At 40.3% G+C, this 141,183-nt stretch overlaps 14 protein-coding genes across 32 annotated transcripts in view; 10 read left to right on the forward strand and 4 right to left on the reverse strand.

The window, feature by feature from the left end:
- The window catches only part of LOC121798390, a 6,295-nt gene extending 6,238 nt beyond the window's left edge, over nt 1-57 (forward strand). For both annotated transcript variants that reach the window (XM_042197367.1, XM_042197368.1), the window contains exon 8: nt 1-57. This exon is cut by the window's left edge and continues 410 nt beyond it. The gene's annotated coding sequence lies outside the window, so the exon portion shown is untranslated.
- A 196-nt stretch (nt 58-253) lies between these two features.
- Nucleotides 254-3,304, reverse strand: LOC121801507 (inactive leucine-rich repeat receptor-like serine/threonine-protein kinase At1g60630). The gene is made up of 2 exons (XM_042201010.1): nt 1,597-3,304; nt 254-1,106 (listed from the first exon to the last, which is right to left on the reverse strand). Exons 1-2 carry the CDS (start codon nt 2,870-2,872, stop codon nt 442-444), a joined length of 1,941 nt encoding a protein of 646 aa, XP_042056944.1. The 5' UTR covers nt 2,873-3,304; the 3' UTR covers nt 254-441.
- Nucleotides 3,305-21,382: 18,078 nt separating this feature from the next.
- On the forward strand, nt 21,383-22,478 carry LOC121799774 (uncharacterized protein At5g23160-like). The gene is made up of 2 exons (XM_042199240.1): nt 21,383-21,850; nt 21,916-22,478. Exons 1-2 carry the CDS (start codon nt 21,569-21,571, stop codon nt 22,309-22,311), a joined length of 678 nt encoding a protein of 225 aa, XP_042055174.1. The 5' UTR covers nt 21,383-21,568; the 3' UTR covers nt 22,312-22,478.
- Nucleotides 22,479-38,105: 15,627 nt separating this feature from the next.
- On the forward strand, nt 38,106-54,564 carry LOC121798391 (ENHANCER OF AG-4 protein 2-like). Of its 9 annotated transcripts, XR_006050046.1 has the most exons (16): nt 38,108-38,516; nt 39,180-39,256; nt 40,732-42,582; nt 42,661-43,168; nt 43,994-44,102; nt 44,439-44,536; nt 44,604-44,785; nt 45,422-46,250; nt 46,348-46,828; nt 47,576-47,662; nt 47,774-47,862; nt 48,110-48,242; nt 48,684-48,853; nt 50,905-51,303; nt 51,812-51,942; nt 53,397-54,564. XR_006050046.1 is itself a non-coding variant. In XM_042197370.1 (12 exons), exons 1-11 carry the CDS (start codon nt 38,406-38,408, stop codon nt 47,836-47,838), a joined length of 4,398 nt encoding a protein of 1,465 aa, XP_042053304.1. In that variant the 5' UTR covers nt 38,108-38,405; the 3' UTR covers nt 47,839-47,862; nt 48,684-49,023. The 9 variants fall into 9 exon arrangements, 2 of the variants coding, with proteins under 2 accessions (XP_042053305.1, XP_042053304.1); XR_006050049.1 differs by lacking the exon at nt 51,812-51,942; XR_006050048.1 differs by lacking the exons at nt 50,905-51,303; nt 51,812-51,942; nt 53,397-54,564 and adding an exon at nt 50,201-50,320.
- Nucleotides 51,160-54,168, forward strand: LOC121800610. The gene is made up of 3 exons (XM_042200140.1): nt 51,160-51,303; nt 51,812-51,942; nt 53,397-54,168. Exons 1-3 carry the CDS (start codon nt 51,160-51,162, stop codon nt 54,166-54,168), a joined length of 1,047 nt encoding a protein of 348 aa, XP_042056074.1.
- Nucleotides 54,565-54,649: 85 nt separating the features above from the next.
- Nucleotides 54,650-58,881, forward strand: LOC121798392 (photosystem II stability/assembly factor HCF136, chloroplastic-like). Its single transcript, XM_042197372.1, has 8 exons — nt 54,650-55,091; nt 55,315-55,550; nt 57,054-57,184; nt 57,331-57,463; nt 57,688-57,810; nt 58,142-58,216; nt 58,437-58,552; nt 58,677-58,881. Exons 1-8 carry the CDS (start codon nt 54,770-54,772, stop codon nt 58,741-58,743), a joined length of 1,203 nt encoding a protein of 400 aa, XP_042053306.1. The 5' UTR covers nt 54,650-54,769; the 3' UTR covers nt 58,744-58,881.
- Nucleotides 58,882-61,578: 2,697 nt separating this feature from the next.
- Nucleotides 61,579-64,788, forward strand: LOC121798394 (nucleolin 1-like). The gene is made up of 12 exons (XM_042197375.1): nt 61,579-61,770; nt 61,862-61,910; nt 62,032-62,198; nt 62,387-62,917; nt 63,020-63,055; nt 63,232-63,323; nt 63,402-63,519; nt 63,614-63,702; nt 63,783-63,876; nt 63,968-64,056; nt 64,173-64,480; nt 64,567-64,788. Exons 1-12 carry the CDS (start codon nt 61,741-61,743, stop codon nt 64,590-64,592), a joined length of 1,629 nt encoding a protein of 542 aa, XP_042053309.1. The 5' UTR covers nt 61,579-61,740; the 3' UTR covers nt 64,593-64,788.
- A 137-nt stretch (nt 64,789-64,925) lies between these two features.
- LOC121798393 (probable metal-nicotianamine transporter YSL7) lies at nt 64,926-67,496 on the reverse strand. Of its 2 annotated transcripts, none has more exons than XM_042197373.1 (5): nt 67,007-67,496; nt 66,767-66,930; nt 66,611-66,708; nt 66,410-66,544; nt 64,926-66,316 (listed from the first exon to the last, which is right to left on the reverse strand). In XM_042197373.1, exons 1-5 carry the CDS (start codon nt 67,362-67,364, stop codon nt 65,026-65,028), a joined length of 2,046 nt encoding a protein of 681 aa, XP_042053307.1. In that variant the 5' UTR covers nt 67,365-67,496; the 3' UTR covers nt 64,926-65,025. The 2 variants fall into 2 exon arrangements, with proteins under 2 accessions (XP_042053307.1, XP_042053308.1); XM_042197374.1 differs by having other exon boundaries at nt 66,767-66,917; nt 67,007-67,141.
- A 7,715-nt stretch (nt 67,497-75,211) lies between these two features.
- Nucleotides 75,212-78,118, forward strand: LOC121798397 (probable metal-nicotianamine transporter YSL7). Its single transcript, XM_042197384.1, has 5 exons — nt 75,212-75,717; nt 76,018-76,181; nt 76,270-76,367; nt 76,457-76,591; nt 76,688-78,118. The coding sequence occupies exons 1-5, from the start codon at nt 75,342-75,344 to the stop codon at nt 77,976-77,978; spliced, it is 2,064 nt and encodes a 687-aa protein (XP_042053318.1). The 5' UTR covers nt 75,212-75,341; the 3' UTR covers nt 77,979-78,118.
- Nucleotides 78,119-78,314: 196 nt separating this feature from the next.
- Nucleotides 78,315-84,590, forward strand: LOC121798396. Of its 8 annotated transcripts, XM_042197378.1 has the most exons (9): nt 78,325-78,652; nt 79,055-79,450; nt 79,581-79,675; nt 79,781-79,882; nt 80,114-80,176; nt 80,791-82,321; nt 83,107-83,201; nt 83,546-83,690; nt 83,830-84,590. In XM_042197378.1, exons 1-9 carry the CDS (start codon nt 78,457-78,459, stop codon nt 84,459-84,461), a joined length of 3,255 nt encoding a protein of 1,084 aa, XP_042053312.1. In that variant the 5' UTR covers nt 78,325-78,456; the 3' UTR covers nt 84,462-84,590. The 8 variants fall into 8 exon arrangements, 7 of the variants coding, with proteins under 7 accessions (XP_042053313.1, XP_042053312.1, XP_042053310.1 ...); XM_042197379.1 differs by having other exon boundaries at nt 78,317-78,652; nt 79,781-80,176; nt 83,841-83,994; XM_042197376.1 differs by having other exon boundaries at nt 78,326-78,652; nt 79,781-80,176.
- A 409-nt stretch (nt 84,591-84,999) lies between these two features.
- Nucleotides 85,000-88,725, forward strand: LOC121798754 (uracil-DNA glycosylase, mitochondrial-like). The gene is made up of 7 exons (XM_042197922.1): nt 85,000-85,325; nt 85,835-86,052; nt 86,258-86,416; nt 87,204-87,234; nt 87,489-87,624; nt 88,184-88,267; nt 88,489-88,725. The coding sequence occupies exons 1-7, from the start codon at nt 85,076-85,078 to the stop codon at nt 88,553-88,555; spliced, it is 945 nt and encodes a 314-aa protein (XP_042053856.1). The 5' UTR covers nt 85,000-85,075; the 3' UTR covers nt 88,556-88,725.
- Nucleotides 88,726-98,799: 10,074 nt separating this feature from the next.
- LOC121798398 (BTB/POZ domain-containing protein At3g19850-like) lies at nt 98,800-101,983 on the forward strand. The gene is made up of 3 exons (XM_042197385.1): nt 98,800-99,108; nt 99,205-100,308; nt 101,368-101,983. The coding sequence occupies exons 1-3, from the start codon at nt 99,046-99,048 to the stop codon at nt 101,782-101,784; spliced, it is 1,584 nt and encodes a 527-aa protein (XP_042053319.1). The 5' UTR covers nt 98,800-99,045; the 3' UTR covers nt 101,785-101,983.
- LOC121798399 lies at nt 101,971-106,817 on the reverse strand. 2 transcript variants are annotated; one of them, XM_042197387.1, is made up of 12 exons: nt 106,415-106,817; nt 105,542-105,658; nt 105,232-105,424; nt 104,945-105,081; nt 104,703-104,871; nt 104,406-104,467; nt 104,121-104,202; nt 103,616-103,673; nt 103,339-103,439; nt 102,670-102,753; nt 102,517-102,587; nt 101,971-102,361 (listed from the first exon to the last, which is right to left on the reverse strand). In XM_042197387.1, exons 1-12 carry the CDS (start codon nt 106,744-106,746, stop codon nt 102,274-102,276), a joined length of 1,494 nt encoding a protein of 497 aa, XP_042053321.1. In that variant the 5' UTR covers nt 106,747-106,817; the 3' UTR covers nt 101,971-102,273. The 2 variants fall into 2 exon arrangements, with proteins under 2 accessions (XP_042053321.1, XP_042053320.1); XM_042197386.1 differs by having other exon boundaries at nt 104,945-105,111; nt 106,415-106,816.
- Nucleotides 106,818-110,598: 3,781 nt separating this feature from the next.
- Nucleotides 110,599-120,753, reverse strand: LOC121798400. Its single transcript, XM_042197388.1, has 4 exons — nt 119,246-120,753; nt 113,429-113,868; nt 111,619-113,230; nt 110,599-111,165 (listed from the first exon to the last, which is right to left on the reverse strand). The coding sequence occupies exons 1-3, from the start codon at nt 120,695-120,697 to the stop codon at nt 111,742-111,744; spliced, it is 3,381 nt and encodes a 1,126-aa protein (XP_042053322.1). The 5' UTR covers nt 120,698-120,753; the 3' UTR covers nt 110,599-111,165; nt 111,619-111,741.
- Nucleotides 120,754-141,183: the final 20,430 nt, after the last annotated feature.

Consider the following 141,183-nt stretch of genomic DNA (forward strand, 5'->3'; position numbering starts at 1 on the left):
AATTGTTTAGTCTGATTTTGGATGAGATTTCATCAATGAGAAGGAAAATTGATTCAAGATGACTCTATAAATTTCTCTGATTATTCAATCTTGTATACAGATGTTTCGACCTTAGTGAGTTGAGTATCGATCGACTTCGATTTAATTATGCGTGTGATTAAATTTATGTCTTTTAAGATAAGTTATAGAAGTCAAAATTATCAATCCAGAAGCAAAAATAGTTTAGTTAGAAATTAGAATCATGACAAATACATAAGGAAACCGTCTTGTATTCCAAACGTCACAAACCATTTATAAAAAGCCAAACATCCCAAGCCAAAGAGCAATGACTAAATAAAATATAATCTAACCTCAAAAATACACTTTTGGAGAAACAAAAGAATACACAAAATCATCATGGCATATATTGGCATGAAACCAAACCATCCCATTCATGTTCACTCATATGCTTGAATGATCCTCCCTTGTCAAGCTCTGAACCGTATCCGACCACCGCCCGGGCGAGTGATCGCTGCTGTTCGACGACACATGCACCTGTGCCTCCGCCCTCGCCTCCCTGATCATCCTCACAACGTCCTTCATCACCGGCCGGCTCCCACTTTCGACACAAACACACGCCATCGCAATGTTGACAAGAGCATTCAGCTTCTCCTCGGATGCCTCATTGCCCGACGAATGCTCATCCCCAGACTCCGTTGTCTCCTCCCTGACCGACTTCACCCACTTAGGTATATCCGAGCTGTGCTCCTCGACGAGATCCTGGAAAGGAGTCTTTCCAGTCAGTAGCTCCAGCAGGAGGACTCCATAGCTGTACACATCATCCTCTTGAGTCGCGGGCTTTCTTGGGTCGCGACATTCAGGGGCCCTGTAGAAGAGGGAGGAGACCCCGGACTCCTCGTGTGAGTTTGGGTTCCTAAAGGGGGTTAGGCCGTAGTCCGTGAGACAGGACTCAAAGTCGGACCCCAGAAGAACATTGGTTGCCTTGAGGTTGCCATGAGTCAGGCCCGGGTTTTGATGGATGTGAACCAATCCAGCTGCTAAGTCCTCTCCGATTTTCAGACATGATGTCCAATGCAGAGGCTTTGAACCACCTGCAGCTTTTGTTCCTGCAAAAGTGGTTTCGAGTAAGCAAAGTATCCACTTGTTCGGGGCAGAATTCGTTTCCAGATAGGACTTTTATTCGGGGATGGATGGAGTATTATAAGTAAGAAACATGATAAGTGGTTTGTTCTCTTTCAAGTGACCTCTAATGTCGAGTTTGAACCATTTTTTTAAGCATAACCAAAGCTGAATGTAAGATAGATACTAGTACAGTGTATGGATCAAGACTTGTTTGTGTAAACTGTTCAGTTTTAGCAAGCACAAATGGAAGTCGTAGACATTTATTTACATGAGCAAGAGAGAAACACAATATGTTCTTGAAAACTGGTTTGCTAAAAAAGAGAGCTATTTCATAATTATCTCATCACTTTTTATACATAAGTTTTGCAGGAAGTAGGAAAACAGATCAAGGTATATACTACTATTATAACTACTGACAGAAACAGCACAAAACCAGACACATTTCAAGTAATTGAAGTGAAAGATGCAGCTTACCATGTACTAGAGTGAAGAGGCTGCCATTTGGGAAATAATCATACACGAGCAGGCGTTCCTCCTTTGCGTGGAAATAGGCCCGGAGGGGGACCAGATTAGGATGCCTTAACCTACCAAGAATCTCAATGTGCCTCCTGAACTCCTCCATCCTAGGGTACCTCGACTCCTTGAGCCTCTTAACGGTCACAATGTACCCCGACTCCATCACTGCTTTGTAAGTGCTCCCCATCGTTCCCCTCCCCAACGTCTCAGCTGAGGCCTTCAACAAATCCTCCATACTATAGCTCATCAATTGGTCACCGGGCCCAAGGAATGCCAAAACACCAAGCCCCTCTCCCCCTTGATCCCATGAGAATCTCCCTTGCTCCCTGCCACTATCACCCCTACCAACGCCACTAGGTGTCCGCTCATCCACCCCTCGTGCTACCACCTTATCGCTTTCCTCCTTTCCCTTCCCCCTTCTCCTACAACACACTATTAGAAGCACGATTGCAGCACATAACAAGGAAAATCCTCCTATACTTACTGCAATGATCAAAACAAGCTTCTTATTCCTCTTATTGTGCCCTAAATCTTTATGGGGTGCTACTGAATGTGATGGACTAACACTACACTGTTTTTGAATCTGTTCGCCACACAGATCAGTGTTACCAACGAACGAGGAACTATTGAACCTAACCAATACAGCAGTTTTGGGGATTTCCCCAGAGAGCAGATTATTAGACACATTAAAGAATCTCAAACTCTTTTGAGCAAATGGAGGAACACCACCGCTCAATTGATTATCCTGCAAATATAGCTCATACAATCTACTCAAGTCAAGCAATGAACGAGGAATGTGACCGGATAACTCGTTACCAGACAGCACGGTGACCTTGAGGCGATGCAAGCGGGAGAGACCAACTGGGATTCCCCCAGAGAATCTGTTGTCATTGAGGAAGAGAGACTTGAGATTCACAAGTCCAGAAAGCTCTGGAATTTCCCCAGAAAGTGAGTTATCTTTGAAACTCAACACCCTCAGCTGATCCAACTGATTGAGGCTTCCCCCATTCAATCTCCCACTCAGATTAAACCCCTCAACCACAAGCTTCATCACTCTCCCATTAAGGCATTCCTTCACACCTTCCCATTCACACACATCCATCCCCTGCCGCCATTGCAGCAATCCCAATGGATCAATGGAGTCTTTGAGAGAGAGCAGAGCCTCAGCATCACCTGACCTCACTTGCGGAAATGCAGCCAACACCAACAAAAACAGAGAGAGAGCAATAGCCATTGATGAATAGTCGAATGAATGCACTAAAGCATTGCTTTATCCTGAAAGGTGCAATCTTGGATAGAAACTCAAATCAATGATTAGAATAAACAGAAAGGGGTATAATCATATGGTTCAAAATCTTGATGAACAGAAAATAAACATGGGGGCTCGAAAAGGAGACAGCTTTCTGTCTTGAGCTTTAGCATCAAGATAATTGGTGGAATCTCCAGATCTAGCAAGTGTAATTATAGGAGAGTGACACAAGATTATTGTGAATCATTGGGGGGGGGGGGGGGGGCAGTGAAGTGTAAAGTAAGAGCGCCAATTAGCGTCGCTGTCTACACATTAGGTTTGACCAGTGGAGAGAGAGACAAGCAAGCGCCCGCAACAAGAGTCAAGAATTGGAGTATATATTTATGGCGATTTATCCCTACTCACACAATACAGGGTGTTTCACTAATGGAGGTTTGTGTTCAAAGATTATTTCTTGTAAGTAATTGATCTCTTTTAAATAGGAGCTCGATGATGTACTGTATACAACAAAACAACCTATTTGCTGAAAGTAAATAAACCTATTCTATACACAATATTTCTCCAATTTTTCCATACTTTGGTAATTGATTCTTTCCATTCTAACAGTTTGTTTGTGTAATGTGAATTTGTGATCTCTACTACTCGACTCTCTCTCTAGGAAGAGTGGGCGCTTGCACTTTCCTCGAATTTCATGCTCACGGGGACATGGCTGAAAAGCATCACGTGAAATAAACACATGGTTTGCAGACCCAAAAATGCCTTCTTTTTTCTATTTCTTGAACTAATTCTTTTTTGTTTTGCTGCTTAAATTCATAGAGAAAGAAGCCATTTTTACATGCACGCTTAACTCCCTCGAACTGAGTGTTAAATCACATTTCTTTCATCACATTTAAATCATCATTGGATCCATTGCTAACCAATCATCCTTTTATTACAATGGTTTCTCAGCAATTAAATATACTACTCCTATTGAACTTCTTTGTTTTGTTAAGTCAAACAATTCATGTGTCTTTTAGCATTAAGTTTAGGAGTGTTAGTTGACTACGTGAGGATATTTGTTAACTCGTGAATTTTCCTTTGAGATTTGGATGTTATCAATACGAAATTTTCTTTCGAAAATCAAGGGCTCCTAAATTCCCCACCAATAAAACAGCCAATTTTCTATAAAAAGAACGAATCCAGTCCATTAATAATTTTCCTTGCTTCATTAAGTGGAATATAAAATTTAATAGTCAAGACACATTGTCATAATGTGTTCAAGCAGTTATAATTATAAAAATATTAATTCATCTGTCTCTAAAAAGTATTATGAAATATTTTATCTTTTAAATCCGTCCCAAAGAGTATTGAATTTTCTAATTTTGGAAATTCAACTATACTGCTAATATTGTAGATCTCACTCTCTATTAACATTATTTTCACCATCATTTCACTACTCCTCTCTTACTTTACTAATTATGCATTAAAATTCATGTCAAACTAAATATTCATATTTTTTCGTATAGACAAAAAGAGTATCTTTTTTTCCCTGTGTATAAATAAATTGTGATTGACTTGACACACTATATAATACTCATATATGGGAGTAGACACACTGTATATACTCGTGTGCATGTTCGTGTGTGCGTGTAGGAGAGATGGGAGTAGATGTGAATAATTTTGACATAAAGTTTTTTCCATTTTAGAAGTGAAGTAGAGTTGTAAATTTGAAATGGGAAATGGGTGAACAAATTGAAGGCAATAAGGCGCCACACAATTCGGCTTCATTTTAAAAGCATGCATCATTATTAATATTTTTGCAATAAATGTCCGTGCAAGAAATATATGCCTACTTCCTAAATTCTTTTGCAAACATTAATAGTATATCTTTATTTATTTTTTGACACACATAGTATATTATTTCTTGTTTATTTTATCATCACTCAAAGTTTAAAAAAAGTTAGAAGTGGAGCACACAGATGATAGATTTTACTATGCAAAACTTTTTTTATTTTCTACTATGAGATAAAGCAAAAGAACCTATGAAACAGTGCAAGACAAATCAATATGCCTTATTTTGCGACATTATGGTCCGACATAAATTCATATTTCAAGCATTACCCTCTTTTCTTACAAAAGTATTGGTCTATATTTTTTCACCTGAAAATGAGTAAATAAAAGTGACATATATTTTTGCTTGGAAACTGGAAAGCATTATTGTTGCTCCATAAGTGTTAATACGTCCATACAAGTGAGTGCCTGCTGTTATGAGAAGACACTAGAAAAGGGGTGAGTACATTAATAATGTATCACTAATTTGAAGCAATTTGCATTTTAATAGTCAATTCTATAAAGAAGTGGGGCACCACCCATGTAAAATAGGAGAATCACATTGTCGTTGTCCAAATACAGATTTGAAAATCTCAAGCTGGCCATGTTTTTCACATCTAAAACGTCAATTTTCACATAGTATGTTAAAGACCCACTTGCCAAAAGGTAGAACCATAGCAAGAAATAGTCTCCCGAAAGCATATGTGCTAGGCTGATTAGTAAGTTTGGCGGTTAGACAGTGGTTGGTTAATCAGTTCTCGAACTAAATAATTCGAGATTATCTATTGAACTAAAATTTTCCGATTTTGTTCAGTTTCAACCAGTGTATGCGAAAAAGTCGGTTCTCAATTTTAAACCTTTTGATCCGAGGAACTTTTAAGACAGAGTAACTTTTGTTAAGAGAACTTTTTTATCTAGTTATGAGCACGAAGATGCCAGTGAAGAGGATTATGAGGAATCAGATGTTGAGGTGGGCAATGGTGAAGGGCATGTATGTGACGACCATGCTCATGCTGAAGGAGACGATGACGACAACCAGGATGTAGAATTGGATCCATCTGCATTTTCTGATGATGAGGCATTTGCGAGAGCCATGCAAGATTCTTTAGATGAAGACATGGCAGGCCCTATCTGGGATGAATGAAAGTGTGAGTCTAGTTGTTTAGTTACTTGCTTCTTAATTAGTTCAACTAAGTATTAGAACTGTGTGATTACTGACATAGATTGAACTCTTCCGATATGGATTGTTTGGAAAAGGTGAAGATGAAGATGAAGATGAAGATGAAGAGGATCATGGTGATAATTCTCCGGTAGAATCGGATATAGTTGTCATGTGTTATTTGTATGGCTGTAGTGTAGTTTAGTTGTAGGCCAAGGACAGGGGGAATACTTTTTATGTTGTCTCAAATCGAGTTGAAGGTTTCTTTGTTTGTCATCTCCATGTTTTATCGCTGATCCAGAAATGATGCTTAGAGTTTCCGGTAAAGAGTAATACTCCCTCCGTCCTATAAAAATATGTGCACTTTCCATTTTCGTCCGTCCCACAAAAATATGTGCATTCCATTTTTAGAAAGTTATATATATTTTATAATGTATGACTCACTATCCACTAACAATACTTTAACTATCATTCTCCTCTCCTCTCTTACTTTATCGTACCATTCTCCTCATCTTTTTTAATTTACCAATTTTGTCTTTGTTAAAAGAATAAATTGTGGACAAGAAGAATTTCATTCATTCAACTTGTATATTCCAAAAGTTCATCACCCTAGTATTTATAGGGTAAATGAGAATATTCTAGTTTATCAATAAATGTAAATTGGTACTCTACAAAGTTTAGGAACTATGCACCACTTAGGAACTCTCCATAATGAATGTTGGGCGGCATATTAATGTTGTCTCTCTTTCCAACACTTTCAACACTCCCCCTCAAGTTAAGCAATGAGATCACATATTCTTAACTTGCCCAATACTTCGCGGAGGCTTCTTGAGTCCACAACAACCTTGGTTAGGATATCTGCCAACTGATCTTCTGACTTCACGAAGGGAAGTTCTACTATCTTGGCTTCTATGTTGTCCTTGATGAAGTGCCGATCCACCTCGACATGCTTCGTCCGATCATGTTGAACTGGGTTCTCAGAAATACTGATTGATGCCTTGTTATCGCAGAACAATTTGCATGACTTCTGTGAGTCCATGCTCAACTCCGTCATTAGCTTCTTCATCCACAGGATCTCGGTTAGCCCACTCCTAATCCCTCGAAACTCTGCTTCAGCACTTGACAAGGCTACCACTTTCTGCTTTTTGCTCCGCCAAGTGACAAGATTCCCTCCTACAAAGGTAAAGTAGCCAGCAGTCGACTTTCTATAATTCGGATTTCCAGCCCAATCAGCATCCGTGAAACCATGAATTTCTAGGTGCCCATGTTTTTCGAACATAATCCCATGTCCAGGTGTCACCTTTAGATATCGAACTATCCTCAGGGTTGCTTCCCAGTGAGCTGCTTGAGGTGCATGCATGAACTGACTGACCACTCCCACATCATAAGTGATGTCAGGCCTGGTATGGGATAGGTAGATCAACTTCCCAACCAGACGTTGATACCTCGTTCGGGGAGTTGATTCAGCCCCTTCAACTATCTGCAGACTGTGATTATGTACCATAGGGGTGTCGGCTGGCTTGCAATCTAACAATCCTGTTTCTGCCAATAAGTCAAGCACATATTTTCTCTGGCTGATGAAGATTCCCTCTCTTGACCTTAATACCTCTATCCCCAAAAAGTACTTGAGCAAGCCCTAGTTCTTCATCTGAAATTCTGCAAACAAATTTTTCCTTAACTGATCAATCTCATCTGCATCATCTCCTGTAAGTATCATGTCATCCACATAAATAATCAAGCATATAATATTCTCTTCTCTCTTCTTCAGGAATAGTATGTGGTCGGAGTTGCTCTACTTGTACCCATACTTCTTCATCACTTCTGTGAATCTCCCAAACCATGCTCTGGATGACTGTTTGAGCCCATATAAGGCCTTCTTCAGTTTGCAGACCTTTCCTCCTTCAAACTCCCATGTGAAGCCGGGTGGCGCCTCCATGTATATAGGTTTTGACAGCTCCCCATGTAGGAATGCATTGGTCACGTCAAATTGGTGTAGTGGCCACTCTCTGTTCGCCGCTATAGAGAAGAGAACTCGAATGGTACTCATCTTCGCCACAGGTGAGAATGTTTCAGCATGGTCAACTCCATAAGTTTGGGTGTACCCCTTTGCTACCAACCTCGCCTTATATCGTTCAATCGACCCATCTGGCCTCCTTTTGATGGTGAATACCCATAGACATCCCACAGTATGGATTCCCTCAGGTTTCAGGCAAACTTCCCATGTTTTGTTCTTCATTAGAGACTTTATTTCCACCAACATCGCCTCTCTCCAATGGGTGATTTTTATGGCTTCCTCTGCTGTTCGAGTGAGCTCTTCTTCTTCATAGAGCGCTGCTGCGAACGCCCTCGCCATCTCACTCAGATTCGCCTTAGCCATCTCACTCAGATTTGCCACAGAGTATCGGCTTCTTGAGTTAGTCTTCTCTGGGCTATAACGCTTAGGCGGTACACCACGAGTGCTCCTTGGAGGGAGTATGTACCGCCCCGTGTCACCGTCGATTTCCGCATCCTCTTCTGCACCAGGATTGTTAGGGGTAATAATTGTACTATCTGAGCTATTTTCAGGAATTACCTCAGATATCACTGGAGGAGGACATAATTGCGGTGTAGGCGGCTGAGGAGGCCCTACGGCGGATGTGATTTGCTCGCCGATGGCACTAGCTTGCTCTGTTGGTTCCACAATTGAGTTGTCTGACTGTGGCAACACATCCCAACTAAGGGGTCTAATGCTATCACTCGGATTCTCCACCTGACTAGTACAACTCTCCCACTGACCCCGAGTTTGGGTGTGGAAAAAATACTCATATTCATTATTTTTTTGGAAACAGGATCATAGCAACGATATCCCTTTTGATTAGTCCCATATCCCAAAAACACACACTTAAGCGCACAAGCAGAAAATTTAGTTCTTTCATGTTTGGGAATATGAACATAAACAGAGCAACCAAAAACTCTAAGCGGAAGTGTGAGGGGTTTAGGAATTTTAGCTAGTGTTGAAAGTAGCTGCAGGGGTGTTCGCATACCCAAGATTTTAGTAGGAAGGTGGTTTATTAAATACAAAGCAGTAGCTACAGCTTCGGGCCACAAAAATTTTGGGACATTTGAATAAAAAAATAGGGCTCTAGTGACTTCTAAGATCAGTCTGTTTTTTCATTCTGGAACTCCATTTTGTTCAGGGGTATAAGAGCAAGTTGTTTGATGAACTAGACCTTTACTCCTAAAAAACTCTGCCATTTCTTTGTTAACAAATTCCCTACCATTATCAGACCGGAGTATCTTAATTTTGGTTTGGAATTGTGTTTGAATCAAGGTGAAGAAAAGGGTAAATTTTTCAAAAACCTCATACTTGTTTTTCAAAAAATATATCCAAGTTAACCTAGTGCAATCATCAACAAATATGAGAAAATACTTAAAACCATGGTCACCAATAATAGACGTTGGGCCCCACACATCAGCATGCACTAAAGAAAAAATATCCTTAACCCGTGTATCACTAGATTTGAAGGATTGTCTATGGCTTTTTGCCAAAACACAAGATTCACAAGAAATGTCTTTAAATCGAGAAAATTTAGGAAAAAGTATTTTAAGTTAACCCGAGGATGGATGTCCCAATCTGCGTTGCCACAACCAGGCTTCTTGATTAGCCGATCCGTGAGCAAGCATCGCGGTGCCACCTTGTTGAGTAATCTCATCCACATAGTAGAGGCCTTGACGCTCAGTGCCACGCCCAATTATCCTCATCGTCTTGATATCTTGTAATACACAGAAATTTGGATGCATTAGCAACGTACAATTCAGCTCTTTAGTCACATGACTAATAGACATGAGTTTATCCCATAATTTGGGCACATAAAGACAATTGGAGAGTTTTAGGGTTGGCGAGATTTCGATGGTCCCACTCCCACTAACGGTTGTTAACTCCCCATCGGCGGTTTGAATTGAGCTTTTTGTGGCTTCGTCAAACATGAAAAAATCATTTTTATCGCAGGAGATCATATCTGTAGCACCACAGTCAAATATCCATCCACTCTCAATAGGGTCGTTTTGTTTTTGGGCCATACACGTGATAGAAATTTTTTCTAGGGGTGCAATTGGGTTCGGGGTCACATAAAGACATGCCCACGTTTTCTGGTTCCGGTGGTTAACCGCCGAACCGGAACCGTGACGATTTTTTCAAACCAGAACCGTCGCATTTGGAACCGCGGTCCGGTTTCGATTCAAGATTTTTCGAACCTGAACCGTCACCGAACCGCCGGTTCCGGACGGTTTGGAATCACCGGTAAACCGGTGGTTTCACGGTTCCGGCGTGGTCACCGAGGCGTCAGCGGTGCGCAGCTTTTTCAGGCGGTTCTGTCGGCCGAAACCGGTGATTTTTTTACCAGAAATCGACGGTTTCCGGTGCCGGTGCGGAACACAAGGATGACACGTTGCAGGTTGGCAGCGGTTTTGCAGGCAGTTTGTTGACCAAACCAGTGGTTTTGGCGGTAAAACCGCCGGTTTAGGCCGAAATTCAATTTTTTTTAATTCTGATTTTGAATTCAAATTCATCCATTTCCCCCCCATTTTTATCTATAAATACCCCCTTCTATCCTCACTTATATTCACCCCATTCTTGTGTTAACAAGAGTTTCTCTCTTCAATCTCCCAATTCTCTCTCTTTGTCTCCCATTTCTCATTTGTGCTATTGTGCTTACATTTGAATTATTCAAGTGCTACTCTTATTACGCATTGTTATACACTTATACTTGTTCTCGTAGTTCTATAAGTTGTCTTTCACAATTGCTAAAACAAAAAAAGTATATATTATTCCATATTTCTAGTTTTCTACTATATAATTTGTTACTATCAAGATGTCTTCATCCCGAGAAGGTCGTGTTGATAAGGGAAAGGGAAAGTCCAGGAGCCCAAGTCGAAGATCCGTTATTGATGAGATTTCTCAAAGGAACATGGATGTGTGGTAGGTTAATAATTATTATCTACTAATATTATTAATTATTAATTATGAATTACATTACATTATTGTTCATAATTCTACTATTTGATATTTACAATACAAATATTATTTTGTAGATTCGAGAAGAGCAAGATATGGCCAATGCTATTGCTCTCTCTCGCTCTCAATCCCAAGGCGATGCTTATGTTGGTACTGGTAGTGGTGCTCCCGGTCGCGGTTCCTATTCTCAACAAATTCCAACCCTTGTGAATCTTGATGACTACGATGATGATAGTGGTTCAAGAAATGCCACCCCCACCACCACCAAGGAGTCGTCGTGGTGGTCGTGGACACCCTCCTCAACCTCCTATACCATTGAAAGGTCTTTAACCTCAAACATCATGGTGAAACATTTCAAGAAGGTACGAGATAGTACTGATCCAGACACTTATAATGTGTATTGCAACTATTGCGAAAACGTATACACATTCCGAAATAGTGGAGGATATGGTACATTTACCCGTCACATGGAGAAAGCGCATCCGGTCGAGTTTGGTATCGCTCCAACCCAAACTCAACTCAACTTTCAACATGGAATCGGGACCGGGAGTGGGACGGGTTCATCCCAAACATCAGGTATGTGTAGCAATGCTCTTTTAAAATATGATCACAAAAATGCTATTAATGTGATGTCTAGATTTGCCGTGATGAAACATTTTCCGTTCAATGCTTTTGATAACGATACGTTTGAGTTGAGTATGCGACAAGTTTATAATGCCGCTGCAAGAAAATTGAGTCGAACTTCTATGACTCGAGCAGTTGTTAGACAATGCATGGAAAAGAAGGCGCAATTAGGTACGTTTATTGTTAACTTGGGTCATAAAGTTTCAATTTGCTCTGATGTGTGGATTGATTGTTTTTACAAAAATTCGTATATGGGCATCACTGTGCATTTCGTTGATCACAGTTGGACTTTAAATAAACGTTTGATTGCATTTCGGGAATTTCCCGCACCACACTGCACAAGTAATTGCTCAATTGATCATTCAAATTTTGAATGAATTTCAATTGATCAATAAAATTTTTTCCGTTGGTTTTGATAATGCAAGCGCTAACACTGCCAGTATAGATGAACTCATCAATGCATGTTCTCCTGTTATTGATGACAAATATTTTCATGTGCGATGTATTACTCATATTTTGAATTTGTGTGTTCAAAGTGTGATCGATTTGTGGCAAAAGTATGTTGATCCTATTAGAACTACTGTTAAGTTGATTCATAACAAAGCTCCTATTGGTAGAGCTTGGAAGAAATATTGTCATAGCAAGCAGTGCATGTACACCAATTTTCGTTTGGATGTTTCAACTCGTTGGAACTCGGCGTACGATATGTTGGAGTCGACCTTGAACCACATTGAATATTTATGTGATTTTTTTAGAACTTTCCCGCATGTTCCTTCTGATTTGCTTTTGATACCCTCTTGTTGGGACCACAGCATGGATTTGTTTCGATTATTCCAAACTTTCAAAAATGCCACTGTTGAGTTATTTGGTGTTTATTATCCTACTTCTGTGCGCGTTTTGGAGCATTGGATGTACGTGGCAATTGGTTTTAAGACATATATGAAAAATACTCAATTAATAGAGTTGAAGGCTATTTTGTTTTATATGGTTGAAAAATGGTTAAAATATTTTGCGCGTATTCCAAATGTGTTTTTGATTGCAAAATGCTTGGATCCAAAGTGGAAGTTGCATGGTGTTCATAAAATTTTAGACATGTACTATGGTTGTTTGCACGATTTGGATTTTTCTCAACTTCGCAAAATGGGCTTGACAAGAGGAGAATGCTTCGAACTAAGTCTTCCAAATGTTGATGAAATCAAACTAAGGTTAGATAGTGCACTTCGTGCTCTCTACGCAGAATATGAAATGCGGTATAACACCGCTCACCGGGTACGTGCTTCTCCTAGTCCTTCTACATTTGATTTTGGTGGCGGGAACTATAGCAATGTCATGATTGATCCAGACGTAGTATCACAATTGCAAGATCTATACGGTGCTACAACCAATAGGACTAGAGCTACTAGTGAGTTAGATATATATTTGGAATCGCGCTCTATTTTTCAAGATGCAGGTCCTCCTACACAACAAGTTGACGTCCTTAATTGGTGGGGAACACATGACAAAGAGTTTTCGATACTCTCTATATTGGCTAAGGAGATTTTCGCCGTTCCCGCTTCCACCGTCGCCGTTGAGCAAGCTTTTAGTGTCAGCGGTTGTGTCCTAGATGATAAAAGGAGCAATCTCTCCTCCAAAAACATGGAAGCCACTATGTTACTTGATGATTGGGCAAAGGTGGACATGAGCGCACAAGAGCCGGATTTCGACTTCCGTGTAGAGAGTGATGGTGAAGACTTTTCCACCAATGGTGATGACGAGGTCGGAAGCGAGGGCTCTCAACAATATCAATGACAGGGGGGTAGTGAATGGCGAGCACGACTGACCTAACAGGTAAGCAAGGTAAGAGAACTACGTGGGCTTTGATTCCTCAATAAAATTATGGATACGTAGGCAACTCAACTTAAATTTGAAAAGTTTTAACTTTGAAAGTTTAAGTTGAGCTCAAGCCCTTTTCAATTTTTTTCCTTTTCCCCCCAATTCATGTTTTTTTATTTACGTTCCGACGACACTTGTAAATTATATTACATTGTTGTATGTTGTATATGTATTGTAAATTGTAATGTATCGTTGTCCGTTACAAACTTACAACTCAAATTCAATAAAATTTATATGATTTTCACCTTATTCGTCTTATTTCAATTTAAATTATCCATTGTCTTGTTCCAATTTATTGTATAAGTCCAAATTTCAAATTACATAGCAAAAAAAAATAGAACCGCGAAACCGCCGGTTTTTTAACCGGAACCGTGAAAACCGTCCAAAAACTGGCGGTTCGAAACCGGAACCGGAACCGCCAGTTTTCGAACCGGAACAGTGAAATAGCCTCACGGTCCGGTTCCGGTTCCATCTTCCTACAAACCGAAATCGCCGGTTTTCGAACCGTGGGCATCACTAGTCACATATGATATTTCAGATAACTTTGGGGTAGATTTTTGATTTTTCACATGCTTAGGGATACTTTGCACATATTTATTTCTATAGGGGGCAGATAGTAAATCATATGCATGAGGGGGTAAAATTTTAACATCACATAAATCTGGGAGACCTTGTTGCAAAAAAATTGGAGGATTAGGGCTGTTAAGCCCTAACCCGTTACCTCCATATGTGGCGCCCTCTTTCTCTCGATGAACGCCGCCTCTCCGATCACCTCCGTCACCTCTCCACGTCTGCCGCCCCCACCATTCCGAGAGTCCCCGTCTCCTGTTCTCCCACGAGGATTGGTAGCCTCCCGGTTGCCTCCCATCGGGAATAATCCACCGCCGCCGCTGTCATCCATGCCGATTGCCAATCGAGCTTTCACCTTCTGACCTTCGTCCCACCATTCGGAAAATCCGACCAAGAGAACGCATGATTCTCTGGTATGCTTCTGCTTCCCACAATGAGAGCACCACAATTTTGATTTATCTTATTTGAATCCTCCTCCCTTTCGGTTGGGTCTGGCGGCGCGTGGCGGTGGTTGTTGGTTGACGCGTTGCTGCTGCTGGGGTTGGTTTAGGGCAGTGAATCCTAGCCCCACACCGCCCGATGATGAGTCGTCGCTGGCTGTTCTGGTCGGGGAATTTGAGTTTGCTGTCGGCGACATGATTTGAGCTAGGTAGCTTCTCGTTTCACCCGCTCGTATGCAGTCTCGGCTGAGGGCAGGGGATGCTCTTTGAGGATATCACGTCGGATTCTGTCGTATCGTTCGTTCAGTCCGGTGAGGAACTTGAACATACGTCTTGTTCCTATGTATGTTCGGAATTGTCCGACTCCTTTGTCGCAGCAATCAATCGGGCGATTCTCACACTGATCTATCTCAATCCAGATCCCATGGAGACGACTCCAGTAAGTTTCGAGTCCTTGTTCTCCTTGCACGATCTTACTTGCTCTTTCCTCCAAGTCGTATAACAGGTACGGATCAGCGGTGCTTGCAACCGTGACGAACAAGCTTTCCTACAGGGCCTGAGTGGTTTGGTGGTGTGCGAAGTCGACGACGATATCAGTTTCGATATTTTCGATTATCCAAGAGAACACAATCATGTCGGTCTCTTCCCATTCATTATAGCCTTTCGCCCCTAGTTCCGGAGGCGTAGGTATACATGTGAGGTACCGAAGAGCTCGTCTGCCCACAACGACTATCCTCATTAGTTTCTGCCAGAGAGGGTAGTTGTTTCCATTAAGTTTGACCGCCAGAGTAACGTTCTTACTCATTCTCAGTCTTGACTCGTTGTTGTTGTTGGGCTTTTCTTCATCGTCTGAATGATCTGCCATGGCCGAGATTTGGTATTCTCCGGCTGTGTCTTATTCTGAGCCTTTCTCTGATGCCATGTTAAAAGAATAAATTGTGGAAAAGAAGAATTTCATTCATTCAACTTGTATATTCCAAAAGTTCATCACCCTAGTATTTATAGGGTAAATGAGAATATTCTAGTTCATCAATAAATGTAAATTGATACTCTACAAAGTTTAGGAACTATGCTTTACTTAGGAACTCTCCATAATGAATGTTGGGTGGCATATTAATGTTGTCTCTCTTTCCAACACTTTCGAACAGTCTTACTTCTCGCACCCTATCCATTGCCCATATTTTTTTGGGACGGAGGGAGTACTATATATCCTCCTGTATGCTATTAAAACTGTAAGGAAAAGAGGGTTTGTGTTTCTGCAAGCATATTTATGGAAATGCTTGTGGTTGAGAGCATGCAATTAGTTTCATGCATCTTAACTTTAGAATCCTTCATGTAGTTAGCTACTTTGGTACTGTAGCGCAGCTTGATGCAGTATCTCATTCGGCTTATCTCTGTGCTTACACCTGGCCATCTGCATTGTTATTTCACTAGCACTACGAATGAATATACTTAATTTGCTTGTGCCATACCTAATCCTGTTACCAATCCTTAGGGCCCGTTTGGTTTCCATGTTTTTTTTTTCAAAAACCCGTTTTTGGTTGTACAGATACCAACATATGTTAGGAGATTGTAACCTCCAATAGCTGGATTGGAGATTGTGTTAATAATCTTGGGCAGGTGTTTGGTTGTACAGTTACGTATCCTCACCCCTTTGATATGGCCGTTTGGTAACCGATTCGGAAATAGAGATACAAATGTTCATTCTCGGATTTATCCTCAGACAAATTTCAAAATTCCAATATTGCCCTTAGTCAAAGTTTTGGCGCTGAAAACCGATTTCATCTCTAACCCTAATGCCCGATTCCCAAATTTCATAGCAAATCAACACTCGTGGTGGTGACCGGCGTCTTGAAGCTTCTTCGCTCGCCTGGAGTTACATCCGCAGAAGGATACCTGGTATTATTCGTCAGGTTAGCCATATATGGCCTTACTGTACTGAAGGTCCCGCTGATGGGCAGATTCTGTCCGAAACGCGAAAGTGTTGAATCGGAAGCAAACTTGATGGTTTAGATTAGAGCAATAGGTTTATTTCAAGCATTACTTACTTGTTTTGCTGCCAATTATTCGGTAGTTTTGGGATTGATGTTTGAAGTCGAATTTGCAGCAACATATAGTTAAACGAGTACATTTTGGTTTAATTGGTTTGTTTGTTGCAAGACATACGACGATCTTGTCGCAGCTACAATCTTCTGTTATGGCGTCTCAACATAACAGCGGTAATGACACCGACGGCAGCCCATTACTAGAGGGTATTGCCTTCGCCTTACCCCCCTATTGTTTGTTCTTGGTACACACATGGTAGTTAACCATTTTTTATGTGAAGGTTGCTCTGATATGATCACGAACAGAGGAGTGGTAGCACCCGGCGCTAGAAGGGTTTGGACAGAACGCGAGGAGGCCATCCTTTTGGCGGCTATCAAGGAGTTGGCTGCCACCGGCTGGAAGTAGGATAATGGTTTCCGTTCAGGGTATCTAACCCGTGCTCTGGAAGCCCTGAAACGTGAATTTCCAAAAACTGATATTGTTGTCCACCCTCACATAAAGGCAAAAATCACTACTTAGAAGAAGAATTACTATTCGGGGCCAAGCGACTTGCGCGCGATCGCGGTACCTGATGGGCTGGTATCTCGGCTGTGGGCGACGATCAGGTGGATCTAAGTGGTGTGAGACGTAGGGTGATTCTGGATCAGGCCACAACGACGGACGGAGTACTTCCACCCGGCTGCTCGGAGGGTCCCAACTGGTTACACGACGAGGTTGGGCCGGCTGGTAGGGACGGAATGGCTGTGTGGCCTGAGGGAAGTCGTATTGACGACGGCGATAGCCGGCGTAGTCGTATGACATGTTGACGGACTGAGGCGTGGCTGTGGTGGTTGATGATCGTTTGACTTCGACGCGGCACGCGGGAATCCTTCCCGTCGGGCGTTGCAGAAGTAGTGTTGTCCTGCGGCTAGAGCTCGGCGGACAGGCGGGACTCGACAACCAAAGCAGTTGTTGTGCGCGGAATGTTTTCCATCGGGCAGCGGTGTAGCTTCGGTTCGAGATGGTGGGAGGGTCAACTCTCAATGAAAGCACCAGTAGTTAAGGGTGTTTCCCTTAACAAGCACCGGCGGCGAGTTTCGCTCGGCGGTGGAGATCAATTTCCGGCGACCAATAGGCTCGGCGGACGGGGACAGAGTTTCTGTGCGCGGGAGTCGCTCCCGTCGGGCAGATAACTCGGCGGCTGATAGAATACTCCGGCGTCCAATTAGGATCGGCGGAGGGAATCCAAAGTTAGGATTGAAAAACACACGTTATCCTTGGTGGAGAAAATATTTCATTAATTGATTGAATGAATAAAAAGGATAACAGTCTATCCTATTTATAATGCTACTGACTTAATGAACAAGAAAACAAAGATATAGAAAAAGATATGCTAAATCCCTATAATATCTAAACTAAATAATAATAATAGAGGTTCATATCAACTCCCCCACGGTTAAAATCCACCTTGTCCTCAAGGTGGGAACCACGAAGCAAAAAGGAGAGTTGAAAGCAGAAGCTTCGGCGAGGCAACTCCTCCTGGATCAAACACACACCGAACAGATGAACGTCTCCCTTCTCCACTTCCATAAAAAATCAAAAAAGGAGACCCAACTTTGTCGGAAAAATTCCTTGCCAAATCGAAAAGCTTGTCCACGCCTCCCAGAATGCCCAAGCATGGCATGTCATTACTCGGAGGGATCAACCTTGCATCTTTGTCAAGCGATGTTGATCGATGATTCATACTTGGAACATCACCGACATTCAAATCCACGCAGACACAAGCAATTATGGGCAAATCGGTGTAAGCACCATCTCCTTTCTTGCCCCAACAATTTCCAACAACATTTTTGGATGACACTTGAACAACATTGAGTGAGGTGATTATCTTCTCCACTTCACTAATAGAACCATCCTCCTCTTTATCTTCTAGCCATGTCTCCTCCTTTTCACCAATCTTCTCATCATATACCCCAACGAGCACTTGCGGTGACTCATTGTCGTTCTTGACAATCCCTTTGTTCTTGACGAACTCTCCAGGGGACTCGTTGTTTGGAACATCAAGAGGAGCGCCATCATTGTGAACATCGGTAACGTCATTGGGAACATCATCACCGAATACTATCGTGGGAGTATTATCAGTTTTCTCTTCGGCTAAATTCTCATCTTGAATGTTCTCCTCAAACTCCTCCCCATCATCCGCATAACATAGAATGCGTTGTTTACACACATGTCCCATCACCCATTTCTCGGGACAGTGCCAGCAGAGACCCAACCTGGACCGTTCTGACTTCTCCGCCTGAGAGACTCGTATTAGTGGCAGGAGTGGCTGCTCCGGAGTTTGACTGGTCACACGTGCGGGCTGACTGTACAGGTCCCGCGTTGGCTTTTCGGTGGAGTAGCGGGGCTTATGGGAGGCGGGCTGGACTCGCGCTCTCACCTCCTCCCGAGGGCGAGGTCGGTCCCAGCACGTCTCCGAGCGTCGGGGACAGTCAACGGTCAGGTAGTCGCGGTCCTGCTGTTGTGCCGGTGGGTCCCAGCATGTTGGGCGGTGCCGCTGCATTGCGGTTGTCGGGTAGCGATCAAACCCTAATTGGGTCTGATGATCTCCGCGATCAGATAGGTGGCCACCCCTCTCGATGTAACCACCGCGGTGTCGGGGCCAAGCGTCTTGCGCGCGATAGCGGTACCCGATGGGCTGGTATCTCGGTTGTGGGCGACGATCAGGTGGATCTAAGTGGTGTGAGACGTAGGGTGATTCTGGATCAGGCCACGACGACGGACGGAGTACTTCCACCAGGCTGCTCGGAGGGTCCCAACTGGTTACACGACGAGGTTGGGCCGGCTGGTAGGGACGGAATGGCTGTGTGGCCTGAGGGAAGTCGTATTGACGACGGCGATAGCCGGCGTAGTCGTATGACATGTTGACGGACTGAGGCGTGGCTGTGGTGGTTGATGATCGTTTGACTTCGACGCGGCACGCGGGAATCCTTCCCGTCGGGCGTTGCAGAAGTAGTGTTGTCCTGCGGCTAGAGCTCGGCGGACAGGCGGGACTCGACAACCAAAGCAGTTGTTGTGCGCGGAATGTTTTCCGTCGGGCAGCGGTGTAGCTTCGGTTCGAGATGGTGGGAGGGTCAACTCTCAATGAAAGCACCAGTTGTTAAGGGTGTTTCCCTTAACAAGCACCGGCGGCGAGTTTCGCTCGGCGGTGGAGATCAATTTCCGGCGACCAATAGGCTCGGCGGACGGGGACAGAGTTTCTGTGCGCGGGAGTCGCTCCCGTCGGGCAGATAACTCGGCGGCTGATAGAATACTCCGGCGTCCAATTAGGATCGGCGGAGGGAATCTAAAGTTAGGATTGAAAAACACACGTTATCCTTGGTGGAGAAAATATTTCATTAATTGATTGAATGAATAAAAAGGATAACAGTCTATCCTATTTATAATGCTACTGACTTAATGAACAAGAAAATAAAGATATAGAAAAAGATATGCTAAATTCCTATAATATCTAAACTAAATAATAATAATAGAGGTTCGTATCACTGACAGCATTTTATTGGTGGGTTATCAGCTGTGTGATATGTAGGCTATGACGACACGTTGACACTTCTTTCTTGTGAACATTCCTACCATTCAGAGTGCATTAACAATTGGTTACATATAAATAAACAAGGTATGTTCATGTTCTTATGCCACGTTGCTTTAAGGGGAATGTTGGTGACACACACATGCCTCATAATTGGAAAGCGCATGAAGGAAATACGCATCATATAAAAAAATTATTTCTATTTTCCCATGATACAATGCCTGAGGCTGGACACTCTGATACCCTAGGTTATGTATTCTGTTTCTGTTTGTCAGTATGCTATAGTTGTCAAGCCTCAACAACCCTAATTAACCACAGATACAGACTTCATTGGCACTGTTGAGAAAAATGAAAAATGAATTTAATCTTCTTGAGTATCAATGAGTCATGTTCATGTCCCATAGAACTAGAAACGTTGATGGATGGATTACTTCAATTGTGCATTTTTAATTTAACACATTATTAAAATTCAAAGGTGGCAACTGAAATTGTTGTTATATGGCGAGGTCTTCCATATCTGTTCAAATTTGTCGACCCTCAATTTGTCGTTTGATACAAAATTATTTTACAAACTCCTGTTTTTTTATATTAAACAGATATGGTAATTTAAATATAAAATAAGTTATTATCTTCTGTTATACAGAAATTAAATTAACTGCCAGACACGTATATTAGTGAGGGTAGGTCGTTTTCAGTGTTTTTTTTTCTTTAGCTAATCCACGATGTATGCTCATAAATTTTATATTAATGCTTTGAATCGGTCAATTTGATTATTACTCCTAGAATCCTTTTTTGAATCAATAAAAACTAAGACTTAACTACCCAATCAAACCTTCCTATATATGTAGATGATTTTATAATGAGGATATTAATTAGTATTTATAATTCATAAAACGATTTAATTAGTATCTTGCTTCTTGTGGACGTTCCCTCGTAGTTTCTCTCCAATAATATTTACTTTATTGCCTTACATTCATAGTCGCCACTCGTCAGCTTTGTATATTGAGGATATTTTAAATTGAGGATTTGTATCACTATAGTCACGTACTAATTCACGTCGTTTCATTTCACTTTTTATAAGGTATTTGGTCAAACTGGGTAAAGAAAAATAAACGAAAAACATTTTAATTTTTAATTAGTCAGACATTATTTACCTAAAAAATATTAATAAAAAAAAGAAATTATGCAGTTATTAGTGGAACATACCACATTATAATATATCCGAACAAGTTAATTTTTATTCGATGACTTAGGAATTTGTAGTGTTCTATTTCTCCAAATTCAAAGTCACATCAGCTAGTCACACTCAATTCATAATTAACCAATCCAACATTTCATTTGCAGAAAATAACCAAATCAAATTCCACAGATTTCATTTTTCCCAATTGAATAGGATATAAAAGCATTTGCACTACACCACTCACTCACTCACACCATTGTATTTACGCAGTAGAAAAACTAACAAACAAAAAATAATTTATAGAAAAGGAAAACGTGGGGGCCAAAATGTGTTGGTTTAACCATACCTATTAGGAAAAACCCTTCATGCAATAGCATTAGCAGGCTGCAGCTAACATCTCCCCTCTCTCTTCTCTCTCCCATGGCTGCCTCCAAAAAGGAGAGAAAAAAAGGAAAGAGAAGCACCTTCCTCTGCTCCTTCGCTGCCTGCTTCGGTATTTCCAATAAAGTCTCCGCCGATCACAGCGACAGAAAATCGCTCTCCGGCCGCTACCAGAGAGCTGCTCCTCCGGTCAACGACCAATATACCGCCGCGCCTCCGCCGGAGATCCTCAAGAGTAAAGACATTAATGTTGTGGAACAGGATGAGGAGGAGAAGAAGATCGCAACTCCATCTCCAGATCAACTAATAACCACCAATAAGGTAACTAATCATCTCTTAATCTATAACAATTCACATAAAATTAATCACATCTGCAAAAATTTCAGAGGCGCGAAAACAGAGACGAATTGAAATCGATAGCAACGAGTTCGATGATAAAGCGGACGGATAATCAACGGAAATTGTCGCACTCGGTTTCTCTGCCGATTATACATCAGAGGAAGCAGAAAGCGGCGCCTGCTCCGGCGGCGGCGGTTGACTCGACGGTTGGAGCGGTGATCGTATCGGTGACTCTGGTGGTAATGATAATTTGGGGGAAAGTTTGGGCGATTGTGTGCGCGGCAGCATGGTTTTACTTCGTGCCGCGATTTAGGCCGAAGATGGACGAATCATACGCCGTTAAATTCAGGAGCGGTGAAAGCGACGGCGTTGATTTTGATTCGTGGGAGTATAAGAAAAGGGTTGTTTTGCAAGGTTTGCTCCATCGGAATCAACACCTATGACACTTGAGTTTGATTTTATCAGTTGGTGTGGTATAAATTATAATTCGTCTTTTACATTTTTGTCTTTTGTAGGGGTGATTTTAATTTTGATCGAGCCAGTTTAAAATTGGGGGTGTTTGTTTCATTTTTTTTTCTCAAGATAATTGTATACATTTTTTACGAGTGTTTTTTTTAATATCGAATTTTTTTATATGAACATGCGTGTGCCGAAGTAGTATGTATTATGCATTTTCCAATAAAGGTTGTTTAGAAATCACCGTGAACATTTTACCTTTCTCTTTGAGGCCTAGAATGTTATCACTAAAATGTGGTTTCTTCTATGGAGAGATTTACAACATGTTCAATTAGAGCACCCGCAACGCATCCCGCGGGTGTCTCTCATCTCGTCCCTCCGAGACGAGACAGACGCGAGACGCGTTGCAGCGTCCCGTCTCGTCCCTATCTCGCCGAGACGTCAGTCTCACCGAGACGGCTGGCGCGCGCTGGCGCTAGGCGTGACGCCCACTCGCCGGCCCGCGAGTGAGATTCGTCACGCTGACGCAATAAATTATTTTTTAAAAAAATCGAATTTTATACAAAAAATTAAAAATTAAAAACGGTAATATGACCGTTCAGCGTTTATTTTATTTTTTTTTCTTTTTTAATTCTATAAATATTCCTCTTTCACACACACAAACACAATTTATTCTTCTCAAATCATCTCTCTTTCCTCTTCAATTTTCATCTCAAATCATCTCTTTTATTCTTCTCCCAAATTTAATCCATTCATGAATCCATTTGAGCAAATGCGTCGAATAATGGAAGAATCGCTTGAAGAAGATCGACGTAGGGAGGCGGAGGAAGCCGCCGCAAGGTTAGTACGCGACTACTTCTGTGATAACCCGGTATGGGGAGAGACCTACTTCCGTCGCCGTTTTCACATGCGGAAATGGCTATTTCTGCACATCGCAAATACATTGGCAACCCGGGAAGAGTTCTTCCAAGAAGGGTTCGACGCCGTCGGCCGTCCCAGCCACACAACGCTGCACAAATGTACTGCAGCAATCCGTCAGCTTGCTACTGGACAAACGGCGGATTTGTTCGACGAATACATCCACATTGGAGAAAGCACTGAGAGAATGTGCTTGATGAACTTCTGCAAAGGCGTCCGGGCAGCCTTCACCGATGGATTTCTTCGGAAGCCAAGCACGACAGATTGTCAGTTTCTGCTCCACCTTCACGAAGAAGTGTACGGATTCCCCGGGATACTTGACAGCGTCGATTGCATGCATTAGCAATGGAAGAATTGGGGTCATACACGAGCAGCCACAGAGTCACCCACCCCACCGTTATACTCGAGGCCGTTGCCGACTACCGGTTATGGATTTGGTAATACTTTGGGGTTAGCATTAGCAATGGAAGAATTGTCATGTGGCGTGGAGGGGGTTATACTTCGGGGTCCCCGGATCGAACAACGATGTCAACATGCTCAACCAATCCGACCTCTTCACAGAAGTTTTGAATGGTAAAGCGCCGGCCATCAACTTCATCACTAACAACCGGCAGTATAAAATGGGGTATTAACTTGCCGACGACATCTACCCGAAGTGGCCAACCTTCGTGAAGACGTTCAACAGGCCGGTGAACGAAGAACGGGCTCTTTTTGCGCAGAAGCAAGAGGCTGCTCGCAAGGATGTGGAGACGGCGTTCGGGGTTCTCCAAGCGCGCTTCAACATTATCAAAGCCCCGACTCATATGTGGTTTATGGAGAATATGGTCGACATTATGTATACGTGCATAATCTTGCACAACATGATTGTCGCCGACGAAGGACCTGGGGCGGGAAATTGGTTCGACCCTGAAACCCCGAGAAGCTCTACCGCAAGTAGTCCACCTCGCAGTGGAGTGCATCCGTCTTTGCAAGAGTGGTTGTCTGTTCGGGCAAGGTCACGTGATTCTAACGCCCACGCTCAACTCCATGAGGATCTAATAATGTAGCACATTTGGGCAAAATTTAGCAACCGGTAGACGCACATGATCTTTCTTCTGCTTCTTTGAGTTTTGAGATTTTGAATTTAGAGAGAGTGGGCGCAAGAAATTAAATTATGTATTTTTCATTTTTTTTATGATTTTTAATTATGTTTTTTTTAAATTTTTTTAGAATTTTAAGTTGTAATTTTATTTTATTTAATGGAGTGTGTTTTTATTAATTGAATTTGTTGGAAATAAAAATAAAAAATGAAATTGTATGAATAGTTAAGGGATGAAATGGTTAAGAGACGGTTAAGAGATGGAGGGTTGCAGGTGTTGTCTCTTAATTAAGAGATGGGATGAAAAGTACAATGGAGCCCATGAATAGTTAAGAGATGAGATGGATAAGAGACAACATTGTGTATGGCCTTAGAGAATAGATAGAATTTGAGATATTTGTGATTAGGCATGCACAAATCGAACCGGACCGCCGGTTAACCGGCGGTTCGGAACCGGCAGCGGCGGTTCGGCGGTTCAAGCGGGCCGGTTCAGGTTCGGAAATATCACGAACCGTAACCGGCGGTTCACCGGTTCCAACCGCCGGTTCAATAAAATTTTTTAAAAATATTATTATTTATAAAATTTCTTAAAATTGATATTAAAATATGTAATGATAAAAAATACATTGTATATTCATTCGTATAGTTAACTTATTGAGTGCAAAGCTAACAAAATTTTAATTAATGTATATATCGATAAAAAAAAGAAAAAACAATCCCATCAAATAAATAAATTTAATTTATGTATATATATATCAATATAAAATAAAAGCAGTCTCAACAAAAAATATTGGTGGTGGAATATTATAACCATTTTTTAAATAAATTTGTGTTCACAAATCACGTCAAAATTACATGTTAATGCATATACATACATATATATGGTTACGTTAGTGTGCTAACTAAATTTAAATATCAACACAAACACATAAGTTTATCAACACAAGAATATTGATAAATTTATGTTTTTGTGTTGATATTTTTAACATATAAATTGATATTAGTTATTACTATAAATTAGTTAGTATTTGATCACACACCTATATGTATATATATGGATGTATTCATTTCCTTTTTGTATCTTTTGTTCTTTGTTCTTTTTAATCTCAGCCCCACGATTTTGTCATCCGACGGTTAGATTGGTGCCACGTGTCATTTAATAATGCAGATTTTCAGTTGAATAATGCACACCGACTAATAATGCACCATTATAGTGTAATAATGCAGATTTTCAGTTGAAAAATGCACACCAACTAATAATGCACCATTATAGTGTAATAATGCAGATCATCTGGACCGTTGATGAATGAGATCTAACGGCCCATATTAAGAAGAATAAAGGATCTAAGGGATGAATAGGAGAATAACGCTCCCCCCCCACACACACACACATATATATATATATATACCTTAACCAAATAACTAGAGAACCAAATCATAGACTTGTATTAATACTAGCCTTTGATCAAAAAATCAAGGGCTAGTATTAATTTTCGAATTTAATGAGATATTAGTTCCCTCAATCACAAATTTACTCCATAATAACAATGCGGGGGTATAATGGTCATTGCATAGCTAAAATTAGGTAGGTGAAGGTAGGAGGAGATCTCGGCCACAGTCTCCCACAGTCTCACAGCAAAACCAAATGGAAAGGGAAAAGGAAAGCGAAATCGAATCCAATGCTTCAGCTGTCCAAATAAAAGGCGTTCCAATCCATGGCGGAAAATTCATTCAGTACAACGTCCTCGGCAACCTCTTCGAGGTCCCCTCCAAATACGCACCGCCGATTACTCCCGTTGGCCGCGGCGCTTACGGTTTTGTTTGGTAAACTCAATTTCTGCAATTTGCTGTGCTTTTTTTTCCGTTTGTGATTTGGTGTGGTATTGCTCCGCCGCAGCTCTGCTACCAATGCCGAGACGATGGAGGAGGTGGCGATTAAGAGAATAGCGAATGCTTTCGATAACAGGATTGATGCAAAGCGAACTCTGCGCGTCGGAGGCTTCTCCTCGTTCCAGTGCTGGAAATGGATTGAGGCATTAAGGCCATATCTTACCCAGGGCTTGATCGGATGAAGATGAAATGAAAACAGTTGCATTGATTTGTTATTTCTTTTTTCTTTTTTTTTTAATTAAATGCTCACGCTCAAAACAAAAAATGGCAACGTAGCAATAAATAATCCAAGCTAATGACTATGTTACTACTCCACTCTCTATCACAATCATGCTAAGTGTACAATTATTTATTTATCACATTTATGATTCTTCCGAGCTGTTGAAATTTAATTAAATTTTTTGTTCCGCAATGTTTAAAATCATAATAAGAGTGATGTGTTTTGTAAACAAGAATGAAGTAAAATCATAATAAGAGTGATGCGTTTTGTAAACAAGAATGAAGTAAAATCATAATAAGAGTGATGTGTTTTGTAAACAAAAGTGAAGTAAAATCATAATAAGAGTGATGTGTTTTGTAAACAAGAGTGAAGTAAAATCATAATAAGAGTGATGTGTTTTGTAAACAAGAGTGAAGTAAAATCATGCTAAGAGTGATGTGTTTTGTGAACAAGAGTGAAGTAAAATCAGAGTAAGAGTGATGCGTTTTGTGAACAAGAGTGAAGTAAAATCAGATTAAGAGTGATGTGTTTTGTGAACAAGAGTGATGTGTTTTGCAGAATAAGAGTGATGTGTTTTGTGAACAAGAGTGAAGTAAAATCACAGTAAGAGTGATGTGTTTTGTGAACAAGAGTGAAATATAATCAGAATAAGAGTGATGTGTTTTGTGAACAAGAGTGAAGTAAAATCATAATAAGAGTGATGTATTTTGTGAACAAGCGTGAAGTAAAGTCATAATAAGAGTGATGTGTTTTGTAAACAAGAGTGAAGTAAAATCATAATAAGAGTGATGTGTTTTGTAAACAAGAGTGAAGTAAAATCATAATAAGAGTGATGTGTTTTGTTCTTTCCAAAGCACCCTTAAAATTTAATTTCAATCTTAAACAAATTCTCATCATTTGAAATTTCGAATCCAGATGTAATTGGCACACTTTTTCCATCAAGTAATTGATCTAAAAGTATGTACTCTTTTCGACAATATATAAGTTGGAAAATTGTTCAAATAGATGGTTTTTGACAAATAAAAACCTTGAAATATTACATATGTCGTGATACAAGTAATACAAATCATAGTTATAATTAAATAATATCTAAAGTATCATATAGAACAATGGATTACATATTACAGTATTGAAGTAAAATCTGAAGACTTGCTTCATAATCGCCATCTTCCTCCTAATCTCCATCACCGTCATGGCCCTTTTCTTCGTGACGGAGACCCCTCAAGCTGCGACGGAGCCAGATCCAGCGAAGAAAGGGCAAATCCTGGTGTTTGGGGAATTATTCGGTGCGCTGAAGGAGCTGCCAAGGCCGATGTGGATCGTGATGCTGGTGACCGCTGAAGGAAACCGCTTAATTGATTTAATTCTCATAATGTAATTTACAAAAATACCCTTAGTCTATTTTATATAATTAATATAAATAATATTTGTTCCATTAAGATGTGTGGCTGAGATTTGTTCTCTAGTTATACACTTAAGATTAGTTATATCTTGATCACTACCCTATATATATATATATAAGAGAAAGTCTATATACATGCCCAAAATTTTGGGATAGTTTCCATAACAGTAATGCTATGCGGCCACAATATGGCTCGCCACACGGTGGCAGTTTTGTAAATAGTTGAAGCAAATAATATTATAAAATAATAGTTCTAGATAGTGCTTAAGTATTTTGACATAATCACCCTTATTCTTCCCGTTTGAGAGAATATGCATTTAATTTCAAATTTAAATTTGAAAACAATCTCTCTCTATACTAATTACAACTCCATTTCCCAAAAATAATTATTATTGGATCCTTACAAGCAATGACATCAAAACATCAAAAATAATAATATATTATACTACATTTATCTAATATTGTTAATTTTTATTATAAATAAAAATATGAGAACATAAGAGTAATAAGTATAAAGCGTTATCGAATGTTGAGGAAAATATAGATGGAGAATTAAGGAAGGGGTAGATTAGTCTTGAAAATTTTGTACTTTCCAAGTGCATTAAATTTGGTTGAAAAATCTAATTATGGCAGACCATAATATGACCATTTAGCATCACTCTTTCCATAATACAGAAGATTGCCTTTTTCTTTCTAAATGCTTTATGTTTCCAGCTAGAAGTAGGGCTTGTGTATATATTTCCACTTGGCAAAATTATATTGGAGGGACACATCAAGTCAGATTGCCACGTGGTATACTAGGACCCCTGAATTTTTTCTCGGGATCCAGGGGCCGGCTTTTAATTAATTGCTACCTAATCGATTGGTTTAGGATAGGGTTAGAGAGTGGATAACGAATTCAAATCTAGCAACCTAGTGTGTTAATTATTCTTAATTGTTGGTCATACAAAATGGATTTGGTGGGTATTATAATATTTGTTTGGGCGGGTATTATAATATTTGTTTATATTTATTTATTTGTTAGTGTGACCCAAACAATGAGCATCGCTTCATATTCTCACTAAATCTTCATCCTTAGATTTTAAAATGAGTGGATGAGATTAAATCTTACGAATTTTAATAAATAGTAGACAAAATATCAATATAGTTTTATTGAAATTTCACATGCATTATATTGAGATTTTACCTGCATTATATTGAGATTTTTTATGTATTTGTTGATAAAAAATTTGCTTGTCAACATATACGAAAAGTGAAATAAAAATCATCAAATTTCATTATCCGAACGTCGTCGTAATATATGCAATTGAGATCTTGTTAGAATCCTTATAAAATTAAGTTTAATTTGATATATTTTTTGCGAAAAAATAATTTAAATTGAGAAATTTACGTAAATTTAAAGTTTTAGGATAATTTTAATAAGAGAGAATTGACATTAATACCCTTCAATTTTATTTAATAATTATTTAAATTTAAAATATAATACACTTGACATTATATCAACCGAATCTCCTAATCGTTAAAAATTAATCTTAATTTTTGATGGTTAATTAACCACCTCCCTTTGATTTTTATATATATTTGCGACAACAACTACTGATTGAACATGGAGACAAGTACCCATGTCTATGTTGATCCTATTTATTTTCAGTTATTAGTTAATACGTGTTGCATCACTTATAAAGTTGTGGCTTTATCGATTGATGCATAATGTTGATTCAATAAGTCCAGCTAATTTAAATTTTTAAGATTTTACTAATTATTTACTTCAGTTGGGTTTAGAATATATATGCTGTATAATAGTGGATAATATAATCTATACTCATACAAAGGGAGACATGTTTAGGAAAATTACAGAAGTGCCACTAGCCCCACATTTGGATGGGAAATGTTATGAAATTTGGGCACTATCTTAGCTTAAATTTTATTATTTTATTGTAAAATACATTTTATTTAATATGGATCTTATGTCTGATTAGTTTGTATGAACCGATAATTTAAGGGTATGGTTGCAGCCTATTCATGTTAGCTTTGCATAGGCTTTATAAAAAATACCACTATTCTATTAGGCCATCCGCAATGGGGCGGACGATGGCACGCCCGATGGCGCGCATCGTCCGCCCCATTGCGGGTGCGTGACATAGGCCGCGTACGATCGTCGCGCCCTATACTAAGGGCGCGGAGTATAGCGCGGACGATAGGCCATCGTCCGCCCCACTATGGGCTACGCGGACGATGGTCGCGGACGATGGCACGCGTTTTTGATTTTCTATATAAATCTCGTTTCTCATTCATTTGTACATACGAACATATCGACTATCTCTTTACATATTCTCTCTCAACATCCAACCAAAATAAATCTCGGCAACGACACCAATAGTTCTAGTTCGTCTGAGTCCGGTAGTTCGACGTCAGAAGCATCAGATGCAGCCGTTGAAGAGGCCATGGCGGCATGCTATGCGGCAATGCAGCGCGAGAAGGAGGCGGCGGCAGCGGCGGCGGCGGCGGCTGAGCAAGTCCATAGGCCTATTCGACATAGGACGTATGTCCGAATCGACCACCTGGAAGCTCACAGACGTCTGGTTGAAGACGATTTTGCCGATCAACCACGATGGGGCCCGACTGTTTTCCACCGCCGGTTTAGAATGTCGCGGTACCTTTTTCTCAGCATTGTTCGGACATTGTCTTCACGTGATGAATACTTCACGTTTCGGAAGGACTGCATCGACAAACCCGGCCTTACACCATTGCAAAAGTGCACAACTGCCATTCGTCAGTTGGCATACGGCACCACGGCGGACCTTTTTGACGAGTACCTCCACTGCGGGGATTCTACATGCCGCTAGTGTCTGAAGCGCTTTGGTCGGGGGATAGTAGAGGCCTATGGCGACACATATTTGCGCAAGCCGACTGCCACTGATTGCCAGGGTCTGATGCAGATGCACGAGACGGCGCACGGGTTTCCTGGGATGCTCGGGAGCATCGACTGTATGCGCTGGCAGTGGAATAATTGTCCGACGGCGTGGAGAGGCCAATTCACAAGTGGATACAAGGGCAGCCACCCGACGATGATCCTCGAAGCCGTCGCTGACCATCGACTCTGGATCTGGCATGCCTACTTCGGCGTAGCCGGGTCGAACAACGACATTAACGTCCTCAACTCGTCCACCCTCTTCACCGAGCAATAAAACGGCAACGGCCCGGCCATCGAGTTCACTGCCAACAGACGCCAATACCATATGAGGTACTACTTGGCCGATGGCATCTACCCACGGTGGCCAGTTTTCCTAAAGACGATCAGCTGCCCAATTGGTGAGAAGAGGGTTTTATTTGCGCAAAAGCAGGAGTCGGCGCGGAAGGATGTCGAGCGGGCATTTGGTGTGCTCCAATCACGGTGGGCAATTGTGAAAGGGCCGACTCGTTCCTGGTACAAGGAAGTCATCGCCGATGTCATATATGCGTGCATAATCCTGCACAACATGATAGTCGAAAATGAAGGCGGAAGCATCACCGATTGGAATGAAGATGACCGTGCATCTAGCTCATCCGGCACGTCGATCGAGACACCCGATAGAGGGGTACCGTTAGGCTTCAATGAGGTTCTATCTAGACAGGCCTCAATGCGCAACCAACAGGATCATGCGCAGCTCATGAGCGACATGATTGAAGAAGTGTGGGCTCGTAACGGCCGTCGCTGAGTTTGTTTTTTTTTTAATTCGCATTGTAATGTATTAATTTTTATTAAATGAAATGAAGTTTTTGAAATTCGTATTTTAATTTATTAGTTTTTTTAAATTCGTATGAATTTTGTAAATATTAAAAAAATGATGATGTTGCGCGCCTTAGGGCGCCCCACTGCAGGTGGGGAGGTAGGAGGATAAAACTGATGACGTGGCGCGCCTTAGGGCGCCCCACTGCTAATGCCCTTACAATATAGTATCTATTTATTCCATTCTTTCAAAGCTGTCTGATTCACTCCAGTTTCCAATGCATTTTGTCAAAAATATATATTTCATATGTTAAATGCATATTTAAACCTTTCATGAATATCAATTTAAAAATATCTATGCAATTCGTGTTTTTTAAGGAAAATTAAATATAATAATGCAGTTTTGAAATGATACTATTTTCAGTTGTTGTCAATTCAATTAATACATGCACATTAAAAAAACACAAGATTAGAACCTGTGATAATAAGAACATAACAAAATCTCAATTTTACATCATTAAAACGAGAATAAAATCAGTATAAAAATATAAGTCAGATAGAGACAGATAGATAGAGAGAGGGGGAGAAAAACCCTCTTCCAAGATTGCAGCCATATTTGTGTAGGATATGCATAGGTTGTAGTCATTAAATAAGTATTCTATTACAAAATATATATTTTCCATATTATCAAATCTGTCATTGATACATTTGTGTATTTCTAATGCAGTTTGTCTCTGATAATAAATGCAACATATATTAGTAATCAATGTAATTCGTTTCTGTAAATAAAATAGGAAAAATGTAGAAATCCCAATAAATTCAATAATATTACATGCAAAGCATTAAGTAATTAATATATGCAAAGTAAATAATGTCACTATAATGATTAATATAGTATATGAAATTTATTTCGAACTATTGTTTTATTTGTGGCAATTTAAAAAATGAAACCTCTTAATCTTTTCTAAGCCTTAATATTATTTTCAAAATGTATTTTTGCTTCACAATCAAATCTAAGATTACTAATTCTAAATTAAATCTAATTTAATAAAAGTATTGAAGACCTAATGTACTTTATGCTCAGGAATGGCATGGAATTAGTAACTTGAAACTGATTCATCTGAATGAAAGATTATTAAATATAATCTAAGTTGTATTGTGCTAATTGCAAAGAAGATTTAATGTTATGTGATTAATATTTAAGTATATGTAGTTAAAAGAAATATACTTTAGCTATGTTCTGAAAATATTAACATAAATTATATAATTCTGACTAGGTATAGTAATTAATCTGCACCCATTAGAGTGAGATGCAAAACTTATATCTGAGTCATTTTGTTTTCATATTGTAAAAGAAAAGAATTTCATACCTATTATGTTATATGCTAATGAAGTAGAATAGGTTTAAGCCCCCCATGTCTGACATGTCATGTGTGCTTAGGGAACCTAAGATACTTTTTTAAGAGCACGCTGACCATTTTTAACCTATAAATACCCTTTCCTAACACTTCTACAATCACTAACCGACTCCTCACAACTGAAAACACTCAATCGAATCAGCAACACAAGCTTGGTTAAGTTTCTTTTCAAATTCTTATTTGCATTCCTCTTTATTGAATCTTCTTTATATATTTATTCCTGTTTCTGAAATGCCCTATATGTATTGAAGTTAGTTTATGATATTTAGCTCCTGTAAATACTTAGTTACATGATGATGCAGTTGCCTAACTTGAAATTGTCAGTAATTTTCACTCTGTTACTAAAAATTAGCATATTTAGCATATGTAAAAACTCATTTTACAATGGATGTAGTTTTCTAAACTTGAACCTGCCATTGCCTCCATGTTTGTATCATCTTTTTTCAAGTCATGCCTCCTTTGTTTGATATTTTTGTAGATCAGTCCCTGCAATCAGTATGTGATATTATTTTTTCTGTTTCTAGCCATTAACATTAGTATCTACGTATGTTTTTACCATATTTGTTTATTCCCAATATTGCATTCAGTTTATGGAGATTGGGTATTGCCTCATTAATATTTATATATAATCTGCTTTCCATAGCAAGCATCGATACCTTTTTTTATCAATCCATGCACAAATGAATGAAGTTATGTCATTATTTGTTGATTCTGAAATAGTAATTCCTATGAATACTAATGCGCGCAAATTTGGCCTTCATTTTTGGTTATTTTCATTCTTCCTGTATGATATATTTACCATTTTTATGTGATTTTTAACAATATTAGTATCTACTTTTGTTTCAACCATATTTGTTTCTTCTTAATAGTCTATTCAGTTTAATTCAATTAGGCATTACCTCATGAATATTTATGCATCAATATCTTATTTTAGTATCTGCACAAAAGATATGAAATTATGTCATTATTTCATGCATCGAAAATTGCATAGGTGCAGACATATTTATTATAACTGCCTGGGGGGAACACATGGAATTAGGACCTGTACACATCTTGTATAAAATAGAGTATTATTTTACTAAGAAAAGTAGGAGAAAAACATACTAATATAAAGAGAGCATGAGGTTTGTTCGATTTTCAAAACTCGCCTAATACTACAAAACGCAATATAAATGCTTCCACTTACCAAAAGTTGTCACTAATCCAGAATTTCTCCTTTCCAAAGCATGTCTACCTGAAGATAGATAAGTAGAAATTAGAGTTTAATATATATTGAAAATCTTAACCTTAAACTGAATTGGCTCACAAACAGCTGATCAACATCGACTCAAGTGCAAAGATTGCGCAGAGACTCATTTTTAGAGAGGCTTGAAACATTTTTGAAAGTTGTTATTAATATGCAGAGATTAGTTTTATAAATTATTAATATGAAGTTGGCTTACCCAATACACTTCAGGTTATCAGAATTATAAATAGGGCAGAACCATCAAGTCTTTCTCCACAATATATCCGATTAGAATTACAAAATTTTCCTGTTACAACAAAAGCCCTAAGAGAATTAGAGGCACAACATGTCAAAGTAAAGGTGACATTGTGATTGCAATTCAAGTAGAGTGAAAGACAGCAAATGCAACTGTTTTTTATACATAAATTGGTATGCAAGACCATCAACAAACTCTAATTGATCTACTATCTCGATTAAGGTAAAGTTTTATTAATACTACCAGTTTACACTGTTGTATGAATGAATGCAGCTTTATTAACATAGACGTTAAAGTGTTTTGCAGAGAACAATGGATGATAGAAGCAAAGAATAGTTCTCAAGTGACACGTTAACAACCATAAAGAGCTCTACAGTTAATCTGTAATGAAATAGCTCTAAGTTTTACCTTTTACCGGAGGCTCCGACATTGATTTTCATGATTTTAGAAGCTCTGCAGCAGAGAAAATTAAAGCTTATCGAATTTTTTAGATCTGTTTCAGCAAACATTTTTTCAATGAAATTAGTTAATTGTAATGAAAATTTAAAACTTATATGACAAAAATGAACAAATTTGTACCTTTTTGGTGAGGGAGAGATGATCGGTTGTCGATGTGGTAGGGGTTTGAAGAAATCGCTTCGACGTCCTCTGTTTCTCCTTTTCCGATGGTGGTGTCAGCTCGAAGTTAGAGGGAAATAGGGTTTCGTCACTGAGGCGGCGAATAGGATTGAGACCGCTATCGGCGACTGGCCAAAAAGTTGCAGCGTCGCCGATTTGTAGTTTATTTGAGTCATTGCCGGCGTTCTCCTCCTCTTTCTCCGTTTTCGTCGGTGGAGGCGTGGAGAAGATAGAGGGAATTAGGGTCTTTCGCCGAGGCGGCGATTAGTATTGTTACTGTCGTTGGAAACTGACCTCAAGGTGGAGGAGTCGCCAATTTGTTGTTCCTGGACCCAGTGTCACCGTCCACCGCCTTTCTTTCTGCATTTTTACCGGTGGAACCGTGGAGAAGTTAGAGAGAAATTAGGGTTTCCAATCTATGCAGCGCATGAAATGTGACAAAAGCACTATTCATATTTTTTGTGCAATAAGTTAATAATTCCTAATGGCTTTCATTATGCTGATTAATTTTAATTAGTGTAATGTTAAGTTTAGCAAGTTTTCTTGAAAAATCGTTTGGGCTTTTATAAATATATTGATATGAGTACTTATTATCTAATTGGGCTATTTCAGAGTAAGAATATTTTGGGCTTCTTATTTTATTTTGGAGTATTTAAATTGAGCTGTTTCTAATAACTATACCTATAAAGAAAATGGTCCAAATGTTTTTTTGGCTCATTATCAAATTTTGTCTGAATTATTTTAAATATAATAAGAGTAATTGTTTTAAATATAATTCCTCTTTTATATAATAGTTTTGTAAATGTTAATTTTTCTCTAGATTTTTTAAATTTATAAAGAAATTTTTATTTGAAATGTAATTATATTTAATTTACATTGATTCGACTAATAATAATGTTTCTTTTTGTAGTTGACATTGGTGGCTTCGTTGATACTCCCATTATTTTAAGTGATAGGTTATTGATCAACATGGTTCGCGTAATGTGAGTTAGATTAGTTTGAATTCGTCAAATTTGAATCCGGATGGAGATATTTTTTTGCACTTTGTTGTATATATGGTTAATATTATTTATGCATTAAATTATTTTAGTTTATATCTATGGTATTCTAATTTCTACATTATTTATTTTTATATTTTTGTTCTTTAATAAAATGTTATATAATGAAAAATATATCTTTGATTTATATAATTCTATCGTGTTATTATTAGTACTCAAAAAATAAATTGATTGTGTATTCCACAAGGGTGAGGATAATAAGTTTAATGGATTTACCTGAAGTTAAATGAAATTAGTACTCAAGAAAATAATTTATTAAGCTTAATGATCATGACTTAAGTTTAATGGATTTACCTAAAATTTAGAATCTTTGCTCAGGCATGCAAAGATTTAATGGGTTGACGAGCTGGGAATCTGGCGACGGTGTCAGCGTCGGCGTCGGTAGGACATAGGCAATCAAAGTAGTGACCCATAACTGAGGCAATATTTGTTTTCTTTTAAATTGTTCTATTCTAATCAATATTTGTTTTCTCTCTTTTAAATTTATATTTAATTAATTAAAATATTATTTATTTACCTAATAAAAATGTTATTATACATTTCTTATTAATTAATCTAACGGCAACTTAATTAATTATTTGTACATCTAGAGATATAATAAATTGTTTATATATTTTCTAGAATAAATGATGGACTTTGAATATTTTAATTAATGAAAGAAAAGGGGTAAAATAAAACAACGCTGACAATTTTTTATTCGACACGAATCGACACGAAGTTAACCCGATACGGACACGTACGTTTAGGGTTTGAGACCTTATACGGTCGACCCAATAAGAACTCGAAGATTTCGAGTTGAGTTAGGGTGGGACGAGTTAGGGTCAGATTTCTTATGTCCCGTGCATAGCATTGATATTACATGGTTCATTTATTTTATTTTACTCCACTTAAAGTTTTCTTTTTTTTTTGTCCATCTCTTTTTTTATATATTTCACTCTCATAAATTAAAGTTGTAGGCATTGTTTGCCAAATATGAAATGTTTCATTTAAAGTGAGGTGGGAGGAGTGCATTTTTCTTTTTGTTATTGTTTATAATGTTATTAATTGTTTATAATGTTATTAATTGTTTATAATTCTTGTTTTCTAAATTTTTATTAAAATTTATATTCATTATTTGAAAATCTTAGGTGTCGTGCATAGCACGGGTGTTAATACTAGTTGTGTCTAATTTTGTGGTTGGTTTTATGACATTATTGCTAAGAGCATCCGCAATGGTGCGGATGTCCCGACGGACTTCCCAAAAACACCACCTGACACGTCTTAAGGACCTCCTACTTCACTGCCACGTCATAAGGACATCCCACTGCACAATGACGGACATCCCCAAGGACATCCCGGCGGACATTCACAATAATAAAAATTCACAAATTCACAAATATGCAATTTACGGAATTAAAATTTCGACACGAATACGGGGAAAATGCAACGATTATTTTTTATTATTTCGCTCGTGGCGGGAGAATCACTGTCGTGCTCCATTTATCTTCAAAAGAAATGAAAGTAGAGAGAGAAACTCGTCAAAACAAGTGGTATGAATGAAATGAAGTTCAACGAGCCGTATATATATAGTTTTTTTTTTAAATAAAAAATCGGGACCTCCGTCAGGACCTCCGCCGTGGCACCGCAATGACGAACGTCGTCGGAAGGCTGCGGATACCTCATATCCGCGGCGGACGTCCGCATCCGTGTCTTCGTGCCTAATGGCGGATGTCCTGCTCGGACATCCGGCACGCCGGTCCGACGTCCGGCGGGAAGTCCGCCATTTCGTATGCTCTGATTCGCCCTAAAACACTGAAATTTATTTGTTTATAAAAAATAATTGGGGTTTTGTGACAGGGGTAACAATGGAATTCTATGGATTATGTAAGTAATTTATAAAATTTCTGAAAATTGGGTGTAGCAAATTAAATTACGATTATAGGTATCCCATGGTGGATTTTTTTAAAAAATTTCTGTTGATATTTTTGCAATTTGTATACGAATTTTGATAATACTTACAGAAATTCAGAATACATACATGCTTGCGCGCACTGCATTCGTCCCTGTCTATCATCCACCACCGCCGTCTCCGCCTCCCGCATGCGAATTGGCCTTCGCTTCTGCTATATCTCCGTGATCGCCGCAGCAACCAACCTCCGCAACACCCGAGGCCGCCACCCCCAGACTGACGCCGTTTTTGGGGGCCTGCTGCCCCCTGACATCTGCTGTTTTCGCTAGGGTTCTTCCGATTGTTCCACCGTCAATTGCTTGCTCAACCATAGGGGCGAAATAAGTTGGAATTCGAGGGCCATGGCTCCGGGGCGCCGGCGCGGAGCCAAGGGGGTTAAGTCGAAGAACGACTTGGTTTTGGGCGATCTCGTCCTCGCCAAAGTTAAGGGTTTCCCCGCTTGGCCTGCCAAGGTACATTCTTTTTCACTTTGTTGCTTTACTTGATTTGTTTTCGGCGCTGTTTTCTTCGCCTGCTTTCGCTTGATTTGTCGTGGAGTGGTTATCTGCTACTGCGAGCATTCAATTTTTCTTCTATTGGAATCTCAATTTGTTTGGTTGGCATTGACTTAGTCTTCGCTCTCTGGAGCTGCATTTAGTTGCTAAGTTTGATTGAAACTAGCCTTTCCCAGGGAGATTAGGGATTATTATTTCGAGAATCTTGCATCTTGAACTCTTAGTACAAGATGAATCCGATGTTGCTCATATGTAGGTCTTGTTGGGATTTAGGTCAATTATGATCTATTGTCGTGGATATGCTATTTTTTATGTAGTAGTATATATTTGCTGAGCAGGCGCGCATGTGTCTTTACATATTTAGTTCCAAAGGCCACATGTATTAGTATACTAGTGTCAAGGTTTTATTAGTCTCCTTACAGATTTGGTTAAAGGCAAACAACATATCAATATTAATCTTGGCAGTTATGATATATGAATTTGGTGCTGCGTATCTTGCTTTTCCATTCTTTGTTGTGCCTTGGTTAGCTTAAGTTGGCTGAATGATGGTAATTGTGTTTGTTCCTTATTAATTCTGTCTGACCTTATGTGAATTGTTCACTGATGAGCTTCAAAGTTCAGATCAGCAGACCTGAAGACTGGCAGCGCGCTCCTGATCCTAAAAAGTGCTTTGTCCAGTTCTTTGGTACAGCAGAAATGTGAGTACTTCCTCTCTATGTTTTCACTTACTTGTACTAGTGGTAGAGGGCCTTGGTTGGCGTTAGTTATATCTGCTCAGAGCCTTTCTTAGCCTGCTAAGAACATAAAGAAAGCCGTTACTACTTGAGGGGAGTACAGAGTTCCTGATACCCTTTTGTGTTGTTATGGTGCTTTGAAAAATACTATTGTCTATTCTTTTCAATTTCATAGACAGCAAAAAAGTAAAATAATAATAATAAAAAAATATGAAGAATAACAGGTTAGCTCCTCCTTGCTTCATGCTTGAAATGGCTTCCCATCCTGCCTTGAAAAACTTTTGTAAGCATAAAGTTGGAAAACTTTTGCTTTATGTCCTGGAAGTAGGTCTTTTACTTGGCAGTCCGCAGGTGCATGAATGTCATTCATAAAAACATGACATTTTGTATTGGCACATCTCTCATATTGCTGAATTTCTGTTAGCATCAGTGTCACTAAAATTTCAGTAGACTCCTATAGTTATAGTATTTTAAAGTGTATACGTACTACTTCAAAAGATGACAAATGCATAGAATCAGACAGTGCGCTTGTAGAAACTAGAAACTCAGGTTTCAAATGATATTAAGCCTACCTCGCAAGTAAATTAGAGAATTATTGAAAGCACCGTGCGTTCTTTACACTGTTGGAAAGTCTCATGTACCTAATAAAATTACTTTATATTGGTGGCCCACCTTTATGTAGGATGTACAAAATTTATTTATGTTTTACACTTATCTATTAATTTACTGCGTTGTGTTTGTATATCTACTTGCTATATCACTCACAGGAAACAATTGACTTAAAATCAATGCCTCAGGGAACTACTAATTATCTTTAGAACATGGTACAGATTCGTTGAAAAACATTAAAGCCAAATTAGTTAATGATTAAGACGAGGGTACAAAACTACAAAACTACAAATAATTATCATCTTCTTTCTGATGAAAGAAAGCATGGTCTAAGTAATTTGCTTTCACGTGCTCCTTTTACTTTTGGCTAATTTATTGTGTTTGTGACTAGAAACCCATAATTTGTTCATGAAGAGAAGCATAACAGGGTTTTTGAATTCATTAATGCGGATGTGGAAGCATCTCATTATAAGAAAGTTGGTACTGTTGGTTAATTATCTTTGATGGGGAAGTTCTTGAGTTATTGCAATAATATGTATGGAATTATGGGTGTGGTTTGCATATTCACTTCATCACTTGGGACTTAAATGTGATCTGATATGCTCTGATTCGTGAAGACATTTAATTGAGTTAAAATTCGCATCAGAACACTAAAGAAAGGCCAAAGGGATTTTACCCATTTTTTGAAGGGATTTCATATAATGCTATTTCTTCGTTCATTCAGTTTTGCTCTTAATTGTATTTTTTTGGCATACTGGATAGGGAATAACAAAAATGGTTTGGTGAAATAGTTTAATTTTAATTTTTTCCTGGTTTTTCTCCGGCAATAGAGCTTTTGTTGCTCCTGTGGATATCCAAATATTCACCAATGAAGCGAAAAATAAATTGTCAGCTCGATGCCAGGGTAAGACTGTTAAATACTTTGCCCAAGCGGTGAAGGAAATATGTGAAGAATTTGAAGAGTTGCAGCGAAAAAGATTAAGTGATGTTGGAGATGTTAACAGTACACAAACTCATCCACATGAGGCACATTCTGTTGATCCAATGGTAGAAGGGGCATTGGATATTTATCAAAACAATGGGATTGCGCCAGAATGCAAGTTGGAGACTAAAGAGTATGATGATCCGGGCTCTGGCTTAGAGCATTGTCCGCACAAGCAAGATGCGGTGGAATGTCAAGATGTAAAGCCTTATTTGTCTGATGACGTGAGTCGTAGGTTGTCCCCTCCTTTATCCTTGCGGAAGAGCAATAAGATCTCTTCAAACAACAACAATGCTTCAAAGGATTCACTATCAGTTTCTAGCCATTCACACCATTTTCTTAAGAAGGAAGATCCTCTTGATAAAAGAGTAAAAGGCAGATCAACTGATGGTAGCCAGAATGAATTGACAAATGGACACAGACAAAAGCTGGCAATGGGGTCAAAGAAAAAATCTCCGGGTGCAGAACATAGTAGTGGTGGATCAGCTGTTTCTCATGATCATAAAGGAGATGCGATGAGAAGAAAATTTGCTCCAGGTGAGGGCATGAAGCTTTCATCACCTGATATCCCAAAATTACGTTTAGATATTAATAGTCAGAAGAGGGAAAAGCAGTTGGTGAAAGAAAAAAGGCAATCTGAGGCATTACATGATGGTCAACAGGATGCTATTACCTGGAAAAAGATGAAGGTCCAGCATGGCAATGAAAAGAAAGGGTCTCATACAAATGACGTATCATCTCCTGCCAAAATCTCAAAAATTGCTGATTCTAGAGGTCCTAATATTCTTGATGACAAAATGCCTAGCAAAGAGCCTAAAAGGTTTACATCAGTTGGGAAGGCTGAGGTCTTCCAGTCCATTAGACCTACAGTTATTAGTAACTCTGAATCCGACAACGATCTCCCCCCAATAAAACGCCATCGCCGGGAACCGGAAACAATGTGTGCATCTGCCTTGATATCTGAAAATAGATTGGAAACTTTTGTGTCAGATAAGACTGACAAAGTACTTTCTAGCGAAGTCATATCTCCAGTTGTGCAGTTACCGTTGAAGCGTAGATCTGTCCGCATATATGATGATGATGATGATGAGTTGCCTAAAACTCCTGTTCACGGAGGAACTTCTAGTAAGGTGTCTGTACCACGCCTATCAGATACAAAAAAGAAATCTGTAACGCATGGTGAGAAATTTGTCCATGATCTCCAGGTGTTAAGAAATTCAGGAGAAGTTGAAAATGGGTTAAAAGATCAGGTACAGTATAATGGAGTGATGAAGAAGCTGCTATCTCCAGCTTCTCAACAGGGTACGGAGAAGAGGACGCGAGATTCATCAGCACATGTATCTCCTAGTCCACAGCAGATGAACTCTGAGAAATTAGCCCCAATGGAGGTTAAACCAGTTTCAGTTTCCCCTAAAAGGCCCCCCCAGTCTGTTGGTGGTGGGAGAGTGTCAGGAGAACTGGAAAGCAAGCAACCCAACAAGGCACCTAGTAGCGATTTTAGGCAAAAAACTCCAGCAGGAGGCAACAAGAATGCAGCATCGTCTGATAGGTCAAACTTATTTCCTAATCAATTGCTAAGTGGAAGAAGCAAGCAACCTTCTTCTGGAGAGAGAAAGAAAACTACTCCAAAATCAGGTTCGCGGATCAATGACTCTGTGGTTGGGGCTTCAAAGGAAAACATCACGTCAATTAAGGAAAGGTAATGAAAAATGCTTGATATTATGGGGAATAGTATTTGTGTTTCTTTCTTTCTTAAGCTTTATTTTTCATTGCTCAGGGTGAATGATAGCAAAGACCACAAAACAAGTCACACAGTTGACTCAAAAACATCAGACTCCGTCATGTCAATGAAACATCTTATTGCTGCTGCTGCTCAGGCAAGAAAGAAACAGACACACTTTCAAAATACCCATGGAAACCCTTTTCTTTTTTCTATTTCTGACATTGAGATAGCTGGACGGGGACCAAGTCCTGCACCTGCTGCTTTGGTGTATGAAGCAAGGAATACACTCCAACTGGATATTTTAGGAGCTAATCCAATTTCTCCTTCCGCCAATCTTCATCAAATCCAATCTAGTCATCAACATGAGAATGATGAGCTTGAGGAGAGGAGGTTAAGCTCTGGTCATCCAGGCACTGGGAGCTCTCTAAGTGGGGGTACTGAGGCAGCTGTTGCTCGTGATACCTTTGAAGGGATGATAGAGACACTGTCAAGGACCAAAGAGAGTATTGCACGTGCAACTAGACTGGCAATTGATTGTGCAAAGTATGGACTCGCCAATGAGGTAGCTAATTGGCACATGTTCATTTCATTCCAATTAAAAGGGTGTGGTATAGAATAATTTGAGAGGTGCACAGTAGCTATAGATGGTTTCACTTTTTGGCTTAGGAGTTCTGATTTCTGATGGAAGACTTAATCTATAGTTAGCTGACTCATTCTTTTTTCTTTTTCCGTACTGTAATTTAGGATTTCTAGTTCGTCATGATTATTCATTTAGGTTGTGTCCGGATTGAAGGGTTTGATATAAATAGATTTAAAAAATTCACTCAGATTTAAAGAGGATTCCAATCTGCGCCAAATTCACTAAAAAGTTAGTTTAAAATAGGATTTTATGTATTTAAAATCCATATGAAACAACCACCAATGTAGTACTCCCTCTGTCCCGGAATAGGAGTCCTATTTAGTTATGGCACGGGTTTTAAGAAATGTAAAGAAAAGTGGATAGAATAAGTTAGTGGAATATGAGTCACACTTATATATAGTAGTTTTATAATAAAATGTGAGTGGAATAAGTTGGTGGAATGGGAGACCTACCTACCATTTATGGTAAAAGTGAAATAGGACTCTTATTGTGGGATGGACCGAAATGGTAAAATAAGACTCTTATTATGGGACGTAGGGAGTATCTACCAATGTATTTAAAATCCATAGTTGAACTGAGATGTTTTCCCTCATATTAGACAATTTAAGTTGGGTAATCTTGATTTTAGGTACTTTGCCTTTGACTTGTGCTTAGTTACTGAATGTTCATCTTTGCCTTTTCTACATCATTAATTTAGTTGTTATATATTCCTTGGAAATAGAATTTTGAAATTTGATTCTCATGTAGGTTGTGGAACTTCTTATACAGAAGTTAGAAAATGAGCCAAGTTTACATCGCAGAGTGGATCTGTTTTTCCTTGTTGACTCAATAACGCAGTGCTCTCACACCCAGAGAGGTACAGGAAGTTCAAAATCAAACTATTCACACAGAATACTCTCACCAGTACACAGAGACGCAGGGGGACCAAAAAGAGAAAAATGAATTGTTTAGTATGTGGGTGCTTTAAACCCTGGGTTTGGGACTTGGATCATTTCTTTACAATGATGCCCTCTAAAATATCTAGTCTATCTTTATTCCCATTGTCTTCTTATTCCCCAACTTACCCTGCTCCAGTCCTACATCAAAATAAAGTTATGCAGCCGCTTTTGCTTTACATGCACACTCATCACTATGCCGATGGGTTTCTTTCCGATGAACCTGTCTTTGACTAAATCCTCTTCATGAAATGCAGGGGTCTCATACGTCTCTACTGTTCAAGCTGCGTTGCCCCGCCTCGTTGGAGCTGCTGCTCCTGCTGGTGCTCAGGAAAATCGTCGTCAGTGTCGGAAGGTGACTATACTGTACCTAAAAGTGAGTCATCAGACTTTGTTACAAAGTACTGAGTATCCTCTTTCAGGTCTTGCGTTTGTGGCTCGAGAGGAAAATCTTGCCAGAATCCATTCTTCGTCGCTACATGGATGACTTTGGAGTGGTAAATGATGATACATCAATCCCACTAAGACGCCCTTCCCGAGCTGAACGATCTATTGATGATCCTATTAGAGAAATGGAAGGCATGGTTGTTGATGAATATGGAAGGTCTAGAATTTACATTTGCTCTTTTAAGTAATGTTTTGTTTTGTTTTTGTTTTCTAGTTGTTTTTCTATCATGGCATGTTTATTATACGGATTATAAGTAGCTTTGGTATTTCCTGACTCTTAAGTACATGACCTAAGCACTAATTGAATGTTGTGGTGGTTAGTGTTGCTAGGCATGTTTTATTAACTGCTTGCAGTCAGGACTCTGGTTTATACGTCATTTTACACTGTTGTGCTATTGTGCAACATTAGGCTTCTTACTTCATAGTCTCCAACATGGAACTACTCATGGTTTGCCCAACATTTAATACACTAAAAATTTGAAGAAAAAGTAGAATGTAGATTTTTTTTATTCTTTCTCTTATTTTTTGTTTTGCTGTTTTACCCTGTGATACTTTGACAACTATTCTGACATTGTCTGCAAAACCGGTATAAGTTATTACTTATTTAACTCGTGACTTGAGTTGGAAACATAAATTATACCTCCAATGTATAACCTGATTACTGTGATAACGATATCTGATTTGAAATCTGTATAACAGGATCTGAATGGGTTAGTCTACATCTCATACTTTGCGAACTTTATATTTTCAGAGATCTCATATGCCTGCATCTTGTGTTTTGTGTTGGTTTCAGCAATGCTATGTTTCAGTTACCTGGATTTCTTTCAGCAAGTGTGTTCGAAGAAGAGGAAGATGAGGATGCTACTGATACGAGTTTACGCCTGAAAGATGATGGTGCTTCACCTTCCAAGGATGCACCTGCTAAAGGAAGAGATCATGAGAACCATTCTGTTACTCCTAGCGATAGGCGCCATTGCATATTGGAGGAAGTTGATGGTGAGCTTGAAATGGAAGATGTATCTGGACACCAAAAGGATGAGAGACTGACGATGACTAATGACACTATTGAGCTCGCTTCATTGGAGCTCAATCCAGATAGTGGCCGTGAATCTTCTTCAAACACCTCCACCGAGTGGCTTCCTTATCCAGAGGGGTCTCCTCCATTACCACCTGGATCTCCACCTATGACTCCACCATTGCCATCTTCACCACCTCCATCATCACCACCTCCACCTCCACCTGCACCTCCATATTCTCCCCCACCTCCTCCACCACCCATCATAGTCCAACATCCTTTTCCACAACCACCTGTTAAACCATCTCAGCTACCTGTTGGTCCTGCATCACAAGCTGGTCCAACTCCACCTGTTGGACCTCCACTAAGACCTGTTGATCCGTCTCCTATTGGCCCTCCACTGAGACCTGCCGGTCCTTCTCCACCAGTTGGACCTCCCCCACATCTTCATCCTCCACCTTTTGGTCCTCCGCCTCATCTGGGTCCTGTGCCACTAATTTCCCAGCAATTATTTCCGTCTCGGCCTCCACTTCCATCACTGCCACTGTCTCCACAATCATCTTATCGACCTCATCCTTTACCACGTGAAGTTAGTGCCACACCCACTGTAAGTCTTCTAGCTTTACTAGTCCAAATGTATGTGAATTTTTATGTAGACCATTGTTTTCATTTTGAATATGAAGGATCAAACTTGTGGATTTTAGGGAAATCAACAGACCAATATGGTTTCTACTATTCATGGGTCTCATATGGATGCATCTGTTAGAGGGGAAGTACCACCACAACAATCATCTTGTTTACCTCCTTCTGGGATCAGCAATGCACGAGAACATGTTGGCCATAATTCGTCTAGGCATGTGGAATATGGAGAGGATAACACTTATATGAATCCCCAAGCTTCACAGCATAGGCAGCAGTATCTGCCTGGTAGTGTGCCTTTCGCACAAAGGCCTGTGCATCCTGAACTCCCATCTCAACGACCACCTAACCATTTCCCCTATCCAAATGCAGCTCAACAACATCAGTACCCCTCTTATTCATTACCAAACTTTGCCGATAATCCAAGGAGATATATAGCTGATGAGCAATGGCGGAAGCAAGGAAATGACTTCATTGTGGATCATCCTCGTGGTGGGTGGATGCCAGGAGGAAGGTCATGTTCTGGTCCATCTTATTCCCAAGAAGGTGTGATTTATTATTGTTGTTTCTAATGCCAAAACAACTGTTTTTAGTTAGGATTTCTTTATGTGCTCTTATGCGTATTTTGAAGTATTTTATGGAGTATAATTTTTATGTCTTCACTGATGCTTCTAGTATAATTTGTATAGTGAAACATAAGGTAGATGGTTTCTGTATATAAAGTACTAGTCACAGCTTTTAAACCAGTTCAGCAAGTATTATATTATTCAAGCGTTGCTGTAGAAATATATATGCTGTCTGTTGCTCGTGGCTAATACGAATCCCACTTGAGCACCAGGTGCATGATATGCGTTGTGTGTGGTCAACTGTGCTTGGCAGGTGTTTGATACTGTATATATATAGAATGTTTTAGGAATACTCCTTCCCTCCCAAAATTGTAGTCCCCTTCCCTGAATTTCCTGACCACGGGTTGGTGTGTACACACACCGTGGGGGGTTTTGTAGTGAACTGTCTCGATATGGATTTCAGAAGCACTTGTTCCTGTTGCATGCCACAGATCACACCCCTCCCCCCCCTAAATAAATAAATGATGAATAATAATAATAACATTAATAAATAAATGAATGAATAAAATCTTGTGGAAAATGCATATATGAGTCATGCATGAGGGCATCACAATACTTACCCATTCAGTAAGAAAAGGGTTGGATCTTGGTTCTGATGCTATGTAGCACAAGAACTTAGTGGTGAGAACACGTTCTATAAACATTAATAAGGTGTCATGTCTTGAAGGTTACCATGAAAGGCCTCCTTCAAGTACTACCATAAATTATCAGCACTCTGCCCCAAATAGTCTACCTTCGTCTGGTCAAATGCCAGGTGATCTTTTTTCTTCATACAACATTACTTTTATTTTGTTATCACTTTTAATTGTGGTTACAATGACTCTGTCTGTTATGTTAGTATAATTTGGCGCTATGATTTTTTTAGTTCATGGTGTTCCCATGATGCTGCCTAGACCGAACATGTCTTCCGTCAACTGGAGACCAGCATAGACTTATTCTGACTCAAATTTTGTGGTAAGCTTTTGTACATTTCTTAGCTCATGTTAGCTATTAAATGGGACAGCATCATCATCTTTACACTATTATGTAAGAATAATTTATTTGTTGGGACTTCATATCTAGTATAACTAAACATTTGGTTTGGAAAAGATCTCTTGTTGGACTGCTACTGTAGAGAGAGAGAGAGAGAGAGGATGCTGAATTGCATAAACGAGCTTTTATTTCAGCACATGATGCCAAAATTAATACAATACCCATGCAGACTATCGTGTCGTTTGAAGTCTGGCAAATGGAAGTATGTTTAAATTGATTGAAATCCAACAGCACAGAAAGATGCATGCATCATCCTGGAAAATTCTCGAATGGGCAAAGGATAGAGAACTATTGTTGCTGGAGTAAGTACTAGTTTTAGCCACATCATCAGCTGAAAATTTATGGTATCAATTTACTTAAAGTTACAGGCAAAATAAGTGGATTTGATGAACTCAACATACAGATTGATCTTGTTAGCTGGTTCACGTGTACTGTACTTGCAAATCCGAAGAGTATTTATATGAATCCTGGAAATTAAATATTACCGTCCAATGGATATTGATCTCGTTTCTGTTTCCGAAATCTCTTGTCCCTTTCTGTGAAAGCCAAAAGGCTAATTGATGTGCAGTTAAATGGCAGTTTTAGTTTTCTTCATATTTGGCGTGCCAAAAGTTATAACATTTTCACATCCCTTTTAGTAAAAAAAATAGAAGTATGTTGAGCATGCATACACAGAAACTCTTCACAACTGTTCATGTCTTAATCTTAAACAACCAGTTTAAAGCTAGTTACTTGTCTACCAGGTTTTTCAGGTTATACATTTGCGAGGAGTATGGGCTTTAATATGCTCCAACTGAGAGGTTGCTTTCCATCGGGATAGAATTGAATTGGTGGGAAGTTGTTGGAAACCTTCACGGGTCTTTATACTAGAAAATTGCCTGACAAAAAGCATTCAAGGGTTCACAACTAATCTGTAAGCCCTTTTTTGCTTGATATACCAATGCTTGTAATTATACAATACATCTCATGAAGTGGTTAGTACTGTTTAAAAACGCCTGCTAATTCTGTCATTTTTTCCTACAACTGCATTTCTAATCTCTTTCACGGAGATCTTAAGTGCATCAGTGCACGTATTCGTTGTTTCTGATGCACGTGTGCATTCCAAGTAGATCACATCCAACATTCACTCTCTAATGAGTATTGTATATCATGTCTTTGTTGCGTATCTTACATCCATTTGACACAAGTTTTATGACTAGAGCATTCTTTGAGTTGCATTATTATTTGGTCGATGGGCTTCAAACTTCTTTCTTTCATAGATAGAGTAGATTTTAGTATCAAACTCATCTGTGATCTTTGATTTTGCTGGCTATGCTTTCTGCAATGCATCTTGTACTTGACTAGTCGATCGATATAATCATTTTGTTTTATCATTTTTTCTGAATTTTTACGGTTTAAGTATGTTCTCATCTTCATTTTGATATGTGAATGTTCTCATCTTCATTTTGGATATGTGAATGCAATGTGTAACATAAATATTAACCAACTTTTTTACATTCTGATAAGTAAAAACGTAATTGGAAGAAATATCCTTCCTCCATTTGCATATAGGACGTGCGATCAACTAATAGAAATTCTCGTGAAAATATTTTCATGGATGAATCATGTTTTTGCAGCAAAACAAAAGTGGTTAAGGAGAAATTTAGCATCGTTTTTTATAACCACGACACCATATGTCTATACACATCTTGTGAATTTGTCTTTTTATTCTCGAATCTCGTTGACTCAGCATTACTATTTATTAAGATTGAAATGTTGTTAAGAAAAAAAATGTCAACAGTTTGTAGATGCTGCCATTAAATTCAAAGTCATCTTAATAGATTATGTTAGGCATAATATTTGCACATCCTTGAAAAAACTGCAATCCATTGTGTAACGTCAGGTTGTATTTAATGCGCATGGTCATTCTTGTCAATTGCATAATTGCTCTTATGCCCTATCAGATAAAAATAATAAAATTGTTAAATTGTACGAAAAATTGAATCAAAATTTATCCAGTTTTAAAGCATAGTAGTAAGTACTAATAGTTAGACAAAATCAAAATATTTTTATTTGGCTCTTTTAATTGTGTAATGGTTCTATTTTTTTTATTCATTTTTTTTACTTTTATAAATTAAAATAATAGTACTGCGTGTTTTTGTTGCACAGTCTCATGTAGTCGACCTTTTCATCTAAACTCGTACAAGTAAGCATTACCTTGTTAAAAGTAAGGGAACTGGCAAAAAAATCATTAGGTTTGATCAAATGTTGGTGGGCGCAGTGGTGTAGAAGGACGAGACGATGCGGCGGTGGCGGGCAGTAGGAGGGGGAGGAGACGGAATCAGTGGAGAAGGGGAGGGAAGACAATTCCGGCGTGTACGAGTGGGAGGAGACAGTGACGATGAGGGGGAGAAAGGGTGGGGGAAGATGCGCACCAATATGAGATTTCCTTTAAATTTAGATATTAGAAACGTACAGTTTGGATTTGTTCACAATTATTTTGAAAACTAATTTTTTTGATAAAACTGTATTTGATATAACAATTGAAAAAATATTTATCGATATCACTAATTAGTAAGTTAAACGATGATTTGTTCATACAAAAAACTACATAGGCCATCACATTTTTTCGTCGTGGGATAATTAAGAATAAATCTAAACTTTATAGTTTACCAAAACTAGTAGTAATAATATTTTTCAAGCAATTTGCCCTCAAATTAATATATGCATATGTTGAAATAATGGCTATGTGACAATTAGAAAACATTAAGATTTATGATAATTTTTGTTTTTCCTACGGCGCCTCTTTTGGATAGTACCATCAAATTCTCATTGTCGAATGAAATCGCAGAAATTCATACTCCGTAGATAAACTAAAATCAACCAACTTCACCTTTTTATTCTGTAAAATATAAACAGGCAAAATAAAATGCAGATTCTATAGATATACACATTTCACATTTATATTATTTCTGTGTGTATCAGGAGAGGGAGGGAGGAGAATCCCCAGATCCGTCAGGGCTGTTACCCCACCGTCAAAGCTTCTCTGGCTAGCGATTATTAAATTAATTGTGTTCCTATGAATTTCGAAGTTTCTCTGGCTAGCGATTATTAAATTAATTGTATTCCTACGAATTTCGTCATCAATTTGGGGTTCTGATTTTTATTTTGTTGCGGATGGAAAGATACGGGATATTGGATTATGACAATGGCGAAGTGGAATTTGAATCCAGATTAATGATGGCATCATCACCGCCGTCGAGATCACTACCGATATCTAGCTCGCCGTTCGATGCCGCCGGGATCGGCGGGCACAGTTACATAATACACACCGTTAGCAAATACGACACTCTCGCCGGCGTCGCCATAAAATACGGTGTCGAGGTAGAATACTTCACATATTTTCCCGCTTAAGATTGAATAACATTTCTTAAGATTTTTTAAAAATTTATTATAGTTTGCTGCGCTCATTTAGCATTCCGTATTCTGTTCCCAGCCTATATTATTGTGTTGTTTCGCCTTCCATACGCTATTGTCTGTTTGAATGTATAAGAGTTACACTGGTAATATGGTTTTAATTCAATTATATTGTTAGAAAATAGCTGAAGATATTAATTTTAGTTTGTTACCTTCTTGTTATCGGTTTCACACATCGATTTCTTGTATTTTCGCGTTATTGATCTTGTTAGATTAAAACAGTTTCTACATTAGGTAGATGATGCGATAATTGTACCTTAGCTTATTGGCTCATTTGTTAGAAACTTGTGTTCTCCATACTAAACCGTACATCCAGTTTTCCGTTAACCAGACCTACTTGTCTCTTTCATTGTAGCTTAAGGGGTTGTGTGATAGTTGGTATTTGTCTGATTACTTGGTTTTGGAATGGGATTAGGTGGCAGATATTAAGAGGTTAAATGGATTGGTGACTGATATCCAAATGTTTGCGTTGAAGACCCTTAAAATACCATTGCCAGGGAAGCACCCCATGTCCCCCACCTTGTGCAATGGCCAAGAGACTCAATGGTACTTGGCTTTGGCTTTGACTTTGATTCTCATCCGCATTATGCTTCTCTGTACATTACTTTGATAGAAGTGCCGAACAGGATTATGTCAAAATTTTGTACTTTGTGCTGTCAATTTGATATATTATTTTTTGTCATTGTTGGTTGAAAGAGTGAGAAGCCTTGCAAATTAATTTTCTGTTTTGTGTTGGGTATGAATTTCTGTTGGAAGAAGCGAAGCTGGTTCGCATTTGTGCCTTTTTCAATTTGTATACAACCTAATCTGGACTTCGTATGTCATGCTGCTTACTCGGTGCTTCTCAATGCATTATTTATTTAGCTACTCCACTCTCTAATGCAGCTGTAAATCAGTGCTAGAATGTTTGTAATGTTACATGATAAAACTGATGGACATATCTTCGTTTTCATTCATTCATTTCTAATTGTTGAATAAGTGGTTAATCAATTTATGCTAACGAATGAGTGCCCTTTGAACTACTACCCAGTTCATGGCTGCTGCCTTTATTTTAAGTCTCTATCTCTGTCCTATTCACCTTATGAGCGCTATAAGGGATTGCATGGATTGAGTAATCATGTGTGGCTAGACTTTGCTAATCTGGTAACTGAAGGCAGTAATTACATGGGGGAAACTCTCATTTAGACTTTCCAAATCGAGCATCAGTCAATTGGTCATTTGATTTGGACTTTGAAGTGAGTGTTATAGAAGGCATGTAAATAATTACTTTAATATGAGATACATGACTCATGATTGAGTAAGGTTATGTCCCCTAGAAAATAATTCGTGTCAGATGATATTGCCTGACATGCAGCTTAATTATACAAAAACAATAACATTCAACAAACCAGATGGCTTGTCGAGTGATCATGTATGATCATATGATGTTTCTGATCCATTGGGTCTTCAACTGTAACTTGCATTTGTCTGAAGACTTGAGAGATATTAACTTTGCATAATAAAAAATCAGCCTACCCTCTCTTCACATTTTTTGGTGGAAGCCAAAACTCTCTCTTTCTTATCATGGATCACCTTCTCTACAAGGAAACTATTTGCCTTGATGCTCTTGCAGGTTTCTTCCTAATAGTATCTTATGTAATGTATAATTTCAAGTTTATCTGGTTACAATAACTTTAGAAATACCAGGTCTTTGTGCTCATGTTGAACCATGATGATGTTGTCATGTCATATCCTTGTGTTAGAATGCAGTCTAGACTCTAAGAGTTAGAAAGGTATCTAATTGCTATAAAGTCCAGAACCCAGTTTTATTCAAGCCAGGATTTTCATTTATGACTTATGATGTCATATTGGTATATAATGTAGCCATGCTTCATCCCTCTAGTTAATATTGTAATGTCCTGATTTTATGCATGAATCCCAATATCTACAGTTAAACAAAACAGTTGTACTGACACTAAATGAGGAAGACTATTGGTGGCTGATTATAATGCCTTTTGCAGGCCAAGCAGCTCCGAGCAGGACCCATCCAGCAGTCGACAATCTGATTTATTTGATTCGTTTCAGTCTTTAAAATTAAGTTCTTCAGAGCATCATAATGTCTCACCAGCCATGAACAGCTTACGAGGTTATTATGGTCTCAGACAACCAGATGAAAAGGCTTCCTCCGAAGGTTTGGAGCGGAATGGAAGAGCTAACTATCTTAAGGATGGGTCATTTTACACACATTCAAAACATCCATTGAGTCATCAAAGAAAATCGAGAAGTGTTGCTAATAATTTAATGTATGCAAATGGTGGGCTGCATAATCCACTCTTGTCACCAGAATCTGAAGATAATGGCACTAACAAATGGATTGAGAAGCTTTTAGGGAGGCGGCAAAAGTCTGAAACAGAACTATCATCTTGTCCCCCAGAAAAGCTTCTTAAGGAGGAAAGCAGCAGTAGCAGTGGTATTTCAAGCGAAGGCTTGGCTCTCAGGTCCAAGGCAGCCACCAGAGCTTTTTCAGGCGAAGTAGATGCTGACTCGGGTCGGCTGAACCCAATTTCTTTAAATTTGGGGGAATCACCTCAAACTGACTCTGTCACTGTAGTACGGAAGTCATCAAGTACATCGAGTTTGATGGATACAGATATTAGTGCATTATCATCTCTATGGGCAACGTCTACGTGGAGTTTGAAGCCAGATTTCCAGGCTCTCTCTTCTGCTGCGTTGCCTATCTTTGATGGTCTGCCTAAGCCAATGAGCCGGAAAAACAAAGCTGCGCTCGATTAGTGAGCCCATTAATCGCTCTATTCTTTCATCCACCTTGCAGAAGCTTTTACTGAACGCTGAGATCAGTAAAAATGAATTTGATGTGAACAAATATAGATGCTTACGACCACCAGTTACGAATCAGTCGCAGTTTTGGTAAAATGATACTCGAGTCGCCACTCTGATGGTGTTGAAGAAAAAGTTGATCTTCATTCACCTGAGGAATGGGGAGAACAGCAAAGGCTTTTTTTGCTGTGCTTTTGGAATTGCTGCAGCATGTGTACATTCAACATTCATAGATAGCGTGTATATTGGATTGGACAGTCACCTTTCTTTTTATGACAAGGAGAAAAGAAAATTATATTTGTACTTGCACATATTTATATATTACTCCCCATTTATATTCTTTTTGCTTGATATGGCCATATGGGCAGTGTATAAATCAAAAGGGCAGTTTTGTAATTTACAAATATCTGATTTGTATTACTCCATAAAAGAGTGTGGAGTGGGGGCAACCGTAAAAAACTAAAACGCCAACCGCAATTTGAAATTCCATTGGATAACAGCAGCAGAGTAAGAGAAAGACACATCATCACATTCACCACAAACCATACGCTCAGCCATGGCGGCTCTTCAGCACCTCTCTTCTTCTATTACAGCTCGCTTGCCGTCGCAGCTCCGATCTCGCTTCCATTTCCGCTGTCGCCTCCTCCCTTCCGCCTCGGCCGCTCCTCAGTCCGGGCAAACTGATAATGCTATTACCCGCCGCCAGTTGATAGGCGGACTACAAGCCGCCACCGCCGCAATTTCGCTCTATCCGCTAGGCCGCAAGGCGTTGGCAGCGGCGGAAGACCCGCTGTCCGAGTGGGAAAGAGTTTTCTTGCCGATTGATCCCGGCGTTGTCCTTCTCGACATTGCTTTCGTCCCTGACGATCCCTCTCACGGTTGGTTTTTGCACTAGTCTCCATTGTTTATATTTCCTGCAGATTTCGTGTAATGTTTGTTAGCTTAGTTATATTTTGGACTTCATTGCGGCACATTTATTGAAAATAGTTGAATTATCAAGTCGATCGAAATCATGTTGATTCAGTTAGCACATTGATTGAAGATATAGCTAATTAAGGTAGCGGCAAATACAAACACCCTTTGATTTGGATGGTTTGGCAGGTTTCTTATTGGGGACTCGACAAACTTTGTTGGAGACGAAAGACGGAGGAGGCACTTGGGCTCCACGTTCCATACCGTCTGCTGAAGACGAGGACTTTAACTATAGGTTTAACTCCATCAGCTTCAAAGGGAAGGAAGGTTGGATTATAGGCAAGCCAGCTATTCTTTTGTACACTCCAGATGCTGGAGATACGTGGAAGCGCATACCGTTAAGTTCTCAACTTCCTGGTGATATGGTAACCATCACCTACCCTCACTCTATTTCTTTTTGTCAACGTGATTCTTTATTTGTGTCTATGCTTGTGTTACATATTGTTACTTTTATTTGTAAACGCCTCCATTTCCAGTTCTCATGACATGATCCCTTAACTAGACTACCATTGATCATGTTTGAGGATTGCTTTTCCCATATATGTTTTGATCATCCATTTCCACTTCACAACCTAGTGCAATAACTGCAAATATGACCAAAATAAAGAATGAAAGGAGACTAATCAAGCAAAACACACAGTGGGTGGGTGCTTATATGTAATTTTTCAAAATTCAGTTTCACTTCGTTCGCGATAGCAGAAGCAGCAAGAAAGAGGATAGACCTAGATTCTTTGACTCAAAGGCCAAGAAAGTTTGCTGGGACAAAGCAAAAAAGGTTCCAGGTAGAGACCCAGAAAGATGGCGAATAGATGCAGCTGGAAACATTGTCTGCAAACGTCTCCATACCTGTAATGGTTGCCTCTGTTATGAGTATGATCATATTATCCCTTTTTCGAAGGGTGGAGAGTCTGTGGCTGAGAATTGCCAAATTCTTCAAACCAGGGTAAATAGGTTGAAATCCGACACCAATGGTATTAAACAGGGATTACTGGAAGGATACTCTTGCGACCTTAAATTCACTGAGGAACAACTTGACATAATTGAAATGGCTGTTTATGGCAGTGTTATTCGGCCAGGGAGGCAGTGCATTGTTGGAAGTATTAGTTCATTGATTGGAAAATATAGCTCTAGAAATCCTACGATCAGATGCAACTAGGCAAAAATGATCAAGACTGCTTCTTATTTTTGTATTTGATCCAATAAGCCATAACTGATCCCTTAATAAAGTGTATATAACATTATTGTTTTGGTTTATGTAATTTTAGTTTTGCACTACCTTTTTATTCCAATTATGTTAATGGATTTACATTCATCTGGGTGTATCCAGCCACCCGTAGCTCATGATTAAGCATTATCCAGTAGATCTCAGAAGATGCATTCTTTGTGAATGTCCATTTTCGAGACAGAAGGAATAGACATAGGCATAGCGGAATTATGTGATTGAAGGTTATAATTAGAAGTGCAAACTCCTTGAGCCAATTTATCTCTCTCTTTCAGATCATGTCCTTTCATTAATATATCTCGAAACTGGACTACAAAGGATATCATCAGACTACGGAGATACCAAAAGTCAAAGCATCGAGATGGAACAAACACACTACGATCTGTCCAAATACAGATAGAGTAGGCAGGGCTTGGACCTATATTTTATTTCTAGATTTAGCATTGTGTTCAACTTGTGCTTTAGGAATTAGGATGGAATATATGATAATCTTATGGATCATAGTCATCAGTAAATGCCATTCCAATTGTTTTCCCCTTCTTGCAAATAGAGGACCATGTTAAGAATAAATTAGTACTATCTGATAAGTATTATGTTAACCTGGAAAGTTTTCCTCAATCTAAGCGAGATGGTTGATTGTTTTCAGGTATATATAAAGGCTACTGGAGAAAAGGGTGCTGAATTGGTAACTGATCAAGGTGCAATCTATGTCACTTCAAATGGAGGATACAATTGGAAGGCTGCTATTCAGGAGACTGTTTCAGCTACTTTAAATAGGTTAGTTTCTTCTGAGATATAAATTATTTTTGGATTTATTAAGTCTCATGTTGAATAGGTATTATTTGCATTACTATCTCAGTTTTCTATGCCTGCATTTTGGTCCCATGCGTACGAGTTACTAATGTGCACCCTTGCTGCTGCAGAACTGTTTCTAGTGGTATCAGTGGTGCCAGTTACTACACAGGAACATTTAGCACTGTGAATCGCTCACCTGAAGGAAAATATGTCGCCGTCTCAAGCCGTGGTAACTTCTATCTGACATGGGAACCAGGTCAGGTAAGATTCACTAACAGCATTTGACGTAAACTTTTTTTGTATGTGATTAAGCTTCTTTTGAAATGCCCCTTAGCTATCTATGCACCAAAATGAATTAACTGATTTTTTTGCATTCTGAAGTTCAACTTTATTTCCAAGTTCATATTTCTAGTGCTTTCACATTTGAAGACCAATTGAGAAAATTAAGAAAAGCTTATGTTATCAATTTGTATGCAACATCTCAGGCATACTGGCAGCCTCATAATAGGGCTGTTGCAAGAAGAATTCAGAACATGGGCTGGAGAGCGGACGGTGGTCTTTGGCTTCTAGCACGTGGTGGGGGACTTTATCTCAGCAAGGGCACTGGGGTAAGCGAGTTATGATGTAAAGGCTTATTTATTTTAGCAAGGGCACTTAAATATGTATGGAGTAAATTTGTAAGTAAATATCACTTCCTAAAAAAAAGTTTATACGTCTGCTTAATAATTTTCATCTCTTGCTAAACACAAATATGGCTTTAATCCAGTTTAATATATATACGCATTCAATATATATTCCTCTGCCTGTTTATTTTTCTTTGATTACTAAATGTATCATGTTATCCAGTTAGTTGGGTCTTACTGCCTTGTTTATCAATTGACCCTGTTCACTTATATTTGACTTGTCTTCACCTATTGTAATCATTGTTAATGTTTTCAGATAACTGAGGACTTTGAGGAAATTCCAGTGCAAAGTCGTGGATTCGGGATTCTTGATGTTGGGTACCGATCAGAGGTATACCGTGTGTTTGCTGCATTTGGGATAGACTGGTTGAGTACAGTAGATGCAGAAGGATTTGAGTTAGCTGTCATTGAATAGTTATATGCTTTTAACATTGTGTCCCTCCCCCCTTTCTTTCTGTTTCTTTGAATATAGGTTGCAACAGTATAATAATTTGCGAACAAGTTTCATACCGAACATTGTGTCTCTTAACGCTAGATTATGCAACTTGCAGGATGAGGCTTGGGCTGCCGGTGGCAGTGGCGTTCTGCTGAAAACCACGAACAGTGGGAAGACCTGGATCCGTGACAGAGCAGCTGACAATATTGCTGCCAATCTCTACTCTGTAAAGTAAGCTCCATTCTTTTATCAAGCTACTTATATTATATAGTGTCTTGATGAACTAAGCATCACATACGAGAAAGTTTCGACTGTGCTCGGATGAGTTCATGAGTTAGTTGTTGATGCTGTATAGGTTCATAAACGATAAACAAGGATTCGTACTAGGGAACGACGGAGTCTTGCTGAAATTTCTAGGATGATTCGACTGCTTGAGCTGAGGATGAGTGTGTGTGTTCCTTTGTTTTGTCCAACTCCAATACATCACCTTGTGAATTAATTATCCCTTTATTGGCTGTTATACGTGTTGATTCAAGTTATAAATACCATACATTGTTGAAGCTTTGGCTCACGTATAGTATTTTGATTTGTATTGGTGGTGTTTTGATAGACAACCTAATTCGTTTCATCTCTTATATAGTATCGAAACAAAAGCGAAAAATCTCAATTAGTGCACACATATATGATATAGTATGTATTTTAACAGTAATTTTACGCGCAATAGCCTTTAATTTATATCTATTTTATGATATAAATTTATGACTAGTTTATCATGAGGTATATATTATCAATATAGTAATAATGAACTATTATCTTAAAATATGGAAAAAAAGAAAAAAATATTTTTCTTGTCATATATAAATAAAATAATATAGCCATAATCATTTTTTTTGCATTATCTTTTTACTACTCCTTTTTCATTTAATATTCAAAAAACAGATATGCGGATATTTTATATAAAAAATATTAATCATTATTCCTCTTTATTTAATTTTGAGGTGATTAAAAAATATTAATCATTGTTGTTTGAACATCGATTGCAGCCCAAGATGTTTTCTTCACAATCTCTTTTTTTTTTTGCTTTGAGTTGGGTTTGATTTTGCGAGGATCGTGGGGTGTTTGTGGTAGCCCGTGTTCTTTGCTTTTTTCTGCTTTATAGTGATTCTGGTTCGCTTGTACTATTGAGCCCTTGACTTGCCATTGAGTCATGGCTTGAGCATGTTTCATGATTATAAACAAGAAAAAAAAAGAGCAGACCTAGGGAATATATCAGAAAACATGAAATATGAATACAAGAGATACAAAGGAGGGTGTTATGAGTTAGGATTTTTTTTTTCACACACAACAGAGTTCGAGATACATTGGCAAGCGAACCAGCCTCTTCCAGCCCCTCATGGTCACGTCCGAACTAGCCTCCTCTTGGCTCGTAAGTTGACTACCCTCAGGCCTCAGCCCCTCGTGGTCACGTCCGAACTAGCCTCCTCTTGGCTCGTAAGTTGACTACCATTAGGCGGGTCCCGGGCATATAAGTTGACTATCCTCAGACAGCCTCCTCTTGGCTAATAAGTTGACTACCCTCAGGCCTCAGCCCCTCGTGGTCACGTCCGAACTAGTTCAAACTCAGGACCTCCTGGATGGCGCCATATCCTTGCCTCCCTTCTCAACCAGTTGAGCTAGGAGGCTTGGATGTGTTATGAGTTAGGATTGTCTCTTGGAATATTAGGACCTGGACCTCGACCTCAATAAATCTGAAGGCTATTCGGTGACTACTTTTACCAAGAAATAAACTAAAATTGACTCCATCTATCTATCACCACTCAATTTAAAAGGGATACGTTTACATTCATTAATAATTCAATAAAATGCAACCACAAAGAAGTGGAATTCATACAATCTCACAAATGAAGGGATAGTTTGCTCTTGAAGAGAATTAAGAATTTTTACAATATAAGAGCTATCCAACAAATAAGCTCAAAAGATCTAAATATACTCCCTCAATCCTAATTACGTTGAGACAAAACTTTTGGGCATAAAAATTAAGAAATTGTATTGTAAAGTAGGAGAGAGGAATAAAACAAGAAAGATAGAGAGAGAGTAAAGCAGGTGATGAAATAAAGTAAGAGTGAATGGATGTTTTATTTTTTGTCAAAAAAATGACTCAACTTAGTTGGTACATCCCAAAATGAATACGACTCAACTTAGTTGCAATGGATGAAGTACTTATTATGCAAATAACAAGTAAATAAACATACCTTAGCAAAAAGCCACAAATCCACCGGATCACCTAGTCATGTATTCTATGGTAAGTTAGATGATCCGTAGAATTTCATCGTATATGCCACCCAACTAGTGGGGTTAAGGATCCCCAGTCTTCTCGGTCGTGACAGGGTGATGGTCTCTGCCTCATTTAGAGCATATCTAACCATTTACACTAAATCCAAATCCATTTTAGTGTAAATGTCATATCAAACCATTTACATTAAACTCAAACTTAAAAGAATATTCTCTATATTATGCATTTTTTACTCATAAAATTTGAAAAAAAATTAGTTTTTAGTTTAATGTAAATCTAAATATAGGTAATTTTTTTTCTCAAAAACCAAAAGTAGGATTGGTTTTATTGGAGCCAAATACACATCTCATTTTAGGTTTTAGTGTATCATTGAAGATGATCTTATGTATAATTTGAAAGCTAAACTCTATAACCTTTTTATGAATTTGTAATTCACAAAAATTATTAATTTTAGTATGAAAAAAATAATGGGGTAAAATATTCTGGCTTCCAATTTATACACAATTTTTCTCCAAATCTTAATTAATGTGATTTTTTTTAAATGTATAACTATGATATACTCCCCCGTCCTCTAAATTTTGTTACAGTTTGACCGGACACGGATTTTAAAAAATGTAATAGAAAGTGAGTTGAAATTTTTTGTAGGATGTGAGTCTTACTTTTAAAGTATTAGTCTTATAATGAAATATGAAGGAGAATAAGTTAGTGGAATGTGAGGTCTATTATAAAAAATGGTAAAAAGTGAAATGTGACAAATTGCATGGGATAGACGGAAATAGAAAAATGTCACAAAATTTTAGGGATCGAGGGAGTACTAATTAGCGGAACGTTTCGAGAATGAGTAGAATTTAATATAAAAAATACTAAAATTAATTTGGCCTATTATTTTGCATGTATGCCCTAATAATGCATTAGGTATCCAAACAAGTAAAAAAAAGAAAACCGGGAAAAACACGCCGCAAAGTTCTGAAAACCTATTATAAAAGGAGGCAGAAACCTGCTCAAAAATGTCTCATCCTCGTTAAACCCTCTTGTTTTTTAGGGTTTTTGAGAATTCACTCCTTCTCCTACACTCAGCCGCTCTCCTCTCTCCACTCCTCTCAATACCCCATTCACACAGTTTGTCATGGGTAAATCAAGCAAGAAGGTCACTAAGGTTTGTCTACTTTGCACGTCTTCTAATGATTCATGGCTGTTGTTTGCGTTGAATTTCTTTTGATTTCGATACAAATTACATTTTTTTGTAGACTGAAGCAGCCGCCGTCGTGGCTACACCCATCAAGTCCTTGAAGAAAGGTTTGTTTTGTTTTTGGCCGTCGTTTTGTTGTATTTTATGTCTTCTTTGTATGTTCTGATTTTCTGTATGGATTTGTTTATTGATTAATTTGTTCCTCTTGGTTATGGTTCTTTCTGATAGGCAAGAGAGAAGCAGAAGAGCTCATTGAGAAGAAGGTGGTGAGTGCTAAGAAGCAGAAGGTGGAGGAGAAGAAGATTGAGTCCAAAAATGACAAGAAGGTGCTTAAAAAGAAGGTCGAGTCTTCCTCTGAAGATGACTCTTCTTCAGAATCTGAGGAACTCCCCAAGGTTTGTCCTTTTTGCTTATTGAAATGTATTGAGATTGACTTCTATTTCTGCTCTATTAGCTTTTTGTGTTGTATTTTTTGGAATACTTGTACATTGTGTAGTACTTCGTGCATTGTTAGCTCCTTAAATTTCCAATTAAACATTTGGAGATTATTAAATTTGTATTTATCTGTATGTGCTATGACCAGGTTAAGGCACTCCCTGCCAAGAATGGGGTTGCACATTCAGATTCAGACTCAGAGGAAAGCAGTGGTGTAGAGGAAGCCCCTAAGAAGGCCCCTGCTGCTCCGGCAAAGAATGGTAAGGCAGCCCCTAAGAAGAAAGAGGAGTCAAGTGATGATGAATCTTCTGAAGATGAGAGCAGTTCTGATGATGAGGATGTTCCTGCAACTAAGAAAGCGACACCTGCAGCTGCTGCCAAGAAGAAAGATGAATCATCATCTGAAGAGGAGTCCAGTTCAGATGAGGATGATGCTCTGGCCAAGAAAGCAGCTCCAGCTAAGAAGGCAGCCGCACTTGCAACCAAGAAGAAAGATGACTCATCATCTGAAGATGAGTCCAGTTCAGATGAGGATGTTGCACTGGCCAAGAAAGCTCCTGCGACCACCCCTGCTGCACCAAAGAAAGACGAGTCCAGTGATGAATCTGAATCAGAAGAGTCCGATGAAGAGTCTTCGGAGGATGAAGATGAAAAACCGGCCAAGACTCCCAAGAAAACTGTAATTGCCACTCTTAATCCTCTACGTGTGTTTTCACTTCAATTTTGCAGTGTCCTTTGTATGACTATCCATCCTTACATGACTTTTATTTTTATTATGCAGGGTGGAGATGTTAAAATGACAGAAGCTGACAATACTGTGAGTGCTGAACTTTTTCAATGCAATCTGTTTTATTTGTATACTAGAGCCTATATCTGTTGATTTGTTGTTAGGTGAATATGTTAGAAGGGAGCTAATATCATGCAAACTGAAGTCAGTATTTGGTCTCTTAGATGCTAGTATCTTAGTGTAATCTTGATTGTTAAATTCTGCAGCCCAAGACCCCTTCCACACCCAATGTTCTATCTGGAGGTTCAAAAACCCTATTTGTTGGAAACTTGGCTTTCTCTATTGAGCAAGCTGATGTGTGAGTTCCTTATCCTCAAGCTGTTAATTAATTACTTATTCCTGCAAGTTTCTTTGATGATTGTTTTTTTAATTTCAGTGAGAACTTCTTCAAATCTGCTGGGGAAGTTGTAGATGTTCGCTTTGCTATGGGCCAAGATAATTCATTCAGGGGCTTTGGTCATGTTGAGTTTGCTACTGCTGAAGCAGCTGCAAAGGTAAACATCTCCTTTTAAAATAATTTATATAACCATTAGTCCCAGAAACTAGCTTATGGAGTTTTTAAAATTTCCTTGTCCAAAAACTGTATAGGCTATGGAATTGAATGGTCAAGAGTTGCTAGGTCGTGAAGTGAGACTTGACATGGCAAAAGAAAGGGGTGCTGCCACTCCGTTCAGCGGGTGTGACTGCGTTATTACTTAGTATCTGCTTTCTTATTTATAGTTTGCTCCAAGATGATAACTTGTTATGTTTTTTATAGTGGCCGCGATTCACAATCCTTCCAGAGGGGAGGAGCAGCTCAGGGGCAAACAGTGTTTATTCGGGGATTTAACAAATTTGACGGTGAAGACCAGGTAAATCTTGGGATTTCCATATCAATTTTCTAGATTTCTAAAGCTTGCCATATGGCTACAAAAACTAATATCACTAATAATGAATTTGCAGATTAGGAGTGCTCTGGAAGAGCATTTTGGTGGCTGTGGTGAAATCACTCGGGTTTCTATCCCCAAAGATCAAGAGGGTGGTGTTAAGGGGTCCGTTGTGTCTCTCTCATCTTCTGCAGCTGCTTCTTATAATTGAAAGTTTCTGCTGATTTTATGATTTTGAATTTCTATTGCTCCTAAATATGCTTATACTATTTTTTCTTCAGGATTGCTTATGTTGATTTCACGGAAGGGGCTGCCGTCAACAAAGCTTTGGAGCTAAGTGGATCTCAACTTGGGGACATCACCTTGTATGTTGATGAGGCCAAGCCAAGGGATAATAATGCTTCTGGTGGCGGCAGAGGGGGTGGTAGAGGTTTTGGAAGAAGTGGTGGTCGGGACTCTGGTGGCAGATTTGGAGGAGGTGGGCGCCGTGGTGGTGGCCGTGGCGGTCGGGACTCTGGTGGTCGTTTTAGTGGTGGTGGCCGTTCTGGAGGACGTGGATATGGCAACAAACCCAGCTTTGCTTCATCTGGTATGTAACCTTAGTTCTCTTACATGAGATTATTACATTTATTACTGTATTCTTCTGACATCTCGTCATTGTCGGAATATGTGCAGGAAAGAAGACCACATTCGACGACTAGTAGACTAGGCCATAACTTCTGGTGTATCATGAAGGCCGTGCTCCACACTGGCATTTGAGTTTAGGACATGTTTTGTTTGTTTACTGTTTAGGGCAGTATAATTTAATTTTGGTTGTTACCGTGGATCAATTAATGTTTGGATCTTGTGAGTTCAATTTTGTGCTAGTATTCAAAGTTATGTTTGCTCATTTTTCAATATTTATTTTACGATAGTGTATGGTTCTTGATTATTGCATTGTTACGTTGTGCGCTAAATTGAATACCAGTTTAATTTGACTCTTAATATAGATGAAAGTTCTGAAAAAAATACTGCTTTGCTAGTCACCTTTACGATTTATATTAATCTCTCCCTTAAAAAAGTTTATTAATGGAGCATGTGTTTTCAATCACCTGTATTGTAATCGAGTACCTACGTTATATAAATATTTGAAGATCAGCCGCCTAATATAGAGTCAACCCGCTTATTAGCCGCAGCCCCCAAAAACTTCATGCAAATTGGCGGACTCACTCCGGCCAAGGCCAATATTGCCGCTGGAATCCCCCATAGTGAGTCACCGCAGATGAGCCCTGATGCCACAGCCGGCGACAGCTCGGACGCCTGCTTCTTGTTGTTCATCTGCCACACGAAGAGAATCAGGCTCCCAACGCACATGTCAATGGCAAAGTAGCCACCAAGATAGAAAGGAATGGCCATGCACATAGGGCTCGGGATAATCCTATAGATCCTATACTTGCTCTCCCACTTCCTCAGCACCACGGTCAGCACGTTGATCAGCACCGCTGCCACGAAGCACCCGATCGCCAGCATCAAGCAGTTATCTGGGAGCGACGAGAAGCCCTCCACCCCCAAGAGCGCAATGCCTCGGTACATCAAGGCGTAGGGGGCTGGGAATGTGCCCTCCGGGTCCCCCACATTGTACGCCTTGTAGAAGAACCAGAACACCAGTGGAGAGAGAACACACCCCATAGCAGTGCCAAGGACTTGGCTGACGAACATGGACCGAGGGGAGGATAGTGTGAGGTACCCTGTCTTGAAATCCTGCATCAGGTCAGAGGCAGTCGAGACAATGCTCATCATCACCCCACACGAGGCTAGCCCTGCGAGAACTCCCCCTTGCTGGAGCCCCACCCATGAGCTGAACACGAGGATTGCTAGCTTCCCGTAGTTGGAGGCCAGGGACCAATCCGTGAGGCCACAGCCGTAGGCGTTGCAGAAAGCGAGGACCGGAGCTATGACGTAGGCTACTAGGATTTGGTACCACTTGAGCTGAGGGAAGATGTGCGGCACCACAAAAAGTGAGATGAGAGCTAGCACAATGTATCCGCCTATGGCTACTCTGTTGGGGATTTGGTCCTTTAAGAAGTACTCGGTTCGCCTACTCTCGTTGTAGTCCTCTACCGAGTCTCCTTCTCTCTCATCCTCTGACTCGTTCCTATGCACCAGCTGCTGCATGAAGCTACTCAGTGTGAGTGCGGCCATGTACACCACTTGGTAAAGGCCGTCACCTAGAATCATTGCAATAGCAAGAAATACTCTGTATCCTTGGATGCCATGAAGGCTGTTTCCCGGTATGTCCGCGCTGTACCAATGGCCTTTCTTCGACTCGATCACTGGCCACATAATGCCCCAAGATATTATGGCTCCGATCAACAGTGATATGTTAACCATGTAAGGGCATATCATCCCCACACCCACGTATGTAGAAGAGAAATCAAAATAGAATCTGCATTCATTGCCACAAAATTAGATCACATCAGTAAGAAGATGATTAATTTTGTTGTTCAACATATATACTAGAATGGGTTGATGAACAAACCTGCGGTTGTAGGCTTGGAGACCGAATGTGGGGAAGCTGCTAAAGCCACAGCCGTCAGCAGCTGCGAAGAACCATTGGAAGAAAGCCCACAAAAAGCTACCAACAAAGGCTTTGAAAAGAACCCACACTTGTTTCCTGCATTAGCTCCATCCATCAAATTAATCAACATAAACACTACTGTGTTAAAGGCACAGAACACACTTAGCTATCTTGGCTCCTTTGGGAGTGTGGAAGCTGTTGATAAGGTAGGCTGTGGCAGTCCCACTTGGATATGTCAATTTGTATTTCAAAATCATCACCTAATTAATTTGAGTTAGCAAGAATTTGTGTAAGAATTGATGTAGTAAGAGAGCAGACCCTTCTTAGCGGCATGATTGAGAATAGGCCGACGAAGCTGACAGCAAAAACGAAAGCAATCATCCATCCAAGGCGGAGTTGTTTGACATTGTTTGGAGTATTTCCTGTTTCAGCTTGAGATGCTGTGATTGGACTCATCGCCAACAAATAACTGGCAGTTCCACCTGCGAAATTCAGATCATTTCCCCCAATTTGACAAAACCCTAGATCAATTTAACTGATGAAATTGATTACACTTACTGCTAAAAGCAATGCCGGAAGAGGCGACGACGCAGGTTTGAATCACAGTATTCTCCTGCCTGGTGAAGGGCTGCTTGAGAAGGCCGCACTTCTCGATCATCACTGTCCACGCCTTGACGGCGGCGAAGCCGAGAAGCCCCGCCGCGACGTTCAACGAGGGAATAACACCGGTGGAGAGATTGAGCTTGCAAACTATGACATTGAACACAATGCTCAAAACGAGACTAGTGAACATCGCTCTGAAGGTGATCTGGTCCTTCCATGGCGGCACATGCATCTCCTCGAAAGCTCTCTCCATCGCCGCCGGGTCATCCCCGCCGAGGCCTCCTTCACCGTCTTCCACCTCACTTTTCCTCATCACTTCTCCCAAACCACTACTAAATCAAGATCAATATTTGTTTTTACTTTTTGTATTGATAATGTAGAAAGAGAGGAGAGAGAGGAATGCATGAGCATGAGTAAGGGGATCTCCATTCAACCCCCGAAATTACTGCCATACTTGACACTTTTTCTCTTTATTCTTTTTCCCATGTTTTTAATGTGTCTCTTAATTCAATTGAGCTTAGATGTATATTTGTCATATATTCAGTACTATAAATTTGATACTACTAGTATTTTTTTTATATTCCTACTTGTCTGGATAGAAATGACATTTGAGTTACTATAAATAATTCTCCAAATATAAAAAGAGCGACCACTAATATTAGTGTTGCATTGCATGAGAAAAAGTCCTTGATGGATAGTGGTAATATACTACGTGCACACTATAGATTCCGATATCTTTTATACTCGAGAGTAATTGAATTTATCAAATTTATAAGGTCTCGAAATATAACTATACTAAGTTAAAATTTCCAAATAGTACTATATAGATTTACTGGTTAACTTCTGAGTATATTTGTAGATTTCCAAATAGTACTATGTATATATTGTCCTTATATTTTAAGAAGAATAAAATTTTATGAGAAATTCACATGTGATTTTGAAATTGATTTGGATATAAATACTACTCCCTAATAAGTTAAACGATTAATCTTTTCTTAACTTTATAAATTTAATTTAGAGAGTTACTCTTGTTTTTACTAAACTATTGCATAAGGGTCAATATATGTTGATCTAGTATTTTAAAATAATTAATGATTATGAAGTTATTTTTAATGTAAAATACCAAAAATGTTCATTTATGTACATGTACATATATCACTACACTTTCTAGATATATAATGTGAATGAATTCAATGAATGCAAAAACGTTTGGTGCGATAACAATTAAGATTTCGTTGAAGGTTATGTAAATCATGAATAAGAAAAAAATTAAATTTGTTTTCCATTATTGATTCAACTGATTTCTTTTACAAATACGAACATTGCCAGCTATTCCAAAGGCGTGTGATTCTAATTAACTTCTTTAATGTGAAAGTTATCATATGAATTTCACTATATTAACTTATTAAGGTGTACACGCTTATTCTCCTTCTCATTTTCAATGTCATCAGTTCTATATTTGCCAGTGAAGTTTGTTATGGAATAAGATATTTGCCTTTGCAATATTTTGATAACTAAGCTGGTTTTCATTCAAATATAGCTAAATTCCAAATAAATTAATTGCTCTGACGTGCGATTTTTATATCTTGTCGTCATTGTAAGTAAGTAATTCAATAATCAGCTTATCTAGCTGTTAATTTAATCAATACTCCTGCTACTGAGTAGTGTGTATATTCATGAAAGTTTTGAGATAATAGTATTAGAGAAGCTATGTTATTATAGAACTTATAAATTGGGTTATTAACTGAAGAAAGATAGGAAGAAAGATGTTTTATTTTCTTGATTATTTGAGAGTACATGGAGGATACATTATATAGGACTCTAGATATAAATGTTCTAGGAACTATACTTATTGGAACCCTCCATAATAAATGTTATACACTTCCAACATGTTGGGACTCCACATCCTCTTTGGAACACTTCAATTTAGCTTTCCAACACTCCCCCTCAAGTTAAGTGATGGGATTTCCAACACTCAACTTGTCAAGTGCTTCTCGGAACGACTTCGAATTCACTGCCTTAGTCAATATGTCAGCCAATTGATCTTCGGACTTAACAAACGGTAATTCGACAATTTTGGCTTCAATGTTATCCTTTATAAAATGTCGATCCACCTCCACATGTTTAGTCCTATCATGTTGAACCGGGTTTTCTGAGATGCTAATCGCAGCTTTATTATCACAGAACAACTTACAAAGTTGTGATGAATGAAGACCAAGTTCAGCCATGAGTCTTTTTAACCATAATATCTCGGTGAGGCCACTCTTTATGCCTCGGAACTCTGCTTCTGCACTTGATAACGCAACCACCTTCTGTTTCTTGCTTCTCCAAGTGACAAGGTTTCCTCCTACAAAAGTGAAGTACCCGGCGGTTGACTTTCTATCATTCGGGTTTCCTGCCCAATCTGCATCAGTGAACCCATGTACTTCCAAGTGACCATGTTTTTCAAACAACACCCCATGGTCTGCCGTTCCTTTCAAGTATCGAACGATCCTTATGGCAGCTTCCCAATGATCTTCCTGTGGTGAGTGCATAAACTGGCTGACGACACCTACTGCATATGCTATATCTGGTCGAGTATGTGAAAGGTAGATGAGTTTTCCTACCAATCTCTGATATCTCCCCCTGTCGGTGAGCTTTCCTCCTTCACGTATTTGTAATCCATGATTCTGTATTATTGGAGTGTCGGCAGGTCTGCAATCTATCATTCCCACTTCTGCAAGCAAGTCAAGCACATACTTCTTTTGGTTTATGAAGATTCCCCGGTTTGATCTCAAGACTTCAATGCCCAAGAAGTATTTGAGGAGGCCTAGGTCTTTCATCTCGAACTCTGTGAACAAGTTCTTTTTCAATTCACCTATTTCCTCTTTATCGTCTCCTGTGATAATCATGTCGTCGACATAGATGATGAGACACGTGATCTTTCCTCCCCTTTTTTTGAGAAATAATGTATGATCTGAGTTACTCTGCTGGTACCCACATTTCTTCATTACTTCGGTGAACCTGCCGAACCAGGCTCTTGGGGACTGTTTCAGCCCATATAGCGTTCTTTTCAGCTTGCACACTTCTCCAGTCATAAATTCGTTAGTGAACCCTGGGGGAGGAACCATAAACACGGGCTTTGGTAGTTCACCGTGTAGAAATGCGTTCGTGACATCGAACTGATGGAGAGGCCAGTCTCTGTTTGCTGCAATCGAGAATAATACTCGTACGGTGTTGATTTTTGCTACTGGGGAGAAAGTCTCGGAATAATCGACTCCATACGTTTGAGTATATCCCTTTGCTACTAGTCGGGCCTTATATCGTTCGATTGACCCGTCTGGCCTTCTTTTGATAGTGAACACCCATCTACATCCCACAGCCTTCACTCCTTCTGGCAGTTTTTCTTTCACCCAAGTATCATTCCTCATCAAGGCTTTCATCTCGGTAAGCATAGCTTCTCTCCAGTGTTTGTACTTCATTGCTTCTTCAGCAGTCTGCGGGATCTCCTGTTCTTCATATAATGCAGCCTCAAATGCTCGGGCCATTTTCTTCAGATTGCCTTGAACAAAGTTTGCCACTCCATATCTGCTTTTCTTTCCAATCCTCTCCGGAGAGTATCTCTTCGGAGGAATTCCTCGAGTACTTCGTGGAGGGAGAACATACCTCCCGGTATCACTGTCTACAGTATTATCCTCGGTTTCTGCAGTGTTAGTATTAACTGTAGAACTTTCCTCAGAGACTGGTTCCGGACATACCTCGGATATTGGTGAAGGAGAGTCAGATGGGCGCGGTTGAGGAGACTCTGGAGGGGCCTGCTCGGTGACAGTGACAACTGTCTCGGGTGGATCCTCAATCGAGTGGCTTGGAAGTGGCACAAACCAACTTAGACAGTCCCCATAATTACTTTCGGATGTCTCCCCCTGACTGTTAAGGTGGTGTTTATAGAAGAACTCGGTTTCAAGGAAGTCACAGTTTATGGTGGTGATGATTTTCCTAGTGTTTGGATCGTAGCATCTATACCCTTTTTGGTTGACCCCATATCCCACGAAGACACATTTGGTTGCGCAAGGGGAAAATTTGGTTCTTTCATGTTTAGGGATATGAATATAGACAGTGCATCCAAAGACTTTTGGTGGCATGCTAAGGGATTCTGGTATTTGGGCTTGTTGGGAAAGGATGTCAAGGGGGGTTTTGGTTTTTAGAATTTTGGTGGGTAGTCTGTTTATGAGGTAGATAGAGGTTGCAACGGCTTCTGGCCAAAGGAATTTTGGGACGTTGGACTCAATCATAAGGGCACGGGTCATTTCCAGAATGGTTCGGTTTTTTCTCTCAGCTACCCCATTTTGTTCGGGCGTATAAGCACAGGATGTTTGGTGGAGGAGACCTTGTTTATGAAAGAAATTGGACATAGCGGTGTTAACAAATTCCCTCCCGTTATCTGAACGAAGAATTTTTATGGTTTTGTGGAACTGGGTGTGTATCATATGGAAAAAAAGAATGAATTTGTCAATTACTTCTGACTTATGTTTCAAGAAATAGATCCAAGTCATTCTCGTGCAATCATCAATGAATGTCACAAAATATCTAAATCCACTACCCCCAATAACAGGTGCCGGCCCCCACACATCAGCATGCACTAAATCAAACATGGATTTCATACGGGTATCTGAAGGTTTAAAACTCTGTCTGTGGCTTTTGGCCAAAACACAAGTTTCACAAGAAAAATCTTTAGGTAAAGAAAAATTTGGGAACAAAAGTTTAAAGTAACCATGAGACGGGTGTCCTAGTCTTCTGTGCCACAGCCAAGCCTCCTCTTTCGTGGACCCGTGAGCCAGCATCGCACTGCCATGTTGAGCTACCCCATCCACGTAGTAGAGTCCTCGATCCTCAGTGCCACGCCCAATGATCCTCCTCGTCCGAATATCCTGTAAGATACAGAAAGTTGGATGCATTAGCAGTGTACAATTTAATTCCCTTGTTACGTGGCTTACTGACATTAGCCGCTGAGACAGGCTAGGGACAAACAGACAGTTTGATAATCGAAGAGTAGGGGAAATTCTTATGGTTCCTGCCCCTGCTACAGTAATGAATTCCCCATTGGCAGTTCTAATGTAAGTTTTAGTAACCTCTTTAAAATTACTAAAATCAGATCTTTCTGGTGTCATAGTGTCTGTGGCGCCACAATCAAAAATCCATCCCTTCCTATCAACATTTTTTGTATTTTTTACAGATAAAGCAGCGGAAAAATTCATCAACGGTGTAAACCGATTATGTGTGGAGATATGGCTAATTGGGGGGCGTAAGTCGGACTTTCTAGGGAATTTGGGGTTGGTTTCGCAAATATCCAGATCTGGGGGGTCACATTTGGGATTATCAATAAGTGGCGGACTAAATTGCATGACTTTCATATTCTGGGGATTAAAATGCAATAAAGGGATAGATCTAGGGTTTGATCCTTGACCAAACCCGATACCTCCTATTGCTGCGCCTCCATTCCATTTCTGTCTCTCGATCTGAGTTTCCGTTCTCTCGACGAAATTTCCAACCCGAACTTCGCCGCCACTGCTGCCACCGCCATTATCACCGGGGTATTTTGGGGTACCTGGATTCGGTCCTCCCTTTGGTCCTTCTCTGGGTTGATTTTGGGGATTCCCCTGCCTTGTTTCGCCGATTCCGACGGCAGCGAACTTCGTTTGTGCTCGTGCCCTCTGTTTATCGTCCCACCATTCGGGGAATCCCACACGGAGGAAGCAGGTATCTCTCGTGTGTTTGTTTTTCCCGCAATGTGAACACCATAGCTTGGTTTTGTCGATTCTTCCTCCGTCTTGGTGATTGGCTCTGGTGGGTGGCGGTCGCGGTGGTCCTCGATTGATTGGCCGGTCTATCTGTGCTCCGTACCCGTAGCCGATCTCCCCCGATGATGTATCGGCGCTTCCAACGCCAGGAACTTCGGTAGGTGTCGAGGATGCCGGTGGCATGATCTTCAATCGAGCCGCCTCCCTCTGGACCCTTCCGTAAGCTTCTTCGACTGAGGGGTAAGGTTCCTCTTTGAGGATATCCCTTCGAATTGTATCATACTCAGGGTTAAGTCCAGTGAGAAACTTGAATAGCCTCATGGTGTTTGAGAACTCTCGGAACTGCTTGACCCCCTTGTCGCAACAATCCACCGGTTGTTTTCGACACCTATCTACATTGATCCACAGTCCGTGGATTCGTCTGTAGTAGGTTTCGAGATCCAGACTTCCTTGGCGGAGTGCGATGGCTTTATCCTCTAGATCGTATATAAGATACGGATCTTTCTTGCCTTCGAACGTTACAGCGAGATTGTCCCAGATTGCCTTTGCGGTTTGGTGGTGAGCAAAGTCGGCAATTATGTCATTTTCGACGTTGTCGATGATCCACGAAAACACCACGAGATCAGTCTCCTCCCATTCGGCATACCCGGGGTTCTCTGGTTCTGGCGGTGGATCTTTGATGTGGGAATACCCTCCTCGGCTTCCTATCGCGACTTTCATTAGTCGGGCCCATAAAGGATAGTTCTTCCCATTTAGTTTGAATGCAACAGTGACGTGCTTGCTTGTTTTCATCTTGGATGGTTTGATTGTGGGTTTATTTTCTCCTTCGGAATCTGATCCTGACATGTTTTATGTGTAGGGATTTTTGGGCAGCCTCTTGGCCGTGATTGGTATGGTATTTGGCTTGGGATCGGTTTCAGCCTCTTGGCCGAGATTGGTATGGTTTCTTGGCTATGATGAATCTTTTCTGAGCCAGATTTTACTCTGCTCTGATGCCATGAAGAAAGATAGGAAGAAAGATGTTTTATTTTCTTGATTATTTGAGAGTACATGGAGGATACATTATATAGGACTCTAGATATAAATGTTCTAGGAACTATACTTATTGGAACCCTCCATAATAAATGTTATACACTTCCAACATGTTGGGACTCCACATCCTCTTTGGAACACTTCAATTTAGCTTTCCAACATTAACGAGTTATTTGATGCGTGAGAGTTATATAGATATGATTAAAATAGGTTTTGACTTCCATTCATGTAATTGATGTAGTAGAATTTAGGGTTATATATGAAATTATGTTGACGCTCCGAAATTGAGTTACTCATAAGTCATAACTCGTCTCAAACTAATCAACTGCATATGACAAACTAAACGATACAAACATCTACCAACGATATTTTTGTAAGATAAGTTTAATTACATATATTGCATAAACATTATTTCTCTAAATATAAATTAAATCCAACCAGTTTTATTAATTTTTACTCAATCACCCCTAGCTAGTAGATTTCAACAAATATAATTGTATACAAATCCCCAACATTGTTAATACTTAATCAAGCATAAATGAAATCACCATGGATTAATATATAAAATTATTTTACTTGATTCCCCACAATTGTCACAATGAGAATTATTTTTGTTTATGAACATTGTATTTCCTTTCAACAAAGTGACACCACGCATAATTTTACTATAAATATAAAAATATAAATAAAAATCCTTTCCCCTTCATTAGAGTATTATGACAAGTAAATTAACCGCTAATCACGATATATAACCCTCCTTAAATTCAGCAAGAGATCAGCCTTGAAAAATAATCGACCATATCCTATTCCATAATTATTACGTGAGGATGATCGGGTAAAATAAAAAATAAAAGTTAAAAAATTTGTATATATCCCTTGTATTTCGGATTAGGTAAATTTATCATTACAGATAAAAATTTGAATTAGGCAGTAGGTCAACTAAATAGATCACGTTGATTTAATATCTGCCAGAAATAAAATAGTTGGACAAAAATTTCAAAACAGTATCTAACGGTTTTCTGATTAATAAAGATTCTAATGATATGTGCTGGCAATTAAATACTTATTTGGGATGTGAAACGGTAACAAATAAATAGTATTTTCATTGTATATAATTTTTAAAATAATTTAGTAAATAAACTTAATACAATAAATAAATTTTATAACTGGTTTGGGGCACATATAGAATGCGGTGATAATGTTAGCCTATAAAATCGGTGTATTTAACGATGAAATTAATATAACAGCTAAATAATTATATTGAAATTGAGTAGGATTAGGATATAAATTTCCAATTATAAAATCTGAAATCCCCATGCATCGGCATTCATTATCTCACTCTAATCCCAATCCCTCTCTCTCCCGATTTCAGAATCTCAGATTTCTGAACCAACTCTCTGTCTCTCTCTCTCTCTATAATACAGATACACGCAAGAGAATTTCTCCAACAAAAAGGAAGAAATCCTGTAGAAGAGCTGTGCATGGTGAGGGAAAAGGCAGAGAACATGGTGAGAGAAGAGGGAGAGGACTTTGAGGACAGCGAGACTGAGGAGGCGGCGTTGGAGAGGGCTTTCGACGAAATAGAGGTGCCGCCGTGGCAGAAGCAGATCACCATTAGGGCGATGGTTACCAGTTTGATTTTGAGCGCCGTCTTCAATGTGATAGTCTGCAAGCTGAATCTGTCCACCGGTGTGATTCCGTCGCTGAACGTGGCGGCGGGGCTTCTAGGTTTCGCCGCCGTCAAGGCGTGGACGGTTATGATCGAAAAGTGTGGGCTTCTCAAGCAGCCTTTCACCAGGCAGGAAAATACTGTTATACAGACTTGCGTTGTCGCCTCTTCCGGCATTGCTTTTAGCAGTACGCCTCTCTCCCTCTCTCACTGAATATATATACATACATGGAGTACTCTTTTTTGTTTTGAATTAAATTCTACTGTATTTAATTATTTGCATAATTGCTTTGCTAATGTTTGTTCTTAATTCTCAACTTATATTGTGGTCGAATCATAATTGATTTAATCGTGGTTGATGCAACGATTCTGGGGTTCCAACATGAAACATTAGGCCTGTTCAAATTTTGATTCATTTACAGTTTTTGATTAATTGTTTCATCTCGGTGTCATAATGTTTAATGATTGTTGTGATAAAATGTACTCAGGTGGGACAGCAAGTTATCTGTTGGGCATGAGTCCATTAACAGCATCTCAAGCTGATTCAGGGAATACTCCAATCAACGTGAAGCAGCTCTCTCTAGGATGGATTACTGGTTTCCTTTTTCTTGTCAGCTTCGTCGGCCTTTTCTCAATTGTGCCCCTACGAAGGGTATATACATCTTCTTTTATCCTCATTGATCATCATCCAAATATCCTTATTTTAACTGCTAGTTTACAAATTGAAATATTGGTTACAGCTGATGATCTTGAAGTATAAATTGACATACCCAAGTGGGACTGCCACAGCCTACCTTATCAACAGCTTCCACACTCCCAGAGGAGCCAAGCTAGCTAAGTATGTAAATTCTCTTCTCATTCTCATTCTCGGTGCGGTTTTTAGTTGTTGCAATTTTCAATATGTCTGTTGATTTGATGTGGATGCAGGAAGCAAGTGTGGGTGCTTTTCAAATCTTTTGTTGGTAGCTTTACATGGGCTTTCTTCCAGTGGTTCTTCACTGCTGCTGATAAATGTGGTTTTAGTAGCTTCCCCACTTTCGGCCTTAAAGCCTTCAGCCAAAGGTGTGATATCATCTCTACCTTGATTGAATCTCACTATCATAAAAACTGCTTGTTAGTTAATTAATTACTTGTTCATCAATTTCCTTACAAATGCAGGTTCTACTTTGATTTTTCGGCTACATACGTGGGAGTTGGAATGATATGCCCTTACATGGTCAATGTTTCATTATTGATTGGAGCAATCATCTCTTGGGGACTTATGTGGCCGGCGATTGAGTCCAAGAAAGGCATCTGGTTCCGCGCAGACTTGCCTGGGAACAGCCTCCATGGCATCCAAGGATACAGAGTGTTTCTTGCCATTGCAACCATACTTGGTGACGGCCTATTCCAAGTGGTATACATGGTTATACTCACACTCAAGAGCTTCGTACAACAGAGCTTGCACAAGGATGATAACATTAATCTTGATGAGGGAGATGTAGTGGAAGACTACAACGAGAAAAAGAGAACCACATACTTCTTGAAGGATCAAATCCCCAACACAACAGCCATAGGTGGATACATTGTTCTGGCTCTCATCTCAACATTTGTAGTGCCACAGATCTTCCATCAGCTCAAGTGGTACCAAATTCTAGTAGCCTACATAATAGCTCCGGTTCTTGCCTTCTGCAATGCCTATGGCTGCGGCCTCTCTGATTGGTCCCTGGCCTCCAACTATGGCAAGATAGCCATCCTGGTGTTCAGCTCATGGGTGGGGCTAGAGCATGGTGGGGTTCTTGCAGGGCTTGCCTCTTGTGGTGTGATGATGAGCATCGTGTCAACAGCCTCTGATCTGATGCAGGATTTCAAGACAGGCTACCTCACCCTATCCTCCCCTCGCTCAATGTTTGTCAGCCAAGTCCTTGGCACTGCTATGGGGTGTGTCCTATCTCCTCTGGTGTTCTGGTTCTTCTATAAGGCCTACAGCGTAGGTGACCCCAACGGTGCATACCCAGCCCCCTACGCCTTGTTGTACCGTGGCATTGCACTCTTGGGAGTGGAGGGCTTCTCCGCACTTCCTCACAACTGCTTGATGCTTGCAATCGTGTGCTTCTTGGTGTCTGTGGCCATCAATGTGCTCATCGTGGTGTTGAAAAGGTATGAGACCAAGTACAGGATCTACAGGTTTATCCCTAGCCCCATGTGCATGGCTATTCCTTTCTATCTTGGAGGCTACTTCGCCATTGACATGTGCATTGGGAGTGTCCTTTTGTTCGCGTGGCAATTGAAGAACAAGAAGCAAGCGGATGAGCTGTCGCCTGCTGTCGCATCGGGGCTCATCTGTGGTGACTCTCTGTGGGGAGTTCCAGCGGCGATATTGGCTCTGGCCGGAGTGAGTCCTCCAATCTGCATGAAGTTTTTGTCTGCCTCGGCGAACCAGCGTGTTGATGCTATGCTTGGCGCCTAATTTCATGGTTGAGACCATGTTTCTGAATTTTTACTTGTATCGTTTTATTTTTATTTTTATTTTTTATTTTCAATTTTATTATTTCATTATTGTAAAATCTGCAAGATATTATTCTCTTACTACAAAATTAGTCAAATTTCATAGAATCGGTTTTCTTTACTTTCGTTGCAATGTCAATTAGATATTCATTGATAAAGAATTATGTCACGTATTAGAAAAGACGTATAATTAATTAAATATTGAGATATTCTAATCCAATTATAAAGATATGTATTTTTCTAAAAACTACTCCATAGAAATTGTTTGTAGAGTAAAACTGGTCGGTGTTGGCTCAATCTACAGCCGGACGAATGTCGCGTATCTAGGAACACGATTAAAAAGTCGCTCCTTCGTTTGCTCTCAATCCCTAAATTTAACTGCTCTATTTCCCAGCAAAATCAAACTAAAATCTGACAAATTTAGAGCTCTCTGACATTAGATGTGCGTATGTATGAGTGATCTCAATCGCTGTGGTTTGCTGCTGCTGGCGGTGGCGCTCTCTCTTTTCTCCTCTCACACCGTTTACTGCGACGGCGGCGGAGATGCGGATGTGCAATGGCAGATCCTCACTAAATTAAATTACTCCTCGCAGATTCGTCTCCATCCTCGCTTCATTCTCCTCGTCACTGTACCATGTAATTGATAGTCATAATTTATCCAATTAATCGATTCACACGTGTGGTAGAATTCGGTGTTACCTGTGTACCGAGCTATAACTAAACCCTGGACTAGTAGGTTTGCGATAGGAAAACATGTTTTTTTTTTCTCCTTGAATAAACATTTTAATTGTTGGACACCGAGCTAACCGTCTATTAGAGACAAATAGTAACATATTTCTGCTTGTTTATAGTTTGAGAAGAAGTGTTCAGCTCAAGCAGCCACTCAGAATCGATATAAGAAGCATTTAGCTCTAGCCTCTAGTGCTGTGTTATTTACTTATGGATGCGTGTATACTCTGCTGGTTCCACAAGTCACTATATTTCACATGTTCCATTTTTGTATTCCCCTTATGTTGATGTTCTGCAATCTTTGTGCAGGGTCTGGTGAGTCACGGTCCCTTATGAAGGGATTGGCTCAAGCGGTTGCCAATGATGAAATGGGGCTTGGTACCTTAAAACTTATGGTCCTATACAAAAATGTGGAGAGGACACTAGCTGATGCACTTGGTGCCACTGATGGAATAACAGTCTTTTACTACCATAATTCCCTGTCATATAGATATTGGGGAAGACTTCGAGTCCAGAGCATATTGTTTTCTGTGCATTATGTAGTGCAGCTTCCTCCCGATGAGAAACCTCTTAAGACTTTAACCACTGCAGAAGAGCTAAGTGAATTCCTTCATTCAACTGACAAGGCTGTAATTCTGTTCGACCTTTGTGGTTGGACTCCAAGATTGCTTGCTATGAATGGGTCTACAACTGGAAGTGATCTAGGTATGTTATATGTTTACCTTTCTAAATTGATCTCTGTTGTCTTGCATGAGTAAATAATTATAATAAATGAAACCAACATAACAAATACAATAACTTTAATTCTTTTGTGATATGATTTTGACTGAGGAAGGACTAATAAATCGTCCAGGAAGAGGTTTTGTTGGATCAGACTCTGAAATGGAGAACAATGGAACTCTCGTGGGAGAAGAGAAGGATAACAGGAAGGTGGATGGTAGTTTCTTAATTCTCAACCTTATGACACTCACCAGAGGTGCATAAGAATTTTTTTTGGTAGGTAAAGAAACACTTCTATTTTATGTGTGTGAATAGGATATGGAGGACGATATGCCAAGCTGTGGAAGTGACGTTGGATTTAGTGGAACATATTGGCTGAATCAGCTTAGCACTGTAAATAATAGTCTTCTGAAAGAGGTACAAAATGTTACAGTTAGTGCTGGGGAATCCTGTTCTTTATTTGAGTTGCAGCAATACAAAGTGTCTTTTCAGAAGTTTATTGAAGTTGCTAGAGAATTCTTCTTACCTCCTGAGAAGTATAGATATGCTGTGATTCATGAAAGATCACTTCTTCCGTTGCTAAATATTGAAGAACAAATTCATGGGTTCGTTTTTGTTCAATTTGCCGGATGTCCAAGTTGTTCTCAGGTTCTCAAAGAAGTTGATGATCTTAAAGCTATACTGCAATCCCAGCCCTCGCCTGTTTCAGAGGTAAATTGTATTTTGTTACCTCTAACTTCTTGGATCTCTCAATATCAATGATTTCTATATATCTTTAGATATCAAAATTACCGAGTTGTTAGAATGTAATGCAAAAACAATCATAGGGATGAACATAGGGATGACCTATGCATTCACATCTCTTGCCTTTATACCAATCACCTCCTTACTAGTTACTGTAACTAAAGTTAACATAACTCACTGATATTATTACTCTCTCCGTCCCTTGTTACTTGAGGCGTTTCTTTCCGACACAAGATTTAAGAAAATTATGTTTAGTGGGTTAAAGGAGATAAAATAATACTAGAAGAAAGAATAAATTAGGAGAGAGAAGAGAGGATAAAGTGAGTGAGATTAGATGTTTTGTTTTTAGCCATAAAGAGGAATGACTCAAGTAACTTGGGACAACCTAAAATAGAATACCACTCAAGTAATAATATTGTGACTTATTTGTGTTATGCGCTTTGTGCTTAAACTCTAAAACCATGGTATACAAGTTACTAAAATGAGTGAGGCTAGAAACTGTTATTCTCATCCTAATTGGATAGAATCATGCATTATAATAACAAACTTTATCGCAATATGTTCACATCTACCTTATGCAGATTGGAGATGATCCTCATGGAGTTGATGCAGCTGTGCCCACAAAACGGCCTTCAATGCTTCTTTTTATTGATAGGTCATCAAACTCAGTAGAAACAAGAAGGGAGAGCCAGGAAGCTCTGAATGCTGTTAGAGAGTTGGCAGAACACACTCATGGACAAGACATTAAGAGGCCCGACAAAACATTAGATACCTACAAGCTTCCAAGACTCCAGCATTTTGCACTATCAGAAAAAAATATTCTCCAGGATAAGATGTCGATCACGATCGTGAATGAGGGCCAACATGTTACTCTTGAAAATTTGGTCTCCAATTTGCAAGGTCTTATGTCTGTGCAGGAGATCTTAACATATGCACTCAAGAAAAAGGCAGATAGGAAACTAAGTTCTCTTGCAAAGGATGTAGGGTTTCAACTTTTATCCAAAGATTTTGCCATTGAAGTCGTAGAATCTCTGCCATCGCACAATGAGGACCAGTCCAACCTAATTTCAGGAGAAACACACATGGAAGATGGTCAAGAAGGTGTTGGTATACATAAGCAAATACTAGCTGATGAGTCTGATAGATGGCCTAATGTGGTATCCAGTCCTTCTGATGTTGAATATAGAGTGTCTGAAGACAAAGAAGATGATAGTAACACATTTTCATCTGTAGAACCAGAACCAAAGCAAGGTGATGCTGGTGAGTCTGATAAGAGGTGTAATGTGATATTCAGTCCTTCTGATGTTGAATATATAGTGTCAGAAGGCAAAGAAAATGATGATGGTAACATCTTGTCATCTGTAGAACCTGAGCAAGGTGCTGATGACTCTGATAGGAGGCCTAAAGAGGTATTCAGTCCTTCTGATGTTGTATATATAGTGTCAGAAGGCAAAGAAGATGACGATAGTAATATCTTGTCATCTGTAGAACCTGATCAAGGCGATAATAGTTTAAGTATCACAGCCGGTAGTGCTCAAGGCTGGAATGTTGGGGAGACAGCCCACTCTGGAATGGAGGACAATGAACAGCACACCAATTTTAATGTTTCCTTTTTCTTTTTGGACGGCCAATACAGATTGCTTGAAACTCTAACTGGAGGATTAAAGGTTCCATCAGTTGTCATAGTTGATCCAATTTCTGAGAACCACTATCTCTTAGATGACCAATCGGTTTTGAGCTATTCTGTTCTCTCTTTATTTGTTAATGATTTCCTAGCCGGAAAGCTTCATCCATATCGACAATCATCTGATATAGTTCCTAGCCCGAGAGGTGCTCAAAGACCACCTTTTGTTAATCAGGATTTTCATGAAACAGATTCCATTCCCCTTGTTACAACCCATACTTTCTCTGAATTGATTTTCGGTAATAATTCTGATCCCAGGAATTCTGCCAGTCCGTGGGATAGGAATGTATTAGTTCTTTTCAGCAATAATTGGTGTGGGTTCTGTCAGAGGATGGAATTTGTTGTTCGGGAAGTGTACAAGTCTGTTAAGAGTTATGCTTATATGAAGACAAATAGTTCAAGGAAGGTTAAATCGGTACTGGAGGCAGGTGAGAAGTTCATATTTTTGCCTGTGATGTGATTTTCCACAATCTGTCCATAGATTTGTTTCAGTTTTTCTTCTCTTTGTTTGAATTCAATTTCCTTAATAAGTTTTTTTTTGCATGGTGATTCCTTTGTCAAAAAATCTTACTACTCCCTCCGTCCCACTCAAGATGGCCACATTCTTGAGTGGCACGAGATTTTAGGAAGTGTTGTGGTGGAATAAAGTAGAGAGGAAAAAAGTAATTGAATATTTTAATGAGGAGAGATGAGAGAGGAGGTTATTTCCAGAATCGGAAAGTGGCCATCTTAATTGGGACAAACAAAAAAGGAAAGGTGGTCATCTTGAATGGGACGGAGGGAGTAGTTCTTAGCAGCCCAGGAGGATGACATCAAGTCACTGTGCCTCTTATCGTTGTGTTGCACAAGGTGGTGAGAATTTAGATTATTCCATGCCCTTATTTTGGAACGGTAACAATACACCACCTCCTTTTCTTACATGCCTTGGAAAATCTTTTATTCTTGTACGGCATTGAATTTTAAATGGAAAATTAAAATACACTGCTTTGAGTGCACCAAATACTTGGATGTGAACCTATGGGGTTGTTGCCCAGCTTTAGGGTTTAGGGTTTTATTCATTTCCACTTTTGATTTTTTGGACCTTTTATGATGTTTATTATGTGCATATAAGTTCTTGTCTAATCTAAAGTTGTTTGCACATAATGTACTCGGAAGTGCAGTCTTGATTCTTCTATATGTTCTGATTCTGATCATTGGCTTAGATTTGTTGCAGAACACACTCATGATGTGGTTTTAAAGCTTCCACTTATTTATGTGATGGATTGCACGCGGAATGATTGTGGCTTCATCATTAGACCAATACTGCAGGTGCGAGTTACAGGATTACACGTATAGATGTATGTGTGTTGGGTGTCTATCCAGTACATCTTGCTGTCTTTTATTGTGTGATAGTAATATGGGTCCCCATGATCCTATGGGAGGTAGAAAGGATGCTTAGTCGTGCCTTGGCAAAGTATAATGAATATTTTCATGTAGTATGACAAAAGTCTAGGTTTCTGCATAAGAATAATCATGATCAGTCTTGCTCTCTAAAATAAGTTGAGAGTTATATGTTAAAAAGCCTTATCCCTTTATAACTCTGCTTTTGCAATTTTTTTTCTAGAACATATTTTAATTGTTTCTGGCTTGTGCCTGTATGTGTAAATTTGCAGAGGGAAGTTTATCCACTTTTGCTGTTATTCCCGGCTGGAAGGAAGAATGAGACTGTATCTTATGAAGGAGATAGTGTAGTATCTGATATAATCAAGTTTCTGGCTGCTCATGGCAGCCATGTAATGGACCTTATCACGAATCAAGGTAATTGTGTAATGGTACTTTCTCATGTTCCTTCACATGGACCAAGTATCTCCTTATTTTTCTTCTCCACTTGTATCCTCAGGTTCAGACGAACTATTGTGTCATCTAAATATAATTCTAATACCCTTTCCTGGGTTAGATTTTCTACAGGACCACAAGTCTGTTGAAGAGGATCTACAGACTAGGAGCTTGCACCATGAAGTTCTAGTCAGAGATCTCGTGCAAAATGCTGCTGTCAAATACAAGATTGATGCTCAGCTACCCTCAAAGCTACAGGAAAAGCCTGATTTGTCTGTTGGTTGTGTTCTGAGAGCAACGGAAAAGCTTCTGGACGTTCACCCCTTTGACGAATCAAAGATTCTAATAGTGAAAGCGGACGAAAGAACTGGGTTTCGTGGTCTGATAATTAACAAACATATTAGTTGGGACTCACTTGAAGAGCTAGGTGAAGGAAGCTTTGAATACCTAAAGGAGGCGCCCCTTTCATTTGGAGGCCCTGTCATGATGCGCGGGATGCCTCTCTCTGCGTTAACACACAAATTTATTGAGGGCCGATCCGTGGAGATCCTGCCAAACGTATACTTGATGGATCAAGCGGCGAAGCCTAGCCTAGTTGAAGATATAAGAAGTGGAAACCAATCTGTTAGTGATTTCTGGCTCTTTCTGGGATATTCTAGCTGGGGTTGGGAACAACTATTTACCGAGATTGCTCAAGGTGCTTGGAATGTAAGCACAGGCGACGTAGAACAGTTAGAGTGGCCGTGGCGTTGACACAGGTAGCCAGAAATTTTGGGGGTGTGCTGAAATAGTTAAAGTAGTTGTGAATCTTGAATCCTGCTGCGGTTTGTATGGATAATTGTGAACTACCTCGGACTAATTGATATGCTATCTCTGTTATAATGTTCGGTTCCTGTGATAGAACAATTCGATACGATACTATGCAAATTGCTAAGAGTGTGTGGTTTAACCGGTTATTCTTGATTTAATACGAGTCATTCAAGGTTAATAAACTCATGTGTGGTCCTAAACATATGCTTGATGTATAATTTTGGTTAAGAACATTAAATTTGATACTTTCAGTGTTAGATAACAGTTTTTGGTGAAGACGTCAAAAATGGTCGGTCAACCATATTTTGGCCCATTTAAAGAAATCAATTAAATATAGATTTTTCAAAATACTATATTATAAAAATGAGTATTTTTATTTTTATTTTTTAAAATTAATTTAAATATTGCATTGGTTGGCGCAATTTTAGAGGAAATTGATTAATCTGTCACCGCTTAAACAAATTGAGGAAATTATGAAATAAAAAGCGGCACGACGGCAGAAAACCCGAATTCCCGCCACCCCGCAAACGGCTTCAGAAATCTCCACTACGAATACAATGGCGGCCCCTGCCAAAACCCTAATCGACTTCTTCCAGCAACCGGCGGCGAAACGTCTCAAGAGAGCCTCTTCGCCTCCACTCAGCACACTTTCCTCGCTCAAGGACGACGATGCCGCCGCTTCCTCCAAGTCGGCGTTGTCCATTTCCCCGGAGCAGAAGCGCAGAATGGAATACAACAAATCCCTCGCCCTGTCCAAGCGGAACCTCAAACTCTGCTCTGATAAACTCTCCAAGGCAGTTGCTACAGGTCAACCATCTTCCTCTTCTTCTTCACATCTCTTCCTGTTGGTATCTCTTTTTTTATTCATTATATTCTTAGTTTGATCATCTCTCTTTTTTAATTTTCAGAACGATGTATGTATTTTCTTTTATGCATTTTGGATACTGATATAATATTGATACAAAAGAACATTTTTTCCGAGTTACACTCTGTAGTGAGTCGTTAGCATTTTCTTCATACTTTTGCGTATATGGAGTTGTGTATGTGTAACAGAAAGCATTTGATTGGAGTCGCTTCTGACTTGCTTCAAAAGCTGTTATGTGAAACTGTACCAATTTCGTTCGAGTTAAATAGATGGCCCTACTTTTCTCTTTACCATCTTTGTATGAACTTTTGGTTTACATCTTTGCATATTTGGAATCTGCAAAATACTAGTAAAAAACTGCTTGTTCTCATCTAAATTTATAGATTGATGCATACTTATAGCAGTAATATTAACTAATGCTGCATGTTCTTATGCAATTTGGTTAATGAAGGGGCGGGGTATGTAAAATTGGAGGAGCTACTGGTGGAGGAGACCTGGTCAAAAGTGCTATCTGGGGAGCTGCAAAAGCCTTATGCAAGAAAGTTGTATGAGTTTGTGGAGACTGAAATATGCCATGGTAGCACACCTATTTACCCTCCCCAGCAACTGATTTTTAATGCTCTTAACACCACTCCATTTGACTCAGTAAAGGCGGTTATTATTGGACAGGTAAAGACTTTGTTTGCCTTAGAAAGTGAATTTCAAAATAGTTTAAAAAAATAAAATCAAGAAATATGAAGAATAAGTGAAAAAACAAGAGTTGATAGCATTGTCTTTTGTCATCTGCTGATTGCTGTTCTTTCAAATCATTCAAGAGCTGAGAATTTGCATATCTACTTGTGAAATAATAAAACAATCCTTGTAATTTCATCAGGACCCATACCATGGACCAAGACAAGCGATGGGCCTCTCTTTCTCTGTGCCAGAAGGCATAAAAGTGCCTTCAAGTCTTCAAAACATATATAAAGAGCTCCAGAAAGATTTGGGATGCACAATTCCATCTAATGGGAATCTTGAAAAATGGGCTATACAGGTAATATACTTATATCCCAACGGCTGATTCCTATTTTCTCTTGCTATGTTCAGATGCATCTATTCCTCTTTGTATTATAGTTTGTTTCTGGATCGTATATTTTGTAAGCTTAGGATAAGACTTATTGTGGCCACATAAGATGAGGTAGTGACTAGTGACAATCCAATGTGTTTGGGGCTACTTACATTCATGTTTATGGAGATTGTAGATATTTTGAAGAGATTCCTCTGAGGTGTTTTTTTGGGTTGCAGAGTGTGTATGAGTTCAAGAAGACATGAAAATTACAGTGTGTGTTTGGAAAATAAGGCTCTTTCTTGGAAAATAACAACTTTTTTTCTTCTCTGGATCTATGGATTTATTTCTAAGCTAGCCTAAATATAGTGGGGATGTTCTTTGTCTTTTTTGATATGTCTATCTTTAATTAAATGCTGCATCAGAAAGTTTATTCAATGTCGTGAGTTTTTTTCAACACAAATGTTATCACTATTTGCTGTTTCTTTGGCTTGTGGTTGCTGAATAATATGAGCAATACGGAATAAAGAATTTTAGATCCCAATTAGTTCATCAAAGGGGACAAAAACACTAACTGATGCTGTAACACCAATTGTCATTTCCTTGTGTGTTAAAATAAACCCCATGTGAAATAATTAAATCTAGTTATTATCTTGCATGATTAGTTCAGTCGACCGACTACAGTGAGTTATATTTTTAATTCCTAACCACCACTTTATTGAGTGAACGTCTATTTAATCTCCTCAAGAATTGACTCTGTTGTCTTGATCTCTAGGGTGTCCTGCTATTAAATGCTGTTCTAACAGGTAAGCTCCTTTCTTCCCCTTTCATACTAACTAAGTCATATTTATGTGATGGAGGAAACTGTTTTTATGCTGATATGCATGTGTTTTTGTTGATTTGCTGCTTATCAATATTTCATTGGTCCGTAGGATAGAGAGGGGTCTGTTATAGAAATCCCCCCCCCCCAACCAAGTTGACAGCATCAAATTTACTGCATACGGTGCTTTGCATTGACTGGTCTCACATAAATGCATCCCTATTCCTATCTTGTTTTCAGTTAGACAGCATGAGGCCAACTCTCATGCCAAAAAAGGGTGGGAGCAGTTTACTGATGCTATAATTGGAGCAATTTCACAGAAAAGAAGTGGAGTTGTTTTTCTCCTCTGGGGAAACTATGCCCAGGCGAAATCCCGGTAATCTATTTCACGATACATGTCTAAGTGATGGTCAAACATGCTTGTATGGAAATTCTTTTTTATTATCGATCTTGTCCAAAGTTTTGTGGCTCTTATCAGATCACTTTCTATAAAGTTTTCAAGTATATAAGAAGCTTAAAGTTATTTGATTATTTCACTACTAACACGGCCCTTTCAGAATTTTGGCAAATTACTCTGACCGCCCAAAAGTCACTTCAGCTCTTTTATAATACTGGGACTAGTTTGTTACAATCTACCTTTTGACAACTACTTGAAGCACCAGTTTCTGAAATTTCCTGTGAATAGCAATCTATGCGAAATGTGTCAATAAATTTATGAGCACTGAAAGAAAGAATTGTGTTGGATAATCTGTGATTGGCATTTGCATGCTATTTCTGCCTTTCCTTTGGGCTTCAGCAGAAACTTAGATTAATCTTTTTTGGTTGAAATTTATGTTGCAAAAAGAAAATGCTTTTCTAATATACAAGAACCATCCATAAACCGAATAGGTATCAGATTATGAATCTGACAGGTTTTGGGGAATTTTGTTTTGCAGGTTGATAGATGAATCAAAGCACTATATTCTTAAATCAGCACATCCTTCAGGTTTATCCGCAAACAGGGGCTTCTTTGGATGCAGGTGAGTTGTCTTGGTTTGGGGACTTTGAGTTGCTGTCCTGGCTTGGGCTTCTAGTAATTTGTGTTCGTTATTGATTTTAGATTTATTGCCTTCTTCCAACATGTTCACCTTATTTTCTCAAAGGAAGTGGTTTATAGCTTTGAGTGTTTTTGCATGACAACGATAAAGGATATAGGGGTATTATATACCGGCCTGTACTAATAGCAATTTTAAACTGTCAGGCACTTTTCTCGGACAAACCAGCTCTTGGAGAAATTGGGAGTATCTCCGATAGATTGGCAGTTGTAGTGCAACAGTACATTCCCATGTTTTGTAACCTTGACTCATGAGTTAGATCTTTTGGCACCATGTCTCATTTGCTGGGTTGTAGAGTCTTGTAGTACAAATATGCAATGTATAGTTATGAACTTTCCAACCTCATATTGCAGACTTGCAGTTGTAGTATTGCTCTCTGAAAATAGTTGGCCCTCTAATTATCTATATATATGTAGGTTCTGCAATGTTGTTTTTGTTTTGGATTATGTGGATTCCAGTTCTTCATTTATGTGCTGATACAAGTTCTACAAATTTGAGTTTCTTCTTTAAGCTGTGGTGTATATACTAGCAAAGTGTTAGAGGGACCTCTCTAAATCACTAATTAATAGTACTAAGATAACACATTAGGACAATCTGAGTTCCCTAATCCAAAACCTTCAAAACATAAGACTAATCATGACTTCAAAAGAGAACATCAAATTTCAGTTTTAATAGTATCAACCAATATTACAGGGCTAGAGGTATTGTCTCTATTTATAAACTACAAAGGTCCTAAACAACTCAAGTACAGTGGATCATGTTGGACAATTCATAGACTACTCATGCTTAGGGCATCCCCAACGCTAGCGGGCCGGACCACACCTAGGTCCCGGCCCTCGGCCCATGCGTTAAACCTCCCTAATTTCCGGCCTGGGACGGTCCCGGTGACGCAGTCGCGTCCCGGGGCCGTGCCCGGGATCGGGCCTGGCCGGCGTTGGAGGTGAGCTTTTTCCGGTCCCGAGCCCCAATTTCTGGTTTCTTTTGCATTTGGAAGAGGAAGAAGAGGGAGGGGGAGAGGAAGAAGAGGGGCGACTAACCCCAATTTTCTCATTTTTTTTGCATTTTGAAGAGGAAGAAGAGGGGCGAGAGGAAGAGGAAGCCGATGAAGAAGTAATTTTTTTGGGAATTTTTTTTGTTGTTCTAATTTTTAATATTTTTAAGCTTATAATTTATTATTTTTGAATTAAAAATGAATTTCTCGTGTTATAATTGTTCAACGTTTGCAATTTTTTCAAGTAAAATATGTTGAAGTTGTGAATAGTGCAATTTAATAGTTGTGGCCTGAGATGGGATTGCAGGGTTAGAGGAGTTATGGCCTGAGACTCAAATTTATGGAAATAATGATGTGGAGAGGACATGAGCCTAAATTGAAGACGGGGTTGGGGTGCTCTTAGACTAGTGAAATAGGCCGGGCACAGACCAACCCAACTTGGCCGAGTCCCATCCAGGAGTCAAAATGGCACATGCTGAGATATTAATACGAGCCTTTGTTTTTAGTAATTTTGACTACTACACTACCAATTTATGTTGGTCTGGTTTTATCTAAAGGCTAATCTTGGCTAGAGGTCACCAATCCGAACCGAACCGGACGAACCGGCCCGGAACCGTCACCGGCGGTTCCGAACCGGAACCGGAACCGTCGGCGGCGGTTCGAACCGGCACCGGAACCGCCGGGCCGGTTCCGGGTCCCATATTTCGCCAACCGTACCCGGCGGTTCCGAACCGCCGGTTTCGCCGGAACCGCCGGTTCGGCGGATCCCGACACCTTTTCAGACCTACTTCTTAGCCTTTTCAGAAACCGCTCCCCCGGCCGCCGGTTTGGTCAGAAACCGTTGACGGAAACCGCCGGTTTCGGCTGAAAAACCGCCGGTTCCGGCGAAAACCGGCGGTTCCGGCCGCATTTTTCAAAATTTGAAATTTCAAACGGTCCTCAAAACCGCCGGTTCCACCGAAAACCGGCGGTTCGCCGTGATTTTTCAAAATTTGATTTTTTTTAATCACAATTTTCCCCTATAAATACCCCTCATCCTCTTCATTTCTACTCACCCCATTCTTGTGTTAATAAGAATTTCTCTCTCAATTTCTCTATTCTCCGTCCTCATTCTCTCAAGTTGTTTACGTTATTTGCGCTCATAATTTACTCACGTTGTTCACGTTATCATATTCACACAATCACACTACTCTCTACTCTCCACTTTGAATTTCCATAAATATCATGTCTTCATCTCGTCGTGGCGGTGATCGGGGAAAGGGACTTGCCCAAGATCAAAGTGATACTCGTCGTCGCCGTGCCCCTACTAGAGCACAAGTTGCGGAGGAGGTGGGAAGGCAAGCCGCTCTTCGAGTACAAGTAAGTTCTAATGTGTTTTATTTTTATGTTAGTATTAAATTCATTTGTGTTAGTATTTTTACTTAGTCGTATCGTATAATTTTCGTAGGAGGAAGAAGATAGAAATGCGGCCTTGTTACTTGCCCTCGGCGGGCCCGACGACGACGACCAACAAGGGGGGCATTCACATTCGGCTTCGCGGTTCGAGTACGATGTGAATCTATCGTCGGACGAAGGCGATGATGGATCGCATCAATTCCCCCCTTCTAGCACCGGCCAAGTAAGCGAAAATGATGATGAGGAGGCCGATGCTCCTCCTCCTTCCGCAGGACGACAAAAGAAGAAGATGCCTCCCAAGTTGAAATCCGATATCTTCACCAAACATTACAAGAAGGTACCGGTTGTAATTTCAAATCCTAATGATCCGACCACTACCGTGGAGACAAGTGAGTTCAAAGTATATTGCAACTATTGCGATAAAGTCTATCCCTTTGGAACCGGTGGGGGATATGGTACTCTCCATAAGCATTTGAAGACAAAACACCCCGTGGAATATGGACATACTAAGTCCCAAACCCAAATCAACTTCCCCTCCGGCTCATCGTCTCAAACAGGTACGCCACTATTTAAATATGATCCTAAAAATGTTACCGATACCATGGTAAGATGGGCGGCAATGAAACATTTGCCGTTCAATTTTTTTAATGATAGAAAATATGAAATTACTATGCAACAAGCTTTTAATGTTGCTGCAAAAAGAATTCCCCCCACTACTGCTCAAAGATCTAACAACCGTCAGTTTTTTGACAAAAAAAGGGAGATTGGAAAATTTCTATCCACCTTGGGGCACAAAGTTAATATTTGCTCCGATGTGTGGACGGATTCTTTCCAACGAAATTCCTACATGGGAATTTCATGTCATTTTATAGACAATAGTTGGTCTTTAAATAAACGTTTAATTGGTTTTAGACAATTCCCTTCCCCACACACCGCACAAGCAATTGCATCTCTAATTATTCAAGTTTTGAATGAGTATGAGTTATGCAACAAGATATTTTCGGTTGGTTTTGATAACGCAACCGCCAACACCGCAAGTATATCCGATTTAATTGCGGCTTGTTCCCCGGTGATAAGTGGTAAGTATTTTCACCAATGATGTATTTGTCATATTTTAAACTTATGTGTACAAGATGTTTTGTCTTTATGGCAAAGACATATTCAACCTATTACTACAGCTGTATCCTTGATCCACTGGAAGCCTCAAATTGGCAAGGCGTGGAAGAAGTATTGCCACTCGAAGAAAATAAGGTACACAAAGTTTACTTTAGACGTGTCTACTAGATGGAACTCTACATATGACATGTTGCAATCTACATTAGAGCATATAGATTATTTAGTTGATTTTTATAGAACTTGCCCTGTTGATGATTTGTATCTAACATCTTCTTGTTGGGAACAAAGCATGAGCTTATTTAAATTATTCAAAGGTTTTCGAAATGCCACTATGGAGTTATCGGGTGTGTATTATTGCACATCCGTTCGTGTTTTAGAACATTGCATGATCATATCACTTGGTTTTAAAACTGCAATGAAAAATTCCACAAACAATCTTGAGCTAATGTGTGTTTTATATTACATGATTGAAAAATGGCTCAAGTATTTCAATGAGATCCCAACTGTTTTTTTGCTTGACAAAGTTTTGGATCCAAAGTGGAAACTAGTTGGTACTTTCAAAATTTTAGAATTTTATTACAATAATTTAGCTTCTATTGATCTTGAACCACTCCGAGCTTTGCAAACTGACGAAGACGACGACAACTACATAAACCTTGCCCAAACATTCCAAATAAACCTCCCCCACCTCCCAAGCCTCCAAAGAAATTTTGAGTTCGACTTGCGGGCTCTCTTTCACGATTACGAAGCCAAGTACAACACTACCCACCAAGTTCGACCTAGACCCCCCCGTCAAACACATAACTTTGGCTTCTTCCAAGTTGATGACCCCGACGCCCAATCCCAATTGGCGGACCTATACGGCTTCAGCAGCGGAGGAAGGATGGCACATTCGACAAGTGAGTTAGATTTATATTTTGACTCACATTTTTCATTAAATGAGGAAGAAGGAGGTCCCGTTCCCCAACAAATCGACGTCCTAGAATGGTGGGGATCACACGAGAAAGATTTTCCAATCCTTGCATCAATGGCCAAGGAGATCTTTGCGGTTCCGGCTTCCACTGTCGCCGTCGAGTCCGCCTTTAGTGTTGGAGGCAACGTCTTGGACGACCGAAGAATTAGACTCACCGGGCAAAACATGGAAGCCACCATGTTACTTGATGATTGGTGCTCCGCCGAAATTAGAGACCAAGAACCGAATTGGGACAATCAAGTAGTACAACCCGACCAAGACTACTTCCCCGACGAAGAAGAGTAGGCGCCAATTCCTTCAATCAAGCCAAATAGGTAAGCAAGGTAAGAGAACTACGTGGACTTTGTTTCCAAAATGCAATTGAGCATTGAGGATACGTAGGCATCTCAACTTAAATTTCAACTTAAATTTTAAATTTAAGTTTAAATTTAATTTGAGCTCAAGTCCTTTTCCTTTATTTCTTTTTTCTCCCCTTTGTTTCGAATATGTAATTCTGTAAATTGTAATCAAGACTTTAAGTTTTTGTAATTTATAATTTTGAAGTTGTAATTTCTAATTTTTATGTTGTAATTTGTAATTTTAAAGTTGTAATTTGTAATTTTAAAGTTGTAATTTGTAATTTTAAAGTTGTTTGTAGTTTGCAATTTTAAAGTTGTAATTTGTAATTTTAAAGTTGTAATTTGTATCAATAAAATTGCATTTGAACATCGCTTTATTCTAATTGTATTTATGCAAATATATCTACATATTTTACTTGAATTACAAATTTAAAATGCAAAAAAAAAAAAACCGCCGAACCGGATGAACCGGCCCAAAACCGGCCCGGAACCGGGCAAACCTAGGCGGTTCCGCGGTTCACGTGAACCGGCGGTTCACGGTTCCGGAACTGGAACCGCCGATCCTTGGCCGGGCCGGTTTCGGTTCCACTTATTTTCAAACCGGAACCGGCGGTTCCGAACCGTGAACCGCCGGTTCCCGAACCGTGGTGACGTCTAATCTTGGCTACTAAACACACCTTTGATATTGTAAAGTCCAACCACGATTCATAAGAGTGTCCACAATAGGGAGGACACGGCGGCGCCGCGCCTCCCTAAGTGGTGGACACATGAGGCGCGGCGGGTGGCGGCGGACAGCACAAGGCCGACTAGTCGGCCTGGACGCGGCGGGGTGTGGAGAGCCGCGGCGGTCTATTGCACAGATCCGGCGCCGTGGCACTGGACAATATATATATATATATATATATATATATATATATATATATATATATATATATATATATATATATATATATATATATATATATAGATGTATTCATTTCCTTTTCCTATATTTCCTCCTTTTTCCTTCTTAATATCAGCCATTAGATTAGAGAAATGGACGGTCAAGATCAACATTGGGTAATTAATCCCGTGTTGCATTATTTGTCCTATTTTGTGCATTATGAGGGTACAATAGTAATCTAATAATGGCTGGAAACCGCTATGAATAATGCACCACATGGTCACGAGTAATGCATATAATTGACTATATAATGCACAATATGTGAACTGCAATGCATACGAATAAGATGTACCATGTTATGATGTTTGGACACACGTTTCTTGTTTCCCCTAAGGGTTTAATAAGCTTAGGGGCTAGGGTATAGTACGTAGACACGTATGTAATCTTCACATGGTAACGAGCAATGGATATAATTGACTATATAATGCACAATTTGTGAACTGCAATGCATACGAACAAGATGTGCTGTGTTATGATGTTTGACACACGTTTATTGTTTCCCCTAAGGGTTTAATAAGCTTAGGGGCTAGGGTATAGTACGTACGCATTAATAACAAATTATAAGACGATACGAATAATTCACCAAATTGTCACGAGTAATGGATGTTATTAACTATATAATGCACAATATGTGAACTGCAATGCATACGAATAAGATGTACCATGTTATGATGTTTGACACACGTTTCTTGTTTACCCTAAGGGTTTAATACGCTTAGGGGCTAGGGTATAGTACGTAGACATTACTAAATGCACGTATGTAATCTTCAATCCGTTGATTAACCCATATACACAATACCTCTAATAATGCATAATATACTGAGATAATGACAATTAACAGCTACATAATGCACTACCTAAACCAAATAATGCACATACGTATATTCCAATAACAACAATTTGTTAGTAATGTCTACGTACTATACCCTAGCCCCTAAGCTTATTAAACTCTTAGGGGAAACAAGAAACGTGTGTCAAACATCATAACATGGTACATCTTATTCGTATGCATTGCAGTTCACATATTGTGCATTATATAGTTAATAACATCCATTACTCGTGACAATTTGATGAATTATTCGTATCGTTTTATAATTTGTTATTAATGCGTACGTACTATACCTTAGCCCCTAAGCTTATTAAACCCTTAGGGGAAACAAGAAACGTGTGTCAAACATCATAACACAGCACATCTTGTTCGTATGCATTGCAGTTCACAAATTGTGCATTATATAGTCAATTATATCCATTACTCGTTACCATGTGAAGATTACATACGTGTCTACGTACTATACCCTAGCCCCTAAGCTTATTAAACCCTTAGGGGAAACAAGAAACGTGTGTCCAAACATTATAACATGGTACATCTTATTCGTATGCATTGCAGTTCACATATTGTGCATTATATAGTCAATTATATGCATTACTCGTGACCATGTGGTGCATTATTCGCAGATACCAAAATGTGGCAGTTACTTTTCCGTCAAATGTCAATAATAACCCTGTAATGCATACAACCACCTTCTATAATGCAACACGGAACCAGTTTTATAGAATCAATCTGATCCGTTGATGCCTTAGATCTAACGCGTAATATTAAGAAGGAAAAATGATCTAAGATGTGAAAAGGAGAATAACGCTCCCCTATATATATATATATATATATATATATATATATATATATAGGGTTGCGTTAAAGATAGAACCATTCTTAAGTGTAGAACCTAGAACTCTACATATTTTATTTATTGGATGAGGAAAAAATGACGGTCAAGATTAAAAATCATACATATTAGACTATGTTTTCACGACATTCCGGACTCAACATGTGAAAAAACTCACATGTTGATGGAAGAATGAATGAAACGAAGAAGAGTCCATGCATGCTTTATTTTTTCACTTATCTGCATTCACACATTAATAATAGTTTTGGTTGTAATGGGAAGTTGTTGTGCAAATCAACACCATTGGATTAAAATATCTAACGACCTCCGTTTGGCATTTGTTCTACGTTTAAGAATGGTTCTACGTTTAAGAATGATTCTATCTTGATCACAATCCTATATATATATATATATATTTTAATTTTCGTTTGTTTTTAATAAATACTCCCTTCCACAATTTATTTTCTTTCCGATAATTTTATTCACATTGAATTAAAATATACCAACAATTGAAAATTAAAATGTGTCCAAATAAAAAGTGTCCACTATTACTTTGGATACTTTTTTTTTCGCTGTTGACAAATAAAAGTGATTTGTCCACCAATGTGTCCTACCTATTGTGGAGACTCTAAGGGCTATATTTATTTATAAGGGCTACTCTTTCTTTCCATATTTATAGGGGGGGAGAACAAATTAACAATTAAACCTAAATTGCTGGTACGAGTCCATTAATAAATTCAGACGCGTAAAATTCAATCAATCATTTTATTCCGACTTCCCTTTTGATTGTGCCAACTGAAGGATTTATTTAATTTATTAAAGAGGTAGTATGTGTCTCCACGGGTCTTTTTTATTTATAAAAAACAATACAGATACATTTAATTGGGCCATAATAAATACTATCTTTTATCAATTCCGAGTAAATTTCTGTCATATTGTTCTCTATATTTTAATACTACTAAAGCCGTTCATTTAAAATTTGACATTTTAAAAAGGAAGGCCTTTTATGATTTGATGAAATAATAATATGGATACTGATTTGAGGGACAATGAAAGCATAATTATTGGTTTCTTCTTAGACCACACAAAATTATTACTATGCGTTTTCATTATTGATTAATTTAAAAAAGAATTAAGATATGACCTCAAGAAATGATTAAGATGTATATTCCCATCGATGGAATCTAATTCATGTAAAGGCAAGGCATATAGGATCTAAACATAAACTAATTACCTTTTGAACATACGTGTATAACATGGTGATTTATTGCTTTGATTCTTTTGTCCCATTAATTGTTGGATATTCCAATCGACCTCCATTTAAATTTTTGTTTATTTTATGAAGCAATAATCACTTGAAAATCATCACCATCACCTATAAAGCTATGTATATACTACGTCCGTTTAAAAAAATAGACAAAGTTATAAATGACACGAGTTTAAATTCACAATCAAAAATAGATAGTCATTATTTCTCAATGAGTATCATATATAAAGAATTTTAAACTTTATGCAATTTGAATCTCAATAATACGACTTGAAAAAAATCGACAAATTCTAAAACTCAATAAAAGAAAAGATAACATGAATGTATGCTTAACAAAAAAAAAGGCATATATGTCAATCTTCCTTAATCCTTATCACTATCGTCCATTCGTCCCACAAAGTATCAAGACTCCGTGGGGCTTGTGATGACCGAGCAGGCGGTGGGCGGGCGGGGCTGCACGATGCTGTCTAGGCTGGCGGAGTCGCATGTTGGGCTGCCTGGTTGGGCTGATGTTGAGGCTTCCATCGTATAGGTTGTATGTGTATCACTATATATGCTTCATTATCAACTAATTGAAATACTATTATATTGAAATTTGAAAACGACAATCATCTCAAATTGCGGAACAAGATGGTTCAATATTGTTCGCCTCAAAAATATTTTGATGAGCTGTATTTTTATAATTCATAAAACTAAACTTTCACATTAACATAAATCCAAATAGAAACTGAGTCGCAAGTTCAATGGTAAAATGATAATCGTATATGTAACATAAAAGTTATAAATCAGGTAAGCATAAAAATACAATAAGTTGGAGCATGGAGTTGGAAATTGGACCCAAAATAATCCAAATAAATATTATAGGGCCCCTTCCTAAGTTTCACATGTTCATGAGGTGCTTTTCCACGTAGAGACAAAGCAAGTGACCATCATAAATGTGATGCTGCTTCACAAACAATTTTGCAATTACACTTTCAGCCTTTTTGACTCTACAGAATTTGTCTAAATATATTTTACTAATTTCCCTACATTTTCTTGTATATATGTTCAGTGCACTCTAAGAATAATGCATATAGCAGAAAAGGATAAAAACAAAATATAATCCGTCCATCCCAAAAATAATTTTCCTTTGTCATTTTAGTTAGTATCACAAAAACAGTCCACTTTCTATTTTAGAAAACTTTTTGGCCATTCATTATATTAGTGAGTCTTACTATCCACTAAAACTAGTTCAATTGCTTTTCTCTTTTTTCTCTCATGTTTTTGTCAATTCCGTGTTAAAACTTATGTCACCCCAAAGTCCTATTTTTAGGGTACGAAGGGAGTATCATATTTTACTACACTTTCCATATTTATCTTCCCATGACATACAAATTCCCTACATATCATGATATCACATACACTACAGTCAATTTTAATTAATGATATTCACAAAATATGGTTCATTAGTTGGTATATATATCATCATATTCTGAAATGCAAAACTTAAAAGGGTGTGGTGTGGTCGAGTGACATGGACTCGTCTATCTTTAAGTAAATGGTCTTAATTCGATCCTTGCCTTAAGGTAAGTAGCAACCTTAATTAACTCCTTGAGTCAACTATCCCACCCTTTAATGATAATCTGAAACGCGAGAATCTACATTATGTTATCTATGATCTATCCACTTGGAATTGAAAGAGAAACCACAGATTTGAGCGATAATTTCAACCCTATCCCCAAAACAAATTCATTTTACAATGATACAAAAAACAGTAGGGCAATAAAAACAAATTAGTATAATTTTTTTTTAAAAAAAAAACGTCAAGAATGTCATATATGCATCACTTTCTATATTTATACCATACACAGCTCCACTGGCTCGTGATGTTGCAGAAAAAATCAGCCTTGAGCACCTCACACACACACACACATATTAACACAATCACCAATCTATATATATAGAGAGAGAGGTGAGCTTGTAGTTGTACAACTACAAGTTACAAAATCATCATTTAATGCAAAGCAGATTCCCACCATGTCAGAAATGTGGCATCTCCAAATTCTCATCAATGGCCAACACACATTCTTCCTCTCCGAGGTAACTAGTCTAGTAATTAACAACCTTCCATAAATGTGTGTTGTGTTAATATCTATACCCACAGTAGTATAAATATGGAGTATTTGTTTTTCGCAGAGGATTCTATCCAAATATTCTGGCAAGCTGAGGAAGATAGTGAAGCAAGAGAAGAGAACTACTCAGATCAGGAGCTCCGGCATCGACATCGCCGAATTCCCCGGTGGCGCTGCCGGATTCGAACTCGTCTCGAGATTCTGCTACAACAACGGCACCCTATCCATCAACGTCTCCAACGTCGCCCTCCTGCATTGCTGCGCAGTCTTCCTAGGCATGACGGAGAAGCAATCTCCATTCAATCTCTTAGCTCAAACCGAGCAATTCCTTCAGGAAATCTTCCACTGGTCATGGAACGACGTCGTCGCCAGCCTCAAGAGCTGCGATCCTTTCCTCGACTACGCCCACACCTGCGGCCTCGTCGACAAGCTGATGTCATCTCTTCTAGCAAAGATCGCCCAGAATTCACACGTCAATTTCCTCTCCGTCTCATCCTCCTCTTCCTCGTCCTCCCCCGACACTGATCGGAGCTCTAGTTCTCCGTCGTCGCGGAAACCTTATGCGTGGTGGTTCCAAGATATGGCGACTTTGACCCCTAAAATCATTCATTATTTTCTTAAAGCATTAGGCTTGTACGGAGCCGAAAACAGCAATTTAGTCATCACGAGATTCCTACTGCAATATCTGAAAACCAACGGCGGCGGGATCAGGCCGGTTCGGGCGGAGTACTGGGGGCTGGCCGACACGGCGGTGCACGGGGTGGTGGTGATAGGGAGGAGTGCGTTCTCCTGCAGGGGGCTTTTTTGGGTGCTAAAGCTGGTCTCGGGGCTGGGGATCAGCCGGGAGAGGAGGGCGGCGCTGGAGCGGCTGATCGGAGGGATGCTCGATCAGGCGAAGCTGGATGACCTTCTGGTGTCCGGCGGGGGAGGAGGGGTGTATGATGTGAATTTGGTGGTGAGGCTGATCAGATTGTTTGTGTATCACTATGAAGACATGTCGATGGAGAGGATGGTGAAATTAGGGTTTATGATTGATATGTATTTGGGGGAGATTGGGCCTGATCCTGCCCTCAAATTGCCTAAGTTTCTTGCTGTTGCTGAGAGCTTGCCTGACTGTGCAAGGGATTCTTTTGATCATGTTTATACAGCAATTGATATATATCTTCAGGTAATTACAATATTGTTAAGCATTTTCATTTCTTCATGATTATATCAGTCTGTGTTTGTGTGTAATTCAATGTATAGTGTTGGATGTGGAATTTGTGGTGTGGGATGGCTGGGGACAGAAACAAATGCATAACATTGACATACAAGACAAAGGGACTTCCTGACTTTGAATTATTGCTCTTGAAACCCACTAATATGGCTGACAGACTACGTCACCACTTTAAATCTTTTGAAGTTGGACAAATTTTTGAGTTTTTGTTTGCCATTGGTTAAGGTTCAATTGTTTGAGTGAGTTGTGTTTAAGCCTAACTCTTCTCTTCTCTTCTCTTCTTTGCCAGGATGTACTACATCTCTTAATTAGTGAGGTGAATTGATTTGTTTTCTCCTTAGTTGTTGTGTGTAGTGTAGTTGTGTATGTGATTATATCTGCCTGTGAATCCTACAACTGTTTAGACAGTACTAATTGTCATTATCTAACCAAAACAAAAGGCTTAATATTCCATGACTCATGTTGTCCACTAATTAAAACCTGCCAGCAGCTTTTTGTTTGTCAGCAATGGAACCAGACCTATTAGTATAATAGTAGCATTGCCTTTATATTCCTCCTATTTTATTATTTTGTCTAATTAAACAAGTGTATATATTGTATTAGCAATATATGCATGGTACATACTTAAGAAATGATATATACAATTTGTAGTATCACGGGACACTACTCGTTGTTTCCTAGTACAAATAGTTGCTATTTTATATATTTTGTGGAGTACTATATGTTGCTAATTTTTTTTTATTGTGTGGGTTTTAATGTGTTTGACTGCCTGAATCTTATTTAGCATGCCGTGAGGGGTAGGTATTATATAAGCTTGATCTTCCATAGAAAAAGACAATAGAAGTCACGTTACATAGTTTCTTATTTATTGGACGTTTTCGATAGATTGATTGCATCTGTGACCGCCCAATTTTCTTAGTCATGACAAATTTTTGTGACACAGTAAATGCAACCATTATTATTGATTAGGTAATTAATCCAAGAAATAATAATGTGTTTTTTTATATGCAGGCCCATCCCTCTCTTTCCTTAGAGGAGAGATCAAGGCTGTGCAGATGTCTAAACTACGAGAAGCTAAGCCTCGAAGCCTGCAAGGACTTGGCCAAGAACCCTCGGATACCTCCAAGAATCGCGATCCAAGCACTATCTTGTCAACGTTGCAACGTTCCAAGTGAGAACACTGAGTTTGTGGTCGAAGATCACAATTTTGGCAGAAAAGATCATCAGCTGGTGGTGTACAAAAACAACGAGACTGAGACTGAGACAGAGTGCTCGAGCGAAGACAAGGAGGGGATGAAGACGAATCTGGAGAGGATGCAGTGGCGAGTGGTGGAGCTGGAGAAAGTGTGCAGAGAGATGAAGGGTCAGATGGCAAGAATGGTGAAGCTTGCTCCTCAACATAATAGACCACTTCCCAGATTGTGCTAAGTGCTAACCCCTTCCTATACACATTATCATACATTACATACCTTGTTTGCTTCCTATTTTGTTTTCTGGAAACAGAATCTCTCCACTTCAAATTGTAATCCTGTTTGTAAATTCTTTTTGAATGCCACCTATAATTTTGATTTTCATCCAAGAAAACGCAAGACAGTAAAATGACACAATCTTTCGTTTTTCTTGTGAACTTCTGATCAACTTTCCATTAAGGTGGGATTACGATGTTCATCCGTTTCCTCTACAGAGAACAAAGGAAAGCTGATATCAGCATGGAGCTACACAACACTACAAGCCTTCTCCCCCTTTTCCTATCTCTGCCTCTAAACTAGAGCATACAACCAAATAATTACTACTACTATGTAACATATGCAGCCTCCGAGACAGGACAGGACATATTCCTCCATGCTATATTTCAAAATCAAATTTAGGTCTCTACCATCAGCTGCTGGTCTGAACTGGTTCAGATACACACCTGTCCTATGAATCATTGGAACCTGTCATTTTTCTCAAGGACCGGTACTGTAGGCGGACATTTTCCCCAGTCTCAATAATCTTAAGCAAATACCTTCATAAAATGCACTTTACCATCATCAATCACCTCAAAGAATCGGTACAATACCATGCAATTAACAAGGGTCCTATCAGAGTAATTGAAAAATATGCCCTGGTTCTGAATCAAATAAACCAATCAACGTTATAGGGGTTGTCTATGCAACTAACCAGCCATTAAGACATTGTGAAGTTATCACTGCTTCCTTGCCAACAAACTTATCAGGTGTCCGCCTGTTGCCCTGTACGATATTGCATGGTATCTTCAGCAAGGTGTTTGTAAATGAAACATAAGTGATGAAACCAGCGGACTTGATAGTTTACCTTGATAATAACCTTTTCATTAACTGAGAAAGGATATTGTACACCTCTATGCGATCCATTTTCTGGAGTGATATCGCCATTTTCCTGGAGTTGCAAAATTAATAAGACAAAATATACAGGAAAAGATAGGCAAAGAAGACTCATTATTCAAGAGTCCAAAACTGTAAATGACGGCAAAACTGCATACATACGATAAAGATCATATACTTTCTAGAAATTGAAATATCCATATAAAATATTTCTCATATATCCAGATTCCAGAACTGTAGAAATAATACTACAACTCTTGATAAGAAGCTTCAAGACATTAAATGAACTGATAACTAGATCAACTCCTTTTATGTTTGTTAAGACAGGACTAGGACTAAAAGTCAAAATCCAAACTTTCTTCTAACTTTATTTAGGAAGAAAGGTGGAAGCTTATACAGAAAAAGGTACAACTAGGGAGTCATGGTAATGTAGTCATTGTTTGGGAGTATCCATAAAAAAATGAATATCCTTGCAGGTTATTGACATGATATAAAACCGCATATAATGGCATGACAGATTGGAGATCTGGCCAAAAAATTAAGCAATTGAAGTTTAAATTGGTTATGTTCTTATATTCATGATACATTTTTAAGTACTATATACACAAACAAAGTTAGTTAAAGCAAATACAAAATTTACCCTGTGCTCGTTTGCTTCTTTCCTGCGTTTCCGCAGAGCTGCAGTATGGAATAGTCTGCGTTCATCCTCTTGCTTGACTGCTACAGCTGCAGCTCTCAAAGCTGTATATATATCAGAGGCAATCATCATTAAAACCAACAAAGAATATAAGCAGCCTAAACTGGAGAAATTTCAGACAACATGCAGATTGCTTTTTCCTAATAGTTTTCATTCCAAGGGTGTGGGTGTGGTTGTGTGTGTGTGTATGAGAGAGAGAGAGAGAGAGAGTATACATTACCGTGATTAGGGATCAATGACCCAGAATCGATTTCTACATTGCAGAGTGTGCATCTAGACTGTAATGGCACAAAAACTGAGTCACGGCAATTCACAAAGTGTAAGCCAAATAATTTTAAGCATATAGCATAGTAGAAAGAGTAAACTGGAAACAAATATTAGCATAGAAATTATGTAAACAGAATGAGCTCATCGGTCCAATACTTCATGCCTAAAACTTTTCAAAGTCTAGTTCGGCCCTTCCCATCAGCTTAATGTTTTCCTTAAGAAGATAAGCTATGGTCTAACTAGGAAACCTATCCGCCTACAGCTAAGAAGATAAGTGCCAGTTCAAGAGGATTGCATCCAAGACATACAAACGCCCTACTTATGACTGTTTGGTTTAAACTGTAAATGTAACTTCTGAACACACGCAGCACACAAGTGACAGATGCTTCAGGTTTTGCAATAGAATCCCAGGAAAAGAGAGATAAGACACCCAAAGATACATCGTTGTCTCCACTTACAGTTTCTACGACTTTTCTCAGCATAAGACCACCAAATGAATGTCCACAAGAAACTAGCGTAGCATCCTCAAGGTATGAGCCACTGGAGAATCCTCGAATTCAAACAGCAAATTTAGAATGAAGATTTATACAGTGAAAACAAAATATCCACAGATATCATGATTTTGATAGACTGGAGAAATGTTTGGCACAACATAAAATAGATTAATACAATATTTATATTAGATATGAACCACATAAGATGTAATGAAAGTAGTAGATTCGATGCAAGGTGGTCTAACTTACGATATGGGATCTGAGAGCACACTTCTTAGTGATGGCTCCCTATTCAAATTATCTGCAGGTACCTGTTGAAGCAGATTCAAACTGAGAATAGAGATCTCATCACATGCTTCACTCAAACTACACCATTTTCTAGAAAATTGATCTAGAGGATCAAACTATAGGCAGTTGAAAAAAGAAACCAACTCATCCTAAAGAAGTCACACTGCGATTAAATCAGGTGGAAGTAAAGTAACTGAGCTGAACTAAGTCATTTGTCACACAAATTTAAACACATAGGAGTCTTCAAGAACTGCTTACATAATCAGCATGGTTACACAATATGTCTTCCTCGGCAGAGAGATCATCCATGAACTGGCTTACAGATATTGGCACATAGCTTTGAGGAATCACATGCCCAGCTGCTGCAATTGGCGTACAATCCAGAATTGCATTGCTTTGTGGCAGTAGCCTAAATGCCAGTGATGTCCTGGATATATACAGTTAGCCCTCTCGTAAAGCAAATCATGTGTTACCAACAAAACAACTTCCAGGATATTTACCTTCCACCACAATGTGGGATCAGAGAGTTATCAGAGATGACCCTATAGGAAGCAGCAGGCCGGTGTCCTGCAGTGGCATGGCTGAGAGCCTTTCCTGTAAGCAGTAAAAGGTCCCCAGGAGACAAGCTACTATCTGCCTGGTACCAACGCCCATTGGAGTCACAAACCTATGGTTGGAAGAATGAATAACTCAAAGAGAAGAAGAATGTCTAGATTTGAACATATGCATGGAAGATCCAGACCAAGTAACCAAAACCGCAATTGCACATTAAAGATATGAAATATACCTGAAGATCAGGAGCATCTGATGATATCAGCATTAACAAACCCTTCTCCACTTCGCAATTTGAAGCATGCTTTCCTCCCACAGGTGCAATTTTCCCTTGTTGCGAGGATACCTGGGAAAATGTGGCAACAAGAATTGATGAAGACAGCTCGCCAGCAGGCAATGGGCTATCATCAAGCAAGTGACTGAAGACACTGAAAATAGAAAGGTTTCAAGAATATGCTAGTAAGAGCAAACAAAAAATGCTACTGTGGCGCAAATAACAGTAAATGAAAAAAAAATGGAGGGAGAGATGGGGACACTATGCTTACTCGCTTCGTAGCTGAAGATGCCTAGATATAGCACATAAAGCAGCACCAGCAGCCCTTCCCATGCATCTGAAGATGTCAGTCAAGCATGGAGGGGATGAATCTACATCTTCCAGAGGCCTGTGCAAAATTTGGAATATCAATATGTTAGATGAAAGTCATGCAACATAAACAAAGTTGACTGTGTCTGATGAACATAACAGAAAGGGAAACAGCATTGAGAAACTCACAAATAGATTAACTTAATTGACTATAAAATGGGAGAATGATTTGGTTTCATTGCTTGGAAAGTGAACAACTAATGTATGCACTAAAACAATTTATATGAATATCAGAAAATGAAATGGAAAACTAAATGCAAGCAGATAAAGTATAAATTATACTCCTAGTACCATATTTGAATATGGCTGGACACTTGCTATCTTAATGCATAGACTTTAATATTTTATATGCGTGGCAAGATAAGAATCTAGAAGATTTTAATTCTAAAGTAAAATGAGATGATAAACAATAAGAGCATATAAAGAGTAAAAAAGGTTCTGAGCTGTACATCCACTAGAATTAACCAATTTCAGAAGTTTCACTTAAGTAAATTAAACGTCCTAAATAGTCCACATTGACATTTTTGTTCTCGCCATGCCCAAATTCTCAAAGACAAGACCAATCATGAAATCCAAAAAAATAACTGGTATACGTACTCAGCATCTTAAAATTTCAGGAATTTAACAGTATCATATAAATCACTAATAAGGGAGTATTAACATATAATAATAACAACAGCCGTTACCACAGACACTTGCCGACCACTGTAAGTCTGTAACTAACTAAATTCCAAAAAAAAGTAGTACTATAGTAAAAAGAAGTGCGAGAGATAACCTTCCAGCCCTGTAGGTGTAAACTCCTCGGCCGCCCTTCCTGGTGCGGAAGTAGAGGCGGGCAGACTCGAGGGCGCAGAGGAGCAAGGCAGCATCGTCGGAGCCGAGCTCAATGATGGCAGCGTTGTGGCGCGTGAGGGAGGTGGACAAGGCATCCACGGCCCTTAAGTAGGGAGCCATGGGAGCTCCATCGTAGGGCAAGATGTCAGCGAGGCGAACTCTGGAAGGCGCTGCAAGAGAGAGTGGGGACGGTGAAGGGAGGCCGTGGTTCTGTGGGGATCTAATACTACCAACGGCGACGGGCGGATTGCCGTGATTCATCATCGCCACCATCGATCATTGTTTTGCGGCATCAATACAAAAGGCTGAATTTGCCAATTTGGGGATTGGTTTGGCCTCTGGGGTTTTGGAAACTATGCTTTTAGATCACTTGCCCACACTCCACAGTGGACGGTGGTCCCGACCCAAAAACACCTCATGTCACGTCATAAGGTCTCACTGTACTGCCACGTTATAAGGACATCCCACTGCTCAATGGCGGGCATCCCCAAGAACATCCCGACGGACATCAACAATAATAAAAATTCACAAATTCACCAAATTAAACAATTTACGGAATTAAATAATTTACGTAATTAAAATTTCGACACGGACAAAGAAAGTGCAATAATAATTTCATTAAATAAAAAAAATACATTTCAACAAAAAAAAAGTCTAGACAAATTACATTATAAATATCAACGACGACCCATCCGCGTTCATAACTCTTCAATTATATCGATCGGCCTCTTCATGGGGTATCCCCATACGTACATTGGCGGTTGCCATGCCGCGGACATCCCGACAGACATCCACAATAATAAAAATTCACAAATTCACCAAATTAAATAATTTACGGAATTAAACAATTTACGGAATTAAAATTTCGACACGAATACGGACGGAGAAAGTGCAATGATAATTTCATTAAATAAAAAAAATACATTTCAACAAAACAAAAGTCTAAACAAATTACATTATAAATATCAACGACGACCCATCTGCGTCCATAGCTCTTCAATTATATCGATCGGCCTCTTCATAGGGTATCCCCATACGTACATTGGCGGTTGCCACACCGTGGATTGGACCGGCAGCATCAACATCAACATTGGCTCAATCAGTCAGTGTTGGACCTTCATCTTTTTTTAAAAAAATTAACTCCTATATAAGGGAGGAAATTACAAATAAACTCATATACTATAGATATGAGGAAATTACAACTGATGTCAAGAGTGCTCGAACTCGGCACCTCATGCAATAATGTCTAAGCTCCTTGCCGCTAAGACAAAGGCTCTGGACTGGACCTTCATCTTCGACAATCATGTTGTGCATGATAATACATGCGTACATGATATCAGCGATGCTGTCAATATACCACAGCCGTGATGGACCATTCACTGCCGCCCATCGAGCCTTGTGCACACCAAATGCCTGCTCCACATCCTTGCGCGCTGCCTCCTGACGACCTGCAAAATAGATCTTCTTTTCGTCTGTTGCGCATCTGATCGTCTTCACAAAGACGGGCCACATAGGGTATATCTCATCTGCCAAATAATAGCTCATATTGTGTTGGTTGCCGTTAGCGACGAAACTGACGGCCGGACCAACGGCCATGCACTGGTCGTTGAAAAGGGGCAACGACTGGAGGACGTTGATGTCGTTGTTCGACCCGGCTACTCCAAAATATGCATGTCAAATCCACAGTCGGTAGTCAGCTACTACTTCAAGGATCATCGTGGGATTCTTGCCCTTGAAACCGGTAGTGAACACCCCTTTCCAGGCGGCGGGACAGTTCTTCCACTCCCAATGCATACAATCTATGCTGCCCAACATTCCCGGAAAACCGTGCCGACTCACGTGCATATCCATCAGAGCCTGGCAATCTTCAGGGGTAGGCTTCCGAAGATACCTATCCCCGAATATCTCCCTAACGCCCTCATAATAATACTTCAGACATTCGCGGGCAGTCGTCTCGCCGATGTGGAGGTACAGGTACTCATCGAACATGTCGGTCGCACCTCCGTATGCCAGCTGCTTGATTGCGGCAGTGCACTTCTGTATGGGCGTGTGGCCGGGTTTACCAACCGCATCCTCCCTCATCCTGAAATACTCGTATCGACGCTCTAAAGCGCCCACCATATGCAGAAATAGCGGACGATGTATCCTAAAACGTCGCTGGAACATGTTTTCCCCAAACCGCGGCTCTGGAGCGAAGTAGTCCTCATACAACCGACGGTGTGCAGCGATGTAGTCCCGGGGTACTATAGTTCGACGATAGATGGGTCGAGGTACGGCTGGTGTTGCTGCATGGCCGGTTGTATCGCACGATTTATCTCCTTGGACGTAACGGCCCGCAACTGTTCTTTAATTCGTCGGCGTACGTCATCAGCACCCCTTTCCAGGCGGCGGGACAGTTCTTCCACTCCCAATGCATACAATCTATGCTGCCCAATATTCCCGGAAAACCGTGCCGACTCACGTGCATATCCATTAGAGCCTGGCAATCTTCAGGGTTAGGCTTCCGAAGATACCTATCCCCGAATATCTCCCTAACGCCCTCATAATAATACTTCAGACATTCGCGGGCAGTCGTCTCACCGATGTGGAGGTACAGGTACTCATCGAACATGTCGGTCGCACCTCCGTATGCCAGCTGCTTGATTGCTGCAGTGCACTTCTGTATGGGCGTGTGGCCGGGTTTACCAACCGCATCCTCCCTCGTCCTGAAATACTCGTATCGACGCTCTAAAGCGCCCACGATATGCAGAAATAGCGGACGATGCATCCTAAAACGTCGCTGGAACATGTTTTCCCCAAACCGCGGCTCTGGAGCGAAGTAGTCCTCATACAACCGACGGTGTGCAGCGATGTAGTCCCGGGGTACTATAGTTCGACAATGGATGGGTCGAGGTACGGCTGGTGCTGCTGCAAGGCCGGTTGTATCGCACGATTTATCTCCTTGGACGTAACGGCCTGCAACTGTTCTTTAATTCGTCGGCGTACGTCATCAGAACTCGCACCACTACCACTACCACTAGCCATTTTGGATATATAAAAGAAACGTAGAGAGAGAGAGAAACTCGTTAAAACAAGTGGTGCGAATGAAATGAAGTTCAACGAGTCGGGACGTCCGTCGTGGCACTGCAATGGCGGACGTCCCCGGAATGTCGTGGAACTCCGGTGTCCGCAACGCACGTCCGCGTCCGCCTCCCTGCTGCCTAATGGCGGACGTCCCGCGCGGACTTCTGGCACGCCGGTCGGACGTCCGTCGGGACGGCCGCTGTTGAGGATGCTCTAATTGCTATATTTACCAAATAATCGTCTTAATTAAATTCGAATTAAAATAAATATAAATGGCTTTTATTAATGCACCGTGAAAATAAAATGAACATTTAATTTAAAAATAAATAAAAGAGTAAGTTGTGTGTAGCTAGCACACTAAAAAATATTCCAGTAAAGTAAATTGTAGAGTAAAAATATATTAAGATAAAAGTTGATCAATTTCATTTTTAATGTACGAGGATTGCTATTGGGACTCTTGCTCACTTTCCTTGAACAAAAACCTAAAATATAATAGTGTCGGTTCGAGTCCTTCATGACGCGATCTTTAAGTTTATATTTATTTACCCACACTAAAATGTAACAAGTAAATGAATTTGACTATAAAATATACGTAGTATATAAATATCAATCATTTCCAACTCATATCTCTGCATTCAAATTTGTGTGGAACATTAGGTTTTGGAGATTTCTCCTCTTTAATACGGTTAGTTGTTGAAAGCTTTCTCCGGCAGCAATAGATCGGTAGTGCATATTATGGGAAGCTAATGTTACTCAAAATCGACAGGCTCCCCCCAAAGATCAATGTAACCACTGATCAATCAAGATCTCAGATGATAAAAGATCAACTATAGTGGCCAAAGATCACGATGAGCATTCTATTATTAACCCATCATTTCATTAATCGGTCTATAAATACATTTGAAGACGTGTCATGTGACAAATACGATTAATCATTGAAAGTTAAAACAATGTTTTTAATCAAAAGAAGGTAATTTGCGTGTATTTAGTTTTTTTACATTTTCTTATTTTCTCCATAACCTTTTTTTATTCATCTAAATACATAACTTGGAGATTTTCGGATTTTTTTCCCTCACAATCTATTTATTTTTAATTTAAAACATATTTTCGTACGAATAGTGCAGTTAAATAGTCTCTGCCGAAAAGAATAACAAATACAGAAACCACAAAAATCTGCGGGCACTCGAGACCGATTGTTCTGGCCGAATGGTAGCACAGTTACATCTGGACACGGAGATCAAGCTTCATCTTCTGTCCAAAGGCCACATTAACTTCCATCATGCTCGTCTCATGCCATCATCTTGTCGGGTAAATGCCTCTTTTTCGTTCCCAGAGCCTTCCTGCATCTCAACTTATAGTGTACAAATTACTGTAAGGGAAAACCACAGATTCATTATCTATCTTGATTCTTGAGGTCCAACATTAACACGTGATGTGGGTCGAGTTGGTTTCCTCAATTGCTCCAAAGCTCGTAGATAATGTGTCAATGAGAGCTCTCTCAGCCAGCTTCAGCTACTCCGGGATGTGTATTTTGGATCCGAATTCTAGCTTCAACAAAGATGTACTTCCCCAATTCCAAGAATCCATGTACCCACTCTTGTGTTCCTGTGATGCTGCTGTTTGGGGAGACTACACAGTTTGTTTCAATTAGAAGCTTTCTAAAATCAAGAACAGAGCAACAGAGACAGACACATAACCGTAGGCATATGTGAGAACTATAACAAACATGCATGTTGTAATTCAGAGTAGTTTGTTTTTTTCTTGAAATGTGTAACACACTTACGGCCAAATCAGCAGCATAGAATGTTTCCTAATCTCCAGACTAATTTTAAGTGTTTCTTCCTCTGAAATACTATGTCGTTTCATGACTAAGAAACTGAGTACTTCCACTTAGCATATCAAGCAACCACTGAGTAGGAACTAGTAATCATATCGGAAGCCAAAGGTCACTAGAGCAGGAAGGAACAAGAAGTAAAATAGAATACAATCAAAAGAAAATATGATAGTAAACGAGCAGATAAAACTGAGACCACCATATGAAGCAAACATATAAAGTAAACTGAAAAGAGGAAGGGTCAGTACCTGTTCCATGACCATGCTCAACAATGCCTTATTTTTGAGTGAACAAGAATAAAAGAATTTGAAGCCAAGTCCTGAACAGCGTCAATCAAAACATAATCCAGTTGAAGGGTTGTGAAGAAGGCTTCACTCCAAAAATAAAGCTTCCAAATAGTCGTCAACATAGGCTAGGCATGGCCAATGGTCAGTTCTAATCCGGACCAGAGTTGAAAAATCACGAATCTCCAGCTGAAATAGGAGATGGAATCTTGGTGGAAGAAATATCAAAATGTGACAGTAACCAATGTTTTCTCTAGCAGCTGTAATTTGAGTCCCTCCATCATCTTCTTCTTCATCACCAAAGTACTTGAGATAAAGGGCCCCTTGAGCACTAGTTGGTGAACAAGTTATATCCAATGAAGAATCTGAGCTGGAATCCTTCCATATAACATCCTTGATCACGCCCCCTGATTTCACCATGCCAACAAGTGGTTCACCAATGACACAAACAACAAAAGGTGCCAGGTGTCGCTCAATAGCTTCAACCAAAGCTGTCACTGGAACTTCAAGAAGTTTTACGGATCGCGTCCCACTTATAGCAGCAATCCCTCTTCCTCCTTTCAGGGCAAAGGTTTCTCTACCGGTGCTGGATGCTGTCTCACAGGCCTCCCATAATGCATTGAATAGATTCACATAGTACCTCGGAACATCATCTTCAGCAATGTCATCTGGAACAATAGCTCTGAGAAACATATCCTCAATCCCAACAGAAATGCTATGAAGCTGTCCTTTGATTACCTGACCATTATCTGCATTAGTTTCAATGAAAACATCAACCAGGCCAGGCATTGGTTCTCGTGGCTCAAACTCTATACACACAGGAGCTTTAAAGCTATCTTCTTCTACATGGCCATTCTCCACAGAAACAATAGCTAATGAATCAGCTTGGCTCAAAAGTTTATCATTTTTAGGTGGTGAGCCAAGAAGGAAAGGAATATGAAATGGGGAAATAGCTCCATATGGTGAGGAGGAAGTGAATGTAAGCACTATAGCATATAGAGCAGGAAGTTGGTCCTCTCTGTCAAATGCATTAGCTGCTGTAAATTTCTCCCCTTCATCAACCAATAGCTCTGAGTCAAATCTCAAATTACAGGAGATCTGAATCTTGAGCCCTGGCATATGCCTATAATCAGGAATAGATATAAAATGTCTTCTCAGTTCATTGACGATCTCAGAATTTTTTGCATCCATCACTCGTAACGGCCCCTTTTGTTGATGAGGCAAATCATTCTCTAAGATAGTATCACCACTCATAGTTATCTCCAAGACCTGTTCCTCGCCTGCTGGTTCATTATCCCTGATGCCGTCAAAAAAACCAGGCAAACCAGGATTGGTGCCAAAGTTAGGAAGGGACAAGGACCATGACTGCTTCACTAGTAATGACGTTGCCCGTTCAATGTATATACAAGAAGCAATACTGCTAGACTTCTTAATATCAGGAAAAATTGAAGGGGACTGAAGACTAAAGAATGAGCCAGAATGAGTAGATGGAGATAACCCAGGCAAATGTTCCCCTGTATGCAGGATGTGCTTGAGCTTCTTTCCTGGTATGCCAATTAGCATTCTCAGGTAAAATCTGAAAAGGACCATGAAATCTCTGATATTGCGAACATGAGTAGCATAATAAAGTTACTTGATAGGAACAAAATGTTTACATTAGATTGAACTTTAGCCATGTTATTTATACTACAATGATCTTATATATAAATGAGGTTTTAGAATTGGATCATGCAAAAGTAGGCGGTAAGATAGGCCAAGAGACTGTAAGGTGTACCTCGCACTATCACGAACCTCCAGATCAGGAAAGAAAAGACAAATAGAGACCAGAAGATGAGATAACCCAATAAACAAGCTAGAACTGTGATGGTGGACCAGCATTGTTCTACAAATGCCAAGAATTTTACTCCCATGATGCCAAGATCTCAACCCACTATCAGGACCATGTTTCTCTACAAGAAAAACCATGAATCTCAACAGAAGGTTTAACAGCCCACTAGGTGAGACGTTGTCATTTTCAGAAATTCTCTCAAATATAGGAAAGTAAGATCCCAGGTTATAGTCTTTTTTGAGTTTCGGAAGCAGATGTTTATCTAGTGTTTTAAGGAGATGTTCTCCCAACCAGCGGTGTTTGTGGCATCCCAAGAGCCTATCAACGAATGCAACAACTACTGGCACCAATCCCTTGAATTCTGAAGTTGAGTCCACCAGTCTCTTCTGCAAATGAAAACATAATGATACCATAATGCATAAAACTTCACCCTAGTACCGACATTAATGAAAATCAAAATTGAAGATTAAAATTAAGGTAACTGTGTCAGAGATACCAAACTTGCAAACAACGTACATAATATGCATTGAGAGTCTAACAGAGATAAGCAGCTGCTGGCTGGAAAGTGGAAACGAACATGAAACGCAGTAAAAGAACAGAGGACGTGAAAAACCAGAACAAAATAGAAACTGAACCGAAAATTAATTACAAACGATAAAACTCCTCCGAAAAGGGTACACGCCTCCAAAGAGGGCTACAGCAGTCACTGGACTCAAGACTAAATTTCTGCTTACTTAAAACTAAAAAACATAATTCTATTTATAAGACTCCAACTCTAATTGACTTAAGACTCTTAATCCTGCTGAAAATTGGAAAAGATAAATTAAACAACTATGATACGGATGTTTGTTGGAGGGGAGTGGTTTGGCCAGAATAATAGGGAAGTGGTTAGAGGGGAAATCCCAATATTATCTCGCCTGATTAGTTAGTTCAATTTCAGAGATTTTATTGTTATTTTGAATTATTGTAGATTTGTTTAGCCGCCTATATAAGGCGGGTCAGTAGGAGTAGCTGATCATCTTTGGAGAGATCACCAATTTGGACGGTTGTAGACCGTGGCCTCCTTGTGAGGATTATTTTCTTGTATTTCTTTCTGTTAGGTTATTTCCATCCGTTCTTGTTCTGTTCCTATTCAATCAAATTAGCCGAGAGTTTTATCCCAAAATTCTATACTGTTTTCTTGGAGCATTTTATTAAGACAGATTGTGTGAGTGAGTATATCTTTCTGGAAGAAGCTATCGCGCACACCTTGTGCTGATTCCTCATTGACGGCCTTTACCTCCTAACAATTGGTGCGGTGAACGATGGTGTCTCCGCTTAACACAGACACCCGTTTGGATGGTTTGGAGAAGGTTGTCGGCGATCTAGAGAAGAAGACGGAGACGTTGGCCACTATGGTCAATAAATTGAAAATTCAATGCCTGAAAATGGACGAAGGTGTATCGGTGCTGGGGTCTCAACTCGAGAAGTTCAGGGTGGAAATGCGGGCTGCTTTCTTTTACGGGAATCCGAACAGCACTACTGGTTTGTTCCCTAAAGATTCGTCTAACGAGCACGGCTCCAACACGAAAATTCCAGGTGGCACACCACCAATCACAATCCCCACATTCGACGGATCCAATGCGATTGCGTGGCTCGCGCGGGCTGAACAGTACTTCCTGGTGTCAAAAATTCCACTGGAAAATCGCGTGAGTGTTGCCATGGAAGCCTTGGCAAGCCCGGCCTTACCATGGATCTAACTCCTTATGCGACGAATTCCCACTCTATCTTGGGACCGTTTTACGCAGGAAATGATGAAACGTTTTGGTGATTCAATAGCATGGAAACCCAAGAGTGTTGATGTTCGCTAGGAGATACCAACTATTACCACGTCAGCAATCCACACTGATATCAACACTAAAGCAAGCAATAGAGTGTCCCTGCCCTTGGCGGTACAACAGCCCATTCCACCTCCAGTTTTGGTGCCTCTACCACTCCCTGTCCACCTACACTAGCAAAGGTGACAGCACCGATGTTGTCCTCTAGTCCACCTACAACAGCCAAGGAGAATACTCTACACGCCATCCAACAACCGCTACCTATACAGCAAATGTGCACACCCTTGACAGTACAACCACCCATTCCACCTCCAGTTTTGGTGTCTCTACCATCTCCTCCCAGTCCACTTACACCAGCAACTCCACCTAGACTAGCACCAGTGACAGCACCGTTGTTGTCCACCTCCGGCCCTTACATTTTGCAGTTTCAATCTCCGTTCTCATCCTTGCTGCAAAGTTTAGTTTCCGCTGCCCACCAGTCCACACCTATGGCGGTTTCCTTTCCAGGATCTCTATTTTCATTGGCAGGTGCTCCATTCTCCTATCTGGTCATGCTGCGATTCCTACATATAGTTGGCAATCTTCTATGGTTCGATGCTCTGGCTACTACTCGAAAGCATGAGTTTGAACCTCCACCGGACAGAGTGATGTATTTTGAATTTTAACATAGCCTTGAGGACAAGGCTGTTTCGAGAGTGAGGTAGTTGATACGGATGTTTGTTGGAGGGGAGTGGTTTGGCCAGAATAATAGGGAAGTGGTTAGAGGGGAAATCCCAATATTATCTCGCCTGATTAGTTAGTTCAATTTCAGAGATTTTATTGTTATTTTGAATTATTGTAGATTTGTTTACCCGCCTATATAAGGCGGGTCAGTAGGAGTAGCTGATCATCTTTGGAGAGATCACCAATTTGAACGGTTGTAGACCGTGGCCTCCTTGTGAGGATTATTTTCTTGTATTTCTTTCTGTTAGGTTATTTCCATCCGTTCTTGTTCTGTTCCTATTCAATCAAATTAGCCGAGAGTTTTATCCCAAAATTCTATATTGTTTTCTTAGAGCATTTTATTAAGACAGATTGTGTGAGTGAGTATATCTTTCTGGAAGAAGCTATCGCGCACACCTTGTGCTGATTCCTCATCGACGGCCTTTACCTCCTAACAAACTAATTAACAACTAAAAGATAAATACTTCAGAGAATAGAGCAGGGAACGGCTACTGCAGTAAATACAGCATGGACAATTGATATCAAGTTATCAACTTCCCCGCTGTCGAAACAGCCTTGACCTCAAGGCGGATGTAGATATGGCCAAGGTGAAGCGTTGCAGCCACCAGAACTTGGATGTGCAGGCATGACTGGTGCAGCATTCCAAATTAGGCTATACGCATCAGTATTTTCATCTGAATTAACCAACAAGTATTGCAATGTTTTTGGTGGGCAAAGGTGAGTTGGGCTGTAGCTAAGGCCACAACGGAAACAAATACCATCGGCCCTATGTTGTCTGACTTCCTCATCTGTCATAGTGTGAAATTGGCATTGGAGTGGCTATGGTGAAGGAGTTGGTGCTGATGAAGCTGAAACGGAAATAGTAGCAGGAGACTGGAGAGGACTGTGGGTTGGGGCTGGACTGAAAGTTGCTTTGGACCGAAACAGATTTAGATAAGGTATCACGTGCGAAGAGAATATAAGACTGATGAACAGTGTAAATCAGCTGGGCGTGGGATACCTCCATCGTGCTGCTAACGGTAATGCTTGGCGAAGACAGGAAGTCAACCCGCTTAATAATCTGTACAAGCTCAAAATAACTGCAGATGCCTGAATCCTTTATCTGTAGCGGATGTGAGGCCTTAGATCACCCAAAAAGAACCCTAGGCACAGCCCTGGTCGAGGATGCCTGGTAGTTGGATGAGGTGGGCTTCAAAGGCTGCATTGTAATCGTCCAATGAGAAGTCTTGGCCTTGTAGGGCGGTGCTATTGCCAAAACATAGCAACATCTCATGGGTAAATTGTGCTCACGTGAGAGCCGGGGAGCGGCGAAGTAATGTCTGAACAAACGGCACCGTTGGCCCCGGATAATGCGATTATCCGGTAAGCGTGAGCTTAACCCGTTGCTTAATCGGTGTCCTGTTGACTAGAAATTATCGTCCTGCACACGTGAGCCATGAAAGAGCGTCAGTCCCATCGAAAGTGGTGAAAGGACATTGTTGGGTGTATACAGAAGGAAAGAGTAGCAGTACGGCTTGGCCAAGGGAATGAGCGGCAAACGGCAGTGTTGGAGCCTTGGAGGAGTAGACAAGGTTTCACGTATGTTGTGCAAGGATTCCTTCAATAGAAAGGGAGGTAAGTGTTGCATGACATGTTCGAGTAGTGTATGGATGCGTTTTTGTTTCTCAGAATGGGTGGAAGAAATTGCTTTCAACTCATTTGAGATCATTTACGTGTGACCTTCGACCGTCTTCTCTAATCCGTCAAGCCTAGCATCTATGCTTTGTGTCGAACCATCGTTCACGGCACCAAATTGATGGAGATAAGGGGGGTGTTGGCCAGAAACAGACAGAAAACACAGGAAAAGAACAAAGGACGGGAGAAACCACAACTAATTGGATAGAAACTGAACTAAAAATAAATTACAAACGATAAACTTCTCCGAAAATGCTACACATTTGAAAAGGGATACACACCTCCAAAGAGGCTTACAAAAATCATTGGACTCAAGACTAATTTTCTGCACGCTTAAAATTGAGAAACATAAACCTGTTTATAAGACTCCTAATAAAGACTCCAACTCAAATAATGAAATAAAACTCTATTTAACTAATGACTCCTAATCCTACTCAAACTTGTCAAAGATAACCTAAATAAATAATTAACTTAAAGATAAATACTGCAAAGAACTATGCATGGAATGACTAAAGGTGGAAATACAGCATGGGCGATCAATATCAGAGTCATCAGTTCTTCTAGGGTTAAAAAATAGAGAGCTAAAAATTTGAACAAATTCTTGCTCGAAGTTAGCAAATAGCAAGCGGCGGCACGAATTATAACAGGCTCTTGAGGGATTCTGACGGCCACTAATGTACTCCCCCCGTTCCGTGGTAGTGGAGGGTTTCTTTTCGGCACGCGATTTAAGAAAAATTGTGTTAAGTGAGTTAAGTAAATGAAGAATAAAGTAGGAAGTGAAAAAGATAGGGAGATGAAGATAGAATAAAGTAAGAGAGAGTAAAGTAAGTGAGAAGAAATGTGTTGACTTTTATTAAAAAGGGAAATGACTCAACTACTATGGAATGTACCAACATAGCAAAATGCCTCCACCATTATGGAACGGAGGGAGTATTATTTTTTATGTATATGTGATATTGATTACAGGCTTTTTAAAATGTGTTATAGGCGATATAAAGATGTTCTAGGGTTAAAAATTTTGGAACTAAATACAACTCCCAATATAACACCAAAAATTGCATCAAGTCCTCAATAAGTGCTCTATCCTAACCGGGGACAGTTGAGGTGTAAAACAAGTGAAAAATACAGTGCCTAGTTATGCTGAATCAGATTCAGTTGGAAAAGGGTCAGGTTCGATCTGATTGCTGCAAGATAGTACTACATAAGGCAAACTCCACCAGAACTAAAGCTTCCCTCCTCAATGTTAAAGTACTACATACAACCACACCAAAACTATTCTATTCAACAGTAATTGTGTCTTCTACATTACATTTAGTACAAACCGAAAAACTAAGAAAATAAGTTTTAAAAAAATAGAGCTCAAAATTATTATCATAGAAAGGCTGTCCTACTGTCTATTGCTTCATAGCAGACACACTAAAGGGTATTGGCATGAATTCGTGTTTATCATATGTGCTGATTTTAAACATATTAAAACTATACATCAAATGAACAGCCACTTAACAGATCCTAGAAAGATACCCTAAAAATTTTGGTAGTGTTAGCATACCTGTAAGGCGTCAAAAATGTTAGACTCCATAAGAGCAGAAACGGAAGAAGTAGCACTGTCAGAATGTGGTGATCCACCTATCAGAAACTTTTGGAAGGTGCGAAACGCCACTGCAGTTTCCGTGTTCCATGGTGGCAGCCATTCGAAAGATGATACTGAAAGAAGGCCGTCTTCAAATAGCTTGACTTTATACACCTCCTTATCCACCTCCACACCCTTTACAACATTTGCATCTCCAATATCAGAGAGCAATCTAGAGCAATATGCAAGCAGGTCAAGCTTCAAGGCTTTCATAGCCAGTGGATCGAATATTGTAGGATAAAACCTTAAGCTCATATCAATTATGCTTCTCTTTCTTGCTTCGTCCTCTCCCGCTGTCAAAGCAAATAGGCCCAACATCCAGTGAAGAGCCAACAACCTAAATACCAAATAATGATGGGACTCTTTCGACAATAACAACAATCTTGTAGCTACTTCAAACTCTTGTCCCTCAAATGAATCCAAAAACTTCACGTACATTCGCAAGAAAATGTGGCAGAGCAATGGCTTAAATGTGTATAGCAGCCATGAGAACTGCACTCTCAACAAAGAAGCCTGAAGTTCCAATTCTTCAGCTAAGGGAATGATGGCACCCATAAACTCCACCACACCAAATGAAGTTAAATACTGAGGGAAATCGAGCAAATACGCAACCACCTTCCTCAACTCTTTATAGCAAATCTCGTTCTCCTTCCACACGAAATCTGCCCCAACTCTATCTATCAAAAACTGAGGTAGGTTGAACGGGACCAGAGGGATTGTAGCATTACTAATCGACGCAATACTAGCCTTACTCGGCTTCAGCTTCACAATGTTTAGTACAGCAGTGGAGAGCAACAGAACGTACCACTGCGAAACGTGAGTGCGCTCGCTCTGGCAAAGAGACCACAAATGGGGAGCGATCTCAGAGAGCAAGCAGGGGAAAGCGAGCTCCAATTGGCGCAGGCACTCGCACGCGACGCCGCGCGTGTGGCGATCGAGGCTGTGGTTGGGGCGATTGATGATAGTCAGCAGCAGCTCGACAAGGCCGCAGAGAGGCGGCGCGCCGCCGCCGAATTCGTCGGCCTCGGAGAGCGATGTGACGAAGACGGCAGTGGTGGAGATGAGGAATTGGTCCTTGAGGGGGAAGGGGTCGCTGGGGGACTGGATGACGGAGCGGAGGGCGTCGAGGAGGCGGAGTAGGAAGGGCGGCGGAGGGGGCGAATCTTCGAGCGAGTGGTGCTCGAGGAAAGTGAGGATGAGGAGCTTAAGTTGGATGGAGAGGTCTTTGCGGAGGATAGAGGAGAGGCAGAGGTCCGGAACGGATGAGCCGCCGGTCCAGCGATGGAGGCGGGCGGCGCCGTCGAGATTGTAATCGTCGATTAGGGAGTCCCATTCCGGCGGAGAGAGGGGTTTCGGCGGCATTCCGGCCATCGGTGTGTGTTAACATAAATCATAAATCTGGTAATGCGGAATGGCTGTACTGATTTTTATTTATTTTTTTATAAATCAATTTTATTAGTACTTTGTCATTAATTATAGTGATATTTGCCATTATTTAAATTTATAATTATATTCTACTACTATTGACTGGACATTAGCACGAAAGGCTGCGTGCACGATGTAAATTGTTTACTTTATTCGTAGCACTAACTTCAACCGTCCAAAATGAATATGGAGTAGTAATTTGAAAATTATTAGAGCATCCGCAATGGCGGACTTCCGCGCGGAATTCCCACGGATGTCCCGAAATTCCGTCGCGGACATCCACCATTAGGCGTACCCGCCACGGATACGGAATTGGGCTGAGGACGTCGCAGGTCCGCGGCGTTAAGCAGAATTCCGCACTGAATTATACTTTATTTCATTTTTTTTGTAATGTCTATATATACCGCTCGTTGAACTTCATTTCATTTCGCACCACTTGTTTTAACAAGTTTCTCTCTCTCTGAATTTCTTTTATATAATAGTAATGGCCGGTAGTGGTAGTGGTAGTGGTAGTGGCCATCATGAAGACGTAATGGCTCCGATTTAGGCACGTGTGCGGGAGGCCGCGGCGAGGGAGGAACAAGAGGCCTCGGCGCCGGCGATGCCTCGACCCATCCACCGTCGCACTATAGTACCCCGCGACCACCTCGCTGCCCACCGTCGGTTGTACGAGGACTACTTTGCGCCGGAGCCACAGTTTGGGGAGACCCTATTCCAGTGACGGTTTAGGATGCAGCGGCCGCTGTTTATGCGTATCGTTGGCTCTTTGGAGCGTCGATAAGGGTATTTCAGGGTACGAGAGGATGCAGAGGGTAAACCCGGCCACACACCGATTCAGAAGTGCACTGCCGCACTCAGGCAGTTGGCGTACGGAGGTGCGGCGGACATGTTCGACGAGTACCTTCACATCGGTGAGTCGACAGCCCACGACTGCCTGAAGTATTTTTGTCAGGGCGTTAGAGAGATATTCGGAGATAGGTATCTTCGGAAGCCTACCCCCGAAGATTGTCAGGCTCTGCTGGATATGCACGGGGCTCAGCACGGCTTCCCGGGGATGCTGGGCAGCATAGATTGTATGCACTTGGAATGGAAGAACTGCCCGCTGCATGGAAATGGATGTACACTACCGGTTTCAAGGCCAAGAATCCCACGATGATCCTTGAAGCGGTAGCTGACTACCGGTTGTGGATATGACATGCCTATTTTGGAGTAGCCGGGTCGAACAACGACATCAACGTCCTCCAGTCGTCGTCCCTTTTCAACGACCAGTGCATGGGCGTCGGTCCGACCGTCAACTTCGTCGCCAACGGCAACCAGTACAACATGGGCTATTATTTGGCGGATGGGATATACCCGATGTGGCCCGTCTTTGTGAAGACAATCAGATGCCCAACGGATGCGAAGAAGGTATACTTTGTGCAACGTCAGGAGGCAGCGTGCAAGGATGTGGAGCGGGCATTTGGTGTGCTCCAGGCTCGATGGGCGGCAGTGAAGGGTCCATCACGGCTGTGGTACGTTGACAGTGTCGCCGACATCATGTACGCATGTATTATCATGCACAACATGATCGTCGAAGATGAAGGTCCAGCACTGACCGATTGGGCCAATGATGATGTTTATGCTGCGGGTCCAAGCCACAGCGTGGCCACTAGCAATGTACGCATGGGGATTCCCCATGACGACGTCGATCGAGTCCGTGCATTTGCCGACATGCGCCAAAAACAAGCCCACGTTCGACTCCAGAATGATATTATTAAAGAAGTGTGGCAGCGTAGGGGTCGTCGTTGATGTAGTTTTTAATTATTGAAATGTATTTTTTTTATTTTGTGAAATGTACTTTTCTTATTTTAATGGAATTTTTTCCTTATTTTCGTCGAAATTTTAATTACGTAAATTGTTTACTTCTGGAAATTGTTTAATTTGTGAATTTGTGATTTTTTTTAATGTGGGAATTCCGTTGGGAATTCCGCAGGGGAATTCCGCCATTGTGCAGTGGGAAGTCCGTATGATGTGGTAGTGTAGTGAGAAGTCCTTATGACGTGACAGGAGGTGTTTTTGGGAATTCCGCAGGGAATTCCGCCGGGACATCCGCACCACTACGGATGCCCTAAGGAGAATGGTTTACAACTTTAAATTATTTTTTGAGTTTTGACATGATTTCTTCTATTCCAATCTGGTGTGATGAATTTGACGATGGGTGTAATCTAATTGGTAAAGATACATTTTAGAACGAATAAATTAAGAGTTCGAGTTACTTTGAATGTGTATATGATAAAAAAAATATCATTCGATAAGAATAACTGGTTTGTTAAGTATAGCATACGTGGTAGATGATCAAATAAAATATTAAGTGCATCTCCGTTATTAGATCAAAATGATCTACTTCATTATAGGTACATTTTAGTTTACAATATGAATTTGAAAATAAAGAGTGAACTATTATAGTGAAGTATTTTACTTCGTGAATGATTTAGTTATGTAATGACGTTTTGGTTCACTCCTTCGTGTAGTAAACTAAATCACTCTTATAGTGAACTAAATCGCTCTTATAGTGAACTATATTTGCGTTCTCTAGTTATGCATTTAAGTAGTGATTTCCCTATATCACTACTCTGTGTCATGTGCAGAAAGTAAATGAATTGTGGTTAATTTAAAATTTTATAAGTTTCATTGAATGAATTAACATACATTGTATTGGACATTTAAAACTTGCTTGAGATGATATTGTTTGTTATGGGATGTGATCTATTGCTAACTTACCATTTAATTGCTAACTACAACTAATTTAACATTATAAGATTTTAAAGATCTAATGGTCTATAAATTGCCACATATAAATTCGTTTTTTATATAAAAATTCTAAAAATTCTAAAAATTTAAGGTTCTAGATCAAAATGTCAACACAATGAATTAAGCATATCAACATCATGCTTTGAATATGTCAACACAGTTTTATATTGACATTTTACATGTATTAAGTTGACATATTTTGTTAGTTATGTTGACATAAAATTGTTGACGAAATATATGAAAATTTACAAAAATATTATCAAATTTTGACATCGGAACATATGCAAGTGAGATCTCGTTAGAATCATTATAAAATTATCTTTAATTTAATATATTTTGTGTAAAAAATAATATAAGTTCAGATAGTTATAATCATTTAAAGTTTTGAGATATTTTTTAAAAGTGAGTTATAACTAACTTTTTGTTAATTGATATTAATATCCCTAATTGATATTTTTTTTGCATCTTATTGATATTCGTGGATGAATGATCTTGTGCCTTGATTTAATAATCCAATATCTATAATTTAGTTATAGTTAGCCATTTAAGAGGAGAGCAATATAACAAACCTTTGTTTGTCATTGTATTGGACAACCAGTCAACCATTATCTCTCGTTATATTGGATAGTGATTTTGTCCAATAGTAATTTATAGTAATATTAATTTTCTTCCATTGTACTACCGCTTTTGTCCAACCAATAAACATGTTTTCCGTCAAAACCAATACATTCTTGAAATTTTTCAAAAAAATATCCTGGTAGAGAATCACTTAAGAGCATGCACAATGTTGAGCAGGATGGCGTCCGTCCGTCTGTGCTAGCAGCACGGAGACGCTGTCCGCCGCTGGCACAGCGCTGCTCGATGCATCGAGCACGTCCGTGCCAACGAGCAGGGGACGTGGCAGGCGCGGATTGGCCAACGGCTTAGCCGTTGGCAATTTTGTTTTTTGTTTTTTTTTTAAAATCAGTTTTTAATTAAAAAAACCGATTAAAAAAAATATATTTTCCCACTTCCCAAAAAATTATATCTGTTTTCTACCCACTTTTAATTCTTTTTCATTTTTTCCCCAAAAAATACACATTTTCATCTATAAATAACCTCACCTTCACACCCAAAAATTCACACCACACTACACAATTCTCATCTACATTCTCTCATTTCCCTTCTCATCTACATTCTCTCATCTCCATTCTCAATCTTCCACTCCTACAACATAACAATGTCCGGCCACTGCGATCACCCCCCGGGCTCCCACGGTTGGAACCCCGATTGGTTCGGTTCACAACCGTTTCCTAGTCCGGAAACAGAATATTCGGCCCCTCCTCAAACCCAAAGTTTGGGAGTTCCGGGTGGCTACCGGCCTTACCCGATCGACGACCAAGATGCCCCCGAAGGGCAATACGGGTGGACACCCAAGACTAGAGTGAGGCCGAGCGGCCCCTCCCAAACTCCGACTCCCCCTACTCGCGGTGTCCGCACACCGTACACTCCGACGGAGATGGAGCAATTGTTCAAGGCGTTCTTGTCAATCTCCGAAGATCCTGTTGGTTCTACTGATTACAAGAGATAAAAGCCGGGTGTAATACAACCCAAAAGAAGGAATACAAGAAACGAAACTGAACTGAATTACAATGAAACAAATCAACCGTGAACTAAGTTTAGCCGAGTCGAGGAGGGCTCTTCCCGCAAGACGAGATACGCCCCGGTAGTGCTCTTCCGTTTGGCGTGTCGTCCCCAAAGGTAAAATGGCTACGTCTCTATTGATGCAGCACCGCAATCAGTAGAGCTCCGGCGAACTGGATGGAGGAGAGGGCGGAGCTTCGACAGAAGGACAATGCAGAGAGAGGGAGAGAGCTTATGATGATGCAGAAGGCTTGTAATGGTGTGTCCTAATGCAGTGGTATGGCTAGCCTATTTATAGGCCAAGCCACCATGCAGGGTCAACCGAGCCATGAAGGCTCATCATGGCAGATTCGTAACCGCCGTCGGTTACGAGCGTGTGGCAGGCGTGTGCCTATCGCATGTGGAGCGTGTGGATTTCTCACGTGGCAGCCGTGACTGTGCCTCGCTTGACGACATGTCAAGCCACTTGGATTGCTGAGTCGGCGGTGGTCTAAAAAGAATAGTTTGGGCCAAGCCCCAAGCCCAAAGACCACCCAAAGACCAATTGCCAAGATCCAAGCCCAAGATCAAGATCGAGATCGAGATCGAGATCGAGATCGGGATCGGGATCGGGCTCGGGCTCGGGCTCGGGCTCGGGCCCGCGGCCCGCGCCCACGCCCACGCCCACGAGCACGAGCACGGGCTCGGGCGGGGCGGGCTGCGGCGGCGGCGCGCGCGTGTGGGCTTTTTCACCCATCTTGATCCACTATAATTATTAAGTAACATAAAGTCACTTAATTTAAACACATTAAAGATGTATTAATCTTCCAATGTGGGATAATTAACACTAGTTAATTATTCCCTAAGCACATGCTCCAAGCTTTAATTAAAAGCTAATTATGCCCAACTTTAATCCACTATTTCTCACTCACCGGAAATCGAATTTGAGAAAGTGAATATACTACATTTATCTACGTAAAATGTAGATCGACGCTATATCATTTAATTTCACAAAATTAAATGTCTCGTCACATTTATTCTTTGGTCAAAACCATTGACCGGGCATATTTAATCCATGATTTTTACAATCCCCCACATGAGTGGAAATAGCCAAATGCATATGCATGCAGACATAAGCTCAACCCTCGAGAGGTATATAAGCATAAGGATAGGTAGTTGTTGACTTTGAACCCTCCATAGTCGACACCATCGGATACACAGGCGGCTTAGTAGCGTGATGCTTTGAACTAATCCCCCACGGCGTGCACCGAGACAATGGTGTTAACGCTTAAACACCTCAACCTCATCCGTTCTCACGTTTTGTGTCCATTGCGGTCTTGGACACCACTTTGGATTCATAAGTACGTTTTATGAAGCGACCACACTTCGCACTTACATAGGTGATTCTTAGTCAAGTACCTTGCCATACTTGGTCTCTTTGAGAACTACATCCCTTTGAGATCTTTAAGAACCATTAAAAGTCATAGACTTAGCCTTTACCACTAGGCAAGTTCTCCAACACTCTATTGCTCTTAGGGAATAGATATAGTTTGAGTGTTTTCCATGAACTCTCATAGCTTAGTTGTCCCTTTGAACCAAGTTCTTGGGATCTCCAGTCATCATGGTTGGGTTACCACTGTGATAGTTCTTTAGTTTGTGGATTTCAAACCCATTCCCTCTAGCAACTTATTCATTTGATCACGGTTTAACCATTTGGTTAGCGGATCCGCTAGATTATCTATTGACTTCACATAGTCAATTGTAATCACCCCTGTTGTGATCAAATGTCTCACAGAGTTATGTCGTCGACGTATATGTTGAGACTTACCGTTATAGAAGCCATTGTTTGCCCTTCCAATAGCTGCTTGGCTATCGCAGTGGATCAGCACTGGTGGCACTGGCTTAGACCAACATGGAATGTCTTCAAGGAAGTTCTTAAGCCACTCGGCTTCCTCACCAGCCTTATCCAAGGCAATGAACTCCGATTCCATTGTTGATCGGGCTATACAGGTCTGTTTTGTGGATTTCCACGATACAGCACCACCCCCAATAGTAAAGACATATCCACTTGTTGAAAGTGAGTCTCTATTATCGGATATCCAATTGGCATCACAGTACCCTTCAAGTACCGGGGGGTATCTCGAGAAGCGTAGCCCATAATTTTGAGTATGTTTTAAATATCTCAAAACCCTTACAAGAGCTCTCCAATGCTCTTTGCTTGGATTGCTCGTGTAACGACTCAACTTGTTCACGACACAAGCGATGTCAGGTCGAGTGCAATTAGTCAAGTACATAATGCACCCGATGACCCGTGCATACTCTTCTTGAGCAACGGGCTCGCCTTTGTTCTTGCTCAAGTGAACGTCGAGTTCAATTGGAGTCTTAACCGGCGCGCCATCATAGGCTTTGAATTTATTCAATATCTTCTCAACATAATGTGATTGTGTTAAGATGATTCCATCATTCGTTCTTAGAATCTTCATTCCAAGAATTACATCGGCTAGACCCATGTCTTTCATGTCAAAGTTTCTCTTTAACATGGCCTTTGTATCGTTAATTACTTGAGTGTTGCTACCCAAGATTAACATATCATCAACGTAGAGACACACTATAACATGACTGTTATTAGTGCTCTTGATGTAGACACATTTGTCGCACTCGTTGATTTTAAACCCATTTGATAACATCACATTATCAAACTTCAAGTGCCATTGCAATGGCGCTTGTTTCAATCCATATAGGGACTTTACGAGCTTGCATACCTTTTTCTCTTGTCCAGGTACTACAAACCTTTCGGGTTGTTCCATATAGATTTCATCTTCTAGTTCACCATTTAGAAACGCGGTCTTTACATCCATTTGATGAATCTCAAGATTGTGCAATGCAGCAATAGCGAGAAGCACTCGTATAGATGTAATCCTTGTTACAGGTGAATAGGTATCGAAGAAGTCATGTCCTTCCTTTTGTTTAAAACCCTTTACTACTAATCGGGCTTTATACTTATCAACTGTTCCATCGGCCTTAAACTTTCTTTTAAGAACCCATTTGCATCCTAAAGGTTTAGCACCTTCGGGCAAATCAACCAACACCCATGTGTGGTTTAGCAAAATTGAATCAATTTCGCTTTGAACAGCTTCTCTCCAATGCAGCCCGTTTGGGCCAGCAAAGGCTACTTTTATCGATGTTGGTTCTTCATCCAACATGAAAGCAATGTAGTCAGGACCAAAAGTTTTTGGTGTTCTGACTCTATTACCACGTCTTAGTACTGTATCTTTTGGATCGGGCCTTGCACGCTTGCGGGATTCAGGTTCCGCATCTGCTGATTTAGAACTAGTGGCTTCTTCTTCCACTTGTTTAGAACTAGTGGCTTCTTCAATTCTTGTCTCAGAATTGGTTGAGACTTTTTCCTTGTCTTTGCAAGGAAATGTATTTTCGAGAAATACAGCATTCCTCGACTCAATTGTTATTCCTACTGTGATAGTCGATATTTCAGACTTGTGAACAACAAATCGATATGCACTACTGTTAAGTGCATATCCAATGAAGATGCAATCAACCGTCTTAGGTCCGATTGTAACTTCTTTGGGCGGAGGAACCATCACCTTTGCCAAACATCCCCACACTTTGAGGTATTTGTAGGATGGCTTCCTTCCCTTCCACAACTCATAAGGAGTGACATCTTTTCCTTTGAGAGGGATCTTATTCAAGATATAGTTGGCTGTCAAAACAGCTTCCCCCCATATGTTATGTGGTAATCCTGAAGTTAGAAGCAGTGCATTCATCATCTCTTTTAGAGTTCGATTTTTGCGTTCTGCAACACCATTAGATTGTGGTGAATATGGAGCAGTTGTTTGATGAATTATACCACTTGCGTTGCATAACTCCTCAAACGGGGCTACATATTCGCCTCCTCTATCGCTTCGAATCATTTTGATTTTACAACCAAGTTGATTCTCAACTTCGTTCTTATAATTTTTGAACGCTTCTATTGCTTCATCTTTACTTCTTAAAAGATAAATGTAGCAATACCTTGTGCGATCATCTATGAAAGTGATAAAGTACTTTTTACCAACTCTTGTTTGCACCATCTTTAAATCACATACGTCCGTGTGAATTAATTCAAGGGGTTTTGTGCTTCGTTCAACCGAGTGAAACGACAACTTAGTCATTTTTGCTTCAAGACAAATTTCACATTTATCTTGGGTATCCAATTCATTAGCCTTTAGTAAATCTAAATTCACTAATCTTTTAATAGCTTTTGAATTCACATGTCCCAATCTACAATGCCACAAATTTGAAGACTCAATCAAATAAGAGGAAGTAGATGCTTTATTCTTATTAGCCAGTGGCTTTGGAACACGCAGTGTTGCTACACTAAGCTTGAAAAGTCTGTTGGTTACATAACCTTTTCCGAGGGACTTCCCAAACTTATACAATGCAAACCTATCGGATTCAAATACAAGTTTAAAACCCTTATTCACTAGTATTGATCCTGAAACTAGGTTCTTCCGGATGTCCGGAACGTGCAGCGCATCCTTCAAGGTGATTGAGACGCCAGACGTCATCTTTAGGATTACATCACCAACTCCGAGGATTTCAGACGAGGCTTGATTCCCCATGTTTATCTTTCTCCCTTCAACGTTGTTGTAGGTGGAGAACATACTCCTATCTGCACAAACATGTGCAGTAGCGCCGGTATCAATATACCAGCCACCCTTGTTGTTGTTGACAAGGTTGACCTCTTCAGTGACCACAGCAATGAGGTCGTTCTCATCCCAGTCCTTGAATTCCTTCTCAATGACGTGGGCAGCCGGCTTCTTCTTCTTGCTGCGGCAGTCTTTAGCAAAGTGGCCTGGTTTGCCACACTTGTAGCAGTCGCCTTCAAACTTCTTTGAAGGCTGCTTTCCCTTCCCTTTGTCGTTTGGACGGTTTGGGCGAGGGCGTTTGTTGGAGGGACCGCCCCGCTCCAACAGGTTGGCTTTGGCTTCATTTGGGGTGAAGCCCTTAGCCTTTTGATCACTTTTGCGCACGTCGGCCTCAATGCGCAATTTCACGATCAAGTCTTCAAGGGTCATCTGCTTTCGCTTGTGCTTGAGATAACTCTTGAAGTCCTTCCAACTTGGAGGGAGCTTGTCAATGATCGTGCACCTTAGGAATTTGTCGGGCAAGGTCATCCCTTCAGCCACTAATGAGTGGATGATCATTTGGAGCTCTTGGACTTGCACCATGACGGGTCGAGAGTCGACCATTTTGTAGTCCATAAACTTGGATGCTACAACTTGTTTCGTCCCTGCAGCATTATCTATGCTATACTTCTTTTCTAGGTTTTCCCACATTTGTTTAGATGTGGTTACATTGGAGTATACATTATAGAGGCTATCATCTAATGCACTTAAAATAAAATTTTTACATAGATAATCCCCTTTTCTCCAAGCTTCATAGTCCGCCATGACTTCGAGCCTAGTCTCTTGGTCGCTTGGCGCGGGCGGCTCGTTCTCCGTGAGGAAGTTGGCGACGCCCAATGTTGTCAAGTAGAACAACATCTTCTAGTACCACCGCTTGAAGTCAGATCCTCCAAACTTTGGTGGCTTCTCGGCAGGTGGCATCATTCTTGGTGCCATAGGTGCTGCACTTGGTCCTTGGAATGAACCAATTCCGTTGCCCCCGAATGAGCCAACAACATGGTTGGGCATAGAGCCCCCACCATTCATGTTGGGCATAGAGCCCGCCATGGTCGTACCAGCCCCGAAGGGACTAGCACCCGCATGAGACCCGAAGGCCCCAGCATTCGTGTAAGACCCGAAGGCCCCAACACCCGTGTGAGACCCGAAGGCCCCAGCACTCGATCCATTAAAGGACCCGAAGGAACCACTAAAAGTGGAACCAACCGACCCACTCGAAGTGGATCCACTAGTGAGCCCAAGGGGGTTAACGAACTCCCAAGGGGTTGTTGAGGAAGAAGGATAGCGCCCGGGAGTGGGCATCATCGTCGGAATCGACGACGTGTTGACAGGTCTAGTGGTCGCCATGGTTGAAGGAATGGCGGCGGTGGTGGCGGCAGCGGTGGTGTTGGATTCCGTCGACATCTCCAGCAAAGGTGTATTAAGTTTTGAAATTTTAAGTTCAGTTTAGAGGTCAAAATCCCTTCAAAAGCAAGTTATCTCGTCTTGCGATTGTTGGTTCTACTGATTACAAGAGATAAAAGCCGGGCGTAATACAACCCAAAAGAAGGAATACAAGAAACGAAACTGAACTGAATTACAATGAAACAAATAAACCGTGAACTAAGTTTAGCCGAGTCGAGGAGGCCTCTTCCCGCAAGACGAGATACGCCCCGGTAGTGCTCTTCGGTTTGGCATGTCGTCCCCAAAGGTAAAACGACTACGTCTCTATTGATGCAGCACCGCAATCAGTAGAGCTCCGGCGAACTGGATGGAGGAGAGGGCAGAGCTTCGACAGAAGGGCAATGCAGAGAGAGGGAGAGAGCTTATGATGATGCAGAAAGCTTGTAATGGTGTGTCCTAATGCAGTGGTATGGCTAGCCTATTTATAGGCCAAGCCACCATGCAGGGTCAACCGAGCCATGAAGGCTCATCATGGCAGATTCGTAACCGCCGTCGGTTACGAGCGTGTGGCAGGCGTGTGCCTATCGCATGTGGAGCGTGTGGATTTCTCACGTGGCAGCCGTGACTGTGCCTCGCTTGACGACGTGTCAAGCCACTTGGATTGCTGACTCGGCGGTGGTCCAAAAAGAATAGTTTGGGCCAAGCCCCAAGCCCAAAGACAACCCAAAAACCAATTGCCAAGATCCAACTCCAAGTCCAAGCCCAAGATCAAGATCAAGATCGAGATCGGGATCGGGCCCGGGCCCGCGGCCCACGCCCACGAGCACGAGCACGAGCACGGGCTCGGGCTCGGGCTCGGGCGGGGCGGGCGGGCGGGCGAGCGCGTGTGCGCGCGTGTGGGCTTTTTCACCCATCTTGATCCACTATAATTATTAAGTAACATAAAGTCACTTAATTTAAACACATTAAAGATGTATTAATCTTCCAATGTGGGATAATTAACACTAGTTAATTATTCCCTAAGCACATGCTCCAAGCTTTAATTAAAAGCTAATTATGCCCAACTTTAATCCACTATTTCTCACTCACCGGAAATCGGATTTGAGAAAGTGAATATACTACATTTATCTACGTAAAATGTAGATCGACGCTATATCATTTAATTTCACAAAATTAAATGTCTCGTCACATTTATTCTTTGGTCAAAACCATTGACCGGGCATATTTAATCCATGATTTTTACAGATCCGGAGGTTGGCACGAACCAATCTGGCGATCATTATTGGTGGCGCATCTGTCGCAGGTACAATGAAAACCGGCCGGCGGGAACAATTGAGCGCAACGCCATATACAGAGCCAACGAAGAAATCCAAAAGTTCCAGGGGTATTACCTCCAGGAAGAGCGGTCGGCGGGGAGCGGCCGGAGCGAGGTCGACATCATCAGTTCCGCCTTGTCGACCTACCAATCCATGAACTACAAGCCGTTCAAGTACCTCAACATTTGGCAGGAGATGCAGTCGCATCCGAAGTATAGGGGAAGCGTAACATCCTCCTCTAGCGGCTCCTCCAAACGGTCAAGGTTGGTATCCCTATTCGACGCCGGCTCTGAAGACGTAGCTTTCCAACTTGCCGGAGCTAACTTGGGTAGTCCCAAAGCCGGCCCGAGCGGTTCCCAACGCCGACCGCAAGGAAGGAAGAAGGCGGCGGCCAACCGCCGTCGCGCCGCGGCTCCATCCGGCGATGCTCCCGAACCCGCTCCCGTTCTCGTTCCCTATGCGCCACCTCCACCCCCACCAACTCGTTGTGGGCGATTTTGGCCCAACTCAATATGACCAATAGGTCAACTATGACCCCCGCACAACTTCGATCACATGAGGCCATGATATTGGATCTCCAAAAACAATTGGGGGTAGTGCCGCCGGATGAATAGTCTTCCACGAGGGTATTTTTAGCCTTTAATTATGTAATTTTTAATTTGTAGGAGTTTAATTATGTAATTTTTAATTTGTTGGAGTTTAATTATGTAGTTTTTAATTTTTAGGATTTTAATTATGTAATTTTTATTTTTTAGGATTTTAATTATGTAATTTTTATTTTATTTGTAATTTGTAATATTATTTCGGTTTTTTAATGAATTTTAATATTATGAAAATGTTTTTATTTAAATTGAATAATAGAATGGTGGGACTCTTGTGCTTGTCCTTGCGGAAGAGCACGGCTGTGAGTGTTGTGCTCTTGCCTAAGAGTAGGCAGAAAAAGTGAGGCCGGGCCCACAATTGTGCTCATTGGCAAGAGCACGGTTGTGGGTGCTCTAAATATTCTACGTGACTTGCTATCAATAAGTATTTATCTCATTATGATCAATATTTACTATTATACCAATTTTTAAAAATGAGAATAACTTTGGTTCATGATAACTTTTCACGATAGATTGTTCACATTTACCTACGTTTGAATACTAGTATTTTACTTAATGATAAAAGAACCTTTTGTAACAAGAGGTCTATTGATTCGTCTACTATAAGAATAACTTATCTGTTTAATTAATTTATTATTTTAATAAAAAAATGCTAATAGATGATAGACTATGTGATATACTCCCTCTGTAGTTGAGTCGTATTTCTATTTGGGTTGTTCCACTGTAGCTGAATTATTTCATTTTTTGTAAAAAGTAATAATTTTTCTTCTCTTTTACTTTACTCTCTCTTACTTTATTCTTTCTTCATATTTATACTTTTTTCCTTTTCTGCTATATTATTCATTTACTTAACCTACTTAATACAAATTTTCTTAAATCTCGTGCCGAAAAAAAAAACGCCTTCACTATAGAGGGACGGAGGGAGTGCTACTACTATATCAGACTATAAGGAGGCATGTTCCATCTTAATCAAATTTCAATTATAACAAGTCAATTACTCTCTCCCCGTTCCTTTATAATTGAGTCATTTTTCCATTTCAAGAAATTCCCTCATAGTTGAGTAATTTTCATATATATCACTAACATTTTTTTCTTTCTTACTTTACTCTTTCTACTTTATTTGTTTTTTACTTTTTTTTCTCTCTTACTTTTTTATCTATTTATTTAACACACTCAACGTCCATTTTCTTAAACTCCATGTTGAAAAGTTTTGCCTCAACTATGAGAGAACGGATGGAGTATAATTGAACTAACTCCAATTCAAATTTGTCAATCCAAGGTCTTGATTATAATTTATCAACCATAACTATGATTAATTTAGATGAAACACAGTTTTAAAAAAACAAAAAAAATACTCATCTTTAATCACTCCGTTTTGTCAAACACTAATAAATTAAAGCGCGGCGGCTCCGACCCATGTGAAGCTTATTAGTTAATGATTTTATCGCACATGCCTAATTGACTCACCAAACCTTTTCAAATGGAGGACATAGAGTCATATAGTTTCCGACCTCCCATTCACAAATCACAATTTATACTACTCTAACTGTAAAACTTAATTTATCGAAATTGCACTTAATTGGAAATACTGTTACTATACTTTCACCAAAAAAAAAGAAATGGCGAATCACATTTCACCGCCGGCCTCCCCAATCAACAAACTCGGTCATTGACTTGGATCATATTTCCATCCCAAAATCACAACACAGCACAACTCAACTCAACTCAAATTGGTGAACCTCAATTTATTTCAACCTTACCCTACTATCTTTGTCGTCTTCTTCATCATCAACACCACCATTTTCGAACTCACGACTCATTTTTCTCTTCTTCCCAGGTCTCCATTCAAACTATTAGTGCTCAAGCTCATTAACAAACCCCGCTTGCTGACTCTCTCTGATGAGTCCGCGAATTTCTGATGTTTGTGAATGCTGGTAGAGAATGAAAACTACAACACACAGAATTTACGTGGTTCGATTTACTGAAGTAAATCTACGTCCACGGGAAGAAGGGAGGGCAAGATTGTATTGCTTGATCTGGGATTACAGCTTACAACACAGACTTGCTATATCATTTTATCTCTAGAGAGCTTCTAACCCCTTGTCTATCTGATCTTAGTTCTATTTATACATTGAACTAAGATCGTGGCTTACATCATCACTCTAGGTCGTGGATGTAGTGTAGGTCATGGCCTAAGATCGTGGCCTGAGTTGACACCACTAAATAGATCGTGGGTGCATTGGAAGTTGTGGAGGCCTTTCACGAGTCCACTAACTCCTAGTTCGGTCGAATACTGAGACCGAACTGCTTTGGTCTCAGATCAGCTTTTACCGATCTGAGAGTAGAGCTTGATGCCGACCTGAGGGCAGAGCTTGATTGGTCGGCTTTTACCGAGCTGCAGGCTGAGGCCGAACTCTTTGGTTGTGCCGAACTGAACTCTTGGCCGAACTCTTTGGTTGTGCCGAACTGAACTCTTTCTTGGGCTAGCTGAGCTGTCACTGCTTTTGGGCTTGTTTAGTACGTACCCCATCACTACCCCCCCCGAAAAGCGAAGTGAATCACTTCGGCGAAGCGAGTCACTTCGGCATTCCGGATAAGGGTACGGGGGAGGCTGAAGTCAGGGGACGTGCCTTGCGCGTGACTGCATTAAATGCGGCATTAAATGCGACAGTAAAATCCGGCCGTCGAATCCTGAAAAGGTGGGATATGAAACGGTGCGATGATTTGAAATCTTTTCCAAATCTGATAAATACCGCCTTTCTTCATCGTTTGAACACCTTTGCTATTGGCTTCTTCTGCACTCTCTATCTTTTGCGTGAAAGATTTTCTTCCGCTTTCAAAAATTTCCTCAGATTTTGCAAAGAGTAAGGACCATGTCTGCTTCTTCTTCGTCTGAGTCTGGTAGCGGTGGTAAAGGGGGTAAGGGGTCTTCTAGCCGGAAAGAATCCGGGGAGAAGACCGTAGAGTATTTTCACAGTATCTTGAGTAAGGATACTGTGATATCCCTTCACGAAAAATACTCTTTTCCTGGGGGGAAGGTTGCGATTCCCGACGACCTTTATAGGGCGGACTCGCCGCCGGAAGGTTACGCCACCGTCTACGAAGCCAGCTTAGAATGCGGGCTTCGTTTCCCTCTTCCCCTTGCCTTTGTAGAGTTGCTAGATTTTTTTCAACTCCCTTTAGGTCAGGTGACTCCGAACTCTTGGAGGCACTTATCGGCTTTTGCTGCCGAACTGCGTAGGCTAGATAAGGATCTGTCTCTGAGGGCAATCCTTAATTTTTTCCAGTTTAAAAGGAAGGGATCTTGGTTTTACTTGGTCCCTTTACAGCCTTTTAGGGCCTTTTGTAAAACCAAATGGCCGAAATGGCAAAATCGCTTCTTTTTTTATAATAGGACCGCGGCTCCTAGTTTTCCCTGGAGAGGGCCGAAGTCCGTTATCCGTCATCCTCGGCCTGAACCGTTGGACGAGCTCGATGGCGAGCTCAACAAGATTCCCATAGTTAGGAAACAATACACGGAGTCTGAGCTCGTCAAGGGCGACGTCGTGTTCGACATCTCGTCTTCGGACGAAGAGGCCGAGGGTGAGGATTTCTCTTTATCTTTATGCTCTACTGCTTTAACGAAGAAAACTAACCTTGTTTTCTTGCTTTTTGGCAGTGTTCATGCTGAATAAGGTTAGCCGCAAATCCTCCGAGCTTAAGGAGCCGGAGAAAGAGAAGGCTACCAGCTCGGCGCCTGATGCCGAGAAGAATCCGAAGAGGCAAAAGACCTCTTCGGGTCCAAAGAAGCCGGAGTCGACTTCGGCAAGTAGGAAGGGGAAGACCCAGAAGCCCCCGAGAGCGCCAGAGAAAGACGTGGTCTTGGCGCCTCCTTCGGAACATATCTGTGAGCCGTTTTTATGGCCCACGGACTTCGCCGAGGTGAATTCTCTTCTTGATTTTCTGGCCTTGCTTTTTTCCTGTATTTTTTGTGGCCCCTTTGTTGACTTTTTTCTTTACTCATTTTCAGAGGAACGATATGCTCTCCAAGCTCGTCGCCGTCGAACTCTCCAAAGCGTCCAACGACTATGCTGAGATGCAGAGGAAGTTGGCGGCTGCTTGTCATCGGGCCGAACAGGCTGAGGCTAACTTTGAGAAGGCCAGAGCTGCTAGGATTTCGGCCCAGGATGAAGCTCAGTTTGCCAAAAACCAGCTCGTCATCCAGCGAGAGCAGACGAAACGGAGGGATGCTGCTGCCGTGGTTGCCCAAGGGGAGGCTCTCCGTGTTTACACGGAGAAACTCTTTTTGAGCAGCCAGTTCTCGGCCTTTGTCGGTAGTCTGGTTAGGCTAATTGCCGATAAGGGCGAGCAGGGGGCCGACGTCGTTCTGCCTCTGTACAGCCGAGAGATAGCAGCTCGGCTTCAGAATCTGCCGCTCCTTGAGGAGCTCGCTTCATCCTCGGTCCTGCTTTCTGCAGACCGAGTCCGGAGTTGTCGAGCTGATCGGGACGAGAACCTGGAGGCTATCTTTGCCTCCGTGGGACCCGTTTCACCCGCTTCGACTTACAACGGAGAGGGTGAGGCCGAGCCGTTGGAGCGGGAGGCCGAAGTCGAGCGGGCCGGGCATCCGGAGAAGGAAGCCGATCAGGAGGCGGAGGCGAGGCCGGCAGGATGCGAGGCCGAGGCTGAGGTAGCCCAGGAGAAAGAAGCTGAACCAGACCAAGGAGCCGGAGACGAAGCTGGCGGAGTATGATTTCGTCTCCCTTCTCTTAGTCTAGTTTCTTCCTTGTACGGTGGCCTTGAAGCCCTCTTAGTGTAAAAAATTTTCCTTGTGAATGAAAAATTTTCTACACTTGTCTTCGTATAGCTTTTCGTACTCGCCTTTATTCTTGTTGTATTTTACTATCTGCTCGGTACAGCTGCCGAACTAATATAGCTGCTTTGTACTCAAGGAGATGGAGATACTTCACTGGAAACGGCTGTACTCTTCGGCTTTAGACGAAGCTGAGAAAAGAGCTATAGCCGATCAGACGAAGAATGACGAGCTTCTGGCTCGTTTAGTGAAGCTGGAGGCCGATATCAAAGACTTAGAGTCCGATAAGAAAGATCTGGAGGCCGAGCTGAATACGGCCATTGCTGAGAGGACTGCGTATGAGGATTATATCCGTGAGCGCGGGGGAGTTACCATCTCGGATGTTCAGAGTCGAGTTGACGAACTGTGGGAGGAATACCATGTACTCCGGAGGAACAATGCGCTGGAGAGCTCGGCTTGCCAACAAGTTGTGACATCACTGCGGCGTTGGGCTTCTCGGTACAACATTGTTCTTTCTCGGCGCCCCTCCATAGAAAGATTCCTTCGGCATATCGTGCCAACAGATGCTCGCACTCCAGATCAAACCTCTGGTTCCCTTGTTCAAAATCCTACTCCAAGTCAACAACGAACTCCGGATCAGCCGGAAACGTCAAGACGAGAACGGGCTCAGGAGCAACCGGAATCGTCAAGACAGGGACGGACTGAAAGTCGCCGAGGAGTTGTGACTATGAGCGAGCAAGATCAGCAGATGCTTATTGCAGAGACTCTTCATCGCCGAGGTGTTAGGACTTCTCGGGCTCGGGGAAGAGGCGTTGGGTCGAGGATAGCGTCTCGTCGACCTGCTTATTCTTCATCTGCTCGGCACAACCGAACTCGGCTTCCAGAGGATTTTGTGAATAGGTGGCTTAACTTCAGCAACCCTGGACAGTAGAATAGTCCTTTGTAATAGCGTAACGCCATTTTGTAGGGTAGCGGAGTTGTATGCCGAACAAGATTTGAAAAATGAAATTTTGTTTTCGCTTCTAACACTGTATTTACAGCTTAGCGAAAAAATTTCATCGTACTTGTCCTCGGTCTTATGAAGTAAACTTTCTTGACCGGACTTGGTCCTTGGTCTTATGAAGTAAACTTCTTTGACCGGACTTGGTCCTTGGTCTGATGAAATAAACATCTTTGACCGGACTCGTCTTTGGTTTGATGAGATAAACATCTTTGACTGGACTCGTCTTTGGTCTGATGAAAAAAAACATCTTTGACCGGACTCGTCTTTGGTCTGATGAAATAAACATCTTTGACCGGACTCGTCTTTTGGTCTGATGAAATAAACATCTTTGACCGGACTCGTCTTTTGGTCTGATGAAATAAACATCTTTGACTGGACTCGTCTTTGGTCTGATGAAATAAACATCTTTGACCGGACTCGTCTTTGGTCTGATGAAATAAACATCTTTGACCGGACTCGTCTTTGGTCTGATGAAATAAACATCTTTGACCGGACTCGTCTTTGGTCTGATGAAATAAACATCTTTGACCGGACTCGTCTTTTGGTCTGATGAAATAAACATCTTTGACCGGACTCGTCTTTTGGTCTGATGAAATAAACATCTTTGACTGGACTCGTCTTTGGTCTGATGAAATAAACATCTTTGACCGGACTCGTCTTTGGTCTGATGAAATAAACATCTTTGACCGGACTCGTCTTTGGTCTGATGAAATAAACATCTTTGACCGGACTCGTCTTTGGTCTGATGAAATAAACATCTTTGACCGGACTCGTCTTTTGGTCTGATGAAATAAACATCTTTGACCGGACTCGTCTTTTGGTCTGATGAAATAAACATCTTTGACTGGACTCGTCTTTGTGTTCTAATTTGGCGATTTTCGTCGCCGGGATCGAACTTTCCCTTGTCCTAATTCGGCGAGTTTTATCGCGTGGATCGGACTTTCCCAGTTAACCGAAGTGGTCTTATGCAGTAAACCTCTTTGACTAGACATGGTCGTCCTCGGTCTTATGAGGTAAACTTCTTTGACCGAACTTGGTCGTCCTAATTCGGCGAGGTTTATCGCGTGGATCGGACTTTCCCTTATTGCAGTTCGTTTCAGACGAAGTGCTTGATTTTTAAGCCGAATTGTGGTCTTGTATCTTCTGTAGAAGCTTTGACTCACAATCGTTGGCTTGTTGCAGCTCGTTTCAGACGAACTGCTTGTTTAAGCTGAATTGTGGTCTTGTATCTTCTGTAGAAGCTTTGACTCACAATCGTTGGCTTGTATATGTTCTAAGAAGGGGATCAGCCTTCGAAGAACAAGATACCTCAGTAACATTTGTAAGAGACGACACGCACATAGACAGACAAAACGCACAGACAAAAACGCACAGAGACAAATAAAGACCAAGTAAACCAAAGAAAGCACATTGACCGAACAGAACTCAAGACTGACTGACCGGACTGTCTTTTACAAATGAAACTTTTTGAGGTTGGAAACGTACCATGTTCGGGGTACTTGTGCTCCTGACACGTGAGTCAATTTGTAAGACCCTTTGCCGAGGACTTCTGACACCCGATATGGACCTTCCCATGTGGGTTCGAGTTCGCCCAGCTTTTCTGCTCGGCTTACTTCGTTGTTTCTCAAGACGAGATCTCCCACTTGAAATTGCAGCTTCTTCACCCTTTGGTTGTAATACCGGGCTACTTGCTCCTTGTACTTGGCTGCTTTTATGCAGGCCAATTCTCTTCTTTCTTCGGCAAGATCTAGTTCGGCTCTCAGTCCGTCACCATTCATTTCTGAGGAGAAATTGAATTCGGGGACTGGGTATGCCGATCTAAACCGGAATCACGGCTTCAATGCCGTACACCATTGAGTTCGGCTCCGGTGTGACTTCGGTCATTTCGCCTGCCTCTGACTCCGGCTGCTGTGATTGCTATGCTTGATGGTGCCGAACTGATTGCTCGGCACTTTTAAGCGCAATCTGCGAACACACTTGCTCTTTTTCGATCACCTCGGATGACCGCTGTCCCTCCTTTGGTGGGGAAGGTGTTCGGCGAGGAAGCCTCTGATCGCTATGATCGGGCTTCTTTTCGTCTCCTCTAGATGAGCTGTCTAAAGACCGTTTTCGACGGTCTGCCTCATCGGCTCGGGAGAACTGGTCCGCAATGTCCCACATCTCTTGAGCTGTTTGCGGACTGCATTCCACGAGCTTTCTGTAGAGAGCTCCGGGCAGGATTCCATTTTGGAATGCCGAAATGACAAGTAGATCATTGAGATT

Source organism: Salvia splendens, chromosome 4, assembly GCF_004379255.2.
Source record: "Salvia splendens isolate huo1 chromosome 4, SspV2, whole genome shotgun sequence".
Taxonomy (NCBI): domain Eukaryota; kingdom Viridiplantae; phylum Streptophyta; class Magnoliopsida; order Lamiales; family Lamiaceae; genus Salvia; species Salvia splendens.

Coding starts and splice junctions, on each gene's coding strand:
- LOC121799774 (XM_042199240.1), top strand. CDS start 21,569: ATGGCTGCCTCCAAAAAGGAGAGAAAAAAAGGAAAGAGAAGCACCTTC. Junction 21,851..21,915: donor AACTAATAACCACCAATAAG/GTAACTAATCAT, acceptor CAAAAATTTCAG/AGGCGCGAAAACAGAGACGA.
- LOC121798391 (XM_042197370.1), top strand. CDS start 38,406: ATGGCTCCGGGGCGCCGGCGCGGAGCCAAGGGGGTTAAGTCGAAGAAC. Junction 44,786..45,421: donor GTTGTTGATGAATATGGAAG/GTCTAGAATTTA, acceptor TGTTGGTTTCAG/CAATGCTATGTTTCAGTTAC. Junction 46,829..47,575: donor TCCATCTTATTCCCAAGAAG/GTGTGATTTATT, acceptor CATGTCTTGAAG/GTTACCATGAAAGGCCTCCT.
- LOC121798397 (XM_042197384.1), top strand. CDS start 75,342: ATGGTGAGGGAAAAGGCAGAGAACATGGTGAGAGAAGAGGGAGAGGAC. Junction 76,368..76,456: donor AGAGGAGCCAAGCTAGCTAA/GTATGTAAATTC, acceptor ATGTGGATGCAG/GAAGCAAGTGTGGGTGCTTT. Junction 76,592..76,687: donor CTTAAAGCCTTCAGCCAAAG/GTGTGATATCAT, acceptor TTACAAATGCAG/GTTCTACTTTGATTTTTCGG.
- LOC121798393 (XM_042197373.1), bottom strand. CDS start 67,364: ATGAGGAAAAGTGAGGTGGAAGACGGTGAAGGAGGCCTCGGCGGGGAT. Junction 66,709..66,766: donor CAATCATGCCGCTAAGAAGG/GTCTGCTCTCTT, acceptor CAAATTAATTAG/GTGATGATTTTGAAATACAA. Junction 66,317..66,409: donor CTCCAAGCCTACAACCGCAG/GTTTGTTCATCA, acceptor CAATGAATGCAG/ATTCTATTTTGATTTCTCTT.
- LOC121798392 (XM_042197372.1), top strand. CDS start 54,770: ATGGCGGCTCTTCAGCACCTCTCTTCTTCTATTACAGCTCGCTTGCCG. Junction 55,551..57,053: donor CTCAACTTCCTGGTGATATG/GTAACCATCACC, acceptor GATTGTTTTCAG/GTATATATAAAGGCTACTGG. Junction 58,553..58,676: donor GCCAATCTCTACTCTGTAAA/GTAAGCTCCATT, acceptor GATGCTGTATAG/GTTCATAAACGATAAACAAG.
- LOC121801507 (XM_042201010.1), bottom strand. CDS start 2,872: ATGGCTATTGCTCTCTCTCTGTTTTTGTTGGTGTTGGCTGCATTTCCG. Junction 1,107..1,596: donor CCTCTTCACTCTAGTACATG/GTAAGCTGCATC, acceptor CCACTTTTGCAG/GAACAAAAGCTGCAGGTGGT.
- LOC121798396 (XM_042197376.1), top strand. CDS start 78,457: ATGTGCGTATGTATGAGTGATCTCAATCGCTGTGGTTTGCTGCTGCTG. Junction 80,177..80,790: donor AGCCCTCGCCTGTTTCAGAG/GTAAATTGTATT, acceptor TACCTTATGCAG/ATTGGAGATGATCCTCATGG. Junction 82,322..83,106: donor TAAATCGGTACTGGAGGCAG/GTGAGAAGTTCA, acceptor GATTTGTTGCAG/AACACACTCATGATGTGGTT.
- LOC121798398 (XM_042197385.1), top strand. CDS start 99,046: ATGTCAGAAATGTGGCATCTCCAAATTCTCATCAATGGCCAACACACA. Junction 99,109..99,204: donor ACACATTCTTCCTCTCCGAG/GTAACTAGTCTA, acceptor TGTTTTTCGCAG/AGGATTCTATCCAAATATTC. Junction 100,309..101,367: donor CAATTGATATATATCTTCAG/GTAATTACAATA, acceptor TTTTATATGCAG/GCCCATCCCTCTCTTTCCTT.
- LOC121798394 (XM_042197375.1), top strand. CDS start 61,741: ATGGGTAAATCAAGCAAGAAGGTCACTAAG. Junction 63,520..63,613: donor CTGCTGAAGCAGCTGCAAAG/GTAAACATCTCC, acceptor AAAACTGTATAG/GCTATGGAATTGAATGGTCA. Junction 64,057..64,172: donor CAAGAGGGTGGTGTTAAGGG/GTCCGTTGTGTC, acceptor TTTTTTCTTCAG/GATTGCTTATGTTGATTTCA.
- LOC121800610 (XM_042200140.1), top strand. CDS start 51,160: ATGGCATCATCACCGCCGTCGAGATCACTACCGATATCTAGCTCGCCG. Junction 51,304..51,811: donor CCATAAAATACGGTGTCGAG/GTAGAATACTTC, acceptor GAATGGGATTAG/GTGGCAGATATTAAGAGGTT. Junction 51,943..53,396: donor AATGGCCAAGAGACTCAATG/GTACTTGGCTTT, acceptor TGCCTTTTGCAG/GCCAAGCAGCTCCGAGCAGG.
- LOC121798399 (XM_042197386.1), bottom strand. CDS start 106,746: ATGGTGGCGATGATGAATCACGGCAATCCGCCCGTCGCCGTTGGTAGT. Junction 104,468..104,702: donor TGTGTAACCATGCTGATTAT/GTAAGCAGTTCT, acceptor CTGCTTCAACAG/GTACCTGCAGATAATTTGAA. Junction 103,674..104,120: donor TGAGAAAAGTCGTAGAAACT/GTAAGTGGAGAC, acceptor GTGCCATTACAG/TCTAGATGCACACTCTGCAA.
- LOC121798400 (XM_042197388.1), bottom strand. CDS start 120,697: ATGGCCGGAATGCCGCCGAAACCCCTCTCTCCGCCGGAATGGGACTCC. Junction 113,869..119,245: donor ACATTTTTGACGCCTTACAG/GTATGCTAACAC, acceptor TTTCATTTGCAG/AAGAGACTGGTGGACTCAAC. Junction 113,231..113,428: donor GAGGTTCGTGATAGTGCGAG/GTACACCTTACA, acceptor GGTCCTTTTCAG/ATTTTACCTGAGAATGCTAA.
- LOC121798754 (XM_042197922.1), top strand. CDS start 85,076: ATGGCGGCCCCTGCCAAAACCCTAATCGACTTCTTCCAGCAACCGGCG. Junction 86,417..87,203: donor TTGAAAAATGGGCTATACAG/GTAATATACTTA, acceptor CTTGATCTCTAG/GGTGTCCTGCTATTAAATGC. Junction 88,268..88,488: donor AGGGGCTTCTTTGGATGCAG/GTGAGTTGTCTT, acceptor TTAAACTGTCAG/GCACTTTTCTCGGACAAACC.